The sequence below is a fragment of the Ptychodera flava genome, chromosome 4 (assembly GCF_041260155.1).
Source record: "Ptychodera flava strain L36383 chromosome 4, AS_Pfla_20210202, whole genome shotgun sequence".
NCBI lineage: Eukaryota > Metazoa > Hemichordata > Enteropneusta > Ptychoderidae > Ptychodera > Ptychodera flava.
The window spans coordinates 29,953,992-30,072,774 of record NC_091931.1 but is presented as its reverse complement, the minus strand read 5'-3'; the positions used below and the strand labels follow the sequence as shown (position 1 = coordinate 30,072,774).

At 37.6% G+C, this 118,783-nt stretch overlaps 5 protein-coding genes and 1 long non-coding RNA gene across 8 annotated transcripts; 1 reads left to right on the top strand and 5 right to left on the bottom strand.

The window, feature by feature from the left end:
* Positions 1 to 11,929: 11,929 nt before the first annotated feature.
* Positions 11,930 to 20,531, bottom strand: LOC139132225 (tumor necrosis factor receptor superfamily member EDAR-like). The gene is made up of 9 exons (XM_070698615.1): positions 20,196 to 20,531; positions 19,669 to 19,834; positions 19,352 to 19,537; positions 17,554 to 17,729; positions 16,798 to 17,096; positions 15,395 to 15,500; positions 12,929 to 13,148; positions 12,494 to 12,572; positions 11,930 to 12,237 (listed from the first exon to the last, which is right to left on the bottom strand). The coding sequence occupies exons 2-9, from the start codon at positions 19,765 to 19,767 to the stop codon at positions 11,930 to 11,932; spliced, it is 1,473 nt and encodes a 490-aa protein (XP_070554716.1). The 5' UTR covers positions 19,768 to 19,834; positions 20,196 to 20,531.
* Positions 20,532 to 31,233: 10,702 nt separating this feature from the next.
* LOC139131436 (C2 domain-containing protein 3-like) lies at positions 31,234 to 69,194 on the bottom strand. Its single transcript, XM_070697472.1, has 46 exons — positions 69,025 to 69,194; positions 67,647 to 67,821; positions 66,990 to 67,087; positions 66,418 to 66,529; positions 66,023 to 66,105; positions 64,878 to 65,053; positions 64,021 to 64,171; positions 62,902 to 63,175; positions 62,225 to 62,399; positions 60,893 to 61,006; positions 60,366 to 60,458; positions 59,239 to 59,416; positions 58,005 to 58,203; positions 57,385 to 57,503; positions 57,011 to 57,129; positions 56,149 to 56,361; positions 55,182 to 55,526; positions 54,709 to 54,841; positions 54,403 to 54,518; positions 53,904 to 54,005; positions 53,403 to 53,489; positions 52,438 to 52,542; positions 51,919 to 51,998; positions 51,686 to 51,747; positions 51,123 to 51,269; positions 50,440 to 50,568; positions 49,696 to 49,790; positions 49,143 to 49,283; positions 48,504 to 48,656; positions 47,596 to 47,700; positions 47,219 to 47,399; positions 46,307 to 46,441; positions 45,609 to 45,866; positions 44,721 to 44,864; positions 43,647 to 43,758; positions 43,052 to 43,216; positions 42,533 to 42,638; positions 41,486 to 41,739; positions 40,815 to 40,959; positions 40,296 to 40,353; positions 39,995 to 40,122; positions 38,341 to 38,406; positions 37,544 to 37,839; positions 35,185 to 36,486; positions 34,499 to 34,640; positions 31,234 to 32,457 (listed from the first exon to the last, which is right to left on the bottom strand). The coding sequence occupies exons 1-46, from the start codon at positions 69,068 to 69,070 to the stop codon at positions 32,260 to 32,262; spliced, it is 7,815 nt and encodes a 2,604-aa protein (XP_070553573.1). The 5' UTR covers positions 69,071 to 69,194; the 3' UTR covers positions 31,234 to 32,259.
* A 155-nt stretch (positions 69,195 to 69,349) lies between these two features.
* Positions 69,350 to 83,200, top strand: LOC139131435 (protein phosphatase methylesterase 1-like). The gene is made up of 13 exons (XM_070697471.1): positions 69,350 to 69,506; positions 71,174 to 71,354; positions 73,186 to 73,295; positions 74,104 to 74,172; positions 74,751 to 74,836; positions 75,405 to 75,495; positions 76,247 to 76,312; positions 76,806 to 76,986; positions 77,405 to 77,465; positions 77,803 to 77,868; positions 78,408 to 78,517; positions 79,359 to 79,426; positions 80,679 to 83,200. The coding sequence occupies exons 1-13, from the start codon at positions 69,421 to 69,423 to the stop codon at positions 80,695 to 80,697; spliced, it is 1,194 nt and encodes a 397-aa protein (XP_070553572.1). The 5' UTR covers positions 69,350 to 69,420; the 3' UTR covers positions 80,698 to 83,200.
* A 3,920-nt stretch (positions 83,201 to 87,120) lies between these two features.
* Positions 87,121 to 98,307, bottom strand: LOC139131434 (prolyl 4-hydroxylase subunit alpha-2-like). 2 transcript variants are annotated; one of them, XM_070697469.1, is made up of 14 exons: positions 98,043 to 98,307; positions 95,971 to 96,215; positions 95,123 to 95,179; positions 93,933 to 94,084; positions 93,178 to 93,332; positions 92,354 to 92,594; positions 91,900 to 92,048; positions 91,265 to 91,438; positions 90,737 to 90,807; positions 90,489 to 90,594; positions 90,004 to 90,108; positions 89,023 to 89,091; positions 88,231 to 88,327; positions 87,121 to 87,526 (listed from the first exon to the last, which is right to left on the bottom strand). In XM_070697469.1, exons 2-14 carry the CDS (start codon positions 96,156 to 96,158, stop codon positions 87,456 to 87,458), a joined length of 1,635 nt encoding a protein of 544 aa, XP_070553570.1. In that variant the 5' UTR covers positions 96,159 to 96,215; positions 98,043 to 98,307; the 3' UTR covers positions 87,121 to 87,455. The 2 variants fall into 2 exon arrangements, with proteins under 2 accessions (XP_070553570.1, XP_070553569.1); XM_070697468.1 differs by lacking the exon at positions 98,043 to 98,307 and adding an exon at positions 97,679 to 97,986.
* A 3,306-nt stretch (positions 98,308 to 101,613) lies between these two features.
* Positions 101,614 to 104,577, bottom strand: LOC139130492 (prolyl 4-hydroxylase subunit alpha-1-like). 2 transcript variants are annotated; one of them, XM_070696269.1, is made up of 6 exons: positions 104,239 to 104,577; positions 103,863 to 103,968; positions 103,303 to 103,395; positions 102,823 to 102,891; positions 102,036 to 102,132; positions 101,614 to 101,773 (listed from the first exon to the last, which is right to left on the bottom strand). In XM_070696269.1, exons 1-6 carry the CDS (start codon positions 104,412 to 104,414, stop codon positions 101,703 to 101,705), a joined length of 612 nt encoding a protein of 203 aa, XP_070552370.1. In that variant the 5' UTR covers positions 104,415 to 104,577; the 3' UTR covers positions 101,614 to 101,702. The 2 variants fall into 2 exon arrangements, with proteins under 2 accessions (XP_070552370.1, XP_070552371.1); XM_070696270.1 differs by lacking the exon at positions 102,823 to 102,891.
* A 2,724-nt stretch (positions 104,578 to 107,301) lies between these two features.
* LOC139130491 (uncharacterized) lies at positions 107,302 to 108,572 on the bottom strand. Its single transcript, XR_011551878.1, has 3 exons — positions 108,337 to 108,572; positions 107,849 to 107,905; positions 107,302 to 107,444 (listed from the first exon to the last, which is right to left on the bottom strand). It is a non-coding gene; the product is annotated as an uncharacterized lncRNA (long non-coding RNA).
* Positions 108,573 to 118,783: the final 10,211 nt, after the last annotated feature.

The window sequence follows — 118,783 nt, the reverse complement described above, 5'->3', positions numbered from 1 at the left end:
AGAATAACCAAAACTGTCGGAGTACGTTCCGGCTGGACAATTTTCACACACCGTTCCTTTCCCAGTCCCATGCCCACACTCCTGGAACAAGAAGGAAAATGCGATGGTTTTCAGTAAATGTTCACAGGGATACAAAGAGCATGAACATTTCAAATGAGTTTTCAATACTAGATATTAAGCTATTCCGACTCGGACGCACAAAGGAAGAAGAGCACTCAGTTAGTCCATTGAAGTTTAAGTTATGATTAGCCTAATGTATTGCTAGTCTCGGTTTTGAAGTTGTGCAGTCTGGACAATCCTCCTTTGAGTTAGAAGGGAGCATCAGATAAAGCAGTTTTCGAATAGTGGAGCGAGATAAGCAAACAGTTGGGACTTGAAAGTGTGAAAGGTTTTATACATGAAGCAGATAAGTTGCTGCTTCCGTACCTTTAAAGGAGGGGGGAGCATATTTTTTGCAGGGGTCATTTATTTGATACGGTTATGAAAAGAATTTGCCTGCCGAACCTAGATATTTTTAGGGTCTATGACCCAGCTTAGCCATAACAACTCATGACAAGTAGATTGTCGACAGTAGCTTTAGGTGTGTCATTTTGAGGCATTTGCTGCACTTATGACAGTAAATCTCGAATGTTCCGCTGGGCAAAAGATTATGCGTTGACTTCGTACATATTCTACACTGGCTCCGTCGATGTTTTAGGCAAAGAAGTCACGGATGACTGAAAGCTCTCTTGGCTTGTACAAGTACAATAAACTTCGTGCCCATGTTTATGTACTTCGTACTTAGCCACTATAGTGGCTGGGCGTAAGACCTATATCAGGAGCTACGTCTATACAGTTTCAACCGCAGAGGGCGTTCATTTTTCGATTAGAAATTTTAGTTTGGTTGGAGTGGTAAGGATAGTTAGTAACATTGGTATGTGGTTAATTCATTCATTCATTCCATAAGATGTAAATATTTGTTTGAGACATATCGCGCCACCTTCACGTAAATGATTGACGCTTACATCGTACGATACATCGATATGATGGAATACTCGCATGTCGTGATTTTTCAGGTCGCTATATTAGCGAGACTGTCGGTCAACTATTATGTGAACACTATAACGGGTGAAATTTGAGAGAAAGAAAAGCCATCCACAAAATTTTCAACTGAAAAGTATAACAGTCCAATTTCCGACTGGCTGAAAACCATACCTAAGTTTATTTCCCTCATGTTTGTATGAAGAATTTGTCCGAATTTTCTTCACATTCTACTTAATCCCCCGTTTTATTTCACTTTCATACGGCTAATCACATTTATTTTATAATAATGGACAGTGGCTTGGTGAACTTCTTGTCCAATTTGGTTAAGCAAGGATAAATGGACAACGTTAAAGCCAATAAAATAGGCCACGGTCAACAACTCAGAAACATTTAAATAGTCGTGATACCAACCTGACTCGGCTGAAATCCGGGGTTGCATTCTGGACACTTTTTGCACCCTTTTTCTTCACCATAATACCATTTGAAGTGATTGTCCAGGTCGGAACATTTATTGCTGGTTTCCATAGGACTGTAGAATGATAACCTCAACGCTCTATGATCCTAAACTGCAAGCAACTCAATGATCTCAGTCTTAAAGAACAGTTTAAGCTGGAATCATGTTAATATCAGAAGTAATATTTTTCTTCGTGTATCAGTGTAACAAAAAATACCTCTAGACTTACTGATAGTCTCTTATAAAGGCCTCACCTGAAATTTTCCCGAAGCGAACTTCACCGAAACCATCAACGAAATAACTGCGATCAATCGCCTCGACACCTACATCATGATGATTGTGAACATCAAAGTAAAACTATTATTGTGCGATGATGTCAGCTTGTTTTACAAGGAGAATTTTTTTTTGTTCTTGGGGTGGGATCCTGTAAAACAGAATATCAAAGATTAGGCTCAATGGTTCGAATAAATGAAGTAATTGGTAATTTATCCCAATTTAATCTTAGCCGAGGAGATTAAATGTAAAATCATAAAGATCAATGTTTGAAATTTGCCTAGAAGGTCTGCTTTTAAAGTTCAAAGAAAACTCGTGCATAGTGTTTGTAATTTTATCTCCCTCCACTTTACGCATTACGCCCAACAATCAACCAGCCATATCTCGCAACTCAACGATTGAATTTTTGGTTGTCTCCCGGCAAGATTTAACTTTGTGCAGATTGCACAGTTTTGAAAGCTTTGTGCGTAATAGCAAAGACTTCATCATATTATAATTGACCACTTACCCTTTTTTCCCGATGGTTACAAAGTATGCAATATGCGTGCCTTTTCAACGTCAAACTTACTTTGAACGCGTTCCTCTCTGAAACACAGGTAGTTAAAGTGTTGTCCGCCAAATCGTTCGTGTGGAGTTATGTGTCCACAGTTGTGTGTAAAGATTAATGATGTCACGGCTACGTGGTCATATACGACTAATGGTTCTATTCTTTGACAAAACATCTAATAGGATTAAAGTTTGTGTTTAAGTCTTGGATTTCCCCACTGATATTAGTAGCAGATCTTAGTGTGCTGTCTATAACAACAGTGTTATTTAGCTGATAGAATCCCTGCCCCTCGACCACGCCTATAGTAGTGTATTTGAATCGCACAAGTATCGCTTGAATAGTTGCCAACTGCGAAACATAAGCTATGAAAAACTTCTAAGGCCAGGAAGAAAAAATAAATTGTTCATCGGAATCGCCGCTTCTACTTTGGCATATTTGGATTTTTTTTTTTTTTTTTGATCGAGGCAAATTCTTACTTCCGCATTACAAATAGTTTTAGTACTGCCGCTGGTGGCGCCCTACACTGTGTCGGGTTTTCGCGGGCACGGGATTCTGAATGAAACTTCATTCGTGTTCGGACTTAGTTGACCGCCAACACGTTGTTGTTACGTCTGAATTTGGCGAATCACGACGCAAAGTGGGTCGATTTGGCCAGAAATTTGCTCGTTTTGTAAAGGTTAGTACATGTCACATGAGTATTAATTTGATCGCCAACATTCGACGTGATGGCCAACAGTTAGTTCCAGAGATGCTATTCAGTGCAGTGTTTGTCCTGATATTACGTTCGGCGATTTGTTCAACAAGATCGTGACAGCAGATGGACGGTGCATCCGATTGAATGAAAATTGCATCGAAAGTATAAAAATTTACGGCAATGACAAAACACATGGTTGCGTCGATGTTAAAGTACGATCTGAATGATGACTATATAACTTCACTCCGATCACAGTACAGTGTTGTTAGACCATTATGTAAAATGTGTATATATAGACAGTGGTAAAGAGGCCAAAACATGGGGCCAAAGTAAAATGAAAAAAACTCAGATGCTAGGTCCCACCAGGACAATATTAAAGGACAATACTGAATTGTTGAATTTCAGTGATTTGCTGTACATTTCAGTTTTATCTGAGAGAATGTTGAAATGCTCAGAATATGTTGTTTAACTGTGAATGTAATGGCCTGTTATTGTTGGGAAATATAGTATTGAATTCAGTTACCAGCATCAGTGTTTCTTGTCTGAGATATTTCTGGTAAAAAGGGAAACAATTATCTTGCCTTGTCTGCATCTGTGCAAAAATGCCACCGCGTTTAATTTTACCTTCGGCCTAAAAAAATAAAAAAAAAAAAAAATTTTCGCTCGCCGCTCCTGGGACTTGGTCCAAAAAATCCGATGAACAAGATTTTTTTTCTCTGGCCTAAATGGGCTTTTGCAAAGTTTTCACAGTGGATAGAGCTTCGACCTTCGGGATACATATAAATATATGATTACCCATATACGATAAGAAACTTCGCAATATTTTTGAAATCACCTTTGGAAGTGTAGAGTTACGTAATGTAACAAATACAAATATGTAGCTGCAAAATGTATTACGATGTCCCTCCGTGTTTTACACGTGAAAAGATTACATTCAGAAGTACAGAGTTCACATCAATTTTTACCTACCATTATAACCATATCATTAGCCTATATCTCTTGACATCTCTTGGGCGTGTACAGTACATGATAGCAGTTGTTGTACGTAATTTGTTGACCTGACCTGTATCGACCTTACGAAGATACGCGTCGTTGGTCAATTTATTCATCTGTGATATCTTTTTTCGTTTAGCAGACGGTGTCGAGAATTGAATGGGTGAGTACAATCTCAAAGTCAAAGGTATTACTTTCCCTAACGCGCTGCAAGGTCTTCTGAGATGAGTGCACAACAGCGTGATTTTGTCATCAAAGAAACAAGTGAATGAACTGTGACCCAATCAACGATGAAATGTTTGATCCTATGCTTTCCGCGCAATCGAGTGCATTAGCACTCGAAAACACGAAAGCAATCTTCCGTTCGTCGAGATTTGTTACACAGTATAACCCTCAAATGTTCCTGTTGTAATGGTCATTCATTAAAACAGCTCTTATGTTTGAATTTTAGTGAACGAGCCTGACAAAGGAAAGTAGGACACTGGCACATTTCAGTACTTTGGTGTGACAATACAACGGGCGTATCTACTAAAGGGATCATAGTAAAAATTTTGTGAATGTGAGACATAAACTATTCAATAAGTTAAAAGACATTCTATCAATGGACGGATGAAACTTGTGGATTTACCAGGCGTTGCCTCAATCGACTGATTAACTGGCAACTGATCAATTTAAAAGGTGTTGCCTCTACTAAAAGCAACCTTTAGACTGTGTGGTGTGATCTGTAAAACAGTCAAAAATATGATTTTTTAGCTGAGATTGCAGTTGTTGATACCGTGTATTTAATCGTCAGCCTGTGCTTATACGTGCTTACAAAGAAGAATACTAAATTGATTCATGACGCAAACTGATCCTAATAAATTATGTAAGTGGTGAAATATAGAACAAATAGGTTAAGGCTATTGTCTGGGCTATTTTAAAACACTAACCGTGTAGTACCTTGTTTTCAGATTTTGTCATCTTTTGTTGCAGTAGATGGTAAAATGCAGTGCAGGGGGAAAACCGGATATTCGGTTGGCATGGCTACAATTTCAGGGTTAAAAATATGAGGAAATTTGTGGCAAAGATATCTATTGAACGAAAAGTCATACAACAACCGAATTTTTTCTGTAGCATTCAGATGTATATGTATTACAATATGAACCTAAATCTATGACTGTATAAGATGTCAATATAAATTAAATCATAGTCATCTCGGTAAGATTGAAAAATAATAAATTTCACAACTTTCCGTCAAGTTTCTACTATGACATGATTGGATGACCTTGTTTTTTGAGGTTTATTTTGTAAAGTATTTAATTTCACATATGTTAGCTGATTTTCATTGCATTCCAACCATTCTTTCAAGAGTTATTACTGCCACAAGAAACGAATGCAGTACAAAAACACAATTGTTAGGAGTATTGGATTGAAATGTTTACAACATAAAGGTGATAATCATACTTCGTGCAAAGTTAAAGACCTCAAAATAGGGTATTCGACAAGCTTAAATTGTCAGCTAGAATTCTATTTACAAAAGCCTGGTTGTAATTGCTTTCTAAGTGAAAAATGAACTGTTAATTATCAAAAAAACATTGATTTATAATCAGCATGATAATGAAATTCATGTGAGATTCTTTACTTGTTATGTATATGGACACCATAACGTCTAATATGGTTTGTTTTCTGGTTTAATTGCTATACCTGAATGAAAATCTTCATATGCCTTACAGTAATATCCACACAAAATATAAAACAGAGTCATTTGTTGCAAATTTCTTCCCGATTACTCATTGATCTGGCTTTTTTAGACTGCAATTAGTCTCAAACTCACAATTTCCACAACGCCATATATTTTTACCTCTGAAAAAGCTGCTTCAATAAGCAAGCAAATAGTCACTACTTCATACATGATGCCATAACTCAACAAAGTTTTTAGGCAACCAAAAATAGCGATTTACCTGTTTTGAATATATAATTAGACTAAATAATATTTGACCAGGGGTCAGTGGGAAAAAACGCGATTTTCTCGATTTTAGTTAATATTTTTTGAAGAATGATATAGCTTATTTGAAAGTATACATGTCGAGGGTGACAATGAAGGGAAAAAATAAAATTTGATTTTTGAGCATTTTGACCGACATTAGCCCAGACGATGGCCTTAAATGACTATGAAATAATTGTGAATGAGAATTGTTTTAGCATTATACTGTTTGCTTTATCTATCGACTTTGTCATTGTAAGGATCCAGACCTACTTAATAGCCTGATTGCCTGTGCTTTTCAAAATCCGATACTTGAAAAATACTGGCACCTTCCCGTTATACTAATATAAATATTGTTTACGATACTAGCCTTCCCCTCGATTAAAATGGCGAGTTATATGAGGTGTACCAGCCCTAGCTCCCTCACAAAAGTCTTTCACAATGACATATACAATAAACACCACAGAGTTGGTCTGGCCTGCAATTGCCTTTAACATGTTTGTTCGTACGAAAACAATCTATGTATTTAAACTACTTGTCCCTGAGCAAAACACACTCCACTTATATAGGAAGCTCTAAAAAGTCTAGGGTCGGGGGGATAAAATTGAAGTAGGTCGGGTAATCGGAACGGCACATATATTTTGTTTTGGCCTTATGTTATAGGACAGAGTGCGTGTACAATAAATTCTGTAAGAAAAATTGTATTCCCATTTTACGTATGTAGGTTATACCTTGCAGAGAAATGTAATGTATAATTTTCGACTTTCTGCTGCAAATAATTCTGTATGAGAAATATCGGCCTTGGGAGAAGTACAATGTATGACTGAAACATTATTTACTTACAGCATTGATTACTTAAACTTTTCTCCGCAAAAGTATAACTGTTGTATAACGTAGCAAGTTGGTAGCTGACCAGGGAATGGAGTTATTCGATGCTATGTTTATCAAAGGCACAGAAAAAAATACCAAGTATGCATTTTACAGCCTTTTCATTTGTAAAGCGTGTCATTGTACATTTATATTGAAATCCAGCACTGTGACGTAAGAGTATAGCAGATTTTCCAAATTAAATTCTTTTTGTGAATCTTTAGAGATAGTTTTGAGAATTTTACATATTGCAATGACGTTTCCTGGCATTTGTATGTCAATTGCATTGGCTAATTCTGTACTATCAAGGAACTGTACTGTGCCTCAAGTAGGCAATAAGCTCTCAATTATCTGCAAGTATTGCTTTCTAAAGCCATTCAAGTAGGCATCTCCTCTGGGTGATATGTTTTTCATTGAACATTGAACAACAAGTTGTTTGTATTACTGGGTTAAAGACCCTTGAGCTGTTTTTCCATACCACTTTATGCAATTAATTATATCTCGTTGAGAGGCTTTTGTACTTGGGTGGGGCAGGATCCAAAGTTGAATTGGGCTTGGTATGAGATCACTGGTACCATACAAGCTGTCTTTAAAAGATAAGTTACCACTTGCGACTTTGATCATACCATGATATGCTGTTTGTAGTATCATTAAAGAGACGTGTTACCTTTGTACTTAGGTGGGACAGGCTTCACATATTAACAGGGGGTTGCACGTAATCCATAGCATACACTTGTCTTTTTTCTGTTGTACAAACAGTCCGTACAAGTGGCGAAGGACACTTCGCCACTCATGTACATGGGAGGCTTTCTGAAATACCGTACTCGTACAAGTATACGCTGCTCGTATATAAGCCCTTCCACTACCCAATTGACATTACATTTCTTCTTTTCCAAAACACTGATTAGATAAGTACCTGTAACTGCATGTGTTTCCCACTTTCTCAAATACGACCACCGATTACCTCTACGCTTGCACGCCGATTTAACACTCGAATGTAAAGAATTGTGTGAACAGCTTAATTGGCTGCACTATAGGCCTACATTGTAGAACGGGCTCTTGGTAGTAACAGTATTTGACTGGTGTGCCATCGGTTTGTCATTTGCTGCAGTGAAACACTGTTGCTAACAACTGATCAATTGAAAATATACAAACACTTGGTATGTTTTTCTGTTTTCTAAAGGGAAGCATAAGAACATATCTAGGTAAAATCAGTCGTTCGAGAAATTTACTGATATAAACCTATTACAAGTGCGCATACATTTTGTTGATTCGACAATTTTACTGTGACACTTGCGGCTAGTCAATGTTCTGTAATAATCTCATAAACTTATAAAATAAAAAAGGGACCGACAGTTTGCGATCTAGATCTTCTGCTTGCTTAGCAGAAGCTTCCGTAATCGATGTCTGTAGCATCGGTCTTTTGTTCATACCACGGGTGAAAATGAGAAACAAATGAGAATGAATAAGCTTTATGCTCCGTCTTTTGTGTTCAGATAAAGTTCATTGCATATTTCTAGGAATCGTTTCTTCTGAGCAAACGTTTAAACACGTATTGTCTGCAAATCTTTTATTTTTATTTGAACGTATTTTGAACTTTCGTCAAGTACTAGTTTCTTGCTTTATTGATCTGTGAAACGCAAGCCTTAATTCAAACGTTGTTGTATCATTACATCACCGTCAACTCTGCTTTTGTCTTTGTCTATCATTGAACCAATTAATCGAAAGTTTGCTTAAACTTCGAGTCTTTTGCAATGACTAAATTGTTGACCCGAGATTAAAATATCGGTTTGGTTAACCTCTAAACATGACAAGCAGTCGTAAGTTGGATGGAGAAAAAGAGTAAATTAATGCAAATTTATGCTAATCACCAGGTTTCTTGGCTTCCGTTTTCTCCCGTCTTCAATATTTCAACAAATTCTTGCTGAGTCAAATCTGGGGAAATTTCCACATTGTGTTCTTCACATACTACATAACAATATGACGATTTTGTTGGGAAATAAAATTCTTAATTTTTGAATAAGAGTTAGTTTAACTTTGCTTATCATGATTTTAATCACTTTCATCAACTTCTGCCATTAAAAAAAAGGGAATAGAAAATTCAAAACAAAATTGCCGTTTTCCTACATCTACTGTAGTTTCAAATGAGATAATAAATTTCATAACGTAGTAAAAAGTTTTCGACTTAAATTAAATTCTCATTCATACCAAAATCGATGTTTTCTACCCAGAATATGCACCATTTCCATCCTTCCAGTAAACTATTGTTACCGAATAAAACTTTATATTTCTTCTTTCAGAAAATTCATGGTATAGGGTTTCATTTCATATTTGATAAGAACTAAGCTTATCGCCTCGTAAAACGTATGTTAGTTAAGTGCAACTGCACTTACCAAATCTAAGAATATTTCGTTTTTTATACATATAGAGCCAATCTGAAAATAAAAGTCGCTTATCCATTGGCACGTCAAATTATACAGCATGAAGCACTTTCCTGTGACTCAGATTTTTAAATGACGTACCCAGTATGTGGTAATATTGGCATTTTGCAAACGGGAGTAGCTTTGGTGTAACACAAATGTTTCAAAATATTGAATTCCAGGGTCCCTTTGGAGGCAAACCTACATTCTACCAAGCACAGAGTGTCGTTTGTGTGTAAAGCTAATACATTTAAGCTTACAATACAAAAACTTGCCAAGCTTAGATTTCAACTTGCAAATTGGTAATATATGAAGTTGTTCACATGATAGCAAAATACACTGTAAATAACTTTCCTTACCAGTACGCCAGTTTACAGTTTTACTATAATCTACGTTTATTTTGGCTGCACTGTACAACATATTGCAACACATCTAATGAGCAATCTTTTTACTAAATATTATAAAACCGATACATTACGCACGATGTTTAATCTTAAGCAAAAGAGAAACACACCGAGACAGACCTTTATGAAGTACACTGTAATAAGATTTAGTCATATACTAACTTTTAATGCAATGGCAATCAAGGAAACTGTTTCTTTAAGGCTTTAAGGTAGTGTTCTATACTTAAGCAATAAAGCACACCCAGCGACGGTATACCACGAGATTTTGACCAGTTCACGACATATATGCACGAGCGAATGAACTGGTCAAAATCTCGTGGTATACCGTCGCTGGGTGTGATTTATTGCTATTATATCATAACAGTATATTGAAATTCTGGCGTGTGACGTCAAAAAAAGGATTTTTGCTCGAGCTGTATGCCAGCCATGGTATATCGCCAATATACCATCGTTCTTTTCGAGTCTCGACCAATCAGATCGCTGTATTTGCACCATCAATGTACTGGTATGATATAATTTTCTTTAAAGGACAAAGTCGGCCATTTTTCATGAAATATTATTTTTAAGTGATCAATGTCATTGATAAAAATTCTGCAGATAATTATATCTCACAAAACCACTAAACATACATGTACAAGTTAATCGCTAAATTAACACGTAACAAAGACAGGTACTTTTCAAAAAATTGTCCACAATAACTATGATGAAATATCTCGTAAGAGGACATTTATGTATTCTCGTTGTCATTGTATTAAAACAAGTATCGTATCCCTCTAAAAATTAATGCATTTTGAAATTGCTATAAACTAACTAAATCCAACTGTTATGTATATTTGGATGACAAATGAATGATAAAATAACACTAAGGTAAAATGCGTTAACATACAATTCTAAATAAAGCTATACAGACCGGGGAACACTCTAGCTAAGCATATATAACAAAACTAAAATCTATATCTTACGAGAACACAAACGTTATATAAATCTGAATAACATAAGCCAAAAATTTCAGTAGATGAGATTTGCAGAACGTTTTAGGCACACTGTTATTGAACTATACCGATACTAAGGTTTTATAAAAAAAATTTGTTCATGCATTTAACATACAAATTCCTATGTATCATAATATTCTGTATAGTTCTTACAATATCTAAATAGAATCAACATAAAAAAACATCCTCCACCTTACTTTGATTACAGTAAACATCCATCTATCTTTTGTAAGTTTCCCTACGTCTAATGTTTTTCTTTGTAAATTAGCAATATACAAAATGGCGTTTGAGTGCGTACTCCTATCCAGTTTCTACATAAATACAGAAGACCTTGTCCGTCTGTAATATGGACTGCCTGGTTAATTTTTATCCATATCAATAACTCTGTCCTCCATTGTCACATTTGTGTATTCCAATATATTAAAATCATAGTCCGGTATCGGTGATAATCAACTGTGGTACAGTTGTAAATATGTTTCAAAACCTCATATTTTAAATAATTCAAAGTTTTATCAGATTTTATCGGCAGATTCTGCTGGCATATGAAGCATTTACACTGGAATTCGATTGATTTTCCGGTTAAAATTAACAGTATTTTCTAAAACGACCCTGAAATGACTACATTTTGGGCATTCATTTTATCTATACTTCCCTTGCCCCAAGTCCTGAAAACTGTGAAATAAACATATTATTTTTTTCTTGCTCAAATTCCCCCTCCCCCGTAAACTCAAGTGTGTTTGCTGTTATCTGCCTGACCCTTACCAATAAAGGCCTGCCTTCTTGATACCGGGTTTCTACAGTTAAGTAGAAGTGATGACATCAAAGATTACGATTCTTCAAAACGTTAACAACGTTTACCCCGAAATATCGGCCACCAATTAATCGATATATTTATCGTATTCATGAAACGTCATTAATTACGCCCGATGCACTGCTGTGGAAGTAAGGGCCTTAATATTGTATTCTTCGGTATTACGACTTTCGATTGGCTCTTCGGTACGGTTGCCTATCTTTGGTTGATGAGAAGTTTGAAATATCAGAGACTAATTAGTTAACCGTACTTCATTCTTTACGTATAATTTGTTCTCACTCAAACCGGCCGATTACTTCAACGAATTGCTTGCAAGCCCTTTAGAGTCTTGTATCTCAATCATATAAACTAGTTATGACAGAGTTTCTGGTCACTCATCCATCCTCTCAAACGGAATGTCGACGTGCCTGGATCTCACTGTGCCAAGGAGAGTACATCTCTATGGCCGTGTAATAGTATGTTCATGACTTAACAATGTGGCCGAGCAATTAACCGTATTTTTGTAAAATCCAGGTGCAGAGCTCATCCATGATGTCATATCTTGCAATGTTCTCGAGATGTTCGATAAGAGTAAGTTGATCACGGTCTCCCTCCATGCTGGTGTTCATATAATTGAGCACATCCTGGGGTCCGTCAAACACATTTATTCTAATGTGACTTACACCCAGCGATAGAGCTAAGTCACGAAAGTACTTGATGGGTTTCTCAGATGTGCCGCTGTTCGGTGGTACTGTTAACAATCCAGTGATGGTATCTCTGATGTGAATGTCGTCAAGTACGTCATCGATAGGCTTACCTGTGTAAAACCAAAAAAACATCTTTGTATTAGTCAGAGATCAAATTACCTATATTTGTTACATACGTCAGTTTGATATTGCAACAGTGAGATTGCTAAACCTGACATGCCACGATGAATAAGTAAGGTGAATGTCTTACAGAGCGAATAAACCACAAACTACATCTCGAAACCTTGTTGTGCAAATGCCAATCAAAAAGAAGGCTGCACACACGTCACTAATTGCATGAATTATTTCACACAAGAAAACCATTACCTTTTGCGATTATTTTAGCTGTTTGTCTTATTGTCGCTGTTTCTTCGTCAATGTCACATTTCCCACTCTCTGCTCGCATCTACAGTGAAACCGAGGGATGATTACAAGATTTAGGGTCAAAACGATTACAATTAGGCTGTGACGATTTCAAACTCTTCGAACGGTTAGTTGCTCTGCTTGTCTAATCAGTAACTGCATGTTTATAATCGTCACATTCTAATTGATAAATGACATGCGTGTTTTTATTCTCAAATGTATGGATTTAACATTTCAATGTTTGACAATAAACAAGTATCATCATCTAAATCTACTACATATAATTTTTCAAATAAGTTAAGGCATTTAAAATGATTCAACTGCTTAATCGCTTTCCCTACCAACTTTAAGATATCTGGCAAATTCCACATTTGTTTATGGAGCGAAGACAATTTTTACCTTCGGATGTTCCGTTTGTAATGGTTTACGTTTAAGGCCACCATTCTCATCATCTGTCGCTGTTTGAATGAGTGCTGCACCTCTAGAAGACACCGCTATGTTTACATAAGCTTTTTCACTGTCTGGCGACTGCCCCTCCGGCTCGTTGTGAATCACGCCTCCATCGCCAGTATCACGTTGGCAAGAAAGTAGCGGATTTTCTTCTTCTGGTTGAGATTCTCTAGATATCGAATGACGAGGAAATAATGGTCTTTTAATCTTCACCAGTCTATTCTGTTCTCGATTTTCGTTGATAATGTCAAGTTGTTCGCTGCAAAGTGGATCAGGATTTTCCCCGATGTTGTTGTCAGCAATACCTTCGTTCATAGCCCTACATGTAAAACATTTATACACATCGATGAAAGTGAAAAAATAATGTTTATAACAATCTACCAAGAAAATAGAAAAAAATTCAAAAGCATTATGCATGACCTATTACCGTTTCTAACCAGATATGAACTGAATATGCTCACGTGTTTTACAACAGGTTCATTAATAGTCAGTAACAGACTAGAAAATTTTAGCATTTACTCAACAGAACAACTTGACCTACTAATGTGACCCCTGAATGGGAGGAATGACTTTGAGTTTGACAAAATTACAAATTTAGTTATCAAGCATTGAAATTGACTGCCGATGACTCGACATGTATTGACATTTATCAGACACTACTGGACGCATGAAATAATACAGTATGACATGAATTACTGCATACTTTTTGACTGTTATGAAGTTGTGTAAAACAATTGTACCTTTGACCTGTCTTATATCAAAGTGACAAATCAACGAGCAAGGAGATGTTACGCAACATTTGCAGACCTCAGGATAATCACTAACCAAAACACAAGAACAAAGGCAGACATTGTATATTCTGACAGCAGTTCAATTGAGCACACGACGCGTGTGTAATATGTAAATGAGCTAATTATTATTTGACACGCCCAATGCTTCTCAGTACAATTAAATATTTATCAGATCAATATCTGTAGCAAGTTTCATCAAATGTAATGCTGTAATTTTGGAGTAATATCACTAATTACAAAGTTCATTGAATATGCAAATGAACCCTTACTTAACTCCACACAACTAAATGCTTTACAACACAATTAGCTATCTGTCAGATCGGTATCTGCAGCAGATTTCATCACATTTGATTCAGTTTTTTCGGAGTTATATGACTAATTACAAAACTTCATAAAATATGCAAATGAGCTATTTGTTAACTTGACACTGCCAAATGCTTGTCAGTACAATTAGATATTTATCAGATCAATATCTGTACCAGATTTCACTGACTTGGGTGCCGTGATTTCAGAGTTATATACCTAATTACAAAGTTCATTAAATATGCAAATGAACCCTTAATTAACTTGACACTACTAAGTGCTTTACACCACAGTTAGATATCAGTCAGATCAGTATCTGCAGCAGAATTCATCAAATTTGGTGCAGTTATATCGGAGTTATATGACTAATCATAAAACTTCATAAAATATGCAAATGAGCTATTTATTAACTTGACACTGCCCAATGCTTCTAAGTATAATTAGATGTATATCAGATCAATATTTATTGCACGTATCATCAAGTTTGGTGCAGGAATTTCAGAGTTATGTCACTAATAACAAAAGTTCATTAAATATGCAAATGAGCAGATAATTGACATGACACTCATAGTATCATCATAATGTTCTGAGATCGTCATCTGTGAAAAGTTTCATGAAATTTTGTGCAGTAGGGAAACCATTGTACGGAAAAAATGATATTGCATAACTTCATTAATATGCAAGCCACACTAACCAAAATCTAATCAGTTCTTGCAAGTAGCATACGGTACCTGTCTACCAAATCTGAATTGAATCTGTTCAGGCGTTTTTGAGTTATCGTGTAAACAGACAGACAGACAGACAGACAGAGACACACACACACCCACACACACACACTCACACACAGACACACGGACAGACAGACAGACATCGCTATGACATTAGCCCACGTGTGAACACGTGAGCTAAAAAATTAGCACCATCTTGATAGGTGAACAGGTGAACTCTTTTTAGCTGAATGTAAGCTTATAACGTGATAAAATGAACAAATTACATAAAACATCACGATTGGAACTGATTTGGGATAATTGGATTTCCATATTTTTCATATTTCTCAAAAGTTTTAGGTGCCGTATAGCTGAATGTTGCAATATTGCAAATTACTCATAAAAACAAGAGTGTGCTGTAAAAAGAAAAGCAGATGAGAATATGTTTGTAGAGTAAACCGACATTACTTATCCAATTATCCCAAATTACTTCCAATCGTGTTAAACTTGTAATTGAATCTAATGCGTACATTAGTTCAATATCGTATTCCAATCACCATTTTGATCACAGTGTCTTTCATTACCGTACAATACGATTACAAAGGACACGTTACCTTTCATTTGGTATTTCTGATGCACATTGGCTTCTCTTTCTTGACGCCGCCTCCGCATCATCCAGTATCTCAACAAAATCTTCTGCATCATGGTCATCATTAGCAACTGGGGAAAATGTCGGTCACAGAAACGAAAGGAAAATCTATCTCAATTTGATGCCAATGCAGCATTCTAAATCCGTAAATAAAACTATCTGCCGATTCCTGCTAGCGCTTCATGATAAACTTTGAATGCAAACAAAAAACAAAAAACAAATGAAACAAACTTGTTAATTGATAACTGATAATGGTGATTTATCATGAAACAGAGATCATAAATTTTATTCCTACATCGAATTTATTCTGCGGAGTTTTCTCTTTAGGAGCAATCCCACATGACAGGTGAGATCATTATGAAAGGATCGATGGCGACATGGTACGTTTTACGACTCCGACATCAAGCACAAAGCAAGATAATTTCTTGCATTCTGAATTAAACCGGAGTAGGTTAACATTGATTTTTTAAAAAACCATTTCGCACTCACATCTTTATCATCTTATAACATTTATCTCATAATTCATATACGTTGTTCCCTTGTTTGGCACGAAACTCATTTTATTTGAACAAACCGGTGACAGGCAGAGGGTATTACCTATAGAGAACATGCTTGAAATATGATGTGCTATGTATAGCACGTTAACATTATTTGGCAAAGATCCTTGTTCCTATTGAGTTATTACTCAAACACTCAAGTAAATCTATTGTGAATGTTATGATGTTATCTGTATATTCGTTTTGGAAAATATTAAATGGGATTTCTATATTTTTGTATTTTCATCATTTACCTCGCAATTCTCGAAGCTCGTGGATTTCTTTCGGGCGTTCCTCGGCACATCGTAATCTTCGATGAATAAACCTCCAGTACACTATCCACATTAAGCAAAGAAGTAAACCTGCGATCACGCACGCCGCATTCACGGCTACAAGGCGCATCATATTTGCATGGTATTTTCCCTTGTTACGTGTATCAGCGTCATCACGTATATCTCCTGAAAGTTGATTAATTGGTATAATTTTAGTATTTGAATAAATGTACAAGTTAGAATGTCATACGTTGATTTCCTTTGCAATTTTTTTCCACGATAGTGAGAAAAATTGACCTCTCTGAAAGTTCACCGTGTGGGCCTTTCCCCGTCTTTCAGAAGACCACCCGATATTTTTATTTTATTTTTATTATATATGGTGAACTTCGCTCGTTCAGAGGGCGGTCTCATAATCGACATTGCATAAACCAGAGAATTGAGGGCACACACGCAAATAATTGCAAGAAGTTTTTATCAATCTAGCACAGGAATTTTCACTGTTTATCAAACGCGTACTATCCTTTCGAATCGTAACAATTTATGATTGAAAACTACGTCACCTGCGTTGTCCAAAGCATCGTCTTCTGTTGTTTGGTTTGGTGCTGCTGATATTCCCACTGTACTGGAGTCTTTCGATGAAGTAATGCTGGCCAATGCATCATCGGAAGCGGTCGGAACACCGTATGTCGCCAAAGGTGTCGCTCCTTCAATTAACTTTTTTGGCGTCTGCTCACTTGTAGTTGGTGATTTGCTGGTTTCAAATTGCATTACTGGTGTACTTGTCAACGTGCATGCCGGGTCAACGTCAGGTCGATAGTTACCACAGAATTCACAGTTACCATTGAAATCCTTGAAATACCTGAAAATTATACCAAAAATTATGTAAACAATTTTATGGCCATATTTTTCAAAGGGAATAACGTATAATTTAAGAAATACTAAAGCCATGGGGAGTTTTGCAAAAGAGTATATTTGTATGTATGAATTGCAAAAAAAAATGTTTTTTAACTGTAGCACTACTCCACACGTCAAAGTACAACGAGAATCAAGAACACTCTAGAATAGGCCAATTTTAAACTATAAAACAGTACAAGACTTCCATGGACTGCTCTAACGCTTAATTTCTTGCACAAATATTTTACTGTGGAAATCCATAGATACGGTGTTGTTGAGAGTGCCACTTAAAATGTGTGCTTATGCCCTATTATATGCAATGTCTGCAGGTTTTATGTACATGTGTGTACATGTATATATGTGTGTGCCTTGTGTGGATAATTTTTATTTTGAGAATATTAATTGATGATGAAGTCTCTTACATCGGTTGACAAGGACCACATCGTTTATCTCTGAAGCGTGTACAATCCGTGTCATTGATTGTGTTGGAACAGGAAACAGAGCAGGGTTTGCATGGTGCATAGCCAAACTCATCTGAATACGTTCCAGGTGGACATTCCTCGCACTCTGTGCCTTTGCCAACTCCATTTCCACACTCCTATCACGGTAAATAATCACAACAAAGATATAAACATCACCAAAATAGTCCATGGTAAAACTAAATTGCAAATGAACGTTACATGTAAATCGTCGAACCTTTATTTCAGAGATAGTATGAAAAGTGCTAGATTTCTTGCGATGACATGAGCTAGGCAGAACTGTATTTTACACCTTGTTAACAGGGGAAGAACTTCTTCAAGTCCAAGGTCAACCCACAGACCCTCGTGCATTCGAATACGTCAAATAACAATGATTGACAATCACAACAATCATACCCCAAGGCCTGATTTATGTGATTACCAGATGCTGGACAACACATGGGTTGGCGTTGAAAGCAGAAACGGCGGCGGAAATTCTACAGCTTCAGAGAGTAAAATTTGATTTTTACGGCAATCTTTTTGAGAGAAGTAAGTCGCAAGATTTGTTAGTTTAATTGGTTCTTCTATATTAAATTTAGTGTAGCTTGGTTTAACCAAAAATGGAAAAAAACGTTTGCGTGTTTGTTCAGAACACAACAGGTGCACTATCGAATATCTTAGAGTGCGTGCAGATAGGTAAAATAAAAATTACATAATGTAAATTTGATGAAAACACATGTACCAATAAACTATAACCATGATTTACAGGAGCCTGGCGTCGCTGAGTACGTTCCGCCTACGTAAACATGCGCCAACACTGAGGGAGCCATGCCATCTAAAACATGATCGTGATAGCCAGTTTTGTTCACAACCTCAATTTCGATAGCATATACCATAATCATGGTCGTACTACGGATGCAGTGATCGCGTTGAATTTATTTCCAACTTGGAGCATCCTTCAAATTTAGATTTCCGTATGCCCATGGGGTAATTTTACCTGCATAGTTTCCCGAACCAAGCGTCCTATGTCGGCATTGAATGAAAAACTAAATATCATTTATTTTTGAGCCGTTGCCGTACATGTAAAAGGTCACCATGGTCGTCAGGTCACGTCTGAGAAAAAAATCGTAGACGACTATCGTCATTTCAACACAAAATACCATCATAGAAGAACAGAGTAGGAGACATTAAAAGTGAAGCCGAGCAAACAACTTCAACATTTCGTCATCAAATTTCCGACCTTGCTACTGTACAGATGTGCTGATCACAGAATCTCGACAAGTAACCGTGATCATTAATATGCAGTCAAAATTCCAACTGAAACATTAGCCCATACTTGACCCTATTTTCGTTAGCGGCGCAGCCAGCGGTAGAAATGGGTAAGGAGATCTGACTATCGATCATTAGACGGCTTGCCCTGCGCTAAAATGTTTGCGTTATGCAAATACAGGGCGTGACGATATTGTAAAGCAAATACATGTATCACCCTAAATTTAAAGTGTTGCTTGCTTGGCCACGTCAAGAGGGTTGCCTTATGACTATGTACTTCTAGCAACGACCCAGAAACTACGTCACCGTTTTATTTGTACGCATTTTGCAGGCTCGAAGATAGGTGTGTTATGTTTACCTCTACATGTGTATGTCAAATAAGTGAACTCTGTTCACCAACTCAACGTGCATAGAATTTACCAAATAGTGTCCAAGAGAGCATGACAAAAGAACAAAAGTTTTCGAATGATAATACAGTAGAGCTTTAAGTTACCTGATTTGGTTGAAATCCGGGGTTACATTTGGGACATTTCCTACACCGATTCCCCTCTTCCCTTGTTTCGTCTTCATACCATCTGAGCTCGCCATCCTCGATCGAACAGTTATTCCTGTACGGTAAACGATTTGCCAACTTAATGGATCCTGGATCTCCAGGACTGTGGAACGGCAATGCCAAGTTCTGGATGTGTTGAAAAAAGTAATGTGAAAAACACCCCTAGGTGTTAGGCCTAATATTTAAAAAAAAAACACAAAAAAAACACCAGTATTGTTGTCGCTAAGACAACAGGAAAATCGTACTTTTCTCCTTACCTGCGAACTGTCAGAGTCGGAAGATGATGATGATTCGGATATTAAATCTGCCAGCAGCAGGACATTTATGATTACTACAATCAAAACCATCTTGACCATCTTTACCACGCACCAATGAATGTTGATCTTCAACAAAAAATGGGGATTCCCACAACCAACTCGCGATCTGCAGTGTAAACAAAGAAGAAAAGATACACAAGCCTATTATTATCAGCGTGAAATTATTTTGTTTCGAGAGTTTCGTTTAATATAAATGTTTGATTTAATATAGGCTTAACTGGACAAAAATCAAACGCCCATCACTGTTTTGTCAATAATTTAGTGCAAAAGACCATTTCCACCGCGTGAAACTACCGTGACATGCTCGCTAAGTGATCGTATGTCTCAGAGCGCGGAGACGTCAAGACAAATCTCGATAACTTCACTCACGTCTGTGGATTTGCTGTAAGAAAATTATTCCGTATAAAATGTTGTAAAACCATAATTTCTCCACAGCTTTGTGCTCAGGTACAGAACGATAGCCTTACCAGTTAAAAAGAAAAGTATTCCTGTTCAGTTGGCTTTCTTGTACTTTTGCAACCACCTGTGGCTCTCAGCACTGTACAGTTTTGCAGCCGCCCGACTTCTAGAAAAAAAAAACTGATTTGCGCCTGAATTTAAGTGCATAGCGTATTCACGTTATAACATTATACGGGGCACCCTACGATTCGCTAGCTCAGAAGGGTAAGTCCCGAATGGGACCCACTCTCATGATACACCGCTAAATATTAAACCACTGGCATGCTTTTAATTTGTCCGTCGTGTTTTCATTTGCGGATCGAAACACTTTCGCTGTTTCAAAAAGTTGGCTCAAGTGAAAGTCTTAATCAAATAATTTAAAGTCTGTTGTATCGCCAAGTATAAGTATGTGCACCTACTTAATAGCTTAGAGGATAAAGTGACGTCACCCTGTGAGTGATCTTTTACAACTAATAGAGTAAACAACGTTCGAATTCTTGGCTTCGGCCCAAGTCAGCCTCGTGATCGTAAGGATAACATACGCATGCTTGATTTCGCAATACACAATACCCAGTGATACCGTGACGATCAATGAGCCAAAACAGTTAAAGATCACGTTAACTGCATAGCTTTTCCGGTGTTCTAGTTTCTCCCGTTAAACAATATAAGGGACCGTTCAGTTTTTAAGGCGCGGTGGGAGCACTGTGACAAAATCAGAGAGAGTCGCCATAACTTTGGGAATACAAGCATGGGGTCATGCTGTTTTTTCAATCGGCACGGATTGTAGTGACTCGATTTCAATACTGTTAACTCGGTTAAAAAGCCATGTTTTAGTGTACAAATACATTTCGGGAAATAAAGGTGATTATTCACGTGTTTCATTCTCTGAAGGTTGTGATACGAGTAGATATGGTTTTTGGTCTCATTAACATCTTGTCCTGACAAGTCTATAAAGGCATGCCTTACAATAGTTTTCATGAGCAGAGAAAATTTGCAATCCTAAGATGCTTTAGTAGAAGTTAGGCAAACCAAAGTGTCACACAAAATATATGATACTGGACACATTATGCTTTTAAATATCAAAATTTATTCCTGCAATGGCGTGCAGCGGGGCATGGGGAGGGGTGCGATGCAAATTATGTGGTCATTAAATGTTATTATCTTCTGAGGGAGTAATTAAATTTTAGAATGTGTAGGAGTTCTAATATTTTGACGGATGTGAAAGGAGAATACTACTACCCTGGGTCGTAAAACGTGAACGGTCCCTGAAACGTTTCAATAGTAACAGTCACCAGACGGTACGGCCGCCTGATATCTTTGTGGATGCTTCTGGGGAAGTTCCACTGTGACCTCTGTGTGTGATTGATTGCCGGTACTTTTTAAATCGGCAGTAGGTTTCATTGGTCATGTAAGGAAAAGTCATAAGTGAAGAGATAACGCCAGTAAAAAGGTGCATTCATTTCCAAATATGATGGAATTTTATCACAGTTTGCACATAATTACAAACAAAGATCTCAAAACAGGTACTGCATACATAGTATCAAAGTATGACAGATGGATTTTACAGCATTCAGTGAAAATTTGTGAAACAACAAAGGCATCAAAGGAACTCTTCTTTCTTTATAAAATGGTATTATGTGGAATACGATCAGACCATAGACAGGAGAGGGGGAACCCCTCTACTGTCTATGATCAGACCCACTGTTACAATCATTCTGACCATTAGCGTGCAATTAGGAAGTGAATCATCATCATCATTACTAAGCATCATCAGTGTGTCTAAGAGATGTATGGATATGGATGCACGGATATATAAATGCATGGATATATAAAAGCAAGGAAAACATTTTCTGACATTGTGGTGTGAAAAAAAACTAACCGAGGAGGTATATATATATTTGCCTGAGAAGATTTGGAGCCAAAACATTGCACGTTTCACTGTGTGCTTATTATAGACAATTTACCAGCTCAAAAGGCAAGCGAGATGTTTGTAAACGGTGCGTGAACTTTACTTAACAAAGTCCACAGTTCAAGGAACTTTACGTCCCATTCGCTGCAGTCAATGAGATCATCAACAAAGATATGAGTTGAGGTCAATACACATATGCCGTCATAACATACGATGAGTCACAGTCCCTCGGCGCTTCGAGAGACGCTTGATTAATGCACAATTCTTTGGTACTTGCTGCTACTACTGCACATAGGTGCTACCAAAAGTTAAACTCTCAGATGGCCTTTTTCCTCACACAGACAGTTGTGAAACACATCGCCAAACAACCTTAAAACATGCAAAGCTTCTTTCCATGAAGAGGTAACTACGTACATGATGATATTTTTGTGTATTTTATTTTTCAACCATTTGAATATTTACTAAAACATATGTAGTTCATCCTACTTTATTTGATAACAAAAAGACTACAGCTACCTGGCGTGCACATCTTATTTAAATCACTGCACATGCCTAAGCTTATATGTGTACACAACTCCCGTGGTGACCTACCAAGGTTCAATGCAAGCTCACTTGGGTGTGGTATATTTGTTCATATCACATGATTCTTTGTGTTATTGTTTACTTGCCCAAAGATATTATGTTACGTGTCACTATAATAAGAAAATACAAGGAGTATAAAAGGAAGCGCTGTCCTCTTCTTGGATCATGCCTGCTATACATCACTGGTTTGTGAGTGATTGCCCTTGAGCTTTTATAGTTTTGATAAGTGTATAACCAAACATACACCAATGTAGTGAGAAGGGCTGCACAGACGCAACTAATACAATAGTACGGCCTTGCAAATGACATAGGAATGTAAATATGACTACTGTAAAAATAAATTTACAGTAAGGGACCGTTCAGTTTTTACGGCCGGGGGGGGGGCCGGCAAAATCTTGTTGCCGGTGTTCAAAAACATGATGACCCCCCTGCATTTTTCGCGAAAAAATGATGACCCCCCCTTTGTCAGACGAAAAAATTTGATGACCCCCCCCCTGAAAAATAACCAAAACCCATATGTCAAATTTACCCGCACGGTTTGGATTTGAACTCCGGTACGCGGCGCACTTTATTCGTGTAGCAGAGATGCCAGTGTACAAACTTCTCAGCCACATCCATGCAAACGTCTGTTAATTAGGACGACTGTAAGGCAATTTTTAACTTCATTTCCATAGACAACTTATGTCCATGGACATTGTATAAAGTAAACTTTATTGGAGTGGTTCGCCAAAGGCAGCCCTCCGGTTAAGAGGGTCAGGGGCCATTACGTAAAGTCAACTTTATTCTAGTGGGCAACCAAAGGTGGCCCACTGGTAAAAAGAGGGTCGATCATGGCCATTGCATGAAGTAAACTTTACTGAACAGGGCCGCTGAAGGCGTCCGGCCGTTAAGATGGTCATGGGGTATTACAATAAAGTCAATTTATTGTAGTGGGCCGCCGCAGGCGGCCCGCCGGTAAAGAGGGTCGATCATGGCCATTGCATGAAGTAAACCTAATTGGAGTGGGCCGCCAAAGGCGTCTGCCCGCTAAGAGGGTCATGGGTAATACATAAAGTATATTTATTGTATTTGGCCGCCGAAGGCGGCCCGCCGGTAAAGAGGGTCAATCATGGCCATGGCATAAAGTGGACTTTATTGTAGGTATTATGTTTTTGAAAATGTGGTGACCCCCCTTTCCTACCAGTGAAAAAGTGATGACCCCCCCTTCTTGGATTCCAAAATTATGATGACCCCCCCCCCCCCGGATTTTGCCGCCCCCCCCCGGCCGTAAAAACTGAACGGTCCCTAAGTCACGTCAACTTTATTGAAAATCAGCATAAATGTGTTTAGCTTACATTTGGTATGTATATATACCGAATAGAGCTTACATGGTCAGTCAGAAGCATATATACGTATGTATGTATATCCGTCCACATCAAAAACTTGAAAACTGTAAAGCATCTTAGTATTCGGTGTAAAGGTGCTGCCAACGGTAGAGCTGTGAATACGCCAACTAGTACTCGGGTAAAAAGCCTTGTGTCAGTGTGCATACCGAGAAATAAAGGTGATTATTCTCCTGACGCATTCTCTGAAGGCAAGTTCTGAATACGAATAGATAATTATGTTTTTTGGTCTCATCAACTCCTGACAAGTCTATAAAGGCATGCCTTACAATAGCTTTCATGAGCAGAGTAAAAATTGCAAGTTCATAAAATGCTTTGGCAGAACTTAGGCAAACCAAAGTGTCAACACAAAATGTGATACTTGATACATTATGTTTACTCAATGATGTTTCTCTATGAAGTAAAATCTTTTTAGGATAATGTTATTCAATAAATTTATTTGCAACTTTGACATCAATAGCTTTCTTATAAAAAAGCCAGGAAGTGTTTCCCTATGATACATGGTTTAGTCCAGACCCTGTACTTCGGGCCAACATCACAGAAAACAATATGATCTGCTTAAGATAATACAGTTATGCTCTGTACTTGGTTTAAGTTAAGATGACGACATTTTGGAAGTTTTTCCATATGAGACATTGCGCAGACCATACCTTAGGGCGCCTTCATAAAAAAATGAAAGCTAGAAGGGGGTTGCTCAAAATGTGGAGAGAAAGAAGGGGGGTGCTCAATTTGTGGTACAAAATGAACTGAAACACCTCTTAGATTGCTCCATTTCACACATCAATTTTCGATACGAGAGGGGGGCACCCCTTCTCGTGCTCTCCCTCTTCGAGTGTTCTAACAGTTTTACTTAGTAAAAACAACAAAAACACCTTTCAGATTGCACCAGACTGCACCATTGCACACAATTCCTCAACATTTTCCACGCAAGATAGAGGACACCCTTCTGACACTTTCCATCTCAGCCTCCGGCGTGTTCTCCCCTCTATACTTTAAATTGTGCCCTGTCTGATGTCTTAGTTAAAATCCTGTCATGATGCCCATCAATATCATGGTTGGATACTTGTCACAGCGTGAGTTTTTATATCTACATTTTGTTGCGACTTTCATTTTGTTGGTTTCACCTTTTTCAACTGTCAGAAGATAACCGATAATAATCTAGCAGGGTACAGCAGGATTTGAAAGGTCTTTTTTAATGAAAGGTCTTTTTTAAATTTTACAAAACACTCATGTATTGATAATTAACTTTTCTAAGTGGGAGGGGGCGGTCAGTGAAAATTTCTGTGTTAGAGAGGGGTTTACTCAAATTAGTCATGGCTGGCAGAGGAGTTACTCGAAATTTCAGTTTCCGATGAAATTCTTCCGAGCCCCAAGGCCGTAAGTGATGACGTTTCCCTTATAAACTGGGGCCAAATGTATACGATATAGGCACAGGAACCATATAATTGCATTGAATGTTGATAATCAAATTCAGGTCGTCCAGACTTGAACTTATGTTTTTAACAATAACACAAGTGAAAAAACAGAATACAGGCAAATGATGGCTTTTACACAATTGACCAGTGGTGTGCAGCGGGGCACGGGGAAGGGTGGGATGGAGATTGGGTGGCCATCAAGTTTTACAAAAAAAATTATCTTCCGAGGAAGTAATCATGTTTTAGAGTAAGTAGGAGTTCTAATACTTTGACGGATGTGAAAGGAGAATTTTACCACCCTGAATCGTAAAAAGTGAACTGTCCCTGAAACGTTTCAATGGTAACAGTCACAAGACGGTACTACCGCCTGATATCTTTGTGGCTGCTTCTGGGGAAGTTCCATTGTGACTTCTCTGTGTGATTGATTGCCGGCAATTAAATCGGCAGCAGGTTTCATTGGCTCTGTAAGCCAAAAATTATTAGTGAAGAGATAATGTCAGAAAAGAGGTGGATTCACGCCCAAATCTGTTGTCCCTCCCAAAGGAAGCAGGAAATGGCATTTTATCACAGTAAATACATAATTACACACACATATCTCAAAACACGTACATACTTGCGTACAATAACTGCATGTCTGCATGTACATATTTAAGTATGACTGATGAACATTCATTCAGTTGATAAACATGTAATTCTTTTGCCCAAACCTTGTCGAGCAAACAAATACATTTCGGGTAGCTTTTTCCAGACTACAATGTCCAAGAATAAGTTGAATCGCTGTTATATATCCATACTTTAATATTATTACATCCTTGAAACAAATCAATGATGCTAATGATGCTAATGATGATTCACTTCCTGATTACACACTATGGACCAGAACGATTGTAACAATGGGTCTGGTCTTATTCCACGTAATGCCATTTTATAAAGAAAGAAGAGTTCCTTTGATGCCTTTGTTGTTTCACAAAATTTCGCCGTGTGCTTATTATAGACAATTTACCAGCTCAAAAGGCAAGCAAGATGTTTGTAGACTGTGTGTGAACTTTACTCAACAAAGTACACAGATCAACGAACTGCAGGCATGCACCCCCTTTTCGCTGTAGTCAATGAGATCATCAACAAAGATATGAGCTGAGGTCAAAAGTTACACATATGCCGTCATAACATTCGACGAGTCATTGTCCCTCCGCGCTTGGAGAGACGCTAGATGAATACAGAATTTTTTGGCACCCACTGCATCTGCATACCTTAGGTGCTACCAAAAGTTGACAGGTATTTTATTTTTCAACCATTTGAATAGTTATAGAAACATTAAATCAGTGCAACTTAAATTTCATTTTTACCTGGCATTATGAGACAATGCACAAAATCAGCTATAGTTCCAATAATGATATGTATAATGTAGTTGCGCTTGATTTGTTCAAATGATATTTCATACAATACCTTCAAACCAAATGTACAACTGAAAGCTAATTCATATTACTGTATTTGATAATAAAAAGAGTCACCAGGAGTGTATATGTCTTATTTACATCTACTGCACATGCCGAAGCTACTAAGGTATGCACACAGTACCATCGAGTGCCGACGCAGCCTAAAATTTACAGGGTTCATTAAAAGCTCACTTGGGCTTGATGTGTTTGCTGGCATCAAATGGTTCTCAAATCATGCCTGCTATTCATCACTAGTGATTGCCTTTGAGCTTTTTAGAACTTTTGTAAGACCCTATTACAACACAGGTGTCAGAAGTCAGTACGAACACATACATTGCTATCAAAATAAAATGAATAGTGTGTAAGGAGAGCTGCATGATAGACAGAGCTTACAATAGTATGAGCTTGCAAATGGCATAGGAGGGAAAATATTTACACCAAGTCATCTCAACTGTAAATCAGCATAAATATTTTTAGCTCACATTTAGTATATGTACATATGCAGAGCTTACATGGTCAGCTGGCAGCATTTCCGTCCGAAATTTGTATATATGTATTTGGGGTACTTTTTTTCTGTTTTTGGTAAAAGAAAATCCTTTTTTTCTGAAAGCGTTTCTCTGATGGGTTAGAAACTTGGTATGGAGGGCCATAGTGGTCACCTCAGTCAGGTTTGTTCAAATTCTGGTGAGATGTTCATATTTGTGTTTTGGGGCAATTTTTCCTGTTTTTGATCAAAAAATTTCCAAGGAGGAACCATTTGTCTGATTACTTGCTTGAATTTTAATGTGTAGAGTCCTTCGTTTGGTTTAAATTGTAGTGAAACTTGCATATTTTTATTCTTGGGACGTTCTTTTGATCAAAATAATCTCTGAAAACAAACACCACTCTTTAGAATGCTTTGAATATGAAGGTCTCTAGGCATGATCTAAGTCAATTTCTTCACGTCATGATGAAACCTGCAAAACTAATTTTGGGGCAACTTTTGTTGTTTTTGGTCAAAAATGCCAAATATCTTGTTCTTAGAATTGCTCAGTCTGATTTCAAAACCTTGAGAATGGCCGCACATTTGGTGCATAGATGCATGCTGCACTGTAAACTGCTTAACTGGAAATATGTGTCAATGAAGTTGTCATAATCAAGATATGTAAATGAGCAGAACAAATGTATAGTGGGTAAATACTCAAAACTCAATCACTACTGGTCAGATTGCTTTGAAAATTTGTATGCAATTACCTTATTAGGTAGATCTCATATGCTAGATAGGGAACTTGTCCCCCTAATCCAGCTGGGTCAGGTAATATATAATTTTTTATCCATTGTTTGATTCTTTGAAATTTAGTTTGCAGGGTCCTAAAATACATGTACATATGTCGCTTGAGGCTCCTTGGTAGATGTAGATTAGTGTTGGCATTTCCCCATTTGACTATGATACTGTCATCCCTGTTAAATAGCTTGGAGGCATTTTGGTGCATACCATTGTCATGTAGGGGTGGTAGCATTGTTAGCACTGCCAGATTCTTCATCAAGGTTCAAAGAAACCATGAACCACCCTCACTCTATAGCTTGTATTTTGTTCATTTGAACTACCATGTGTGATCAAATGTGAGCACAGTTTCCTTGACGCTATTTTTTTACAAATTCTGGCTGAAAATATTGTCAATTCTTCTTGTCCATTCTGCTTTTGGTGTCGGTCTCATGCCTTGTTCAACTCTTAAAATCCCAGGCTTACTGTTTTTGTATATTCCAACAGTATGTTTGAGAGTATTTCTGTTATGTTAGGGATTTGTAAAGAGATTTTTTAATCATTCTGAGAGATAAAGGAATGATAATGGTAACTTTTCAATAAGAATGACAAATCGACATATGCAATGATAACAGTCATGCATATGACACATTACAACATTAAGTTTGCCTGTTGGCAATTTTTCTCTCTAGCATAGTGCCCAAAAGAGATTGCCATTGAAGAAATTTTATAAATTTTATAAATTGCTCTTTCAAGTTATCTATGTTATCAAAATAGGCAGATACTCAAGATATAGAACTAATTCTTCAAATGGCAACATGTCAATCTTGTTTGGGTAGATGACAACCAACAAGTATGAATATTTCATTTTCTGCATAATTGCATACGTTTATGACAGTGCATAGATAAAGAACATGGCAAGAAAAAGTGGTGTGACTGTCCTCATCTTACTTTTTTAGATACATTGTATAGAAGTACATCGTAATAATTTAATTTTATGCAGGTGGCATTGCTTTATGACCAATATCACTCTTATAAGTTGGGAGATGATACAGACTGAAGCACTGTCATTTCTTTACAGCATATATTTCTTATACATGTATGATTCCTCTATAGGCAACTTTCAGATATGTAGAGAAACAAGTCTATTCTGGACAAAGCAATGAGGATACTGCTGATGCTCCGCTTATTAAGCTGGATGTGAAGAACTGCTGAGTCAGCACTTTTGCAGGGCCCTTTGTAAATCTTGGCACTGTACATTGAAATCTAGCGCGGAGATACAAAATTTTGAATACATTTCTCTAAAATGCTTCTTCTCATGAGTCTATAGAGAGAGCTTCAAGAAATGACATTACAACAATGACAGTTTTTTCATTTCTCTATGCAAGTGACACAGAGGAACTGGCTAATACAGCATCACCCACAGGCAATCCTTTTTTCAGAGTGGCCGATAAACCCTGAATTATTTTTCAAGTTTGTCTCTTAAATCTACTTCAGTAGGCATCTCCTCAGAGTAACATGTTTTTCATGACAAATTGAGTCAAATAACAAACAGTTTGTACTTTAAACTACTTAAATGCATCAACTATTATCTCACTGACTACAGGTGTTTGTATTTGGGTGGGGCAGGCTACAAAGTTTAACAAAGCAATTTGGTATGAGATCACCTGTACATTTGTCCTGAAAAGACAATTTACCCCCAGGGGAGGCTTTCTTGAATGGTATACAATATGTCATGTTGTTTAAACTCTCTCTCTGTTCTGTATGTGTTCATTGTTCATGCTTGTATGACATCACCTGTACATTTTGTCCTGAAAAGACAGTTTGCCCCAAGGGGAGGCTTTCTTGAACGGTATATAATATGTCATGTTGTTTAAAAACTCTCTGTTCCTTCATGTGTTCAGCGTACATGCTAGGCTTGAGTAATATGCCCTGTAATGCCCCCAGTCCTCTTACTGCTCCAATGGTGCTTTTGGCGCCAGGTGAGTATGGTATTTGTGGCTGATACTACCCTAGACGATACCTTTGTGCCGATTGAAGCATAAGGCATTAAAACTGCTTTCAGCATCATTAACGGTATTACTTGACAATGTGATACAGTATGTGTAAAACAACAAACACTGTGTTTTGTTCCAAGTGCATGTACACCCTTTTAAACAGCCACAGCAATGCATTGTGGGATAACTGGGAAAAGCTCTGTAGGTGTCAAGCTACAAGTGTAGCCTCTAACCGATTACATTTCTGAACTCTTTGAGTCAATGTCAGAATTTCTGGAAATTCTTTGTGTCAACACCATACCATGTAATACCATTATGTGAAATTCCTTGCATCAAAAAGGATATTCTTGAGTCAATGACACAATAATGTGGCTTGGAGGGAACACTTAGCTAACATGGCCAATTGCAACAAAAATTCAGCTACTTACATCTCAACCAGTTTATATATTATAAATATCATAATATTATGAAGTAAAAGTGAGCTAAAAATCAGTTGATTTGCTGCCCATGGCATTTCCTCTTCCACCAGAATAGGGGAACTGTATACTTGCATGACAGCGTAATCAGTTGGAAATATCAAAATATTCAATGGACAAATTGGTCACTGGGCAAGGCACTTCACAATCACGCCTGTCACATCACAGCTGATCAATACCTTGCTGTCACTCATGATAATATACATTCGGCATCAGCCCATATAAAGCAAAGTTTTTAACCAGATGCTGCTCAGATTGGCTGTGTATTTAAATTGTAACTTTTGATGAGTTTTCCATTATTTTTGTTCTCTTTTGTAAAATACAATGTTACATCGTTACTCAATTCATCATGGTGAAATAACTTGACTTCAACGCGTCAACACAGCCTGCATGTGTAAAAATTGTGTATAACAGCTAAAGTTATTGTTGACAACTGAATTCTAGTCTTGGGTAGAATTCATTTGTTGGCAGTAACGTTGTAATACTATACACAATGTGTTTTATTCACATGTTAACCCACACTGCACATTTTACAAATGAGTAAATGGATCATTTGGTCAAACACCTCTCAACCTAAAAAGCAGAAGAATTCGTTTTGATTGAGAAACTCAAATTCATTCAAAGAAGTATCATATAAATAATAAAATATTTATTTTGAATTAGCTTTACTCATTTACAGAAATATCGTCATTAAAATATGTTCAAACGTATTTACCAAACAGTGATTTCATAATAGGAAATCCACAGCAAAGTCCCTGGTGTGATTTACAGTGTAGGCTGCAATTGATTAAAATATAGCCGTGTTGAGGATACATTTTAAAGTTCTACTTTACCAGCAAAGTGTACGTACAATAACTGAGAAAGTGGTTCTACTTTACTTTGTTATGTGTGTGGAAAGGATATGCATTCTCATGGAAACTGTTGCAAATGATTGACCCAGGTACATTACAAAGGTCATATGTGAGGTATGCATTCACTCAATAACTGTAGCCACACATGGGTCACTGCTGTTCTACAAAGTCAGAAGTGAATACAATATTAAGAATACGGTAGTGTACATTTCAGAAAATGATACAACTATGTTAAAGAGTTCACCTTGCTAAGATGGAATTTGGTGAATTGAAAATGTTGACGAACAGCTAGTCTTATAAAAGTGTGTTAGCTGTTTTAGTTGATGACCTTAAGGAGGCAATTTATCACAAGGATTGGGTGTTTCTGGCCTGCATACCTCAGTCTCCCAGACTCATCAAATAACAAGCGCTGGCACTATTGCAATCATATTTACAGTACATGTGTAAATCGGTCCATTCATGGTTCATGTGATGGCAGCGTGCACATGCAGTCATGTGATGTTTATGTCTGACTGTCATATGACTGGAGATGTTATCACCATATGTAAACAGTGTTTGGTTTACTTATCAATCAACTCATTAAGTAATCAATCTACTCATTAAATAATCTATCACGTACATATATATTACTCTGTTCATTTGTGTTGTCAATACAGATGAAATGAACAGTTGAAGAAAATGTGCAATGCCATCACTATAAAAATTTAAATAAAAGATGAGGGAAAATTTCTTCATAAATAACATGCACAAATATAGGTTTAAATTTTCCTAAGGAGTCTGCGCCCATTAATCAAAGTCAAGGTTAATCTTTTGTAGAAAATCTGGATGAAAATATTTTGGCAATTCTCTTGGTTTGTTCTGCTGTTGGTGTTGGCCTCACACCCTGCTTAACTCTTGAAATTCCAGGCACACTGTTTTCTTTGTCAATTCCAGCAGCATTCCCGACTCTTTCAGAATACTCCCGTCTTGTTTGGGATCTGTACTGTGATCTTTCATCATTCTGAAAAACACAAAATTGAAATTAATATATTTACTGAGAGGTATATGTTTATGAAAACACTGTAATCTATTAAACAAGACATACTATGACATTCATGTGACATAATCGGTAAAGTACAAAGTTTGCTGTAGTGCAGATTTGTCTTTCAACAAAAACTGCCATACTGGCAAAACTCCAAGGTCTGGTGTCACGAGGACAAGTAATTCACAGCAATCACTGCCACATTGAAAGAATTGACATGTTTATTAAAGGTGGAATGCACCTAAGGGACAGATATTTGGACGCTAAAACTTTTATAATTCTTTTCTAATCTTCCATTTGTGAGGGCTCATTTTAAAGCTCTTGGAGCAAGAAAATTTTCATCGTTTTAGTTTTTGAAAATCAAAAATTTTATTGTTCTCCTTAGAGTTAATGGCGGCCATTTTATATTCAAATATTGGGAAATATTGTATATAAAATATGTTTCATTAGTACCAATATTTAGTACATATGACAGACATTGTACATTTGACATATGACAGACATATATATATACATGTCTTATTTTCACTGCTATTCTTTGAGTCTCATACCATATTACAATTTTGAAATCGCTTTTCATCATATCAGCAATCACAAACATACACTATTTTGTTCCTAACTGGACATTCAAGTTATTAAATTGCACTTTTTTTAGTATCTTTTTGTGAAGATGGATGGCAAACATACAACCTCAGGCAAATAATGGAATACAACTTGACTTAATTAGAATTTAAAGCATGTACGCCTGAAAAGAAATTTAGAGCAAGTTGTCTTCTTTGCAAGTACTTGTAAACAACTTCATCTTCAATTTGATAATTGCTGTGAGACACATACAAAGTCATGACAAATTAGCATTTACAATGCCTGCAACCCGAGCATTTTGAATTACTGATAAAAATACCAACAAAATTGGCCAAAGACAACAAAGATTGCAAGAGATCAGGCAGCATCTAGTTAGGCTGGGAACAATTGTAAGAACTGATTAGAGTTGCTTTGTATCAACAGATACAAAGGGGGTATGGCGTTGAATGCCTGCCAAAATTAAGCTATGCCATTTGTAATTACTACATTCCTTTTGTCATCACGACATGAAATGATTAGATGCAAAATGCGATTATTTGGATATGAAGACTTGACATTCTTACATGAAGAATGCAAGAATTTGACTATAAGAATATTCAATGCCAAATTACATTTGATCATGCGCAATGAAGACGCATGATACAATATGCGAACGTGCCATGCAAAATGTGGACATGTGGACATGCCATTATGTGATGCAGAATGCAGACATGCCATTATGCCATGCAGAATGCAGACATGCCATTATGCCATGCAGAATGCCGACATGAGGAGTAGAAGCTTTGAATTAGGCTACCTTTTCCAGCAAACTAGGGTTCACCTTATATCCACAATGCAGTGGTGTATTTGCAAACATGGCTTGGAATGAGAGTAGTCCAGGACTTAGCTGTAGTACTGTAGCTCGAGATTTTGCCTTGGTATTGGCAGGAGCAGCCAACAAAGCTATTCATCAAAAAAGCTATTTTGGGAGCAATTTTTTGAGAGTAGGGGAAATTTTAATTTTGCTTGGGTAGCAGATATATTTTTAGCTGGAGCAGATTTTAGTTTTTTTGTCGGGCAGGGCAGATTGGCTTGAGGACCAGGATTGAGGAAAAAACGAGGAGAGGGTAAGCTACTTGTAAAACAGGGACAGGGGAAGTTGAGCCTATCTATAAAATTAAATATGGGAAACTCAATAATTTTTTTTTAATCACAAGGCAGGGGAACTTCATGTTTGCCATAAAGGGGGCATATATTTTACATTTAGCTTTCATTATTTGTATTTTTCAGAGGAGGGCGCTAACCTTTGTGCATATGTTGACACAGTTGTTCAAAGCATAACTAGTTGCAGTCTAGTCTCTTGCTATCTTTGTTGTCCATGGCTAATTTTATTGGTTTTTGATCAGTAGTTAGCGGTGATTGGGTTGCAGACGTTGTAATGATTGAATATAAATCTTACCTCATCAGATGATACTGTTCTAGCTTCAGATCTTGGATACAATGCAGTTGCCATTCTCAAAGCTCTCATGGAGGCTTCCAGGTCTTGAGGTGGCAGGAAAAAGTTTGGAACTTCATCATTGTCATTGCTGGATGATGTCAGTCTGAACATAATCAAGTTATGGAATTAAACCTTTTACCCACATTCTATACAATAAGCAGTGAACAAAACCGTACATATACATATCGGCTTTGTTATTTCATCTCACGAGAAGCACTAAGAGTTGGTGTATCACGTAAACGCTAAGTTTGAACAAGATTACAAGTATTGTAGCCTATTGTGTACAGCCTATCTGATTTGAATTTGATTTCACCATACATTTAGCTTATCTTGTGTACGGACCACAAATATCCAGTTTGTTACATTTTCAAAAGTCATTGGTGCTGTGACTTGCAATCGCTTGGAATCGCCTTTGTTCTAGTCTGTAAGAGGATTATGGAGGTGTGATAGCCTTTTGTTTTCGCTTGAAATTGTAATCTGGTGGGTAAATTTTCTGATGAGACAATCTGGTGCCAACACAGGCCTTTAAAGTATTTGAACATTTTGCATGCATGAGCTCAAAGCTGACTTATTAGTCACAGCACGTAGTAAGTTCAAACCAAAGTTTGCCCATGGATATAAAAGAAGTCTTTCTGAAGAAAGGATACTGTCTGGGCTCTTCTCTGGTATGGGTCATCTCCTGTCTTAAAGCTTGTTCTGTATCAAGAGTCAGTACCACAGAGTTGTCACTCTCAGCTTGCATGTCACTCTTGCCACTCGACACATCAGTCATACCATCACCACTGTCTGTGTGTGGGATTTCTACATGTCCCCCTGATCCAGGATTACTTTCATCACTGGCATCTAAACTGACATTTTCCAGAAGCACTGCTTCCTCTGGTTTATCTCCATGTGACCTTTGACTCGGTTGTGTCATCTTCTCTTCCCCAGACATCTCATCGTTGCTCTCAGATGACCTGGCTTGATGAGGAGGCCTGGCGTCTTCTTGTGCAGAGCCATTAGAGGTCTGGTCATCTGTCTGTTGCTGTGAGGGACGGTCATCTCCTTGTGTGGCAGGATCTGTTGACGGGTCTGGCTGGACAGTTGGACTTGCTGGGATGTCTTGTTGGCTGTCGTCAATATCCCCCGCGTACCCATCCTGCTCACTCCTGGCATCGTGCTGCGCAGTCTCCAATTGATCATCCTCACCACTGTGTGCATCATCATGGGGAGCTGATATCTCGGAGCTCTGACCTCCGACCCCATCACCGTCATCAGCATAATCTTTTGAAGACAGCTGATCAGAAACCATTGCCGGTGATTCTTCCCCTGTAGGTGACGACCATGGAGATATTTCTTCAACTCTCTCATCTTGTCTGTCATGTCTCTGAGCATCTGACAAGGAGTCTTCCATTGGCATCTCTTCAAGAGTATCGTATTTTGGAATCTCACTCAGCTTGGTATACGTTCCCCCAGCCTGTCTGTCTCTTAAATATTCAGGCAAGAAATTACTGAAATCTGGAGATGAAATGTCATTGAGAGCTCTCGGAATGATCAAATCACCATCTTCATGGTCACTTTCCTCTTCACTGAAAGGAACACTGTTGTCAAGGTTTTCTGCATCTTCTGCCTCTTTGGAGGAATAAGATGAAGGATGAATATCCTCCACAATATCATCCTGAGGTAGATCATGTCCTGATGGAGCTTGCACCTTTCTAAAATCCCTCTCACCATTCCTTTCATGAGGAGGTTTGGCCGACTCTCTTGGCTTTGAATGTTCTTGTCGCGGCGGACGTGAATTCAGAACGTCACTGACTGTTCCGTGCAGTATGTCGGCAAGTTGGGCATAAGAAGCGCCAGTTGTGTGGTGCTGGGGTTCAGAGGTCATAGATGTAGGTAAAAGGTCATCATATCTGCTGAGCTTCTCTCGCATATTTTTCTGCATGTCATCCAAGTCCTGCATCTGTCTCCTGCAGGAAAGTACAATACAATGTTATCCTAGGTCAACTGAGCAATATAAATATAGCACACTGTGATTCTATGGAATTTCTATTTATTCAGCATGATTAAAAGAGTGAGAGCTCTTTCAGTTCTGTGTGAATTAAACGTATTGGCCGAATATGGTGACTGCTTTCGCCAGAGTTGTTGTCCACAGTCCCGGTGTTTAAATGTCCTTCCTTGATAGAAAATTCAGAACAAAACGTGAAGCATTAAAAATCACCTAAATATGAGATCACAAACAAGATAATAACCCATATAGTTCCTTCAAGTAATGTAAGGGTACTTTGCCACTGCTTGTATTTTTAAACTTAAAGTAAACACAAATGAATGTCTTCTGGCAGAAACTGAAGGTATGCACATAAATTAGGGTCTGTAGGGTCATATTGAGAAACAATAACAGTCAGCCAAACATATGTCGAGTGTTGTTTCACCGACTTCACAAATTTGCTTTGTTGTTCATAGGAAACTGTGGACCTTTGATGATCACAGCAAATAATGATTCATTACATTTTAACATTTTTAAAAATCTGAAAACTTAACTAACTTAAAATTTAAATTTTTTTGACAAAATATACGCTCTTTGTGATATTTAAGCAATATAGCAGGCCCAGCAATGGTATACAACAATATTTTGCCCAGTTCGCAACATATATGCACAAGGGATAGTCAGTGCATATATGAAGTGAACTGGTCAAAACTGAGTGGTGTACCCGTCGCTGAGTGTGGTTAATTGCTATTATACCATTCAGTATATTGAAATTCTCTCTTGGAATGTCAAAAAGGGATATTTGCTCTTTCAACAACTTGTGTGTGCTAACCGTGCTATATCACGGATATAGCACGGTTATTTGTTATCGTTATATATAGGTTATTTTCACGTCTCAACCAATCAGATCGCTTTATTCGTGCTATCAATATACTGGTATGATATAATTATAAATGTTATCAGGAGCCGTCCTTGAACAGTATTTGCATTTATTTGCTCTGTTTCAGAGTGGGCTTGTAGAACGTAACAAGGACTATTACCTTAGGTTTGACAGCAACAATGACGACGAAGCGGAATCGGCAATCAAGCCACTTGTGGGAACATGATGAATTTCATCTGATTTCTCTCTTTCTCTGAGCTCTCTGAGGTGTTCTCGTCTCTGCTCTTGGAGATTCTTGTGGTATTTCTTGACGTTATCGAAGTGTTCTGCATAATGAGATGGTGGCTTGTGTTCGGTCTCTAACCTGACTGCTTGCTCTGGGTACTGAACCAAGTGACTTGGGAAAGCTGCGTAACGTGCACTGGTGGAAAATTTAGCTGAAGTGCTAGGAGATGACTGCAAACAAATTTTCACAAAAAACAAAGACACTTGTGAGGCTGAGCTGGATATATTACTAAAATTATGAATAAAATTGTCAAAAATTAAAAAGTCCTTTCCTCATCAAATGTAGTACTGTTTTGTTTAAGTTATGCATATCTTTTCTTGTTTCTGACAACTTTACATTACAAAATATGATTTGCACACGCAATGAAAAGTTGAAAAACATATAGACTGCATCGTCATCAAAGTTACAGAGAAACTTCTCTTTTACTAAATTGTGAAATGACATGTTTCTGAAAGATAACTTTTCTGATTATTGTCAATGTTAAGAGTAGTGGTTTAACAATTGCTAAATATCACTTATTGTTTTACTTTTGGACAAGTTTCTCTGTGTGCAATTTGATTGTTCTAAGCTTTTTAAAATGATTAAGAAAAAATAAATCCAGATAGAACATGTAGTATCTTCACATCATGCCTATGATCAGAATGACAGTAGAAAGTAACTGATTGACTTACAGGCACACTGACTGGTTTCTCTCTTCTCTTCAGTGGAGAGATACCCTCCAGAGGTAATATGCCAACCTGTTATTAAAGATATGTAACAACTTCAGCGATCTTCCATGGCAACATTCAGTATCACTCTTGACTTCACTATAAAAATGCCTACAAATCCTTTTACAGATATTCTGTATACAAATATGAGTTGATGATATTAAAACTTTGTACAGATACATGTATTCGTCTTACAACCAAAGCTATTTATATAAAACTTTGAATTCTATTTTTTCTCTTACACACAGTCTTTCAGACATTTAGTTCTGTAGGGAATGAAAATTTTTACACATATTAAACAGTTTGTCACTGGTGCCTCCATAAGCATTGCATTGATTTAAGTATGGTAAAAATGTACCCGCTCCTGGCCTATAATGGACGAAAACAAACTTTGCACGACATAATGTACGAGGCGAAGTTGAGTATATTATAGAGTGCAAAGATTGCTTTAGTCCATGAAGGGGTACATTTACTGTTGTTATTTTATAGTTTGGGAATGCTAGGGAATTTTTAGATGTAGAAAACATCTGGGGGCACAATACTGGATAATAGGATACATTATCAGTAATAATCTGGGAGGATGACATCACAAAATTCACAGGTATTGACAAAGCAGCAATATAATAGTCTACAATCAGAGTTCGCGTTTACGCAAAAAACGTGCGTATTTACGCATTGAAATTGACTGTCTACGCATTTTTTTCATTGTTATGCGTTTTCTATACGCAAAGGATAACAGTAAAATGTTTTCAAAAGCACTCCCCGCGACTGAGCTTAGGCGACAACCAGACGAGATGAGTGCCGCTTGACATTAAATTTGTTGCAACATTTCTGTCAATCACTCATTTTGTGTGGAAAGTTTCGGATTCTCTGGGCGTGGTCTGAAAAATCGGCATCGTAGTTCAAAGGCAGTGTCATGTCAGCTGTGCCTATGACACACGTTGCTAATTTTCAGGCGAGGGATAGTTTCTTAAACTTATTTGTGAGTGATTGACAGAAATGTTGCAACAAATTAAATGCCAACTGTGCATTACCACGTGGTTTGATGTTACTGAGTATGGAAGGCCCGCCAATAGGTGAATTCCGATTTGACCGTGCCAGGGAGATTTTCATCGCTAGAGCTCGTCGGAATCCTGATAAATTTTGAACACTGCCAGACGCGCCTGGATAAACTGCCATAACTCTTTTGGGTTGCCCGATGTGTTTTGACGGTCGCATGTATACCCTTCCTTGTTACGTTTCAGCATGTTTGAAACACAGCCCAGTTGTTCAAGTTGTTCGTTAAACTGTTTTCATTAAAATAATCTTACATCGTACAATCCGAATATGTAGTGTAGGTTTATTGAACGGCACATTGTATTTTGCAGTCAGTTTTTTCATCAACAGAGTGCGGAAGTGAAATTACGCACTCAAATACAGCCATTACGCAATTTTAGCAGACTAATGCGTATGCCGTACGCGAGGAGAAAAAAGTTACCGCGAACACTGTACAATATACCAGGGCTTTTAACAAAATGAAGGATATTCAAATATATGAATTACTTTCCTTGGATATTTATGATGTGCTCTTCTGGTAAAATGTAAAACTTATAAAGGAAATATTTTGAACTGACATTACCTTGATTTGCCCTTGACACTGTCCTGTGAAATCCATGATATTGTACCAACCACAGATCTGTTTCAAACCAGCCAGTAATGGTGCCAGATCAACCGATACAAATCCCAACACCCTGTCACTGCTTTTGTCTGAAATCACAAAAACGGAAGATATACATGTATGAACAATCATGATTGGAATGCTTCATTTATTTGTTACGGAATCTGAATATACATGTATACATGTAAGTATTGTAAGGAAATCACCACAGATTTAATGAGAGGGGTTTGAATAGACTACAAGACAACCGTATTCCACATACCTGGACTTTGGCTTGTCATTCTGCTGGGCGACCGATGCCAAACTTTAAACACCAAACTCTGAAATGTTGGATATCCAAATATTGGAATCATAACAATGAAGATGTTCACATGAGGATATGCTTAATATGAAGTTCAAGTACAACAGAAAGTACAACACATATTTACATTCTATGACCAGAGGTTGGAAGTCGTACAAAAACATGTATACAAAATAGATGAGGTGACCTGGTGAGTTTTATTGGCAATACTCTACCAGAATTTGCACAAATATTACGTATATATTGATGATAATGCATTAAACACCAACTGTGTGTGAAACCATGCAGTTAAAACAACCAGAAATAATTTAAAGCTTTTGTGAGAGAATGGTCTATGAGTATCATATAAGTGAGATTGCTACGGTCTTTGGGTCAACTTAATGTACATGTCATATTCTACAACTTTCTGACTTAAATGCATTCACTGTGTGTACACGCATGACTGAGAGGCATTCATTCTATCTGAAATCAAGGACTTACGTTATTTTCGATGTCATTTCTCGTTATCTTTCTCTCTTCTTCATGTTCCCACACAGGGCAATCATTACCCTCCACCACCGGAGTGTGAATGAAATCTTCACCGGCTTTGTATGTGACATAGCAGTTTGGTTTGCAAGTTTTTGATCTGTGAAATGACAACAATGAATCCTGTGATGGCATTCCTCCTGGTCTGCGTCAGTGACACAGGCAAGGCTGTGAGTGTCACCAATGAAAAGTACCGAGTACAGGTATCAACATCATAGTCAGCAACATAAATATACAAATTGATTAACCCTAACGCAGGTTCAAAGGTCATAAATTTGCAACACTTCACTATTTACTCCAGAATACACCATACATGTATATATCATTCCAATTCAGATTCTGAGTAAGGCAGGCTTCAATTATGATAAAGAACAGGAGTCATTTGAGACACACACAGTGTTTGCTGTCAGTTTCATTCATGAAACTTACTGACACATGTGTAAAGGCTAGCTTCATGTATAAATATGATGATGAAATGTGTTGTCATTGGACATGAACATTGGCATGTGACTACTATGGATCAGTGCTGATCAAATACAATGGTGAATCAACTCAACTGGAGTATCTAATCCAGCCCTATTTCTGTTGGGCTGAAGGTAAAGTTAAACTGCACACAAAATTCTTACCTTCCCATATCCATGACAAGTGGCAAATGCATGGCCCTTTCAACAGACACCTTCATAGCAATGGGCCTCCTCCTCTCCTTCTCTTCTTCCTCCAGTCTTTTTCTTTCCCTCTCAATCTCCATCTCTCTCTCCCTGGCTGCTATCTCCTCCGATGTCAGTTCATCTTGTGCAGAGTCACTGCTGATTGGTTGTCTAGTTCTACCATGTCGTACACTGTCACTATGACGACTCATCTGGATGTCTTCATCCTCATCCTGGTGAAAGATGATAAGATTGGAAACAAAGTTTTCAGTTTTTCATCTATGTTTGGTAGCTTGTTCATTCCAATTCCTTAAACATGAGTCCATCCACTCTATTGAGAATGATGGGAATGCACTGCAAGGGGTGAAGTATGAGTTATACAAATTTTATACAGCCTTCTAATTATTGATAATGCAGCCTAATTTCCTGTGCAGTTTTCATTCTGTGGCAGACTTCACATTACTTACCCAAAGAAACACCACTGAGTAAGTTTACTTCAGAGGAACTTCATGGTACCTGTACGATGTTCCCCCCCCTAACTTTACTCATACGGACATACAGTGTAGCAAAGCTGTACAATTTTATGTGAGTTCTGTTACTACTACCAGTAACAAACTTCTCTATGCGTTTGACCCATGCTTAACCCTTTGAGCGCTGTTATTCTTTCGCGCCAAAATTCTACTGCAACATTTTACCAATTTTTATGAAATTTTTCTGCAATATTTTTGATAATTTTGGACCAAATGGACATTACATTTCATTGGCTGCAGTTTTTTACCAAAATTTTGGCAAAAATCTGAAAAAATTGACAAGAGTATATTTTAATAAAGGCGACAAAAATTGACTGTGGCGCTCAAAGGGTTACCAATTCTGTCATTGCATAAACAATGAGTTGATCCTAATGATTGGATGATCTACAGCTTTGCAAAATATTTATTCATGTACACATGTGATGTTGAGGGCCTTTGGAGATCATTTTCCTACCACGCTGATATATTTATCAGGAGTTTGAATGTTTTTCCTTACCCTGGTAGGATCATATCTGCCTGTGTGTGGTTTCATGTTGATGTGTACTCTCATACATGCTCCACCCATGTCAACAGATCCAGGTTTGAATAACGGATACAAACCACTGTAACAAAACACAAACACATTGAACACATAAATGTGATTATACATTGTGATAATACAATTTTCATTGATGGTTTAGAATTCCTCAATCATAACACATCAAATTTCAAAATTTGATTTATGCAATAAATTTGTAGGATGGTTTGGGAAGGCCCATGCATGTCTCATGTCTTATCGAATACATTAAGTTTGTTATTACATGTATTATTGCATGTATAAAAACAGCATGCAGATATGTGCAAACCAAACATTACACAACTCACATTATTTTCACAGGATGGGATGAAACCACAAGTTATACATCTGGTACATGTACAAAGAATTATTCAGGACCAAAGAATTATTTTGAAGGGTTACAAAGGTGACAAAATTTGAAACAGCTGAACTGGAAAAACTTGAGGATGCAGCACTTACCTGATCCTGTGGTGTTGTCTTCTTTTGTCGGCTAGTACTGACATATCAACATAAGCACAACCAATCAGTTTATCACGGTGTCTTGGTCTGCTATCACTCCTACCAGATGGATCTGAGTTGTAGCTCACCCATAATTGTAATTCTAGTCTTTCTTCCCTGAGATACCTGTTTAGAGAGCAAAATTTGTATTAACTGGAGCAATCAGATAGGTAAAATAGGCATTATGAAATATGAATCAAGAAAGATGTAGTCATACCAGTATGGTACATGTATCAACAATGTCGGGAGTCCAGGGTAGGTGTTTAGGATGACCCCCATTCATTCATGTACCAACCCCCAAACCCCCAACCCCCAGCTGTAAAACATTGTAAAATTTACACTAGTCTTGTGCTTTTCAGGGGATAGATATGCAAGGTCTACAAATTATTGCTGCTTAATGATTCAAACGTCCTTTTTCTCATGTCTGTACAAAGATTGTATGACACAAGTTCAAGTATTTTCCACTTCCAGTCGAGGCATTTCTTAAAGAAAGTGACAGACTTAACGATTTACAAAACCAAGAATAACCATCAGAAGTGTGCAAACAGGTACCCACCATGAGAAGGGCTGAGTTGACTGACAGTGGAAGTTGTGGGAATGTTTCAGATCTACTGCAATATAATCTTCTTCATTCACATCCAAGTAGCAGAGTTTAGAACACAGGGCAGCTGGAAACACAACACAAATTAAATGCTGTAAGTGAGATCTAAGTACATTATTGGCTGAGGTTCGATGAGTTGTACTTAATGTTGTAGCATGTTAATTTCTATGGTTTGTATCAATTTTTATTATGATTGAAAGATTAGCTAAAGTATTTTGCTTTGGAGAGTTGGATTCTGGTTTCCTAGATGATGTAACCAATCTGCCTGAAGTACATGTAGGTTGCGTTTCCCACATTCAGCGCAGGCCTTCTGCAAATAATTCAACTTTTTAAATAAAAACACCCAGCTTGCCATTCTCTATTGGAAAATACATGTATCTGACTGATGGTTTAGATAACTTCACGGGACACACAGTGGTTTATATGGACATGTCATGTCCTTTTGAAGAAATGCAGATTCTGTTTGCAAAGCAATCTTGATCATTCAACACTGTCATCACACAAATATAGTGTGTAAAATGTGCCTTTTTGGCTAGCATGCTTTTCTAGCTAATTTCACCAAAGTCAAGGGTTTGCATGTTAATTCAAGATGAAGCTAATTTGAACATTTTCCTATACTAACAAAGTCAATCAAAGTTGGTCAAAGTGTCCTGTAAGCTAAATTGAAAACCCAATAATTGAGTTTGAATTCCCATTTAGCTACAAAAACATGCAGCTAATTCAAAGTGTTTTACTGTATTCACAGGCTATGATTCCTAGGAAAGGTATTGTGGCTACATCCTGACATTTCTGGTACAATGAAATAGCCACTGACAATACCTTTACTCATCACAATCTTATTTGTGATAATAGATTTTCTCTCATGGATTCAAGGGAGCCTTCATAAAGTATTTCATGTTTACCCTTATTCTTTTCTTTTGAAAGTGTCATCATTCTTCCATTAGTCATTTTTCCATCCTTACGTGTTAAAATATTTAAGGCTGGATTAAAGAAATTCATAGTATTATTAATAACAAAAAACTTTCGCACCTCTATCATAGAACTTGTATCTGATGTAGGCTTTGGTGTACTTATCCAGCTGTTTCTGACCAGCTATCAGTGCACATTTCAATGGAAACCAAGCAGTGTCTAGGTTGATGGACACCTCTGACTCAATATCAGTTATACCATCATCTATGGATTGAGAAAATCAATGTCATCCATACATAATCCAATACATAACAAACTAAGGTAGACAAATGAATGTGCAAAGAAAATATGATGTAACACTTGCTAGTGTTTCTGAACAATTGTCGGTGTTTTCCTGTGGACTCTAAGTTTTCTAGGCTAGCTACATGTTACTTTATGTAATTTGCATTCAAACATTCACACAAATGACACACAAGCTGATATAGTCCACTTTTAATATAACGTGATATCATTTTAACATTAAAATCCAGCAATCTCTAATAACCAGCATAATCCTGTACCAGGGACATACTCATTGTATAGTTACATGTGTACCCGTTTACAAGTAGTGAGGTTAGACATAATCTAGAATGATTGTATTATCTGGTATTTGTTTTCCTGTGAGTGTTAAAGGGGCAGTTCTCAATCCATGGTTCTCCAATTAGTTTTTGTTGACATTGAGCATTTACATGGTGTTAGCCCATTGTTTTCCTTTCAATTTTTTATCATGTTTGTTGGCCAATTTGCTTTTAGATAAAGCTGATAAATGACCTGCCCCTTTAAATGTGTACTGCACTGTGCAGTAGTGCATTTTCGTATGTAAACTTGCAAAGGACTAAAGTAGCATTTTTTTCCTTAAAAGCTGAATGAAAGCTAACAAAAATCAGTTTGATAAATACTCATCTCCACAGAAATTTCAAAGATTCAACAGTTGCAAGGATCAAACACAAACAGAGAAAGAAACAATACCTTTGTCATCCATGAAGTCATCCATATTTTCAATATCCACATCAGGGGACCATCCCACTCCCCTAGCAGCGTGGATCACTCTATCCCTGTCATCGTGATGTGCAAACTTGATGGCAAGTTCAATACCACCGGCGACTCTCTCCAAACCCTTGCTGCCATAAATCTGACTGGCATCTGGACTTCCCTGAGAGGAGACTTTGGGTGCTGCACCGTCCCAGCCAACACTTGCAATGTTCAGTGGATACCAGCCTTTTATACCTAGAGTACAAGCATGGATGGATGCAGAATTTCATTATTCAGTCTCTCTTAAATATTGGGCTGTACCAAAAACCCTCCAAAAGGCTGTTTTTTGGATGGTTATGCCTGTATATTTTAAAATGCACCAATGTACCAAAACGTGACAGATTCACATTGTCGATTTATCTTTTCCATACCTGGATGTCTTAATGTGAATTTGAAAGTAACATTTTTCCTGGTTTGCTTGAGTTCTTTTTTTCCTGACTTTTTTCAAAATTTATTTTTGTACTCCTTCCGCCCATTTGAAAAATTTTGATTAAAGAAAAATTCGACAAGCCTTGTCAAAATGTGTCATCAGTTTTCACTCATGTACTTTTACAAAATATTTTACTCATGGATTGTTCATTTGCGTCAAATAACACAACTCTCTTTTCTAACATTTATCAAAAATTAAATGATACCTGTTTTATGTGTGAGTAAAGCTTCTAATGGAATGGTGGTGGATCCCAGCAAAACATCTCCAGTGCCACTGAACAGCTTTCTACCTGTCATCTTGGTTGTTTCCGTCCCAATGTCTATGTGTCTCACATCCTGCTCTGTGAAAACAACAAAATATGTGAACAATGATACCTGAAACACATGAAGCACTACAGTAAATTTGTCAGCTACTTCTGAAGTTGCACACGTTTACAAAAGACATTGAGAGATGTAACAGATAACACTGAGGTTAGGGACTCATTTTAATGGACTCTGGAAGTTCTTCTCTCTTGAAGCATTGGTGTCGCAGAATATGAACGGTAACATACATGTACATGTAGCATATCATAGTTTAAGGAATGAATGATGAACTATTTTAGAATTTAGAAAGTACATGCAGTACTCAGGTTAGAGGTAGTTTTTCTATTTTTAGTCAATCCATCCGATAGGTGACAGTCCAATTACATGATGAGGTACCCATTACCCATTAACAAAGGGAGAATGAGGAGTAAAGTGCTTTGTTCAAGGACATAACACTGTGCTTTAGTCTTAAACTCAGCATCCTCTGACAGTGAGTTGTTATGCTGGACCATAGACAATAGAGAAATTTTCTCTACTGTCTATGGCTGGACTTACTTGGCCTTGAACTCACCATCTTCCCATAGTAGGTCAAGTACCCTAATCACTGCCCTCAACGAGGGAGTGGAACTTACATCGAAGAGTAGAGGCTCTAATACACACATGTACTGTACCGTAATTGAGTGTAGTCATTTTCAAACTAGCTTGAATTATTCACTGAAGAAAGATCTGGGATGGGTGGGGGAGGTAGAAATTATTGTCTTGGCAGTACATAATTAACAACCACAAAGTGAGTTTGGGTTAATTTTTTTTAATACCTGGTCTAAAGCCTGGTACTTGGTGCCAGATTTGGAAAGTAACTTCGGCTGTTTCTAGTAACTCAGCAAGACTCAGTACATCATGGTGAGCTTCACTCCACAGCAATGGACTTGGAAAGTCCATGTGATATGAGAAATCAGGTGCAAATGTCCTGGCCACTGTTCTGGTGATTCTCTGATCCTGAAATGACAAAAGATATTATCCAAGTCATGTCTAGAGTTGTACATTGTTTTAGTAACTACCTTGAGAACATACAATATAACAAGGGGCAAAAAAATTCTGAACAAGTCGGTGTTCTATCATCTGTGAAGTCACTTCTATCCATATAATCATTTTACAAAAAAATATTTGTTAGCTTGTTGGAAGCAAGACTCACCTCTTTTGTCAAGAATGAGAGTTGGACTTTGACATAGGCATTGACACCAACTTCTGACGCATACTGCATACCAGCATCATGTCTGGCGAGTGCAGTGGCTGCAGCCTGTCAGAACAAAATGATGATTGCAATTATTTTGATGAACTTCATAAAAGGATGTTTATGAAAGAAAGGGACAAAATTAGGAATTCTAGGTTTCAATCTTTTGGTATTTATCATTTACACAGATACTAAATGATTACCCTGATTGAGCTATGATTGTTAAAATTGCTACAAATGCAAAGCTTCAATAGTATCACTCTTGAAGTGATCCTATACATGTAGCTGCATTGTGAACATACACTCCAAGAAAGAGCACCATACATGTAGATACTCCTAAGTAACACTAGTTTAACCCTTTTCCTGCCAGACAGTATCACTTCCCCGTCAGCCAAGTCAGTAAAAAGCGGTATTGAGCCAAAACATGACGTATTTTCACCCACTTGGCTTGGTCTGTTAAAGCATCTTTAGTCCAAAAAAATCAAGTTGACAGTATTTATGTTTTCAACAGCTTTCAAATGTACAGTATTATGTTAAAGTGGAATGTTGTGTTTGATTATTTTAACCATTTTGACCTGGTGGTGAAATATGGACTTGGCAGGAAAAGGGATAAAGGCATCCTACAAATTTGAGACACAGCATTTGTTTAAATCAAACTACCTGACAGTGTGCATTATTTACAACAGGTCATGTAATATCAGCACAGCTAACATGTAATCAATATCAGATATACTGGACATACAGTACTTGCCTTGTCTGGCTTGTGCGAACATTAAACATCATGAAGTACATCACAGAAGATAACATGAGTAAAGGCTGAACACACCACAAGACAACCTATGCTATCATCTATAAAGAGAACCACTAACCTTTAAACCGCACGCTCTCAGTATTCCCACAGATATACAGACTTGTGCTCCAGTCATTTTATTGGCAATGCTAGACTGGTGTGTTGATGACAGGTTTGGTATGACAGATGTCTTGTAATTGATGGTGACATCAAGAAGACCACCATCCTTAAGCTGGAAACAACAATGGATAAACAGTAAACTGGTGTTATTTCAGTCATCATAAATATTATGAGCTGAACAAACAACAAGGTATTTATGATATGCTCGCAATCACAAACAAGAACTTTATATATTTTGCATAATTTCTCTGCATGATTTTAAATGATTCTGTGTAGTACAAAAATACAGGAAGAGTGCATGTACACGTATGCACTCAAGCAATATCCTCATGTATCACCTGTTGCTATGGGTCTGGTAAGTGAAGTGTTATCAGTCACAAATGAATTTCACTGAAATTGTCATAATAATGTCACCTCAATGCAGTGCTGATGGAGAAAGTTGTAGGATAATAGGTTGGACCTGAAATAAAATGAGCTGATAGTCCTGTAATAGTATGAGCATGCATGTGATGATCACTCTTTTACTCTGGATTGGCTCAACTGATCAACGCAAGCAAGCAATACTACCAAGTTCATTGCAGACCTTTTTCTCTATTACCTTGGCGCTTTGTTCAGGATCACGTTCACTGTCACCACTCATCATCTGCATTGTCAGTGGTAATGAGAATGTCTGTACGCTGGGTTCACCTCTCTTCTGCATTGTAACCATGGCACACAGCTTGGCAAGAGGTAGCAAGCCCTGCAAAACAGAGAGCATACATGTTAAAATTTCTTAGTACCTAGAACACACATTTGTTAAAAATTTGTAATTGGGAGCAACCTTTTTTATGAAAACATCATTTTTCTAATACTTAAACATGACTGTACATCTTAAAACAAAACAAGACTACTTGTACGTATAGCTGAAAATACACTCATGATGGCTTGATGACTGATACCATGCGGCTATACAGAAATCTTTACCAACATGAAAAAAATATAGCAACACTGAAACACTGTTTTTATCATGTAGATGGCACATCAATTAAAAAAATAACCTAGCTACCTGAAAATACATGTACACAGTAGTAAAATGGTCAACCATTACAACAAAACAGTAAAAAACACCTCATTCAATGACCAGATACTTAGAAAATCATAAAGTGCCCTACCTTTGCTACTACTTGATCTCTGATGTTTGGATAATAGTATCGACACCAAACTTCAAATGGAATTCCTCCTGCTCCACCTCCAACACCGGCACATGCTGTGTTATAACACAAGGCAATTGTATTATTTTGAAACTTTCAAAAGACAGGAATATGCCATGCTATTGATTTAACAACACAACCTTTGATATAGATTTTTAGTCCATGACAAATCAAGTTAAATTCACCAAAGAATGAAAATATCTATGTCAGTGTAGAATAGTAATACTTTCAGGCCTAAACCTCATACATATATGTACATTGCAATGTAGATGATTCAGGTATGTTTCACAAGATGCTACGACTGAAAAGTGGTAAATTATCGCAACATAAAAAACTTACACAGCCTAAAGGTTTGCAAACTGTGCTCTATCTGTTATGTGGTGGAACTTAGTTTTGAAAATATTCCTTTATTTATTGACAGATGCTGACAGTGAATCAAGTCTGCCCACTTTCAATGTTTCCAATGGTACATAGTTATACAGTGTTAAGTTTTGCAGTTCTTGGGTAATTTTACATGATGTTAGTAGATAAGGGACAAGGAAAAGTGAATGTGTTAGATGTATGAAGTCCAGAGTGGCATCACAAAAAGCTTGTCATGATCATTTCGCCTCGTCCAAATCTTCAAGACCAGCACCCTGATGGTGTCATGGGCAAAAACCTGACACGCAACGACCAGTAAAAGTAAGATTGCAAGACATGCTCTACCTGTGAGTAATTCTCTTTGAACTGGCAAGCCTTGGGGCAAAAGAAGTCTGTGTCTTGTCACATCATGGAATGTTGGGTCAGGTACACACAGGGTAGTGGCTGTTCTGTGGGGAGTAACTGTTGGTGTACCTGGAATGAAGTCAGCAACATTGTCATGAAAAAACTAGTACATGTCTGCAAAACAAATATCAACTGTTTCTGCAGTTGTTCAACTTTCTGCGTATGTTTGATGATAAAAAAGTACAGCTTTGGCTCAATGACCATTCATGTTCACTCTTCATTGAATAACCTCCCAAAATTATGATACACTTTGGTCATGGCCTATTTCTTTCAAGACACGCACCCATGAGGTCACCACGCATTTCTTTCACAATCTCTGTGCATGAGGTAACGGCCTATTTCCGTCACCACTTGAACACAGGAGAACCAAAACTCTACCGCTTACAGTTGGAATGGAAAAAACTGGCTATAAAGCACAGCGCTTGCTATTCCCGCCACCGTCGTCTGTAAAATGGTAGAAAGGTTTCTGAAGAAGTATACAGTTCACATACTACTGGTATATGTATGTCTAACTTTACAGTCAGACCAAAGGACAATAAACCAGTTTCCTTCAAAGATTTGCTGATTTTCAGGACAACTATACACATGACACGTACAACAGAAGACAGTAAAGACAGACTCACCTTGTGATAGTGTGGGTCCTGAATGAGAATCGTGTTGCTGTGTTGGGAAGTGATACTGTATAAAGCAGTCTGCTTCACCCCATACTGCATTCTCTAATTGTGGAAATCCTCTGATGCCTTCAACAACCACTTCAAATGTATGCTCCACTGTGAAATACCATGTCAGAATATGATGTAAGGTTGATTCGAAGTGACAAGTTTTGGTATGATTTATAGAACAAGGGATATTTTTAGTAGTAACATAACAGCTTTCAATGTAACTTTTTTGCAAATCAAGATGAGTTGATACCGAGATTGAAAGTCACTAACTTTAGGAAATGGAAAATGCAATCACAGCACTATTTTTGAGAATATTTATCTGTTGCTTCATCTAATTCAACTGCAATGGCTGAAATCCTAGATCCAATAATGGGTTAAACTTAGAAAAGAACAGTAACTGAGATACAGGCTATTGAGATCATGCACAGACATCTTATAGGACACTTTGGTGAAATAGACAAATACATGTACCTTACCAATACATGTTTTAAATTTGTCCAAATACTCATTGACAGCTGTCTTACCTAATGTGTCACTTTCACCAGGTTGCCTAGATTCTCTGTCTCTGTCATCCGCAATGTCTCCTCTGAAACCAAGTCAACAAATACACAACTTCAGTAAATGGTAATAGAAATACATGCTTGGTGATGTGTGATTAAAGTAGGGGGTGCTATGTAAAACATATCTGATATAAATATTATGTGCTTGATGACAGTCCCAGTGAAATTAGAAATCAAAGACAGAAAGGTTTCCCTACCTCTCTAGGTACTGTTCAGGTCTCTCTGCCCTGACTGGTCCGATGTCCTTATCCAGCTTAATCCTTTGAAGTGCTGAGATCTGTACAAATGGTTATACAAAATCATCATTAGTGGCGTAACACTACAGCAATGAATAGAGAACTTAACACAAGCTTGCATGGGTAGTCTTTAACCAGAGGTGGTTCTCATAGGCAGATATATAGAGATGCGTAAAATAATTTTACTGCTCTAGTACATGACTCCATTCTTTCAGGGGTATATGGACAATATCCTTTCAGTTATAAATTACCACTGACTTGTATGCGTGCTATTCTTCTTTCTACAATATCATTCAAATCCTATGCAGCTCTTGAGATTGTTTACTGAAAATTCTAGTAAAAAGACCAGTTAAGGAAATGTTACATTTACTGCACAACACTTGCAATGGAGATATTTCATGCCACTGATATTTGGGTTAAAATATTCAAGGTCTGATGAGTGTGCATTCTTTTTTTCTCTTGTCATTTTATTGGTCTCACCTGTTCAGTTGACCCCAATGCTAGTACCACTTTCAGCTGTCCAAACTGGGCACCAGTGAAAGGATTCATAATGGGGACGAAGTTATCAACAGCAACCACTGGGTACTACAGATGAGGAATGTAATGAATGAGAAGTTACTGCTGTTAGTGCTGAAAACTACTTCAGTGTGATTGTGACCTCAAAGAGGAAATCCATTTTGATGAGAAGCACAATTACTATTGACTCAAGCTCTGTATTGTTTTCATTCACTCAGTAATAGAGTCCTGTTATTACAGATACTTTTTTACAGGCCATGAACTAGAAACTAACGTAAAAGTATTAAAGTCAAGCCTATCAAACCAAAAACTGAACAGAGAGCGCCCTCTTGAGGGCATCTGAACAAATTACTGACGTACTGTACTTGGATTTCACATGTGAATATTATAGCAACTTCCTGGGGCTTATGATTGGCTATCTGGGGAAAATATGATAATGCATTCTGTCTGTGCTGATGCTATTATATTAGGATCCTAGAAGGTTAAGACTAGACCTGTTCAGGCCAATATTCAGGGCATTTATTTGATTTTCCCCACAAATTTTGTTTGTATGTCAATTGCCACTTCTTGTTCTACTCCCAAAAATTTGTTGAAGCACTCACTATTCAGTATGTCAACACAATGTCAATATGTGTAAAATGCAATGCTACTCTTATTGTCTACATTTGAATTCTAGTCCGGACCAGAATTAACTAGTCAACAATAACAATGCAGTTAAAAACGTGCACAGGCTGAGTTGGCAAGCTGAATGCTCTGTACCTCAACATGCTTTAGAGAGTAGCAAGAGAAACATTGGTGGACATAAATAGAGAAACATATCATCAAAAGTTGCAGCTACTGGCTCTTTAATGAAATTTCTGTCTGATGCTATCTCAAAATATCTTATCCAAATTTATCAGCTGTCGACTGCATCATTTGATATGACTTACCTGTGACCTTAGCAATGTGTTTGCAATCTTCCTATCTCTGAACGACATGTAGAACTGATGCAATGAGATCTTCACAATACCAACCAACTGTAGGATACAAACGCCTCAAATTAGTTGAAAGTTCCCATTGGAATAATCATCATTATTCTTTCAAAAATGCAAGCAAACCAAGCGATATTTTAGAATAAAATGGATGTTTGAAAATAACATTTTAGTAGCCTGATTTTCTGAATGATGAAGGAAGAACACCAAAACAATAAAAGTACAGAAAATTTATAATAATTAACTGCTTCCTTTTCTCAAAGACGTAGACATAAAATTTATGAGTAAATATGTTGACATTCACATCTCTCTGGTGGAATAAGGCTGGATGTAAAACATTTATTTCACGAAAGTACACAAAGCCAGAATATGTGCATTCTGTCCAAATACACAATTACAAAGTTTATGCTTTTATCTATGGTGATATTTGCATACTAGGAAGTCAACAATTTCCTGTACCTGATCATTCTCTGCTGAAGTCTTCTTGTCCCACACTTCAACCACCATGAAGTTACTTCTGGTTCGTTCAAGAAGTGCAGTGGTCACTAAAACTGGAGCAACCTGAAACATACATGTACATGTACATACTAAGCATAACAGTTGCATGTAAAATCAAATGAGATTCGTTTTTCACTTCAGTGTTTTTTTTTACATTTCCAAGGTCTACCAAATACTTGTCAACCCTTTGAATATTAACTCGTTCACCCAACGCGCAACAAACAAGTCTACACTCACCATTGATAACAATGGAGTTCAGCTACAGTGGCGAAAGGGTGAGAGTTAACTGTCAAAATAAAAATTTTGAATTTTTTTAGTATCCTTCGATATGGCATGCAGGAATCTTCCTGTATCTATAAGGTGTCAATTGACACACAAATTTTATCTTTGACTGCGCCATCTGTACGAAGCATGAAATTGCAATTACAGTGAAACTTCATACATCTGTATATGTACATACCTGAATGAAGTCATAGTTTGGTTCTGAAGTACCCCATGATACGCTAGATCTGACCACATCATCACACCAGAACATTCGACACACCAAGTATGTATTACGCACTGTCAAGTCTCTCCCTGGAATTAGAAAAAACCAAAAAAATTTAAGAAACCACAAAAAATACTAAGCAGTGGTGTGTCACTGCCAAAGGTACAGCAGCAATGTTGCAGACAGAGTGTAATTGACTAACAATGGAGATGAGATACTGGCTGATATATACATGTACTGTTGGTATGTAAGTTGGCAAATTATGTTAAATTACAATACCTGCAATTCCAACACCTGGTAGTGGTTTTGGAGCTAACTGAGGTGTTTTGCTGCTGGGTCTGGTTGATGGTACACCATGCAGTGTAATGCCTCTACCTTCCGGTATCATCAGTAATGAATGCAATGTTAGAGGCTGTAATGCATAGGTAAAGAATCATGAACTTCACGATGCATGGAGTTATATCTGCAGTAAACACATTGTTACTATTCTGAAATATATCAAAGTTATCCTAATCTTTATCATGATACATTAAGAGCTTTTGAAAACAATCAACATTCTCACTAGAGTAAATTTGAATTTTTAGCATATATGTATAGCATTTTGTAGTCAGATATCAATTCATACACTTTTAGATATTATCATTTACAGTACAGATATATGGATTGACTGCAAAAATACAGTTTTCTTGACTTTTTAAATCTCCATAGATTTTGTTGGAAACTTTTGCATGCCAGTATCATATGTAACAGACCTCAAACTCGGGGACTTTTGGTTGCTCCATAGCAGAATGTACATATGGTCTTGAAGTCTGCCCCATGCCTGGAAGTCCAGGCACTGTTCTTATCGGCTGTAAGGTTTCCCTGGTCTCCAACTCAGGCCTGCCTGGCATTTCATCAACAGTAGCAATCACCGGTCCCGTCTGTGTTGCCTGGGCTGAACTGCCTTCGGTTTCTGTAACTCCAGCGGGTATGGGTTGTGTCTTCTTTGGTTGCTGGTAGGGCAGCGGTATGATGGTGGCACCTTTCATTTCTGCTACCTTAGTCTTGGCTAATGCCATGGGGAAATCCTTGCTGTCTGACGCCAATTCAATTGAAACCTACAGACGTGAAGACGGTTATTACGTTAACTTTTTTCCCATGACTTTTCTTTGATAAACAATGATAACTGTATCCTAATATTGATGATATTAATCTGTGCCAACACTATCATGGTCTTTCAAACTGTCCAAGTCGCAGTTATAATTAATGTACCAGACATTTTTAACCCTTTCACCACCATGGTTTGTCCCAAATCCATTGTTTCTATGGTAAAGTTGGACCTGTATACAGGGAACTGGGGGTGAAAGGGTTAGGTCAAGTTAAAGGTGAGCAAATTAATTCAGTAGTTGAAGAGCATATCAGTTCAGTGATCCTAGAGTCTACTTTGCAAAGTCAGTATACATTTTTATATTACTAATGTACCAGTTTTCACTTGTCCGACAGACCAGCGGACTGGCAACTATGTTACTCAGAGTAAAACTTTCAGAGGTCCAAGAACCTTGCCCAATGGATTTGCTCACACCTGCACATATACAATGTAGTGTTGTTTGAATTTATTTTCAAATTTAAAAGTAATGCAACGTGACTAACATTCACAGAAAAAACTTTCATCCATAGGTTTTGGACAAGTTATGAACTGTTACTTCATCAAAATCAAAGAATAACAGCACTACAACTTACATTTAGTCCTCCAACGTAGGGATATGTGGTTTTTCCTTTCGACACATCAGAGTCTGATGGGATGTCACCTGACAGTGATGATCTGCTGTGAGTTGTAGATGATGATGATGACCCTCTGGCTTTGTCCCGCACACCTAGCTCCGCCAATATGGTGAGATTATCAGAGAGAAGTATGGAACGCAAGGGTAAACTGCACACTCCCAGCTGTGTAGGCTGCAAATCAAGGCACAATTTACATTAGTATTTGCTAAATATATCCAGTATTTTACAAGTTTTCAGTTTCAGTGATTTGGGTAATATTATCATATAAACACTGCAGTATTTGCTTCAGGGACAAGTTTTCAAACTCTCAAAAATCAAACAATTACTGACACAGTCGACAGCTTGTGTGGATTTACTTTGAAACTTGTAAGGATAATTAAGTTTTCACTCTAAGTGTCTTTGTACAAATCTGAAATCAATCTTTTTCTCACTGAATTAACAAAGGAAATTCCAGCAATTTAGAATTTGATGTACAAGTATATTGAGGAAATTTGCTTCACTATGCTCATGACCTTTATTTACAACTATGAAAGAAAACAGTCTTAATTCTTTGAATGCAAAATGCCTCAAATGTATATGTATGGGTTCTTATATTCTTCTTGGCAAGTTTTTGGAAAAGGATCTGGTGTATTTTTCCTTTGTTTCTCAGAGAATTGAATAGTAGCAATATGGTTCAACATTTGAGAAAAAGACAAGGATTTTCAGTGTAAATATACCTTTTATTTTTTAAGCAATATCAGTCAATTCAAATATGGTGAACCTGTTTTTATATTAATGAAGAATTAGTATTCTGTAATATACTTGGGAGTGTAGAACTTACTGATTTCTGGCCTGGTGATTTTGAGAACACTTTGAAAACTAATAACTGTTTCCACCACTTGTCCACTGCAGTGCCATCAAAAAGCACTGGAAATACAGATCTGTGGTTGAATGCCACAACTGGAGAAAAAAAACACAATATATTCTTTAGCCCATGTATGCTCACACTCAACCAACAATAGGAGGTAGAAGCTCTGACGTACTTCTTTCTCAAGGGTACATGTATTTTGTCTGTTTTATCACACCAATTTCCTGTTCTACACGAAATCATACACATAGACTTGCCAAAAATTCAGCTAATGAACACAACTTTGCATACAACCATTTGTTGTTGTGGAATGTTGAATTGTTGATTTGTCGTATCACTCTACCTACCTCCATCTGAAGACACCTTCTTGGAAGCAACTCTCATGACCTCTGTTGCCATGGTATTTGGAACGTCTTTATCTCTTGAGGTAGCCACGACTGGGAACTGATACTCAACAAAGTATGTTCTGAAACAAAGAAATTTTACTTGCTAGTACCAATAATGCTGATCCATCAGGGTTCTCCATAAGGGGATTTTTAAGGATGGGCCACCCCTCTGTTTTTGGAGTGATCTATTCACATGTTGATAATTGTACAAAAGAATACATTTTCACAACAAAAGGATATGCAAATTATAAATTTTTATGTAAATTAGCAACAGATAGTTTTTCCAAGCCCTGCAAGACACTGTACATGTAGAATTTGGATACTCTGCACAAGTTCTCTGGTACTTTATGAGTACCTTATCACCATCAGAGGTCAGTAAATCAGTATTATTTTCTATGGCAGATATGGGGAAGAGAGAGGAGAAAGGGTAATCATGCACAGTGTGAAGTTAACAGGTTTTTCATTTGTAAAGGTCACATACAGGTAATTTAAATCACTTTTGGTGAAAACTAGCTGTGTATAGGGTATTTCTCACAAACTCCAAGTTATGTGCGGTGGTTCATCATGATCTAGTTACTCACGCTGCTTTCTTTGACTTGGATGGAGATGGTCTTGGTGGTTTTCCTTTACCCTTGGTCTTGGTCTTTCCCTTGACTGGTGTTGACAGTATGGCAGAAGGGTCAAGTTTCAATGTATCTACCGTGACCCTTGCTACATGAACTCTGCCAAGTAATGTCAACCTTTCCACACTCATGCCTTCAATCTTGCCATCATCGTCATCTGAAATGGACAAGGTCAGTTGTGCAAATGTTGATAAAAATTTCCATATCACACTGTACCTTCATGTAATGTGTCGTAAGCTAGTATAAACAACAGCCCTCAGCCCTGACCATCATCAACTGTCAAAACAAAAAGCTGAAAAACCATAACTTGAAAAGACAGATATGCTCTGTATGTTTCATTTATGTCTCAGAATCAATGGTAAATTGATTGTCATTACATTACCCTACTTTCTTTGGTTTGGATGAAGTGTATATAGGTGACTATCCTTTACCTTTGGTAAGCATACAGTACACAAGGTTCTCTGTAGTAACTGCCAGAGATCTAAGACCTAGTGATTTGTTACGTTTTGTGCCGCCACATGGAAAATTCTGGAAGGCATATGGACAGAGAGCATTCTCTGTCTGTACACTTTCTCTATGGAACTCCTTGCCATCTGAAATTCCTAATGCTAGTTCTGTTGACTTTTTAAAGAGTGATTTAAAGACTCACCTTTAAATGAATATTATATATTAATTTTTTTGAAAGGTCACCATTTGTTTGTGACCAACGGTTTTTTACTATCTGCTTTTAATTCTGTAGAATTTTATTAATAAATTTTAAATTTTGACTGCTTTCTACTCCGTAGAGTTTCATCATTATGACCATTTTAACAATGTAAATTTGTTTTTTCCAAATTTTGACTGTTTTTTAACTGTAAGTTTCATCTCTTTAGTCTTTGCTTGTATTTATCAGTTCGAGTAAAATGCACTGAAACATACAATATGTAGTCCATTTTAAAGAAATAAATATTAAATACTATTATCAACTTGAAAAAAAAAACGCTCAGCTGTGTTTCTCATGAAAATATCTAAACTTTGAGACTCTCTTCTGAAAAATCACAGACAAGATTTTGTTTTCAAAGATACAAAACTTAGTAACATTCCATTATGAGAGACAACACAACTTGTTCAAACAAAGTATGTAAAGCCAATACATTGTAAAACCTTAGGGTCAAATTTTTATTCCTTTGACGAAACAGATTTGTTGACAGACCTTTGTGTTCGTCGTCCATTGGTCCATCAAACGACACTCTGGATGTACTCATTGCATCTGATTCACTGTCACTTCCACTCATCTGTCTCCTGCCTAGTTTGGACTTCACAACATCTGGATCAGTTTCTTTCTCAGGGGTGTCTTGACTTCTGATGGATGACCTTCTTGATGGTGGTCTCTGTCATTGAGATGATGCAATAACCAAAGAAAAGAGTCAAATATGTGAATTCAAATCAGAGTATCTTTGAGGGAAGCCTTGTTATGCTGGTATACTGAGAGCAAGTTACAAATATGCATACATGTACACCCAACAAAAATTAACATTGGTCTGGACACAAAATTAATAATCAGAACACTAATTTGATTTCAAACCTTAGGGAACTAGTGTTCTATGAAGTACATTTGCAAAGTCTAAGCCTGATAACTATTTACACAGTCTGGAACTCAAACTGTACATGTTAACACTCAGCAAAAGTTCTCCACTGACAACAATGCCATGACATAAATCTTTCCAAAGAGTAAACACTTTTACTGGACATCTCAGTGCTTCCCCAGTTCCCCAGTTTATGCTGATTTTGACATTCTGAGAGTACAACATTCACAGGTGCTGGTTAATTTTTATCTATTTAGGCTTATTAAAATAGCATGAACATCAAAGCACTCATCAAAGCAGTGGTATAGCAATCACACAACAATGCTCTCAGTGAGTATTGAGAGTGTTTGCACAACTGCCTGTGACTCTCACTGCAGTCTTCTGCAACATAGGCCCCTGAACTTGCATTATGTATCACTTTCCCGAATTTTGAAATAGCGACTGAAACTTTCATCATAATACTCTCTAATCAAAATGGAATTTATACACAGTTAGTGGATACGAGACCTCTCTGGTGAAATAAGGGTATTCAGAGAAAATCACCTTGCTCCCTTTAGTGATTATTTCCTTTATTTCTCATTGTCGTTTATAACCTCTGAGTAAGTCATTCAACAAACTATTGGAACTTTAATTATTCAAAGGGAGACTATTTGTCTCTGTGACACCACTCTTAGAAAGCCCCACAGCTTTTCAACAAAGTGCTGTGCATATCTATGCAGTAAGATAGAACCAAGTTCTTGATGGAAGAACTTACCACATTTGACGGGTCATCAACAGACATGGATCGACCACTACTGGGCCTTGTCTCGTCATCACTGCTGTATTCACTCTCACTGTCACTCATAATCTGTGAAGAAACAAAGCCAGAAAGTACCAGGTAAACACAGGGTTGTATCGTAATACTTATGTGTATACTAAGTGAGAAGACGAATTTAGTCTGATCTGATTCAAGTTTTCCCACTATGAGTTACATGTACATTGCAAAGATTACAAACTTATAAATTTACTCAACAGCACGTAAATGCGCCCATGCATTTCCTCTTTTCAGTAAATGGCAAAATGTCAAATTTGTGACAAAGAAATAGTGGAAGGAAAAGGGGAATAAAGACCACAAAATTCACTGTCTTCAATATATTCTATGATATTGAAATAACAAATTTTGTTTATCATTGTCTATCACCAAATACTAAGAATTGCATTCTCAAAATATGTTACATGCTTCTCTTTCTGTTATGTTAATCATACAGAGATATACCATGGGAAGATATAAACTAAACTTACTCCTCTATTGTAGAACAACTCTTCAAGTATACTGCTATCATGCAATGGGTCTGTCGGATCGCTCAGAATGCTGTCATGCCCTGAAGAAAAACTTGAACCTGGAGAACCACCATCCTGAAGAGTGGAAGGGGATATAACAATAGTTATTTACAATCTGTAGTTTCCCTGCAAAGGCACACTGAGATGCTTTGCACTTATCATTTTCAGTATAGTCATTGCCACCAACTGCTGCACTAATAATCTTTACGGCCCTGATACGGCTTTTGCGGCCCGAGGTCTAACGGCGGAAGGGCCCGAGCGTGCGAGGGCCCGTACGCCGTACGACCAAGGGCCGCAAAAGCCGTATCAGGGCCGTAAAGGTTTTATCATATACCTTATGGAATGATAAATATGTAGTTTACATAATATTCAACATTGTTTAGGAGATAAAAATGCGTGCGATATCAAAAATTCATCGCCATTTGTGTCAGTTTTTCATAAATACGATGGCCGCTTCCCGTTGCGGATTGACATACATAATGACGTCATTTGTTTACCTGCAGAATTCTAGAACGCGCAAAGCAATATGCGTACTATTACGTGACCAACAGAGATCAAGGCTGAAATCGAGGTGTAAGAAGGACAAAAGCGTGATGTCAGTTTCTTGTAATTTATACTGAACAGGCACGCACTTAGTATACACAGGATTTCACTAGAATTTAGAAATAAAAGCCGATGTTACCGGCGCGGCTCCACTCTCGCCACGCGCAACTACGATCTGAGCGAGCAGATGTTTTCCAAATCTCGCGCTGGCTTTGTGTACGAATGGAACGTTTGCGGATAGCAACGCGCGTAGTAACCAGAATCGAGATAGTTCAGAAATGCACGCGATTGCCCATATTTGGGCACCGGGCCAGGGCGTGATACGTAAAAAAATGCACGGATCTGAGGGCGCTTTCTCCCATAGCTTTACACAGGCACGTGAATGTAGGTATATGATAATATCAATATTACCTGTAGCTGTCCTGCATAATGTTCAACTGGTATAAATGTAACTTGCAAAGACAACCCTGCTACTGACCAGGTGTACAAAGTATTGGAAAAGGACATTAAACTACTATGGTGTTACCCTAAACCGGTAAACCAGTATCAACAATATCATCCATAAAGAGTCTTTACAGCTGAAGTTCAAGTTCAACTATCACAATACAATCTCAAGTTTGGAGATTGTCGTTAAATACATAAAAGAAGACAGTTCATAATGTCTGTTGGTACAGTATAAATTGCTCAATTGACTCTTGATGAATATGACATTTGGTGACTTGATCAAAAACCTCTCAGAACTTATCTCACCTGAATAGCTTTGAGTGCCTTTAATTCTCTGTCAGTGTAGTGATCACCGATGACCAAATCAACAGTTCTGCTTTCAACTTCAATGTCTTCAGAAGAAGCGTTTGTATCTATCTGCTTGCTTGTCTTGTCATCTGTATCAAGTATTTCTTTGAATAGTTCTCCAGTCGATGTCCTCCTTGAAATGTCAACGGGAAAGATATCAGGAAGTTTTGGATTAAGTAGTTACAAAATCAAATCATGATGGCCAGAATATTTTCAAGGATGCAGTATGGATTCCAGTAAGATACATTAGAACAAGCAACAGCCATGTACCGAGTGATGTGTCTTTTTCTTTTGTAAATGTTCATAATAGACAGTCAAGAAAAACTTTCAAGGCGATTTCGAGATAACTACCAGTATTCAATCAATATTTAGAAATTTTATCTTTGAGATGGATTTCCTTGCAGCATGCAATACTGGATATGAGCTGGCATGAATAAAGTTTGGCCTAAGTTATAAGCAAAACAGCGTAACGCTATTAAGCAATCTAGACCAATTGTTACAACTATTCAAACACAGAGGTCAACTGCAATTATAACAAATGTTATCAATGCGTCTGTGATATTTATTATACACTAGATTTAAAGAGACATTGGTATTTAAAATCCCCAATATAGGTTTGCATGGTAAAATTTTACCTTTTGCTTTGTCTGGGTAAAGGTTTTTCACTGCTAGTCAGAACAATATCTGTAGATTCATTTCCGGTATCTGACGTCAAGTGATCTGTTTCAAGTTCTGCTTTGATCATCTCATTTCTCAGTTTTGTACCCCTCTCCAATAACGATGACAATATATCACCACCTTGTCCATCTCTGGGATTGACTTCATGAGTTGACTGAGATACAGGTACTATATGTCGGGGCTGAGTTGTGCTTACTTTTGACGGCTGATCAACAGTTGTTTGTGGAATACCTGGAAGTGATATACATGTACACAGAACAGAACCTTGAAGTTTCAACTCTAGATGTATACTGCGAGAGAAAACTTTGGCAAAACAGAAAAGATTTCAAACACTCCTGATATAGAAAAACACATAAATAACTATAATCTAGAGATATTTCACTTCGCAATAACATATCTACATTATACAGTAATTGAACTGATACAATTAATAAAGTTTGGTGATATATTCACTTATACACCATATTTTATTTATGTTATATATAAGCAATGCCTCTTAGAATTGCTTTTTCAACACTAACATAAATCTTATATGAATGATGGTTTGTAAAATCATAGACAGTCGAGAAACACTGCACTAAAATTTATTGTTATACAAAGTAATTTTGTAGGAGCAGTCATGAGGGCGCTGTTCCAATTGACATTTTTCTACATCAATGGATCAAATACAGCTTTCATTGCTAAAAAGCTATAATTTCATTTGTGAATTTATCAGCAGTAAGGGAAAACTTAAGTGATATTCTGTGAAAGGAAAAGTGCATAAAAAAGCATTACTGGGGGCTCTAAGGATCACAGCTTTGAAAAAAGGTTTACACTCTCACATCATGAAAAATACCTTTTGGTTGGAGTAAACCTTTTTGGATGTGTCCTCTTTGGCATTTTTCATGTTGATCATACTTAATACTTGTAATTTTACCCCTATTTTAATAATTTGCCAAATAATTTAAATAAAAAATCTATTGCAAAAGACTGAAAAAGCTATGAGCTGTGAAACAAATTCAGTATATTAGCTACTTAATTTGATTACCTGTTAGTAGTTATTATCTGCTGTATAGTGCAATATTTCTTATACTAACCTGACTCTCTTTCAGGTATAGTAGTCCTGTCTATTGTCTGTGGTTGTGAACTAGGAACACCAGTGTCCGTACTTGCACCGGGTCCTATGACAAAACTGTAATCATCATCTACTCCCCGGGGAGTCACACGTCCGTCAGTCTTTTGCAAGTCCTGAAATCAGAACAAAGATGACTATTACAGGAGATCATCATAAAAAATCAAGGTCACCTGGGGCCTATCATGAAAAGTAAAGAAACGTACTTCAATAATTGCCAATACATCTGTACTGACAGACGCAAATTTAACCAATCTTATTGCAATGCAATATGATTTTGTATTGGGTAGTTTCACGCCTTCATTTCCTCTATATTGAAGTGGACATATATGTACTAGTATGTAGATGTCTATACTTATACTATTCATGCTTCTCTTAACTCTATGAAATTGAAAAACATTGCTTTACAGGGGTGTCTAGACTAAAACAATTTTATAATTACTAATCACAGGAGCTAATCACAAGAAAGATTTGCCCTAACTTGTTTACAATTTGATATGTAATAACTCCCAACATTTTTTGTAAACATTGTAAAGAGCTATCTTTGTCAGATTACATATATGATATAGGTTTGTTTTAATTCAAGCTTGAAGATACTGAATGTAATAATAATCTAAATGTGGCAGTGACGATACTTGTCATGTACTTAGCATCATATTCAGACAAACTGGACTTAAAATAACTGTACCTATACCATTATGCCCCCGCTCCAACATTTCTTGTCGGCATAACCTATACATGTTCAAACACAGTGGACGTCAATGGACGTTGTACATATTACGAAAGTGGCAAATATATCAAGAATATCAAATGTAAATTTACCTTTGGTGGCAATGGTGAAGTGAACAGATCGTCACTAGAACTAGTAACCTGTGAACGTGGCAGAGGTTGCGGAATGACACCGGACGATGAACGGATGAAGTCAATGTCTGTACTTCCTCTGGTATCGATACTGATGTCAGTGGTTGGCACTGAGCCACCAGAACTGTCAAAAGATGCTGCAATGAAACACGTCAAAACATGCTGCATTTGATTTGATATCAACAGTCACTTATGAATTCTCTGGTTGCTCATCATTATATTTCATTAATTTGGCGAGAAAAAAACCACTGGGCAGGTTCAATGGAAGCATGCTGTCATTGCCAAAGCTAGACATCCATACAGATAAAGAATGTTATAAAACATGATCTACATGTATTTACACTCATTTTATTCACTCAATCTCACCATTGTACATTTTTGACAAAGCCATGATTCCCTCTAGGTATACTTTTCACTGAGATGTCTACCAATCGCATTTTGCAACACAGTGACATGAAAAAGCAACAAACCATACCCATTGACAGGTATACCGTAAGATTTTGACTAGTCCATGACATACATGCTAAAACAATGGCGAGTGGCAGTGCATATGTAGAACGAACTAGTCAAAATTAGATAATATGAGTGCTTGTTCATGTTTATTGTATCATGACAATATATTAAAATTCTGGCATAAAATATTAAAAATAATACTTTTTCTCTAGCTGAGAGCTCACACGCTATCCAAGAATGCAATATTACATGAATATTTTCATGTCTCCGCTAATCAGATATCAGAATTTGCACCATAAATACACTGGTATGATATATATAATGGCAGACAATTCATGTTTGTTTCAAAGGAGATATACCAAGTTTAATTAAAAATATATACTATATGGTGACCATGTATTATATTTCCTGTTTACCAATATGTCAGTGTGATATCAGAATTATCATTATGCACTTTCAAAAACACCTGCTTGATATAATTTTTTTTAACCTTTTGACAGGAGGTAACCTATTAGCAAGTGACTCAATTTTTCATTAACATTTCATTGGTACTAAGTTGTTATTATCACAAGTTACTCAGATTCTGTTTGGGGATCATTGATTTGAATGTCTATATTACTTTCTCATGATTTAGAGTACACATCAAGACTTACCCATCAGGGGTTCAAAAACCATTGAGATGTGAAGGTCAGCTACCTTCTTCTCCGTGGCATCCACAGAATACACAGTAAAGAATCTACAGGAGCAACATTGATTTTACATTTATGCCAAATTTATTTTAAGTACTGTACCACACTACAAACAACATCATCAAAGTTCTGAAATAGGATTTTCCATAGAGTTCCCACACTTATACAGTTATATGTGACATAGAATCAAACTATGAACACAATGTGGATCATGAAACTGAAGACTGAGTGATGAGGTTGAACAATAATTCTTTTGTTGATTAATTGCAGTATTATATGTACTGTGAATTCCCCAGGGTAACAACAATGCAACTATGTCTTGTATGTAGAGAGAAAGACGTTACACAGATGTCACATACCCATTCAGAGGTTTCCCTGGAGCTACCAGAGCACCTAAATTTGGTACTTCTACCTGTCCCTTGAGTTTCATAGAGCTGCCACCTAAGACTTCAAAAACCAATGGTCCCATATGTGACAAGGCTAAGGAAACAATACTAGCGCACTAGACATTGATCATAAAAGCACAAAAAATGCATATAAAATAATTGTATGTTTCAGTGACATCTATTACAAGTTGCCATACAATTGTTTCATTTTTGGTAAACATGTGACCATATCATGAAATGTTAAAGATGAATGATAGTTTAATGTAAGTTTGCGTTTGTCACTGCCTACATGGACAGATGCTTGCATCATGTTAAAGAGCACCACATAGTTACAATATATTGTACAACCATGTGAATATCAATTACTATGACAAGACTGGTTAGTTGCTCAAATTATGGAAACAAAGCAAATTCAACACAATTGTAAAAGATAAATGCCAGAAGTTCAGGTTTCACAACATAAGTTTGTGTAACAGTCGAAAATTCTGTTGCACTGCTCCATAATATCGTCAAGGCACACATACTTGTTGTTTAAATAAGGATATCATGTACATATGCTGAATATTGTTTAGGTCCTGATCTGATTCCGTATCTAGTCGTTGTTCTACTCAGTGCTTTCTGTGGGTTCTTCACATCTGTTGGTCTGAAGGAAGAAGAAAACAGTCTGGTATCACTAAAGACAATATTGTTTCAGCAAATTTCACCAACTAATCTGAGTGATCAAGAGGTCCCTAGATGTTCCATTAGCATTATGAATACAGTGAATATGACAGCATCATGTACCTACACTACTCTCTCATTCTGTTGTTTACTTCTTTATTATTTGCTTTTGTGTGCATATTGTTTGCTTGTCATTCACTTATAAGAAAATCAGAAACAGTTAATTTGGCATAGTTTACGTGACACTTTTCACATAGCAGTCACTTGTGTACATGTATGCACCCGATGACTGCGATGATACTTCACAGTCTATAAAGACTTAAAATTGAAGTGTTCAAGAAATGCAAACATGGGCTTCAACAGACACTTTAACAACATGTCGAATTTATTTGCCAAATCTCCCACAAAATTTCCCGTAGTTTTGTGTTTTTGCTTTTGTTTGTTTTTGTTTTTAAGGTAAGTTTTTTTCAGTTTTTGAAGAAGAGGTGAGTAGAATGAATACCACTCAAGGATCATTCAATGGAAGAGGTCTTTAAACTTACCTGAACACTGTTCCTTCTGCTTGCTCACCCCACCACTTTAATCTGACAAATGTCACATCTGGTGGTTTTGGAACCATCCATAGGATCTTACTGACAGAAACCCTGAGAAAGCATCTTAGCTGACCATCAACACCTGGTGGCAAACTTGTAGATGCTTGAACATCTTCCCTGGGAACTACATGACAAAGAATGGGAGAATTTCCATCAATTATCAATGATAAAGACAAATTTGGCAATGATACATGTATGGCCATGAATGACTATCATTCATGCACTGTCTCTAATATCTGTAAATCTGAGTACTTTTGCAGATGATTTACAGAATATGTGGTCTACTTGCAATACATGTGTGAACCTAATATCTGGCAAACCAAATACATACGTAGTAAAAATAGTGGTTTAAAAACTGCTGGGGGCCTTTTCTATGAAAATACAGTAGGTTGGTTAGCAACTTTTTAAAAATAAACAATGGTTACTTTTTGTTCGCTGATCTCCCTCAAAAAATTAGCAAATTTATAATTACACTGCACCATATCACCGCAGGACAAACCCTAATCATATTTACGTATACCTGTTCAGCGTATGCATGGATGTCAGCCTGTCAATTTACCACTGTAATGTAATCACTGGACAATAATTCCTGACGATATCAATGCTGAACAATTCTACAAATTTGTTTCATCGCGAATGGTGGAGAAAACAGGCGAGCTTCATGTAGAAAACCTCTGGTTGCTATCTAATTTTTCATCTCTGCGTGTACATTTGGCTGAATGTGTTATTGCACTGGAAATTGCCAAAGCTGTCGAGAAACTTTTATTTGCAACTGTCGAACCGGTCTTGAAAATGTTGTAGTTTCTTTTCAAAATTAGGAAATCCCGCATTCACGGCCCATACTTGCTTAGGCAGAACATGTTTGCATAAAATGAAGGATAAATACATTTTAAAAATTTTCGATAATACACGTAAGAGAATTATGTTGTTGAATACTGTAAAGAGACGGACTGTGCAGCGCTGTGATGCATAAGCCTGCCGCCGCGCCGACACAGCTTACTGACAGCTCGGCTACCTCCATGCTGACAGTGAGTCGAGCGCCAATAGTGTAAATGTTGTTCGTCAAAAAAGCACACACAAACCCTACGTTGCAACGATCAACAAACCAACTTCGCTATGCAGTAAGGAGATTCTATTGAAATATTTCTATACACACTCTACATCAATTTTGAAACTTTAAACATTTCCTTAAAGCCCAAAACGCCTAACGGAACGTGTTTGGCAACGTTGACAGCAAGACCGGACACGTCTCCAGCTAATACACCTCAGTACAACGGTCGGACTACCGAACAAAGTTTTCCCTTTGAAGCGTAAGGAAATGTCTTACCTCTTTTCTTTCCTTTTGTGCTACTCTTGATCTTCTTCTTACCCATAGCTGTTCGGGTTACAATGTAGAATTAAGTACTTTCGCCGAAAATGCCAAGTTTAGGTACTGTACAACGGAGCTGACTTTCAGATGTTCGCCATTTTTGTTTTTCCCGCATTGACCTCTGTGATACCGTCCGGTCATCGCGTCACGTGATGTGACTTGTCATTTACTCGCCTCAACAAGTTTCCATAGTTTTTTTTCACTTTTATTGAGACACTTGGTTTTGTCTAGATGTTAGTTGAGGGAGTTATCCATAGTCACAACTAAATAACAGGAAAAAAATCATTTGACGAGTTGAAAATATGAAATCTCGCCAAATCTCATAACACAGTACTTCAGGTCAATGACCCTAAGATGGCGCTACACAAGAAAGTTCACCTCAAGAATATGGCAGGCAAGCTCCCTCCTATGCCGCCTATGGCAGTCTCTGGCGGAAGGTCGTAAGTTTGATGGGTTTCTTTTAACTAATTAAACGGTGCATTTACCAATGTCATTGTTAAAATAGATACTCGTAAAAATTGATTAATATATAACGAACAGTCGACTTCTGTCCGCGGCTAGGTTGCAGCACGCGCACGGTTCCTTTTCTTTTGTGGAGTTTGGAGCCTAGGGACCGTGGCTGCAGCAGTGCAGGCTGTTTACGTGCTCGTGATGCTGCACCGTGCGAGCTGCAGGCTCGTATCCATACCACAGACTCCAGACAGGGCACTGTAATTGTAAACATTGAGTTGATGTAATTGTTATGCCCAGGATTGGCTTTGCTGTCTAATTTTTAATTGCATAATGCAAACAAAGCCCAAGAAAACTAGACCATCACTAGCCTGTCCCGTGGACCCAAGAAAATTAAAATCAAAGCACGGTCCCGGGGTGTTGATCAAAGATAGGTACGCTGACTGGTCGAGGTTCTAATAGGTTCACTACATTTAGCATATATATCATAAATAGCCCATGGTTTTAATGGTATTGATGTTCTTGTGACCTCGAATGTACATCTTTAAATAGCATAACTCATTTACTGATAGGGTTTTCATTCAACGGGAAAATATTGATCAGTCTATCCCTCGGCAGTTTATTTTATCTGTATCTAATCATCTTTTAATTTGATCTTAAGATGTTATTGTGATTGGTTGAAAAAGATGTCAGATTTTTAAACAATATAATTAAAAAAAGGTCTAACTCAACAGAATGGAATGGAATAGAAACATGTGTACCCCTTTTCCTGCCAAGTCCATATTTCATCACCAGGTCAAGATGGTTAAAATTGATGAAACACAACATATTCCATATGATGTTTTTAACATAATACTGTACATTTGAAGGCTGTTGAAAACATAATACTGTAAAGTTGACTTTTTTTTGGACTAAAGATGCTATACCAAGCCAAGTGGGTGAAAATATGTCATGTTTTGGTTCAATACCGCTTTTTACTGACTTGGCTGATGGGGAGTGATACAGTTATTACTGTCTGGCAGGAAAAGGGTTAAAGGTGCTTTACCTATTCCACTCCATCTGACTACAGTGTACATTGCATTCACGCAAAGTTATGCAAATTTAAATGTAACAGGAGTCAGTGTAGGACTCATTTGGGTTGGTGTTTTCAATCAACAGATATGGATAAAGAATGTCCAATTCGATGTGCTGCCTCTCCATAATTCAGAGCTCGCCATTATGAATTTGTGGAATTCTTCCAGTTTCTATGTGAACAAATAAGATAAGGCTATTCGCAAATGAAGTATGATTGTTCTCTCATTAATTTTTGATTAATATGCAAAATTGAATTTTTCGTCCACAAATTTGGATCACAGTATTGAAATTATGTTTGCAATAATCACAAAATTAGCAGACGACTGTCAATGTTACAAAGAACACCAGAAAGTTCATGAACAGTTCAGACTACAAGCTGCAACAACAGCCATACATTTGACACTGACAATCTTTTGTCCTATTTTCTTGCATCATAGCACAGCTACTTGCAGCAGTGTCAAATGTCGGGCACTTGCAGCTATGTTTAGTAATAATAACCTGCAACCATGAACAGTTCTCTCACATGAAATACATTCATCCTTTCATAAATACTTAATCATTGTAACCTTGGTGTACTCTTCAGGCATGGACTACGTAGGAAGAGAGATTACACCCCTGTCACATGGGATCATTATTTTGAGAAAGTTGAAGATGTAAAAGTGGAAGATAATTCATTTCGGGTGTATGAGTGTGGTACTGAAGGCCCTGTAATATATCTACTTCATGGAGGTGGACATTCTTCTCTTTCCTGGGCTGTACTCTCAGTAAGTCACAGATTTTATGCATATCATTAGATGTACAAGATGGATTTTACTCCTGTTATGTAAATGTTTATCTGTTTCATCCGCCAGTTATACTGCCAGTACCAGAACTACCGGTACTTACTCAGCCCACAGGACTGTCTCAGCCCCACTGCCAGGGACTGGCTCAGTGTTTCCATATGAACTCATTATCAAGTTCATCCACTATTGATATGCAAATTAACTAGTCTGCATTTGCTCATGAAACAATTGAAACTGGCCCACACTTCTGTCAAGAGGATACAACGTAATATATAGTACTACATTGTAGTATCCAGTAATTCTGCTCACTGTTATTTGTATAAATATTGTGATAAATTTTTATAACATCTCAATATATATTATCATCCGCAAAAGGCCTTGAGTAAGTGTATAGAGTGGATCAATAAAAGTTGATGTTGTGCATAAAAAAGACAACAAACACGTCATTTTGACATTTTTGTTCAGATTTATATATCAGATATTACCATACACTCAGTGTGACAGTTTCGGACGACCTCAGTTTTCGGACATTCAGTGACATGCTGTTAGTTACACTCACTTCGCTCCGTATCGATAGCGTTTCACAGGTCGTGTGACCTCATATTATGTCAGGTGATACTGTTATCCCGTTTTCGATAGTTTTTTTGGTAGAAGCTATTGAGTTCGCTACGAGCGGCGGTCACAAATTGTCGTCTGATACCGCGTCAGTGATACTGTCAACATACTGCCGTCAGGTCAAGTAACTGAAATTTTGACTAAAGTCCTGATTTAGCATTGAATTTTGAATGTGGGGGAGAATAATGATTTTGAAAATATTCTTTCCATTGTTCGCTACGATTGCATGTAGTGTTAACGAAAACTGCGCAGTTGTTTCTAGAAAAAAGTACATTTAGTGAACGTAAGAAGTGTACAAGTTTTCGGACAGACAATATTTAGCATGTATAAACGTAGTAAGTGACTTACCGCGTAAAAACTTGACAGGACTGGTAAATAATTCCATACGATGAAATATACTCGCTATTTCATTAAATAATGCCTGTGCGATTTTAATACAAACAAAATATGCAATGGAAACAATTATAAGTAATACTCACTGAACAAACTTAGCGAAGTTAGCCACACCGTACGATACAAGGTGCAGAAAGCAACACACACGGAGACAGCCCGTGTCCGATATCTAAGCGCTATACACGTCGAAATATAGTTGAGTCGTCCATGGATTAAACATAACTAATTATAATGAAATATTCTTATATACAGTTTTCTAAACACATCAAAATTAAAAATCGGTAGTTTGAAGTTTCAAATTGTCAATACGTAGCTCCTAATCACATTCCAAACACGACGTCCGATTTCTGGGATTGTAGTCCGATCACTACGACATCGACATGGGGTCAAAACTTTGGCAACTTTGACCCCGAAATATCACTCCCGTCGTGTCAACTGAGTTTGAGGATAACCACAATAAAGTTTCGAAAGGTATGGTAATAAGATTTCGTATTGCTGGTCATTTATGAAACGACTTTGGACGAAATTTACTACCCTGTCCGAAAAATGTCACACTGAGTGTACTTATTTATCTGATTCAGCAGAACAAATCATATCCCCTAGGGTAGTGTCATTGTGTAATATGATTGATTGTAATCACAATTATGACCTGTCTGCCAGTATGAACAAGTATAAATCTACTGTCAACTTACTTGTATGGTAACTTGTGAGCACTGATACAGATGGAAGTCAAATTTTTTGTTTTCTTACCTCTATAGCTAATAATTTGCTAAAATGTCTGAAATCTTTCTGATTCCTACCACAGAAAGACATATTGAAGATTGTAAAGTGTAGAATATTAGCAATAGACTTCCGGGGTCACGGTGACACACATACCACTGATGATGAAGACCTTTCAGCAGATACCCTGTCCAGGTATGTCAGACGTTTCATTTCAAACACATCATGACATGTGTCTGACTTATGAATTCAAGAGAGAAAGCAATGGATTGGTTTGTACCGACGCCATAGTACCATCGATACAAACTATAGATTTCACACACGTAGAAGTGTCTCTTGGAAATCTGTGGGTTGAACATGATTAAGATGTTGTACAGATGTAGTTGAAACAATGTCCTTCTCCTTGAAATGTGATGTACAACATCAAGGTGTTAATGATAAACCTCACCATAAGCAAAGCAAAATGTGGGTATATTGCAAGATGACAATTTGATCATGGCACTGTTCCTATGAGAAAATTTTTTTGAATAGCATTTGTTATCTGGAAGCCAACTTGACATGCCACTTACTCAAGAGTGTTCCCTTAAACACAAGAAAATGTATTATATGTGTGCAAATATATTAGTAAAGGGTTGACTAAAGGAAATTTTATGAAATCCCTAAATTGCCCAAAAGAGGTAAGAAATCTAAAAGCCAGAGGACACACTGATGCATACATGTTCGTGCAGCATATCCTGTGTATTCCGTTAAAGGTATACAGTCATCTGTAATCTAAATATGCCCATATATGGTCAAAAGGGCATTCCTTGGTATTCAAAATGCCCATGTGATGGCTACCCGCTTAAAATCTGTGATTGGTTAGATTTTCTTTTTCCATGGTAAATGTGGTTAAATGGAACAGGTGACAGTATACCTTTAATCAATTCAACTATGAATTTTGCTTCACATTGAAAATAAATGAGTTATGGGTAATACTTATAATGTGTCTTGTTGTCATTTTCAGTGATCTTGCCAAGGTTCTCAATCAGTTTTACGGCGATGAAGTTCCCCCAGTCATCCTTGTTGGCCACAGGTATGTCCATAATGCTTGAGTATCCATTTCTGCTATGCTGCTATTTTTATCTGATAAAAAATTCATCTAAATGTTACAGTATTTCGTTGGAGATGCTTCATAGGAAAGGCTTTATAGATTCTTGGTTCAGCCCTCGGTAGCTGTAAACTCATAGAAACCATCTGCATATCCTTTGTTAAGGAGTATTATAATGAGGGCTTTCATTTCACATGTTTAAGGTTTGCAGACAAGTGAGATAGGAAAAGAAAATATAATGTCTGTTCCAAAACCAGGTCATCAGGGTGTCTGAAAAATTATTATACAATGTACATGTATGTAATGCCCTAAATGGCAAAAGGAAATGTTATTCTGAAACAATTCAAAGAGATCAGGTGTTCAGTCAATGTCACACAGTTTCCTGGTATTACGAGCTGAGATATTACATTCACAACATTAAAATTAAAAAAATTTACTGCTGAACTTCAATTGTCACACGTTGCTGAGTTTGGGACTCCTCATGCTGAATTTATGAATATCTTTGATTAATTGTACCCGATCTTTAACAATGTACCATGGTTGTCTGTATCTTCTGTATCTAGCATGGGTGGTGCAATAGCAGTGCATACAGGAGTCAAAAACCTGATTCCATCTCTCATTGGAATGGTTGTCATCGATGTTGTAGAAGGTATGTATCTAACAAGGTGTGTATATGGAATGGTTGTTCTTGATGTTGTAAAAGGTACATGTCCGTATGTATGCAATGGTTCCTATTTATGTTGTAGAATGTTACAAAGTGTGTACATGCATATGGAATGGTTGTCATTGATGTTGTGGAAGGTATTTACTCTGATGTATATCTAACAAAGTGTGTACATTTTCTGAACTAACATACCTGACAGTTCTATTTCACGTACACTTGTAAGAGGCAGTGTGAATAACTCGAATAGTTCAATAGTGTTGGTTACATTTGATGTGATATGTATGCATTTCATTTTGTCACACAAATCAGTGACACTGCACACGGTATGTTATACAGTTACTGAGTACAATCAATGTGCCCTCAGGGCTAAATAGACATACCACTGCCTCAAGAAAGATACCAAAAATTTACATGAATACAAACTGATATAAGGCTGACGCAAAGAAATTTCCAGAAGTCCTGAAATGGACTCAAAAGTCTGTGAGTATAAATTCTTATTTTCAAATTTCACATTTTGTTGACATTGATGCTGATCATATTATTCTGCTCACAGGTACAGCATTGGATGCTCTACACAGTATGCAGAATTTCCTCAGCAGCCGTCCTCGTCAATTTAAATCACTAGAAAATGCCATTGAGTGGAGGTGAGTTCAAACAACACTTCTAGACATGTATAACTGGAATAGATCTATTTCAACGGCTTTTGGTCAAAATTAATAATTTCAACTTTTCCTCAAAAGTGGCAATGATTTGGTCACTTTGATGTTTTGCATGTGTGTTCCTTGAGTTGAATTGGAGTCAGAATTGTTCATTTTGTGGTGATCTGTGCCTTTAACCAATATTTTTATCCATTCTTACTCACTTTTATTAAGCATAGTTAGGCCAAAACAATAATTGATGTGTGCATGCATTTAGTAGCTGAGTTAGGCAGAACACATTGTGCAGTTAGGCAAATAAACACTTGCCAGATACATGGAAAAGTAAATATACAGTGTACATACCAAAACAAAGTAACGGCTATTATTTGTTTTAACAAATTGCCGGAATTTGATTTTCAGTGTAGCAGACAAAAGATACACATATAATAGGGATTTACCAGCAGAAGGTCAGGTTTAATGTTTTGCCAATGAGACAATACAATTTCTTTAATTTTGTGTATCTGTTTGTATTTTGTCAGGTAAGGCCAGTGATTGGGTTCCTATTGCTAGCATGCACTACTATGGGATCATAAGCAAATATTGGGTGACCTTTGACCATGACCATTTTTTTGCACATATACACCAGCATGGCTCATAATTTGTATAGGTTTCTAGTAAAGCACATTTGTCTCAGATTTTGAAATGGGAGTTCAAAGGATTTTGGTGCCTGTATTTCATTCATTCATTCTTTTCTCAGTATGAAGAGTGGACAGATTAGAAACCTTGAATCAGCCAAAGTGTCCATGATTGGACAACTGAAGAGGTGAGAGTTCAAAGGTTAAAGTTAATTATTCATGACAATGCTTAATGTGAATTACATATCAATGAGATAGCAGAAATTTGTCATGTTTATTTAAAAAGAGTTTCTTTCATCAATGTTTTAATGCCAACCCTGCTGCAGCCAATTGGGTTTTGCTTCTTACCGGTACCAATCAAAGTGTGAGAATATACATGTATGTTCAGGGGTTCATCGTGGAGATACTGATCCAAAGGTATCATTTCTTGAAATGTGTATGAAGTGTGACACTTTTTGATCGAAAATCATGTTCTGAAACCTTCTGTCTGTCTAGTAATCTCTCTTCTGTATTTGTCAACTCAGTGTTAAAACTAACACTGATTAAGATAGTACTCTATCTGCTTTTGATAAAGTCTGTATGACTAATCCCTAATCACTTTGATGCCAAACAAAACAGGAAAACAGTCTAAATCTTTAAGTGATTACTGTATGTGTATCAACTCTAATCCATGTGAACCAGGGTTGGAGCAAATGAGACCCTGTCTACATCTGAAGTACCAGCAAGTGAGGGACATAACTTGGCCACTGCTGGTAATGCTATTCTCGAAGAAAGCGAGGAGTCTGAACAAAGCGAAAACACATCAGAGGAAAATTCTACCGATACACAACAACAGAAAAAACATAAACCAGCTGATGAAGACGTATGTTATAATATTATCTCATTACCTGTGTACGATATTTCTATTGAATAAAAAGATAATGTTAGATTTTATACATCAACTGAATTTGGGCAATATTTAAAATTTGTAAAGGCAGAGCTTGAACTTTCCACTGTTCAATGGTGTTTCAGACATTCATGATTGCATCATGGAGCAATCAAATCAACATGAGCTAGGGGTGTAAAGAAATAACTCCTTTAAAAATTATCATAATAGATACCTACAATGTATTGCTGTATGGAAGGTATTTTCTTTGATTCTAAGTTTACTCAATACATTAGTCTTTGTCTTGTTGACAATATTGATACCATTGACATGTTAGTTAACACTCAGACTGTAGCATTGATTTTCATGTACACATGTAGGTCGTCTAGAATGGTCATGTTTCCTTCATTTGCAGGACACAACACCCACGTACACATGGAGGATAGACCTAGCTAAAACAGAAAAACATTGGCTTGGTAAGTTTAAATACACCAGTATCAAAATTTCATGTGCTAATATAAGCTGAATATTATGGAACTGCTGATGCTTTCATCGGAAAAAGACAGAAACAATATTACTAACTTACAAATGAACACTAACATCACTATGAGTAATTCAGCTAGTTGTAAGCAAATGGTACGTGTATGGTTGAAAGTTGTGCCAAGCTTGTACATGTACATCTTGGCATATAAACTTTGCGCAATGCAATGTAGTGCATGTACAAGTACAATTTTTGTACTCTACACAGATACATGTATGTCGCTGTGTATAAATGTCTCTCTACCAACCTGACCATAAACTTCCATTTTACAGGTTGGTTTCAGGGCCTTTCTTCATTATTTCTATCCTGTCACATACCGAAAATGCTGTTATTGGCAGGTGAGCTACTCTTCTGTGCCCTTGACTCATGACAGACATTCACACACCTCACATGAATTCAGGGTCATCATTCCTCTACTGAAATTTCCGATAGTTTTGATACTTGGTAATTTACGGCATTTCCTGTCAGTGTAGATAGGCAGAAAATCCACCACTTCCTTTCATTCACCTCCATGTTATGGAGAATTTATTGAAAGTCTGGCATGTTTTTGCATGTTTTAATGTACACAGACCAGAGGAATGCAGCTAAATGTACATGCACATATGTAGTATACTTTTGCATGAATTTGAAAGCCCAACTACTGTCTGATGTATGCACTATGTAGTTTTGTTCCAGTATCTGTGCAAATCCTCCATAGCAGCTAATCATCTGCCTGTACATGTATATGCCTGTCACCTGACTGGTATTCTTACAAGCGTCATTTATGAGTTTTTTGCACAAATATCAAAAGTGTGAAAATTAGCGTCACCACGGGCATGCTGGTTCTGCTGAGTTGTGTGATATGACGATGCTAATAGATGTTTATTTCATGCATCAGGTGTTGATCGACTTGACAGAGAGCTGACCATTGGTCAAATGCAAGGTAAATTTCAGATGCAAGTCTTACCTCAGTGTGGTCACGCAGTTCATGAAGATGCTCCAGATAAGGTAATTGTCAGAGGAATTTCTGTTCTAAAAAAAGCATTGCAATACCGGATTGCAGATCACACTGCAATGCCAAACTCTCAGAAAGATGTATGTATTCAATGATACTAATGATACGCAGTATCCAGGCTTGGTGGTAGGGTCTATAACTCATAATCTGAGCATGGTGCATTAGAGATCTGGCTATTGCCAGGATAGCAGACTCACTATCAGAAGAATGTTAGATTGAGACTCTAACATGGTGTTGTGCCCTTGAGCAAGGCACTTTACTCTTCATTACTTGATTTGATTGCGGATGATGGGCACCTCCTCCTGTAAATGGGCTTTTCACCCATTGGATGATTGAGTTCACAGAGAAAGTGAGACATGAGAGAGTGTGAAGCGATGGCAGATGATTCCACCCAAAGCTTTACTGTATTGGTTGCAGTCAGGAATTGCGATCATACCAAAATTTAAATTTGGTGAAATTATGTTCATGATATTTTAATACCAAGGGAAGCAAAAGTACACACTGCATAGCATATAGGGTAACATCTTCATGGCAACAGTACAAATGTAGACTAGAATTTTGGGGCTAATGAGCCAATCTTGATGCATTTACTACTTCAGTATTGCATTTGATAGACAGAGCAAGTTCGTAGGAAGCAAAGTGGCTGTTTAACATACATGTAATATTGTACATGCAAAGAATGATGTAAAGCTTGCTCAAAATCATTTCTGAAAATGCAAGCTTTTGAAATCCAAGTACACATAAAGTGACATCTCTTCGATGGGAAGCTGTCAGATATTCAAATATGAAATGTGAAAAAAATTACTGATCACATACATATTATTGTATTCACAGGTTGCTGAAGCCCTGGCAGCGTTCATGGTCAGACACAAATTTGCAGAACCAACAGCAGACTTCAGAAGGTTTGTACCTGGCCTCGGTTTACCTGTCATTGAAAAATTGATCTAAACTGAACATCTACATCTATCTCGTAGGGAGAATAAAAATTTGAAGCAGAAATGAAATAACTTATACACAGGGTATCATAACAAAGTTTATATTTTAGGAAGAAAAATAGTTTCAACTCAGTAGTTTTCAAACTTTTTTATACGTTATACAGTGAAGAAATGTTTCAATTTAAAAATTTTGAAATAAGGTCTGTTATTGTACCTCAAAATATGTGCAATGTTTCAACGTTGCAATGTTTTTACCAACAGTCATCTGTGAACCAAATGATAAAATTCAACTCAGATCAGCTGATTTTATGGCCAGTTATTGCATGTTTTAAAGCTTGTTTAGCCAGATTTTTTGAGTGTTGTAGTAATTAAATGCGTCTAGAATCTGTACTACATTAAGATTTTTGTGGTTAGTCCTGTACACGAAGTGTAGTAACTAGTGACATTTATCAAACTCTATACTTTTTTGTGAAAAGTCACACATTTGTAATTGTGGATGATAAATACATTGTCACATAGAGATAGATAATTTTTAGATCAAGGACAGAAGTAAAAATCCATCAATGAACACTGACAGAGAAACAAGTTCCAAGTCATTTGTCCACCATTATCGCTGTATTTTCAGTATTATTACAATCTTAAAGGAAGTATTTCCAAACTGCTATATGTAAAAGACACTAGTGTGGTCATGCCTACAGTCTTTGCAACGGTATGAAGATTTCAGTGCTGTAACATTTCTGACAAATATTTGAGGGACAATCATTGATCTAATCTACTATGAAAAGCATAAAGTTCTTGATAGCCTCTTTGCGTTGCGCCACATGAATGGTCAAGCAGGATTTTCAATGCACACTGTGTCAGAGTTTAATGAATTGTTGCTGATTTCTCCGAAAGAGCGTGTTAGATTTTTCTTGTATTCACTTTGGAATTCGTCTGTGGATAACTTACATGCTTTTCGTGTAGATTTCCATGAATTTCACATTGAGAACTAGCTGTTGTCATTTAGGCCCAGAGCGCTGTCTCAAATGCTGTGCATCATCACATGAAATGTTGCAGAAAGTAATGTAAAATAACTTCATTTTAAAATTTTTTGGTAACTAAAATCAGGAATTCACATCGTTTGGTGAGGAGGAATGTACAGTGGTAGGCACGCACCAGTCAAATCTGATCAACCTCCTCGGCACGTACTAACCTCTGCTTTGAATGTTTTCTATTGCAGGCCAATGCCAGCATGCTAGCATTGATACTAACCGCATGGAGACCTCATCTGAGACGAGAATAACTTCCGTCATCTCTGATGATGGTGTCGGTTACGAGAGTGAGCCGATGGAAGCATGCGGTGTGCACCACAGCATCAGAGTTATCGGCAGTTGTTTTTCCATAGCAACTCACAACCACCCAGCATGTACACAGGCTAATACATTTATGTTAATGAAACCGAGCCTGGCAGACACGAGAGTAATTCCGGGTGGACAAACAAAATAATTCATACATGTATGTGCAGATCTGGAATGCGCATATCAAGGATGAGTTTGTTACTGACCTAATCAAACACAAGTTTCAACTATTCATATTACTGTACACACACTTCATCTATCCCACCAAAATTATTAATTAACAATCGATGGTCATGGGGAAATGTTAGCATACATTATTCACATTTGCATGATAGATCAACACCATTTCATTGTTACTCTCCATTTCAATTCTTTCTAATCCCCCACCTCCTCTATTCACATTATGATGCCTCCCCTTTATTAGCCTTCACTTTACATCATACAATTCTTTTCATTGAGAGCTGTTCTCTGTGGTACATAGCAAGAGGAATTTGAGACAAAAAAAGGGCAAACACCTTTTTTACCTACTTCCCATCCCAACCTCCATGCTCTATATCAGTACTTGGAAGTCAGACCTGCTAACTGCTATAAGGCAACAATGCAGGATTTGAATAAGTCTGGCATCACAAGACACAAACATGCAATGTAAGAAAGTTTGTCAAAATCACTATTATGATATGAATTTCTAATCATACTAAAAGATAAATCAGTCAGGGACGGCAATGGACATCAGGACAGATAACAGTAGGAAGATTGAAGAAGGTTCGATATTTTTGGAAAAAAAATTTGACAGTTGTTGTCTCAGAGCAATAAGGATATGACATTAATCTTGTCAAAGTGTATCATAGTTGTCAATATTAACATTGCAAATTGAATTAGCGCCCACACATGAATTTAGAGTTCAATCATACAAACCTGGAAATTCTGTCCACATGGAGGGACTCTGTTCTGTCATTGTTGCCATGGTTATTTCTTCATATTCACTACATAGTGAAAATCTGATCAACCTGAGAATACGGAAATCTTTCTTTATGTGTATATCATTGTAGTGGTATTTCATTTCTGGCTTGGCCACAATTTGAATGTTACTGCACATGTTTCACTTTTTCAACACACAAGAGAGAATGTTAATTTCCGTTTTCGCTGGTTTGGTCTAAGAAATGTATGTCATTATACTGTTGTGTAATATCTGATATGAGATCTGTAGTACTAAAAGTAAGCAGTACATTTCATTATATGCCTGTCTTTGGTGATTTTTATCTTTAAAGAATATTTTCACACCCAACAAATAGAATAGTATCAGATAAGGTATTTTCATTTCTAGAACATGAATTGACGCTCACCACTGAATAATTACACTGAAAAATCTATTTTACTGCTCACCCTTTCTCCCAACATGAAATTTCAAAAGCCCTTACACTTTGCTTATAAGTAATGTGTTGATTTGTATCAATGGAATGAGAAACGCATGTGTGTTAAAATTTGTGCATTTTCATTCGACTTTGAACTTTCCAAGACAGAATTCTAATAATGTGGCTGTGTAGTGCTTCATGCAAGGCCAGTTTTCACTCAAGAATTGTGTCTCAAGTCTGTTGTTATGCTGCTAACCACACTGGTCCGGATTGTTGCCGCTTCTCAGGCCAAACCATTAATCTAGAATGGCAATACTATTACACAAGTGTAATAGTGTCTTATTTCCTGTTGGTGTCTTTTTTCCATCCAAAAATAATGTAAAAAGTTAGGAACTTTTATGTCAAATGAGTGTGCTATTATATATGCAGTGAAGTCCATATTACTGTAGTTACCATGAAAGTAGTAAATGTAACTACAAAAATTTTACTCTAAAAAAGATGACATGCAAGTTCATGCCCGATTGTCACATCTTAACCTTTTCACTCCCGTTTCTCTGTATATAAATCCGCCCACCCAATTGAAAAGAATGGTGATGTACCACAGTCTGGTGGTGGAAGGGCTCACAGTATGATTATATTGGTGACTGTATCAACACTGCATCTGTTTCATGTCATGATCTTGGTAGTGAACTTTTTCATTCGAGAATGCATATGTTGCTGCAATCCAATGTCGACATCCCGGCAATTCTCTTGACCTTTCACCTGCAAGATTACATGACTTCTATACAGTCATGTAACATTTTGTAATTAACATGGAACTCATCACAGTGTATTTGTACTGTGTGGTGTCAACCTATGAACATGTGCAGCTGAAAATCAGTTCGCTGTACCTGGCAGGCATATACTTGCTGGATGCAGTTGTAGACTTTTGAATCTTCATTGTTGAAAGTAGCTTTTTGTGAGTGTGTCAATCTGCATGTATTGCAATAGTAGTGTTAATATATTTTTTGAATATTTCCATTTGTTATTAAATCTAGAGTCAAGTGACTTTACACCTATGGTGCATTTCTTTTTGAACTTCGATCCACAGTACCACTCTTCCATGCTCTATGTACCGACCATTATTGCTGATGCTGTCTATCATGATGTCACTGTGTCTGTTGATTACAGTAATCCAAAAATTTTGCCATCATGTCTACACGCTGATACCATTTATGCATGCCAATACCTAGGCATGTCCTAAGGCTGTTTGATGAATGCACATGTTGTACCTAAGGACGGTCTCAGATTGTCGCATAAGTTCAAACAGCGAAATTCGTTCGTTTACAGGGAGGGGGTTTGACCTCCATTCAATTAGTGAACATCACTTTCGCACTTTAATTTTATGATCACAAGTTCTTTACATTGTGTATAAAAATAAGCAAAAACTGCACACTTGTACCAACAAATTTTGCTGTAACTATTTCCAACTCGTTCATGTCATGCTATCATTAGTAGTAATCGAATTTGATCGATTGCTTTACGATGTAATGTGCTCAGTGGACACACGATTGGAACTAATTTGGGATAATTGGATAGTGAAGTAATGTCGATTTAATCTATAGATGTTATCTCATCTGCTATTCTTTTTATATTACACACTTGTTTTTTGAGTAATTTGCGATATTGCAACATTCAGGTATATGGCACCTAACACTTTTGAGAAATTTGCAAAATTGAAAATCCAATTTCCCAAATTAGTTCCAATCGTTTTGTGGACACACATTCTCCAGTAGCTAAAGCAAAATGCTACATTGCACTCTCAGGCAGACATCAACATTTCGCACTTTTGAAGTTTCGATTATGGGGAGGGGGTTTTGATGTAAATGAAGGAATTTTGTTTCGTGAACTTCTGCGACAATCATGAGACGGTCCCTAATGCAACGCACCATGCTTGCAGATGCTATCCCTCCATTGGATTCTAGGCAGGAACTGTAGATACTTGGTCGGAAAGCTAGCATTACCGGGCAAAGCAAATTTGTAGAGTCGCCAGATACCTAAAGTGGTGGGTTTTTTTCAGACAAAATACTGTAATAACTTGATGGCATTCAGTGAACTTTGATTTGCCTTCTTGCATTCATCAATGCTAATCAAATGTCCAGTACTTTATTCAGTCAAGTTGAGATTTCAGGTCATTTTTCCTTCAAAATAATTGCCAAAAAAATTCGGAGAGGAAAGCAAATGTTTACATACTGTTTTGCTTTTTTCTCAAATCTTGTGGCATGAAAATGCTCTGGTTGCAATGCCGAAAGAATGGTCACAGTGCCCAGTAGTTATAAAACGTGTTCAACAAGGTTGCCATTCAGGAGATAGCTTAATGAGTTCAACAAACGTTCAATGTTTACCGAGACTTTCCTCAAGATAAATGTAAGCAATTCTCTGTCATAATTACAAGTAAGAATCTTGAGTCGCCGTGCAAATGTAGGCATTAGAGTAACAAAACTGCGAAAATCGCTTTGTGTTACGTCATTATTCATTTACCGACTACATCGGCTTTCACCGCTTCCGACCAGAGAAAAAAATCACCCTTTACATTATTTTCAATAAATTTCCCCTTTTTCACGCCATTCCTTCAAATTATTTCGAGTATATTCATAAGACGTAAAAGTTTTACATACACAGTCATTAACAAAAAACGTTCTGACACAATACAAGAGAAAATGTTCAACAGAAGTCGCTAACAAATTTTACTAGTAATCAAAGTAAGATTTGCATGTAAATTAACCATGTGTGAAAAGATCAGAATTATCTGAATAACAATAACCAACTTATGAGATATGTGAATTACAAATGATCCAGCGATCAGTAAGTTCATGGTATCAAAGCTTTATTATAACAAGACTTTAAAATAGTAAATGTTTGTCCGACGTTCAACACAATTAAGTATCGGCAGTCAAGGTATGACAAGAAATCATTCACTGTAAATGCCACAGAATTGTTGACATTTATCGAATGAGTTATTTGGCAAGTCATTGTTTTCCTGGCACTATATGCAGCAAACATTGATTTAAATCTACTTATATATTAATTTGATCATGATCGGTACGACACAATAAGCAGAAACTCTCTGTGTAAATAAACTCTACTATAGTTAATGAGCCATACCTCTGAAGTCCGGTAAAAATTAATCTTTTGAGTTTTCAAGTATTAGGTGGTCACAAAAATAGTTGAGAATCAGCATACCATGCTGGTTGTACCTTCCATATAACTGCTAGTAATCCTAACCACAGCCAAATTTACGTAATTCTGAAGCCCAAAGACATTGGTTGCCTTAAAGGGAAACCGTCGTCGGAACTGCGCCTGTCGAGTTTCTTGTTTACAAACAATGTATTTCGTGCATGATATCAAGATGCACCTAATCATCATAGCTGCAACATTTATTGTACGATGTAGATTATGACAGATGTTTTGACTTTCATCAATCACCATCGTACCTTGGATACAGTGTTTACATTGGTCGTGTGAGTCCCATACGACTTTTGAGTGCAGTTCCGACGGCTGTATCCCTTTAAGTTTTATCGTGGACAAAAGCTTTTTCTAGTGTCTGTCGTTTCATCACTTTGCCTAATTATTCATATTTTATGCAAATACGAGAAAGATCAATATGACACAGCCATCAAAATGTTAGTATAAGTAAAGCCCAGCATGGCTGATGAACTTTTTAGCAGTGTGTTACTCGTATTAAACTTTTGACATAACTGAACCCAGTGTAACCAAAGAACCAATAAAGTGGTAGATAATACAGAAAATACATTGCATTATATTATGGTTTACTTATAGAAAAGTTGATAAATATGCAAATGAATAATTAATCGGTGTGTCATATCTATGTACAACTCAAAAGTCTGATTTAATTCAGTTCAGTCTTTGTATATGACCTACACGCATGAAATCCATTAAATATGTAAATGAGTTCATAATCAGCATGCCATGGTCAACAAAGTTGGACATAAATAAATCCAAGTATGACTAATGTATCTCAGAAGTTTGATGGCATTAGCAGCAATACAATACGTTTTGGTAAATGGCCTAATTAAGAATATTACGTATATATGCAAATGAGCTAAAATCGTTATCCCACGGCCATAATATTTCAACAACTAAACCTACGTATTACCACTTTGATATATGACAGATTGTCAAGACCATCGAACATTTTGCAATACTAAATCTAACTATGCTAATGTCCGATTACATACAGAGCAGTAAGGTTTCATCAAACTTGCTGTATATCTAAACCGAGATATGATTTTCGAGGTTCAATCAAATGAAGTGCATTCTGTTTTGCTATGTGACTTCAGTCGTAAATTCGCTAAATATGCAAAATGTACTTATAATCACGATAGTTATGCGAGCTAAAATACCAAGTATGCAAATACGTCACAATGACACGACCTCCAAAAGATAATCAAAATCATGATGATGCATGACACAAGAAATTACAACCATTTGCAGTGATAGAGCGCGAAGTCACTGCAGTGAACTGCAATAAAACTGCTTACACTAATTAGTTTCAGCTGTAGCCGTGGCCACTTTGGTGTTGAACAAGGCTACTTGATAAAGACCAAAATGTCTGCTTGTACAAAGGCAAAACTAGCTCTGTCTGAGGCTCGAGTTGTAAATGAGAGTTTACGATTGGCACCCTGTGTTCAAGATTAAGATACAATGAAACATTACCATGCACTTGTCCATGTACAAATCTTTTTTTATTTCAACTTCCCCAGACAAACTGTCTGCATGGGACATACAATGTTGTCGACTTTGCCAGCTGGCTACAGCTGAAACTAATTAGTGTGAGCAGTTTTATTGCAGTTCACTGCAGTGGCTTCGCGCTCTATTACTGAAAAGGAAATTAGTAACCGACACACAGTACAGATACACACGCAGACACAGCACACACATACATACACAGAAAAAAAACATGATGTAAGCCCGCTTTATGGGATACGCCTCAGATGAGCCATAAAGGAAAACGTTTGCTTGGATAAGAATATTACAAGCTAAAGGTGAAGGTTACAATTTTTTCTAAAAGATATCAATAGCGTAGATAATTTGGTAGGCAATTTTCCGACGTTTTTCAATTACACCTATATTATCCCAAAATGATTCTTAAAGTTTTTAAAATCACAAAATGTCTATCAATTAAGCTTGATTGCACATACCGCCCACGAGTTTGTAATCGTAGTTACTAGTCAAGTACTACGGTAACAGTCCTAAACAGTGGCACTAATGTAACACTGCTACTATTGACTTGTTCGTTGAAACACTTCATTCTTCTGACGAAAGCCCGCATTTTCTGTGAGAGATCTGTCCATTGTAGTTGAACCATTTGTTGATGACTGGAAAAAGAGAAGCAAACATGCCTTATCAAGAGTAATGGTATATTTGGAGGTTGCATGACTTACTTCTGTTTTACTTCCAAAGATACTTTCGGTCACCGCCCCAGTCATTACAAGCGAAGGAGCTTTTAGTGAAAAAAGTGGTTGGCTCATCAAAATACCAACATCGTTAAAGTTATTGCGCGATAAAGTGATCAGAGAGTCTTGCGCAAATAAAATCGATAGCTATATGGAAGGGAGGCTGTTCACATATACATGTTACAGCTGTGATTTCCTGTTCTAGTCTTAAATGGCTAACGATTTCTCTTACTTTTTGAAAAGAAAACTGCATATTTGCACGGGTCTATTCTTTTATTGAGTATTTTATTTTCGTTACCCCTTTTGTTTTTTCTTTTTACTTTATCCACTTTCCGTGCTTTCTAGTACTATACTCAACACCCATTAGCTTATTTCAAACACTCTCCTTCGCTGACTCGCAATCAATAACTCCTACCGAAATCAAGACTGGCGATGTCAACACACGTTCAGTTGGAGAATTGGATCATGGATAGAAATTAAATCTTCCCGAAATATTCCAAGATGAAATTCCAGCACATCAAGGGCAACTCTGCTGTCTCACTGAGATCACTTGTCCTGTGAAACGAAACATTCATTTCTGTTAGATCTAGAGATTTACTCTGAATAGACCCGAAGATGATACCTACTCCATTTTTCACCCAGTAAAACAGGGCATGCGCCGTGTTCCATGCTGAAGTCAATCTGTCCAGATTTGTTCATATTATACCAAAATGCAGCGTCTCCCTGGAATGGAACAGTAAAAATTGAGAACGAAATTAGGTATTTGGAATCATTTGTTAAATCGTCTTTTTATAGTAAGGACATGACAATTGATCTACACTCCGATCTTAGTTTGTTTGCGATTTTGTTTACTCAGTTCTGGATACAACCGGACTATAAACCACGATTTTTTAGTCATTTCGGGCACTGATGTCAAAAAACAATTGTAATTGAAGTATTACAACAGACAAGGAGAAATTTCTCCTTGTCTGTGACGTAACATAGAATGTATACTGAATGCCTTCATGCCCAGACATCGCTGTCGTCTATGAGCTTACTCGTATTTTCGTTGAATGTTTCACAGATATTTCAGAATCTTTTCAGTCTTGGATCACGACAAGTTCAAGTTCAGTATACGGCATATGAGGCATAAAACTGGTATCGTTTTCGGAAGAGAAGGGCTAATTTTTGTAAAATTTCGATAGCTGCACTGTTAATAGTGATGTCTGTTGAAATTAAGGAAAGATATTATTTATCTGTTTGTTTGTTTATTTTTTATTTTCTGTTATCATATCATTGCTAAGTAAGTGCCCCTATCAACAGGAACTGTTACATTGCATGTTTGCCTTTCAACAAGTAAAAAGCCAAAGGGCTTAGAAAGATATGCGAGGAATTCGGATGTCTACAGCACGCTGTCATAACTTAGCCAACTCGATTACCTTTTTCGGATTTGCCCTGACTCCGTGTTTCACGAACACCGTACCGCCGCCATACTCAACATCGCTTAACTGTAAACAAAATAGACCTATTTGACTCATAGGACAAAAAATGATAGAGCGAGTTCACTGGCAGGGACAGAACACAATTCACCAGTTCACCTATAACTGCTATAAATCTTTGCGATAATTCGTCAAGTATAATGACGCTGATAACGCACTGTACTTCTGCTTGGCATGTTTTTAACTTTGGCTGTAATATGTTGACAATTTAACATCCGGAATAGAGCCCAAGTGGACATTCCCATCTTATTACTCATACAAGATAGAACGGAAAGTGTATAACTTTGGCAAGAAGAATGAAACACGACCATAAAAAAATATCGTACTAAATCATCGCTTAAATTATAAATATTTTGACATGTGTTACTCTGAGCGTATGACAACACTGAGTTGTACGTATAGTCGTTCGAGTTTCTCTGTGACTCGCGCATCTGATACATGACCCAGGGCAAAGTTGCTAGACTCGTACAGTACTAGTCACAGTAAACTGTGGTTTCCATTGGTAGGAACATTCAGAATCTCTAATTATGTAAAATCAAATTTAATTCAGAATTAGTTCCATTTTAAGAAAGATTTATGCCAAGAAAGAAAGGAGATCTGTTTCTCATCCTCGATATTCGGTGACAGTTAAAATGATGCGATTTCCCCCCCCCCCAATCTTTTTTCACAACCATTTCGGTATAATATTACTACAATCTCTTTTTCCACTGACTGCAAAATACGTTTTCTTGGGGAAGGAAGTTCCATGCAAAACCCCCTACTCATTCAGATTATGCGTCAGGCGTTTGTTTTGGGATTCTGTAGTGAGGATTTCGTTGAACACACCACCAAAGGGGAAAAACAGATGCAGGTCTTGAAGTGATGCTAACAATAACCAGAAACAAATCTTATGGTACTTTTTGGCTGATAGCCTGTACGTACGTATATGAGCAGCGTCGCTACGCGTTCGTTAACTGCCCTGGATGTACTGTACGAGTCGGCGTCTAGATGTGGCTTGTAGTGACCTCCAATGCCATAGTTCAACACCTGTAAGACATAATTGAAAGCCGTCTACCAATTATAAACAGTCCGACGGAAGAAACTGTTCATTAAATTAACCCATCTCAAGGGAAAGCTTTTTATAAAGGCGAGAATGTTTGGAAATCAAATCAACTAAACGCACTTTAAGTCTTTCAACTACATAGAAAGCATAAAATAATCGTTTAAAGTCTGTCTGCAATAGGAATCCATTTCTGAAAGTAAACCAGTCTACAGATGTCACAGAGTTAATACCTATGATATTTGCATATTTAATTGACACGATCTTGTAAGCCGAGGCAACGTGATTACTTTTAATAGAGTAACCATGCATACACGGAACCACGGGAACGGTCCGAGTACAATATGCAATTGCATTTAATCTATACCTGATACGGCTCGGCATCGTCTGCGCTAAGGCCAGTGACCAATTCCAGTCGTTTTGTAAGTTTTGGTATTATGGTGTCTGGGTAGTCTTCATCACTTAACCATGCACTGAAACAAGACAATATAGCTACATTTAAAAAATTTCTAGAGAATTATCTGATTATTACTTTTGTGTCAGTCAAACAAGCAGTTTTTTGATGTATCATTATTGATGATATTGCAGGTATAATTATGAAACACATATACTTACGTATTGCTGACTCTGTCCTGTATCACAACCCCGAACGTTTTTTCTGCACCAACTATTCTTGAAATCGAGAGCTGTGAACAAATGGGATCACAAAAGAGAAATCCTCAGTCACTACTTCAGTATTGGCTTTCTTACTTACCTGACATGTCAGTATCTCGCATATGTCTCATCCATTAGGATTCATGTCGAGCGCGAAAGAAATCGATTAAAAAAAACCATTTTGACAGTAGGTAAGGAAATTGTAACACAATGAGTACTTGCAAAAAGGTAGAATTGCCGTCACATTGCCCAATGAAGCAAACACTTTTTGTCCATACCACTGTACTGAGCTCTCCACCACTGTTTACGAAACTCCCTGCTGTACCTGAAATCACATGTACAAGACACCAGAGCAAACGCAAACAGGACTGTTTCTCAGTGCCACCTCATTTACAATATTTATGACCAAACGTGTTGTAGAGGCTTAATAATGCCGACTTAATTGCTGACCTATAGTTTCCCTGAATGTTCTGCCGATACTATACTCACATATGGGAGGGCCAACTTCTTCATTATATTGGTTTCGTTGTCGTCTAGAAGCCTACGGAACATCACAATCCGGGGGTTCACGTTTAACACCTCTTCCCCGATTCTCAGAAGCCGAATCAGCGGGTGGTCACTTACGTAGCGACAGATGAGTTCTTGGGGATGAACAACATTCGACTGCAATCAAGAGAACAGACAAGATATGACTTAGTGGTCCGACAAAACCAGAGAAGTATAAAATAATATTTAAGAAGTACTTGGGAGCAGAGCACTTGATCAAAAAGAGTGTTCGCTAGCGATTCCTTTACGCGCTAGGAGGTTGATGAACAATTTTCTTCTCATAACGGCATTTTGCTGATCCGGGACAACTTGAAGAAGTGTGCACAGAGGAAAGTATGAACTCTTCAAATCATAGTGGAAAGACATCTGCAAACAGATTTCACGTTCTGATTTAAATTTAATTTTGTTCTAAATCAGCTAGAATGTGTGAAAATACCTTCAGTTACAATTACTCAATTGCAAATCGACCGTTTGGCGGACCTTGAACAAAGCTCTGAGGATATCAGAGCACTGCTCCAGCAGAGAGAGTAGTTATGTCGTCCATATCTAAAGCAGCTCGTGTATGACGCTTTACGTACCGGATTGAATTCTCCTCGGCAGTTCTCATGATATCTCTCGTCTTCATCGGTTGGTGGATACCTCGGCTCTTCTTCCAACGTGCGATTGCTTTTCGACAGTGCTTCCCCAAAGGTCGCTTTATTGTGCAAGCCATGGACATTTTCGGGGTCTATTTTGTGGCCACGGTAATAAAATGAATAAAATATTGAAAAGATATACTCAATAAATATGCACGGCATGAATACGATACTGGGGCATAACACATTGCAGCGACAGTAAATACCCGATAGTGTTATTCTTAACCACGATCAATTCCACGGTATGACTTCGCCCATATTTATGGGATGGTAATATTTTCAGTGATCTTCTACTGCACTGTTTTCACACTTTGCTATTTGCCAACTTACCAAGCATTGCAGCGATTGCATATTTACCGACCGTAACTTTGAAGGAGTTCATGGACTTAAGAATTACCTAGTGCAAGGAGTTCACTTGTATACTTGACCGCCTTATGATAGAGCCCGGCACGAAAGTAGCAATACGCCTGAAATTCAATCATGATGGTCTCCTTTACGTCTTCCCAAGGCATGATGGGATAGCCTTGCCTGTATCTCCTCAGTCCCTCCTCCATCCATATGACGCAAAAGTAGTCGTCATTGTCGTTGAAAGCCTCTTGTCCTATGAAAAAACAGTCATCGACTGACAGACCACCGTGCTGGTGACAAAAATAAAGAAAAATTTGTACTATACAAACACGTATAAAGTTTGCCAAAATTTTTGTCGCCCTCTGAGGAAAAGTTTGTACGTTGTATTATTTTGTTCATCGAGTTGATAGAGTGCGATAGCTGTACTGGACATTGTTTTATTGGGTGAAAGAACAGTTGAGAAAGTGACAGCATTCTGCAGTCCGCAGTAAATGTACAGGTTCCGGAGAAAAGAAAATTAAAAGATATAAGCGTAATGTTGTCTTGTTCTAATAAGCGTAAAGATCAGGCGACGATCCAAGTCGGTTATATTTTAGCCCTTGAAACGATTTCTGCAAAGTCTAAATTGTCGGAAAGTGCTCATGCTGACGTCTCCCAGACGACCGAGATCAATGTACTTGTATGTGACAATGATACACGATGACGCGTAGAGTGACGTCCGTGTATATACATGTGCCTTTTGCTTGTTCTCATAGGACAAGTTATTGGGAAAAGACTCGTATGCGTTGTCAAAATTGGTGACGCAAGTCTCACAAACTATTTGGGGCATACATATGGGCAATCGTTTCCTTCTAGTAGGCCTGATTTACTCACATCTTTGTGTATTTCTCCCGGTAGCGCTCCGTCAGCCATAGCTTTTGCTGAGATTTTATACGTTGACTGCAGTCTCGCGATGGCCCGACAAGCGCCGATGAAATCTGTGTCGTTCGGCAAAAAATTCCTGTGTCGCTCCATTACAGCCACAATGTCTTAAAGCATAGCAGTAAAATGAACGATAAATAATGAAATGAATAAACACTGAATTTATGAGGTAGGAAAACGGGTCAAGATATCCGATGATCACTGTGGGAAGTTGAATTATTAGAAATTGTCAGCATCCATGAATAACGACTCGGAACTCATTAAAATTAAAAGTGGATAACAACTGATAAACATAGTGAACCAGGCAGGCAGGCAGATAGATAAACAAATCGATTGATCGGTTGATTGATTTATTGATTCGTTCGTTCAGTCATGGATCGCTCGATGATTTTTTTTAAAGCCGTTAAAATGGTAGATATTTTGTAAGACAGTGTGAAATTTGATTTTTTTTCTATTCTTTTTTTTCTTCCAAACCGTTAGAATTATGATCATATTTGTTGAAACTGACGCTGCTCGTTAGAGAATAATACAGACAGCGATTTCCGAATATTTATCGTTCGAGCAAAGACTTTTTTTTCACACGTGAAAAGATGGCGCCTTAAGGACGAAAAAGCGTCAGATTATTGACAGACACCCCACCCCCTCCATTGGCAGTCTATGCTCAGATTGGAAAGACAGTCTTGTACATATATAAAATGATAGTTTACCTTTACCGATGTCTTTGTCCACCTCGACCATCAAATAGTTCCATAGTTTCATGTAACGTTTCAAAAGCTTGAAGGCTAGCACTGGATGGGTTACATGCACGTCACTGTCCCCAACAGCGCCATCACGTAACTTCGTTACCTCCTCCAGCCGTCTTGAGAAGAGGTTAATATCATAATGATGAGTTTTGTAGCGTTCAGACCAGAGCAAAATGATATGTCACTGTTTCTCCTAATGCTCCATCAACTGTAACTTTGTATGTATTCAAGTGGTTTTTGTTCTTCGAGTGTGTGTGATTAAAGTTTCATGTTCTGCACGACAAAAGTTGTAAGCATACCCGCTTACCTTTCTAATGATTTTGAGCGGACGCCCACAAAGAATCTAATCACTCTAGTGTACAACTCATCACCATGGTCTGTGCGTGTGTAATTTCAAATATTATCATTGCAAACTAAAATTTAGTACCAAATTTTTCACAACATATTTGAATTCAACGCACTATGTTCACATAGTTGATACTTCGCATTTCAAAATATTTATCGAAAAAAAGACGATTACTTTTGTATTTAAAAACAAATTCTTGAAAACATTATAAAAAGTTATAGCTATTTGGTCAGGGAAATATGGTCGGGAAGTTTGAATATGTATCTAACTCGATTGGAACTAATTTGGGAGAATAGAATATTGTAGTAGTGTTGGTTTTAACAGCAATTTAGCTCATCTACTTTTTTATTATTTTTTTTAATTTGCAGTGAACTCGTTTTGGGTCGGCGGTTGGTGAACGCGAGCGGTTGGTTTATTTGTTCGCGTTCGTTCCTTCGTGTTGTAGCAATATATGTGAGCCCATACATGTTAATTTGGACAGAGAAAGCTAAGTTGGTGTGTTCATGGATGTAAAAAATAGACATCCATGGTGTGTTTTTCATCAAGAGTAAATGTGAGCGGCTGTTTCCAGGAACCGCAGATCAATTGGATCAATATGTGCGTTATTTCTTTCCATGCGTTCTTTTTGTTTGCATTGCAAACGTCAACCAGATTTTTGGCAGCCATATCAACTAAAATGTAACAATACACGGACCGCAAAGTTTCTGCATCATTTATAGAGGTTTACTGAACGCTTTAAGGTGGAATCTTGGGTGGGAATCTTACGATAAAGTAAAGAATTGAATCATAAATATATTTAGGAACTTACCTCTCATAAATATTGATCGTCCTGCCATTTATGAGTGGATACTTGGACGGTGCCTGTCTGTAAATTGGTTTCAGTACAATTATAGCAACAGCAATTATGTATAGTAATGGGTATTTTACCTGAGGCCTGTGTGGGTCGATATTTGTTTTCGAGTATTAGTAACAATACAGCGATTTAAGTAAACCGGAGAAAACATAACAGTGGCAGTGGGGTTAATCTAATCGAGAAGAGGTAACAAGTAATGAGGCCATAGGAATGAAATTATTTGTTTTGCGTCCATTTAAAATTTTGAAGGGTAGGCGAGTAAGCGGTTCAAAAAAATACACACACCTGTGCAGCAAATTTTACACAAGCAATTTTATATTTACTGGATTGTTTGTTTACTTGATTGGCTGTCAACATGGGTGCTCATTCAATAATGAGAAAATTATTTTCAGGCTCCGTAATTTACATCGTAATATCACATTCTGCGAGCATGCAGGCGTTTTAAGTACACTGTATAAAATTTGTGATCAAGTTTCAAAGCAGAAAAGCTAGGAGATAAATTCATACTCAAATATACTGTGTGTGGTTTGTTTGTTTGTATTCACGAAAACCTCCAGAAACCTACACGCGAAGGGGCGTACGACTAAGAGTTTAAATACTCTGGCCCAGCTTCAGGTACAGCGTGTTGAAATATAAGCTTAGATCATTGTTTTCAAATATGATAAGACTGAGAGATCCTATCTGTATATGGCATTGGGAGAATACTGAGGAAGAATATTACATAATCAGATGTATGACGACAAAGTCACATCACCGATCATGAAGATTTGACCAGAAAGAATTCTGTCCAACCTATAGCTTACCCTGTTTTGAGGAGATCTCGTGACACACTAATGTACTCCCGAAGCGCTTTGATGAGTTCACGTTCCACCGAGACAAGGACTCGTAGTCTTGCAATCGAACGAAACACCTCCTCGCCTAGAGTCAGGTGGTGGATAACGGCATGGGACAGCAGTAGAAAGATACCGAGCTGTGGTTTTAAGAGTAACATTACGCTTGATCCTCATCGAGTGGATGTGTAAACAGTGTACGTTCGCACACGCAGTTTCTAAAAAATGAGAAAAGCATACTTTGTTTAATGTACAAAGTTAATCGATTGCGGGCGCAAAACGATTCACCATAGAGATAATTTGTTGAAAGAATTTTTTATGCTTAAAGTAATAAAGTCTCCCTTCCCTTCATATAGTAAACTTCAGAAGTTGCTGTACTGCCGGGAACAATAAATACATTCAAGATTTCATTGTAGAAAATTGACTGCAGGTTATATATGGCGTTCATTCGACATGTTTGAGTTACGAAAAGAAACTTATCGATCAACCAAAATGAGTATGGCCCATTAATGCTTTCATTGGCAATAATAGCGTTCAAAGCTAAGGAACTCCAACATTAACAGTGTGCTTTCTATCGTCGATTTGTTCTCCAACGGCTTTTCGAGTGATGTTTTCTGTTCAGGTAAATATTTCACCTTTAGTTAAATCATTGAAATTACATTGCAATCTTTCAACTTGAAATCAGTTCGATATGTACGAGAAACTCTAACCGTATTGTACGCTCTCATGTACACTTCATACGACGATAAGAAACACATTTCACTGAGTCAACTCTTTGATGCTCCGCATTATTTACCAATGATGATGTCAGTGTATGTGACAAACATATATAATGGTTTTGGTGGTGGGTTCTGTTACCCATCACCGACCTGTACTTATTCGTTCAGCCCCCACCTAGACATTTTAAAGCCAGTCCATTGAGCGTAACAATGCAAGAGTGGCCGGTGGGAGCTACCAGTGAGTTGAAAAGGTGAATCAAGTCTACTTTGAAAAATCGTTTTCTTCACAGACTAACTCTTTGAAAATCGTTTTCTTCACAGACAAACTCTTTGAATTGCCCTCTTTTGTGCGAATTTACCGGCACAGTAAACAAACCAAGAATGTATCATTGCGTAAACTGAGTAGCCTGCGGTTGTTTTTGGCAAGGGCTCAGTGAAATGCTCCACGGAGCGTATAGGTGACAATTGCTGTAAACGACGGCCGCGGCCTATAAAGTGAATATGAGGAGTTGTGGAGCTTATCATGACATTGAGAGTTTCATCGATCGATTTTGCTGAGGTAATCCTTTGTGGACAGTGAAGTCTTTAGATAAGGTGCCCAAAATATAAATAACATGTTTTGCCCGTGAAAAATTACGTCATACTTATAGTCTTTCTTTGGAAACGGGGCCAAAGGGTATCAACACACATGGAATTATCGAAAAAAGCTCATTTGAATAAACAAGCTGGAAAAGTTACAATCAATTGCTGACTTATTTTGCATTTACGCTGATGCGAATCCTTGTGTAGATTTTGCAAACTGCTGTCTCGGGACACCCTTAGAAATTATATAACACATCATTATGCGTCAGAATTCATTGGCAAAATAAACGTGATCTGATTATGCATCTGTGCCTGCTTTATCATTGATCGTTGTCTTTGAGTCTTTGAACCATGTTCTCCACCTGTAAGGAGTGACTTACCTTTGTCAGTTTCCTATACTAAGCTTCTTAACCCCATACCGATTTTCTCGAGTTTCACCCAACAACTGATGAGAAATATGGAGACCCACGGTAAGGCTCCACGTCTCAAGCAGTCTCAGTGCAAGTGAAGTCTGATGACTACAATGTTGGAGTCTCCCATCAATATTGAGACTAGTAAATACGGCGCAGGGTCGAATGCTGACCTCAAACCCATCAAAGTAATCACTTGCCAAGTTTGGACACGTTTCTTTAGGCAGAGGGCGGTATATAAGGCGTGGTTATCTGAGGCTGATTTGCGACAACGATGTCCGTCGGTGTGGTGACGACAATTTCAAACACAAACACGCCGTTCACGTATACTCACGGTACGTAGAGTTCCCAGGGAGGTAAGGTCGAAGTAATGGAATGGTAGCAATATCAGCAAATCCGGAGAACTGGCAAGTTATATCGGGTGGAACAGGAATGGTCTTTTGTGCATTTTGCAGATGATACGTCCATTTGCTCTGTGGTAGTTTGCTGATTGTATTAGTGGATGCCAATGGCACGTAGCAATCTGACTAAATTGATAAAGCTCAAATGATTTTAATCAGTTAATGAGAGAATATGAAGGTAAAACTATATTGCAAAGTAATTTGATAGTTGGACTTGGACGACAGAAAAACCCAATGTATCATTTCAAGTATTACAAATGTGAGCTGCAGACATCGAAACCGGTACGAACGACGGTCGTCGGGTTCCAGCAAAGTCGCAGTACAAAATAATACTATACTAGGGGGGTTGTTTGTATTTCTTCGTCACGCAGGTACCCTCAGACAAGTATTGATTGTTACCATTAGGCTGACTGGAGAGAGCGAGAGAAGAGCGAGAGAGAGGGCGAGAGAGAGAGAGAGAGAGAGAGAGACGCCAGTCTGATTTCAGTCTGATTACATTAAACGACACTGTTTCGGCAACAGGTAGATTTTAAAGAATTAACACAGGGATTACATTATCGCGACACAAAACTCACATCACAACAGATACAAAGCGTCGGAGACACCAAATAAAGAATACAGCATGCAACCGGAATATGACAACAAACCATTACATGCAGACAGCGCCTTTCAAACGACGTTGCACCATATTATACCTCATGGTTGCACTGAGTTGCACGGCAACGAAAAGGCAACCATCGCAGCTTCGGCGCAACACGTGCACACACACATCGAGGGATTTTGTAGTTAAACCAAATTTCACGATATCAATATTGTGGCTGATTTCGTTCATCTTTTCTTTCATGACCGTGACAAACTAACGACCTTGTTTGGTAGCGCTCATCAAGTTCATTGCGCACTCAGGACTTCCGTCATTAGGGACTGGTCAGTTTCTTCCTCGGAGGGGGGTGGATTATTTTTTGCCGACGTCAAAAACTGGCTGACCCCCTATTCCAACTTTCGAAAACAGGGTGCACCCTGTGCACGCAAAGGTAAAACAAAAGATGGAATATAAATTCAACAATTCAGTATATATTCAGGCCATGAATGCCATAATATTAAATAATAGAAGCAAAAAAAATATACAGAAGTTAAAAAGAGCAAAAAACTTAAAAAAGAACCTTTCTACAATGTTTCCAAAAAGCTGAATGAAAATACGAATCAGACTCTACACAGGTACGGATAACTGGGTTTTCACTCAGGACAGACGCTTGCAAAATGCGAACAGCAGTCTTCGGTGAAGGGAAGCAAAATTAAAGATGTTCTTGGTCACAAAATTGTGACTAATACTGACGTCACGCTTTCAGATCAAAAATCAACCTCAAGGCATTATTATAAGCTATCCTCAGTTTTGACATTAGTTTAGCACTAAAATTACACCACACGTTCAAACAATAAACACTATACAAAAAACTTTTAAAAAGGACACATTTTACTTTCTGAGAGCACTGGCCAAAGTTACGAACTTTATTGTTCTTTATTGGCTCTCGCATAAAAACTACGAAGCTGTCTTTGCATATCTGCATCGTCCATCCCAGTGGAGGACATAATGTAGCCAAGATATTTCTTCGAACTTACAAATTTAAGAGAATTACCATACAAATATACATGAGGAATCCTATCCTGCTTCCAAGATTTCGGAAAAATAGCCATACACTCAGTTTTCTCAGTATGAAAGAGAATATCATGCTCGTTACCATAGTGTTCACAAATGTTGATCAATTTTCGTAAAGCTTTCACAGATGGACAAATCAAGGCCAGATCGTCAGCATAAAATAAGTGATTCATAATATGATTCGCTAAATAACATCCTACGCCAGCAGACTGTAGCTTACTACTTAACTGGTCTACATAAATAGCAAAAAGTTTTGGTGAGAGAATACTTCCTTGTCGTACGCCATTAGAAACTTGAAAAGGATTGGAATCAGCTGATGCCCAGTGGACGTAAAACAGCTGATTACTATACCAGTACTGCAAAATACGAATAATAAACAATGGAATGTTGCGACTGATCAATTTTCTAAACAAAGTCCAGTGGTTGACCCTGTCAAATGCTTTCGTGGCATCCATGAAACACAGAAAAACTGGCGAATTTTGCCTTTTATAAAAATCAACAATTTCCTTAAGCACAAAGATACACATGTCAGTAGAATGTTTGCTTTTAAAGCCGAATTGAAGAGCACTAGTTTCTATAAATGAATCAATCCTGTGTAAGATACATAATTCCAAAGTCTTCGAAATAGCTGTTACAATTGCATACATAAATGTGTCGGGTAATATATATATATATATATATATATATATATATATTATATATATATTATATATAGATAGATAGATAGATAGATAGATAGATAGATAGATAGATAGATAGATGATAGATAGATAGATAGATAGATAGATAGATAGATATATGTGTATATATGTGTGTGTGTGTGTGTGTGTGTGTGTGTGTGTGTGTGTGTGTGGAGGTATATTTTAAACATGCAGCCATTCTGTGTTTTAATGGAATTGTTATCATGTAAAAGTGTCATTCTAAAGTTTGAATACAGTATTTTGAATGAGCTGTAAATGTATTCCACACTTTTTTATGCATAACCAGATGTCCATAACTGTTGTAAGAAAAATGTGATGGTGAAATATTAGCGCATATTTCTTTCTAATAACTGAATTCTCATAGAGTAAACAGAAAAGTATCAGGAACTTGTCATGCTTTTCATATGAATTGCAGATTTCATAATGATTAGTACACTTTGCAAAACAGACTTTCAATTACAGACATCAAGATATTCTGACATATATCTCTGAGATGTTAAATTACCGCGCCCAAACGGCGCGCCGAAATATATTAACATCCAGATGTCTATGATATATGTCTGATATATGAAAGTCATGCGGCTGAGTGTATGCCCGGTGAAAAATATGTTTGTTTTTAAACTAACGCGCCCAAAAATTTTAAACATACAAATATTCTCACACACACACATATATATATATATATATATATATATATATATATATATATATATATATATATATATATATATATATTAGATATATTAAGTTTCGCGCTTGGAAGGGGCTCTGAAAAATATGTCTTATTACTATTAAAGTTACGCGCCTAAAGGGCGCGCCGAAAAATGCAACTGAATGATGAAATTTGTGGCTGGCACGATGCATTTTAGGCAAGTATCAACCCGTGACGAAATTAAAAAAAACACTGATCCCCCCCCCCCCCACACACACAATTGGGCATTTCAAAAACATGTGAACCCCTATCACTAAAGTCAAAAACAGGGTGACCCCACCCCACGAATCCATCGAAACCTCCCCGGCCGAAGAAACTGACCAGTCCCTTAGATACCAGATCATCAGACCGTCGACCTTTCGTAACTTCGAAACCTTTAATCTGATCTTAAAAGATGATTGCACAAACTTGGTGCCATTAAAATCTCTTCATGGCATGTTTACAGGTAATACAAGTTCATTTCAACGATATCGATAAGAGAACGTGTTTGACTCCTTCTCTGGGTGAACTTTGTTGCTATGGGGTTTTATTCATCGGGTGATAGTCCACATTTTCTCGTTGAAAACTGTTCGTGATAGTTGAACCACTTGTTTACCACTGTAGAGCAATGAGAAAGGAATATCAAAGTAAATGCACTGGATAACTCATTTTTACACAGCACATGGCAAAGTCATGTCATCAGACAAAATCAAAATCGTGCATTATTTAGCAAAACGCGTACAAATTGTCCGTTGGCAGTCAGAGACGCAATACGACTTGTCAGCCGCCCTCCAGTATCTAACAATTGTGGAACATAGCTCAGTATCCTTCGTATAGAACTCTTATTGCGTTGGCAATTTGCTTTTGCAGCTTTGCTTACCCCATTTTTCACCGAGCAAGACGGGGCAGCCAGCATGTTTGGTTGACAAGTCGGTCTCGCCAGCTTTGTTGAGATTAAACCAAAACGTTGCATCTCCCTGAATTGTAAACGGAAAGGAATCGTCAAATTAGTTCTTCGCTCCAGTTTAAAAACTTTTCAAAGCGAGACGTTCATTTGTTCATTTATGAGAGTAGAAATCCTTAATATTATAACAGAAGGATATTCTGTAAGTCTATATGTGGGCATGTTTTTGCATTGCTTATAATAGCAATTATGAACTTCGTAAATGATCGATTATCGATGTTACACCATAGACAGTTCTCAACTGTCTATGATTACACCTGGACAATTTTGAACGCACAGGGGTAGCACAAAACTTATGTACATTTTAGATATCAAACAAATGTATTATTGTCAAAAAAAAGACTTGCACTATCTTTGTGTACCTGTGTTTCAATATAGAAGGATTTGGGTTCATCTCTCTTATCTAAACAAACACGGACATAAATAAATTCCCACCGAAACGACGCTCTTTGCAGGAGAATGTATTTTTGTGTTATTATAATATTCGATTGGTACCAACGTCAGTAAAAATGAATACTCCTGACGCATGGGATCAAGTGTTTAATCTTTGGATAGCGTAAGGTATTATTGAAGTAAATAATGTAGTAAACATTGCTTACGCAAAGAGTCAAAGTTTATGTTTAGTAAACACAGTACAAAATCTGCTCATACAACACATCCTATGAATCTACTAATCCACCTGCCGACAGAAAATATTACAGACCTTCTTCGGCTCGGCTCTCACTCCATGTTTTACAAAGACCGTGCCCCCTCCATATTCAACGTCACTCAGCTGAAACAAAATGGCGCTAAAATGTTGCCATGACGTCAGCGACTTGAAAGTTGAAAATGTAAATGGCTGATGGGAAAATCTAACGTAAAGTAAAAGACTGTCTATATTCCGTATATTAGATGAATATTATTAAAATAATTACGATCAGAGTCATCCCTACCGATATAACATCACCTTTTCACAATTTACCTTTAAGGGAAATTAAAACATTCCTTTACAAAGCAGCACAAAACAAAATGACAGTTTTTGCTAAATTTCCTGGCAATTGCGCTGTACGTTTGAGTGTTATAAATGTTACTTTTAACCTGACATAAGGAAAGGAAAATCGACCGCTATTGTAAATTAATTTGACAAAGTTGAAGTCCAAGACTCTGTCCGTCAGGACATGAAAATTTCGGTTGTCTAACTTACGTATATCAACATTGTAGCGACCCTCTGTAATTTGAAATTTGGTGGACAATCCAAATGGGGTTTGTAGTGACCGCCAATGCCATAGTTCAGCACCTGTGGAAGGATAAAAACGTCGAAATCGGCTGATTGGTAAGTTTTTGGTCAATGAAACTGTTTGAAGACAAGTGTACACCAGATGTAAACAATAAGCACCGTCCCTCCACCCACACGCTTATGTCTATTCTACTAACTCTCCTAGCAAGGCCTACGTCATAAATGACTCATATGTCTTTGTCTTCATATTTTGTGGCAGGAACACCGACTGGTCTCTTTTATACATGGTATTTATATTTCAACCATGTCAATTACAGTCTTTTGACAGGTACCATAAACGAAATGTGCCCGTTGATATTTTAAGTAGTATCTTTTGGGAAAATTGTCACTCTGCGTCTCTGTTGGAATGCATGTCCTATTTTACCTCCATGACGATAATTAATGTACAAATCATTTACCAGTAGTTTATTTGTTTTTTAATCAAATAAACAATCGAGCGATCTGGGCTATTGTCTTTTAAAGCTTACCTGATAGGGTTCAGCACCATATGCACTTAATCCTGTGGCAAGTTCCAAACGCTTTGTGATCCTTGGAAGTAACTTGCCATTGAAATCCCCCTCACTTATCCAAGCCCTGTGTTCAAGTAATAAAGTCATTTGTATGATGTTATATTCGGCAACATTTGACGTTTGACAAGTTCATATTGAGTGATCAAGAATAGCGTTTTGTGATAGTACATTTTTCTGGACATTTTCCTGCTGAAGTGATATGATGATATCTTTCCACATGCCGAGCCTCAAATCGGTATAATCTGCTTCCTAAATATACCAGGTCTAGTCGGGATGCGCATTGGTAAAATTATCTATTCGCCTTAATTAAAAAAATAAGCAAAACTTCACTTACGTGTTGCTAACTCTGTCGGGTATAATATGTTCTGTTACGTTGTCCTTGCCAATTGTTTTTGACATTGTAAGCTTTAGAGAGCGTGGAAGATTAGTAATTTGATGACAGATATAGAGGAGCGAACAAAGATATGTGTCGAGATAATGCGACAGTATTACGGTTAATTGCATGTTCATCTTTTTTATGTATCACAACATTTTCATTAATGAACTTCTATGTTGTCCACATATCGTAATACGTCACAGTGATTTTATTGCAGCATCGTCGGTTATGACGAGGGGTATAATAGCGATAAAGATATACCTGGCAGATGTGATAATGATGATGATGGTGGTGGTGGTGGTGATGAGGATTATGGTGGTGGTCGTGGTGGTGGTTGTGGTGGTGGTGGTGGTGGTGGTGGTGATGATGACGATGACGATGATGATGATGATGATGATGATGATGATGATGATGATGATGATGACGACGACGATCGCGGAGCGTGGTGGCGGCAGAATTTATGATGACGCTATGTTGAATTTTGAAAAAGCGTGCCCTACATCTTCGAGAAAATCTACTTCAAGTCTGCGATATTTGTTTATTCAATTACACACAACTGCGACCTTCAGAAATACTTACATGAGGCAGTGCTAAATCTTTGATCATATCAGTTTCATAGCCCTGTAGAAGCCCACGGAACATAACTATCCTGGGATTCTCGTGTAGAATCTCCACCCCAATTCTCTTCAGACTTAAAAGTGGGTGACTATCCAGATAACGACATTTCAGCTCGTGCTGTTTCGTGTTGTCAAACTGAAAACGTGAAATCAATTTAAAATTTACGTTGAACTACATTATTTTACATTGAGATAAGGATATTTATCCCGGGACAGATTTTCATGCGTCAAATAGAGTTGCATTTATTCGCCGTAGGCTGTATCTTTTTAACCCCCCCCCCCCCAAAAAAAAAAAAATGAAAAGAAAGAGTCAGCCATCTCATTTTGGTCTCTTGAATTTCAGATACTAGGGATTTGTTCAGTTTGGTAAGTTGTGAATCGTCAACACCAATTTATCTCTAATTTGAACGATTCGAAGTTTCATATTTAGTCCTATCATCATAGTAGACCCTAGAGGGGTCATGGTCTTGCATATAAATTATTACAAAGTATTGGGAGTTTTAAATTTCTAAGCGCCTTGAACGTGTAATAGCTAAAATTTTCGTCAAATATCATGTCAACGGGGAAACCGTTTCAGGATTCAGCTGACCTTTGAATTACCATCATCTCCTCTGCAACAACTGTAAAAACGTTCCTGATCTCCATTACTCGGTAGATAGAGTAATTCTGCTTCGGAAGTTAGCGTACTCCCTCTAGAGTCCTTTTCTAATATTACTTTGTTTTTCTGAGCTCGTTCATTTTCTGGGTCTGAAAAAAGACGTTGAACTATCAAAATAACTTCTGGACAAACGTTGGGAAAAATGCTCGTTGTCATTTTTTTCAAATATATTGATGATACAACACCAGACAGATGTAATGAGTTCAATTTCATACATACTTGCAAAGTTATCATAATATATAGAATACGTTAAATAAGTGCACTGTACTACCTTATACCTAATATCAAAAGTTCTGTGTTCTCTCTCAGTGCCTTATGGTAAACACCAGCGCTGAAATAACAGTAAGCTTTGTATTCTACCAGGAGAGTTTCATTTACTTCCTCCCACGGCATGATGGGATACCCTTCCCTATATCGTCGCAACCCTTCGTCCATCCACAACACACAGTAGTAGTCATTCTTATCCTTGTAGGCCTGTCTTCCAACAGAGTAACACTCATCGACGGTGTAATCTGTTTCCTGTAGTGGAGGAATGTTTAAACATTTAATTTTGACTTTTTCTCCCAAATTGCATGGCGCACTTTCAATCAACCTGGAACCCCCTAACCAAAGACATGTGCAGACATTGAATGATGTTTCCTCGACAGGGCGTATATGCTAGGTACGGGCGTATGGTATACCGCTTGCCCCTTTCAGAGTCAACGTACAGTTAAAAGAAAGTATTCTATCCTTTCATTTGAGGGCTTTCTGCCAACTATTCTTGAAGGCGAGATAGAATTGTCAACGCTGATTTTGAGATCCATCGCTCTCTCTACATCAAACAAACATATAAGTACACAGTGACCAATGATAGCATTTGTCCACTATGTGACTCATCGTCGATATACGATTGGGATTATGCTATTTTTTAGGGGTTGATAACTTGCGGTTGGCTTTGAACCAATCGAACATAAATTCATGGAATAACATTTATTAACGCTACAAAATATTATGGACTGATCCGTTTACGTAGGAAGGCAAAAGTTTATGTGAATGAAATGCAACTCCGAAGAAGATATACACCTTCGGTATGGTTTATGAAGTTTCTGGTATCGAGAGTCTGCGTTAAAATGTAAAAGAAATAATGACATCCCCATTTCAGGACAACAGGGTCAGCTGTATGCAGAACTTTTGATAGATTGTTTTTTATTACTAACTGTTGTCTGTACATCTTCTAACAGTTTACCGTCGGCCATATTTCTGACTGAGATTTGATACGTCGATTGCAGTCTTGTGATGGCACGACAGGCGCCAAAAACGTCTGTCTCGTCTGGGAGCACATCTTGAAACCGTTCAAAAATGGTCAAAATATCTGCACAAAAGATTAAGAACGATGACAACAATGAAAGCAGCAGCACCGACAACAACAACAACAACAACCACTATGACGACGACGACGACGACAACAACAACAACAACAACAACAACAATCAATAATAATAATAATAATGCGCATGCGTGGGAAGTTTCTTTATCCTTCAAAATTTTGTCGTGACATATAAAATTCAGCAATTATCTGAGTAACTCATACACAAGATGCATGTAAATATTCGTCTCTAGAAAATGTGCTGAAGGAAATGATTGGTAGTAAACTCGGAAATTTTATTTCAAGTAAAGGATATTAAACTTCAAATTTAGAATTGCTGCGCCGGGAGAGTTAGAGAAACGTAACATGACAAGCAGTTTCAATATGTTACTTGCCTTTTCCAATGTCGGGATCAATTTCATTTCGGATCGATACCCACAGTCTCACGTATCGTTGGAGAAGTCGGAATGCCTTTGTTGGATGAGTCACGTGACCATCGATATCATCAGTGTCGCCCCGGAATTTCTTTATGTGTTTCAACCGACTATCGGAAGAATTCATGTCACAGATAAAAGATCAAGTCACTTCAAAAAAACTAATATATATCTACATGCGCTAGACAACATACATACATACATACATACATACATACATACATACATACATACATACATACATGCACTGTGCACGCATATGTTGCAAATTACCGAATTGCGACAGAGATTGTAGTCGTGTGTGTGACAAAAGCAGCAATTTTTGGATGTCGATCTGCCCGATCTCAATATTTTTCCCATCAGTGTATGACGTGATATAATTTCTGCACTATATGAAACTGGTCGGATTGATCTCCAACAAATGCTGCAAATAAGATACAATCTAAGATATGTTAAGCTTAGAAATTTGGTACAAAACGAACAATCTGGTCATTCGATCTTCATGATGTCTTACCTTTCTAGACTATTGACATTGTATCCTGTTATTCTCTGATACTTGAAAGGCGCTCGTCTGAAAGGAACCAATGTCACGTGACAGTTTTCGTGTCTCATTGAAGCCATATGCATGAGTCAAAAACAGTGTCGGTGTTGTCCCCAAGGAATTTATTTCAGTCCTCCTGCTAATTTTTAATGTGTGTTTTGACAAACCAAATGTTCAGTTAACGCAGACATACAAGTTTGTGCGTTCATGGAATGTACCATTCATCTAGTGCATATGGACTGTCTTTTCATTAAATGCATGGGGAGGGGGTTACTTTTAACTATATGTTTGGACTATCTAAGCTCTTCATCATCCGATTTTGGCATGCTAGTGTGGATGCAATTACAAAGCTGTAACGAAACTGGAATTTGGCTAGCTATCACTTGATCTTGTTTGAAGTCGCTTTCCCCGTGACTGACAAAGTAATTTAAACTTTGTCAAGGTTGTGCTGGTAATCTTACCCTGTTCTCAAGAGATATCTGGACGTGTTGATGTATTCCTGCAACCCCTTGATGAGTTCATGTTCAACGGTGACCAGGACTCGAAGTCTTGCAATCGAGCGAAATATCTCCTCGCCCCGAGTAAGCTTGCCAGTTAGAAAGCAGAGCACAACGAAACAAACTTGGAGGCATCTTATGCGAGGCATTTCGCTTGACCAATGGCAGATCTATAGGGCGTGAAAGATTACAAAATTCAGTGTATACGATTATTATATGCATACAAGCATGGTGAACTGTACTTTTCGCTGTGTAATAAGGGGAACGCACACATATTCATATCAGATAGCGAGAAGTGACAGTTTATCATTGTTGAACCTTAAGTCAAACGTGTACGCTGGCTCCTTCTGCAAGACAGAGATGCAGACAGAGAAGTGCACAAAGAACACATCCCTTGTGAAAAAATATTAAATCGATGTGATTGCTTGTTTGTCGGCATGTTGTCCTCTGCGACTGGTAATGGACATACACTATAGCTATATTGGGGTCACTCCTTTTAACCTTTTATGCGTGGAAGATCATTTATTCAAATATACTTTTTTCAAATGTATATTTTAAATGCTACAGAATGAGTTTGTAATTCTCAAAATAGTACAAGTGGGTATCATTGGTGAGGCACCCCTTGGCAAAACAGTACAGGTGGTGCGATACTCTATATAGAATTTGTAAGTATATCAGGATCCACTTCTACAAATTTGTTTGTTTCCGGCTTTGAGGAAAGTAGCGCAGTACGATGAGCAACTACTGCGAAAAAGTAAATTTGTTTGAATATTCTTTTCCATTGTAACTATTTATTGGGGAACAGATCCAGCAGAATGGAGAACCAAAATTGGTATCTGGGTAAGAAGGAAGCTGAATACAGTTGGTACGGAAAATTATCAATAGGTGTGATGAAATATCGGCGTTGGCATTGCTCGACGAGTCAACAACGCTCAGAGAATATATCACGTGGGCACCGTTCGTCAATCACCGAGGTTGACAGAACTGGGACCCGGCGTGAAGCGTCGGCTAACACACCTTGTTATCCAAAGAAACAAAAGATAAATTTTCACATCTGAATTTACACAGCTTTACTTCTTAATTATCGTGATTTGTTTCAAGATGGAACCAATTGTACAAGGGAATCGCCGTTGAATGCCAATGCGTAAGTTGATTACATGTAATACCGCTGCGGTGGGTTTCATTCGCAAGGGCAACCGACTGAATTCAAAACTGTAATAAATGCCCGACCGTGATTGACCCACTTTCCCCGTTAAAACAGCCGATTTCTTTGATCAGACATTCGCAAAAAATGGTAAAGCGATAAAGTGTTTGGATAAGCTTCCGGTGAAACATATTTTAATAAAAAGTTCTTGCTTTGCATACGTTTTTCCGTCGTTATTTTAGCATAATATCAATACCTATGGCGTTTTGATAAACATACGACGGTATATGGTGTTCCACAGAATTTCTTTTTAATAGATTCCCTGGATCCTCGTTTTCAGGAGAATGGCATTATCGAATTTTAAATGACAGATGGACTCTGAGCGATGCAATACCTAAATAACAAAAGGGCCGTCTTTTAAAACACATTTTTAGTAGAATAAAGCCTGTTTATTTTTCTTCTCTCTCTCTCTCTCTCTCTCTCTCTCTCTCTCTCTCTCTCTCTCTCTCTCTCTCTCTCTCTCTCTCTCTCTCTCTCTCTCTCTCTCTCTCTCTCTCTCTCTCTCACTTGCGGCTCCCTCCCCGTCTGTCTATGCTTACTTCAAGAACCATAATCAATATGATGTTAGTAGATTCTTTTATAGATTTATTCTTGGAGTTTCTAAGAATACCCTATTTGTTGAAGAGTTAAGAAGATATCCAATTCAGTTTACACATGCTCAGGTAGTGGCATAGATTAAATCTTTATAAGGTCTGTTTAACGCCCTCAAGATTTAATTCAAAATGGTCTGACTTTGTACATAACATACCGCATTTGCACAACTGGAGTAATACATGGTCTTCTGTTAGTAATATCAATTAATGCTATAATCGGTTCTGTTCATGATAATCTACTATGTACAAGAAACAACAGACTTGGCTCAATGATGTGCATAATGATTCAAGGAATTGCGGAATGCAAAAGAATAAACCTAGAACGTACAGAATATTTAAGACTGATTTTGGATTTGAAAATTATTTGTTAGATATTAAAATGTTTTGCCTGACAAAAATTTAGAATTCCTGATTACACCTTAAAGACAGAATTGCGTAGATCAATTCCAAAAACTTGCAAACGAAAGGTTTTGTAAATATTATAAATCCTCAGCTTTGGATGAATTTCACTTTGTCATGGAATGTCCAAAACACACACTGCACGTATCGTGACATTTTGTTTTCTTCCGTAAGTATGTGTGATTCTAGTTTAACCCTTTCACCACCATGGTTTGGCCCAGATCAATTGTTATCAATGGTGGTTGTGGACCTGTTTACAGGCAATTGGGGGTGAACAGGTGAAAAGAGAAGTTCATAACATCTTTACTCAGAAAGATAAACTACCTCTCGTTAAATATATTTCTGATACTTTACATTCTCCCCAAGGAGAACAAGAACAGACAACTTTGTCAACGTAACTTAAAACTTTCCTTACCGCACTCGTATTGTATTTATAAATTACGTCTACAATAAAAAATCAACCGCCCACATATCTACAGAGCAAGACCCCCCAAAAACAAAAAAAAACCAAAAAAAAACAACAAACAAAACGAAAAAGAAAAATACCACATCACTGGAATGAAAATCATTGATCATTTTTGCACGTGCGAAAGCATTCTAATTCCATTCTAAAAGTGACTTATTGCAAAACAGACAACAGCATTTGGTATTAAGCAATGTGAAGCGTATCCATGCGTATGTATGGTCATAACACGTCAACAATGTTTCGCTACCAATGATAGCATTTCAATCGTACCTCAATCTTCCTAAAGAACACACATGAGACATTTAACACAACTCGTGTTTTCACGTTAAAAACAAGTAATGCTTACCTTTAATTTTTAGTGTTTTATTCGCACGTTTATGGTCGCATAGCGGGTCTGTGAGTTCTCCATGTCAACTTAATAAAATGTGTATATACTCTCTCTCTCTCTCTCTCTCTCTCTCTCTCTCTCTCTCTCTCTCTCTCTCTCTCTCTCTCTTACCTTATGTAAAGTATTGATTTCTTCCACTACCTTATATGAAGTATTGCATTCTTCCAAGGTTTTTCCTTGCACTTAGAGATACCTTGGCTGTGAACCAGTTGACACTGAAATAACTCCAACAGTTTTACAAGGTCACATTAAGCCTGTCAGGTGAATAGTAGGCTAAATGCAGTAAAGCAGTTCGAAGCGCGATCTTTTAAGCATGTCATAGATATGTCCAACGTATAGATATGTTTTTTGTTACAGCGGGTTTTTCTTTGAGTTGAAAACACTTATCGAGGGATTTAATGTAAATATACCGATAGACGTGCATTTTCTCTGATAGTTTTTCTATGAATTCTATTAATTCAACTTCTCTGACAGACACCACGCTGTTTTTGATATTTTTCTTATTTCATTGGCTTGATGCTTACCTTCGCCGTGTGAAACCCTGATAGCCTATCGCCTCGCAGTATCGACAATGACGCGGCAGCCAATGAATCGTTCTCTCCAGCTGGGGACTCAGATGTACTTAGCGCGTTACACTTCTCAGAATCGATATGTATCACGCTTGCTTGCCTGCGTCAGTGTGAAAAAAAATCGCTGCAGCTCAAAGAGCCTGTGCCACTGGGTGCCATATTTACTGAACGTGGCTCTGACGAGTTCGTCGTTTACCATTGGTGTGGCGCCACGCGAATGTTCACATGACCGGGCTGAACAACAGAGTGGTGTCAGTCTCGTGGATGCCGACATGACCGCTCGTTGTTGTCATAGTTTCATGACCGACATACATCTGATAAACTAGGCCACTGGGATGACATTAGATGATTCCTTTCATGACGGACGCTGTGACAATAATTTGAAAATTCACAGCACGCGCCGGTAGTTTCCATTTAGGTAGTACGCCCCTTGAAATCGAAAGACCTGTACTTTTTGCTCAAATTCCCCGCAAGGAAACTTTCAATCATTTCCTTTCCAAGTAGAAAATAAAAATAAGGGAGTCGCCGTGCAAAATTTGGTACTAGAGAAACACATTACCCGATGTGTATCGATGATGCCCCTTGTGATTCTTGGGTGATCAGAGGTAGAACGTACCTCGGGACCAGATATTTGGACTCTCACATTTCTACAGTTCTTTTCTAATCTAATACTTCTGGCGGCTCATTTTAAAGCTCTTGGAGAAAGAAAAACTTTCACCGTCTTACTTTTTCGAAAATCCGAAATTTATTTTTCCCCCATAGAATTAACACAGGGATTGCGGCCATTTTGAATTTCAAATATCGCAAAATGTTGGGTAATTTGTTTCGCTAGTTCCAAACTTTGCACGGTGACCTCCAATTTTTATTGTTGATTTGGAAAGAGAACGGTTAAAAGTTTCTGATGAAAGTTTGAGCAGAAGTTTAAATCTTTCACTTTCGAGACGCATTAAAGGGGGGGGGGTCGTCGGAAATGCGCGTCTGCGACTTTCTTGTTTACAAACAATGTATTTCATGCATGATATCTACATGCATCACTTCAACATAGCTGCAACATGTAAAGTTTACGATATTCACTGTTAACAAGCATATTTCAACTTTCATCAATCGCCAACGTACCCTAGATACAGTATTTACATCGGTCGTAGGGGTCCCTGGCAACCTTTGAGCAGAGTTCCGACGACCACACCCTCCGTTTAGGTAATATATAAATGCGGTCTTGTTGTAACACCACCGACACAAGTAAAATCGTAACATTTTGCTAACATGTGACTATACACGGCATGTTTTACCGTCGTCAGCCTCGCACTCTGCCATGATCCTATATGTAACACAAAGTAGTTCTTTGTCTGATTTCCGTCACTCTGTACAAATGTAAATGACATTCTGAAAATTTTGCTAAGTGAGAGAATGTGAATACCCAAGAGAATAAAGTAAGGAAGATTTAAAAAAAGGCCTCACTGTGACATGGCAAAATTATACTTCACAAAATGTATATATACATGTAATAAACACCATTTACTTGCCACGGAGTTCACTAAGGGACGGGCCATTAGATCTTGGGAGGTGGGGGTGGTCACAATCAAATGGGTCATGATATGCTAATTTTTTCTAAGTAAACTGTCAGATTTATATTTTTTTGCGTTTATATTTTACTTTTTTTATTTTGCAAACTAGTCTGAAGATTTTTTTCCAAACCTACAACGGACGGCCCGACGGCCACGGACGTCCGTGGCGGAGCTGACCTTTTGATGACTCCCATTGGGCCTACACTGCCACAGACAGCTGCTTTTCAACGGCTGAGTAATCCTGTAAACGGGCCAACCTGGACTGCGCGTAGATCCTTGCATACCGTACGCCCTTATTATATGAAGCAGCGACAGTTGCCATGGTTTCTGCCATTAAGCAGTCCATGTGAAACTTTGATGACCAAATAAGCAAGTGTTCTTATGCATGTTTCCCATAATTATTCGCTTGTGGCATTTTCCCCTAGATTGTTCCGCTTTTAATCGTGCCTTTGTATCTTTGGTATAGTGTTGCTCTGGTGTTGGCGCGGCGAACAAGGGCCAGTTCATATGACTCACATAGAGAAGGATACAATTTTCTTGGACATTATGCATGACTACAAATCTGTTATCGTTTCGATAGAAGACGGCTAGGAGGATTTCATACTCGCCCTTGTATATAGATGAGCTTGCTCTTTGTAACAAACCGACGGTCAAAATGAACGTTACTTTTCTCATCCTGATCTATCTAGATGTATTAGCTTAGGATTGGCCACGTCATAACCCACTACTCCAATGGAAAATTCTGTCCAAAGAAATAATGTGAGCGTCTTTTGGAAATTTCCTTGATTATCTAATAGTAATACACCTCCGAATTAATTTCTAAAACTGACTAGATACTGATAGAGATAAATGGTGTGCATTCGTTGTCATTTTGACCTGTTTGACATTGAGCACACAGTGCCATTTACATTCACATAACCCGTAAGCAGGCAGTGTTTTGATATACTGTGGTCATATCAATTTTAGAGCGAAGTGAGGATTACGCATTTTGATATATAGTACTACTAATATTATATAATTTAGAACCTCTGAAAAATTGTATACCGAGATTAGACTCCGTAAAATTCTGCGAATATACTAATTTTTTGAACGCCGTGTAGTAAGCTTAAACCCTTTCATGCGCAGGTGCCACGCGTTCACACAACGGCGTGCGATCGTATACATCGCGTTTACCCCGGTAAAGTGTCTCATGAAATCGCCGACTTAAACCAAATATGTATTGAGATCCCCTATGTCAATACAAAAAAAATTGAAATGCACATACAATATAACATCAGCACTCATAACTCATGGGCCCCTCAAGGTATTATATGTACTCGCCTCGAAAATGAAAGACTTTGTATCCCCTTCGAAATGATGAATAAAGTTAGTGGTCACTGTGCTAAATTTAGTACTTGAGCACGAATTACCAAATATTTACCAGTCTTGAAAAATGGCCCCTTCCCTGTGTCTACTCAATGAGAGAAAAAAATCAAATTCTAAAACAATAGGCTCGGGGCTATTGAAAAACTTTAGATACTACATGAGCTTTAAAATGACCCCGTCAAGAACTAAACAAAACAGTGTGAAAGTCCGCATATCTGTTCCTGAGCCGCATTCTACCTTAGGCTATAGAGTAATACAGACAGAGATGATATTACTCTGTGCTTAGGCTATAGAAACTGATGATCTGTTTTCCAGACATGAGTGCTTCACGACGTCAGCGATGACAAACCCACTGCACGTAAAAACACTCATCATTCAGTTCCGTTCAACGTGTTACATAAAATAAAAACAAAATGTTACGATTTTACTTGTGCCGGTGGTGTTACAACAAGACCGCATTTATATATTACCTAAACGGAGGGGGCGGTCGTCGGAACTCTGCTCAAAGGTTGCCAGGGACCCCTACGACCGATGTAAATACTGTATCTAGGGTACGTTGGCGATTGATGAAAGTTGAAATATGCTTGTTAACAGTGAATATCGTAAACTTTACATGTTGCAGCTATGTTGAAGTGATGCATATAGATATCATGCATGAAATACATTGTTTGTAAACAAGAAAGTCGCAGACACGCATTTCCGACGACCACCCCCCCCCCTTTAAGGTAGAATGCGTCTCGAAAGTGAAAGATTTAAACTTCTGCTCAAACTTTCATCAGAAAATTTTAACCATTCTCTTTCCAAATCAACAATAAAAATTGGAGGTCACCGTGCAAAGTTTGGAACTAGCGAAACAAATTACCCAACATTTTGCGATATTTGAAATTCAAAATGGCCGCAATCCCTGTGTTATTCTATGGGGGAAAAATAAATTTCGGATTTTCGAAAAAGTAAGACGGTGAAAGTTTTTCTTTCTCCAAGAGCTTTAAAATGAGCCGCCAGAAGTATTAGATTAGAAAAGAACTGTAGAAATGTGAGAGTCCAAATATCTGGTCCCGAGGTACGTTCTACCTCTGATCACCCAAGAATCACAAGGGGCATCATCGATAAACATCGGGTAATGTGTTTCTCTAGTACCAAATTTTGCACGGCGACTCCCTTATTTTTATTTTCTACTTGGAAAGGAAATGATTGAAAGTTTCCTTGCGGGGAATTTGAGCAAAAAGTACAGGTCTTTCGATTTCAAGGGGCGTACTACCTAAATGGAAACTACCGGCGCGTGCTGTGAATTTTCAAATTATTGTCATAGCGTCCTTCATGAAAGGAATGTCATCCCAGCGGCCTAGTTTATCAGATGTATGTCGGTCATGAAACTATGACAACAACGAGCGGTCATGTCGGCATCCACGAAACTGACACCACTCTGTTGTTCAGCCCGGTCATGTGAACATTCGCGTGGCACCACACCAATGGTAAACGACGAACTGTCTGTCATCTAGAATTCGACGTTGCATGCAGAGCGAACGGCTCGAGGCATGCTCGCAAGCAATGCGCTATTTTTGCATTGAACAGATATGATTTCATTCGTTCCTGATCAGTTTTCTATTCACAGAGCACACAGCAACGTTGATAACATCGTTCAATGCTTGTTGTGAAAATACAGCGGTTGAATACACTTGTAATGAACTAAGCACAGAAGTCGACTGCAGAGGAAATGAAACGGGGACTTGATTGAACACTAAAGAATGATAATCAGTGAATATGACTGAAGTATAGACATTATTACAAGCATAGAAGGAGTAGCTTTTAAAGTGAAATATGTGGTATAGAAAGTTCAGATTAGGTTGGGTAGGTCCGGGTTGGGTTTAGTAACGTAACGTTAAGGTAGTAGGCCTGTGCGCCTCAAATTTAGTGAAAGCCTTAAACTTTTGCTTAAACTTTCCCAAATGAAACTTTCAACCATTCTCTTATTAAATCAGCAATAAAAAGCGTCGGTCACAGTGCAAAGTTTGGAACTAGTGAAACAAATTTCCAACATTTTGCAATATTTGAAATTCAAAATGGCAGCCATTCCTGTGTTAACTCTAGGAGGGAAAATTTAAATTTTGGATTTTCGGAAAACTAAACAGGTGCAAGTTTTTCTTTCTTCGAGAGCTTTAAAGTGGTAGATCAAAAAAGAATTGCAGAAATTTGACAGTCCGAATATCTGTCCCCTAGGCGCGTTCTACGTTAAAATAAGATTGGTACCGCCGGTGACGTTACGATATGGTATGACAATATTTTTGATAATATTCCTCGGGATGGGTTATTAGACGACGTAAGTAACCTAAGGCTAGTCGTGTAAGTCACAAAGTGTCGTAGAGGAGACAATTAATAATTCACGCACTCTGATCAGATTCCGTCGGTAAATTTGTTTTTTTTTTATCAAACACCCTCGCCAATGTATTATACTAGTGTACAAAAGATTTTGAAGGAACTTTAACATTATCTCAGTTGTCGGGGGGCGACAGGGTACATTTTCAATAAATGGATAAGTTAACACTTGACAACTCCAAATACGTATATTTCCGGACTGCACAACACTTGGAACGGCATTTTTTATTATTTTCAAATGCACGGCTGTGGGTCAGGTTATGGGAAATCTGACGAAACGTGAGATAATGCACGTACAGCATCTATAGATACCATTATCTACATTGTAAAAGGGCGCGACACTGGAGAACTGTTGGCAGAAAGCAGTATTTGATAAGACAATCTTGACACAGTTCAAGTATAATAGTTTGGAAGTGTGTGAACCGTATCTCATCACCAGTCACAGACGTTTAGAAATTGGAGTTCAACGCCGACAACCACAATAGAACGTATCCTTCGCTTCTGGCAAAGGGCAGCTTTGAAATCTACAAGGTATCTAAAACTGAAATCAAGGATGTGAAAAAAAACTTATTTTCATCACGCGAACAGCTTCTAATGCACAGTGCAGTGATTAGGACCAAGATATGCGTGGCTGTAGTCCTCGTTCGAGCACTGTTTATTGATAGTGCAGACGACTTGACTGAACAGTTGTGATCAGGCGATAATTGCCTAGCATGGATCATACGATTATTTCCACAAGGCCGCAATCAAGGGAGTCACATCTCTCTCTTTTTAAAAACATATTTTGAAATGTTATCAACTCCGACTCGCGCACAATAACGGTGGTTGCTTCGAGGTTAATGATAGTTTTATTATTTGTAAGCTTTGCTTCAGGCTGATTCCCTATAAACAAATGTAAATCAAATGGTAAGACGAAAATAAGCACCATAATTAAGGAGTCTTCAGTATAATTACAGTGGAATGGGCTGGTGAGATTGGGGAGGGTCACTTTTTAAAAGTAAACTGTCCTTGGGGAGGGTTGCTTTTCACAAATCTGTCTATAGGGAGGGTAACTTTATAGAAGGTGATTTTGTAAACTTACTGAAGTTGCTGATACTGTTGCTTCTGATGATGATGATGAGCAGGAGCAGGAGTTTGGACAAGCTACAAAAAATGAGTGAACACTGGCGGACGCATATTGGCTACAACAACCCCTTCCATAAATTCTCAATTCTCCCACTGCTCGGTGTATAATTCCCTGCTGCAAAAGAATTTATTTTACACGTGTGTTACCGACAGTTACTAACTCAATAAATTAACGGGACACATGAAAGCTGGTACAGTAACGGGATAATCTACGCTTTACGGCTGTGTTTCGATACGATTTTTCTCCCTTCCTCTCTGCTACATTGTAAATATCAATTTGGTTTACTTTCATTCGTGTAGATGTGGGAGATTTTCGACACCACCGCGATGAGTCCGGAGACAAACATTATAGATACCGGCAAAC

Bases quoted from the DNA above. Each gene is read 5' to 3' on its own strand.
- LOC139131434 (XM_070697469.1), bottom strand. From the start codon at position 96,158: ATGTTACTCTTAAAACCACAGCTCGGTATCTTTCTACTGCTGTCCCAT. The intron at 94,085-95,122 runs GTAAGTTCCTAA...CCTCTTCTCAAG, and splicing joins ACGATCAATATTTATGAGAG to ACGGCTGGAGGAGGTAACGA. The intron at 90,595-90,736 runs GTAAGTATATGT...GTCTTGTTTCAG, and splicing joins CAGGACAGAGTCAGCAATAC to TGCATGGTTAAGTGATGAAG.
- LOC139132225 (XM_070698615.1), bottom strand. From the start codon at position 19,767: ATGGTCAAGATGGTTTTGATTGTAGTAATCATAAATGTCCTGCTGCTG. The intron at 15,501-16,797 runs GTGACGTAGTTT...CATTTTCCCCAG, and splicing joins CGATGCTTTGGACAACGCAG to TTGCTAATGATGACCATGAT. The intron at 13,149-15,394 runs GTAACGTGTCCT...TTCGATATCTAG, and splicing joins TCAGAAATACCAAATGAAAG to AGAATCTCAACCAGAAGAAG.
- LOC139131436 (XM_070697472.1), bottom strand. From the start codon at position 69,070: ATGGGTAAGAAGAAGATCAAGAGTAGCACAAAAGGAAAGAAAAGAG. The intron at 67,822-69,024 runs GTAAGACATTTC...TTTGTCATGTAG, and splicing joins CACAAAAGGAAAGAAAAGAG to TTCCCAGGGAAGATGTTCAA. The intron at 50,569-51,122 runs GTGAGTCTGTCT...ACTTCATTCCAG, and splicing joins AGGACCCACACTATCACAAG to GTACACCAACAGTTACTCCC.
- LOC139131435 (XM_070697471.1), top strand. From the start codon at position 69,421: ATGGCGCTACACAAGAAAGTTCACCTCAAGAATATGGCAGGCAAGCTC. The intron at 71,355-73,185 runs GTAAGTCACAGA...TTCCTACCACAG, and splicing joins TTTCCTGGGCTGTACTCTCA to AAAGACATATTGAAGATTGT. The intron at 78,518-79,358 runs GTAATTGTCAGA...TTGTATTCACAG, and splicing joins ATGAAGATGCTCCAGATAAG to GTTGCTGAAGCCCTGGCAGC.
- LOC139130492 (XM_070696269.1), bottom strand. From the start codon at position 104,414: ATGAACATGCAATTAACCGTAATACTGTCGCATTATCTCGACACATAT. The intron at 103,969-104,238 runs GTAAGTGAAGTT...ACTTGAACACAG, and splicing joins CCCGACAGAGTTAGCAACAC to GGCTTGGATAAGTGAGGGGG. The intron at 102,892-103,302 runs GTAAGTTAGACA...ATTTTGTTTCAG, and splicing joins TCGCTACAATGTTGATATAC to CTGAGTGACGTTGAATATGG.